Source organism: Vulpes lagopus, chromosome 11 (genome assembly GCF_018345385.1).
Source record: "Vulpes lagopus strain Blue_001 chromosome 11, ASM1834538v1, whole genome shotgun sequence".
NCBI classification, from domain to species: Eukaryota; Metazoa; Chordata; class Mammalia; order Carnivora; family Canidae; genus Vulpes; species Vulpes lagopus.
Window position 1 is genome coordinate 19815656 of NC_054834.1, and position 144179 is coordinate 19959834.

General features: G+C 38.9%; 1 protein-coding gene across 1 annotated transcript; it reads left to right on the plus strand.

Moving 5' to 3' along the window:
* Positions 1-16863: 16863 nt before the first annotated feature.
* On the plus strand, positions 16864-99355 carry GNAI1 (G protein subunit alpha i1). The gene is made up of 8 exons (XM_041721730.1): positions 16864-17109; positions 69484-69526; positions 69648-69789; positions 80037-80194; positions 84323-84451; positions 89680-89809; positions 90960-91113; positions 97291-99355. Exons 1-8 carry the CDS (start codon positions 16992-16994, stop codon positions 97479-97481), a joined length of 1065 nt encoding a protein of 354 aa, XP_041577664.1. The 5' UTR covers positions 16864-16991; the 3' UTR covers positions 97482-99355.
* Positions 99356-144179: the final 44824 nt, after the last annotated feature.

Here is a 144179-nt window from a genome sequence, read left to right on the forward strand (position 1 = left end):
CAGGCTACCCGGAGGGAGCCTGATGTGGGGGGGGACTCGATCCCAGGACCCCAGAATCGCAACCTGAGCCAAAGGTAGACACTCAACCACTGAGCCACCCAGGTGTCCCCAGATGTTCTCTATTTAGTTGCTTTATCCTTTCCAACTGACCCAACAGTTTTGGGCTTTTCCTCCTGCCTTCCTATGGCCTCAGAGTCAGCCTCTGATTTGGTCCTTTCTTCTACTTCTGATCCAAGACTGAGTTGCCCCCTCTTCTTTATCATCCACATCTTCCCTAGGCTTTCTTTCTCCTAGCTCTCCATAACATTTCTGTGCTTCCCCAGCCCAAACGCACGTGTCCAGGTCAGACCTCTCCCCCATGTCTGAATTCTAGGTCATGCATTCTAGACTCATATGTTCCCCTGCCTGGCATCTTCCCTTAGATGCCCTTGAATTTGTCTAAAGGATGTCAGTTCTAATTCTGAGCCGCACTTACCCTGTTCTAAGTTATCTTCCTGTGTTTCCTAAAGTAATGCAAAAACTTTCTAATTATTCTCTCTACTCTGATTAACAATTCTTACATTCTCCAAATTGTGGCAAGAATGTTCTTTCAAGATGAATAAGATCACATCACCTCCCTGTTTATTCTCTTCTAATTGTTCCCTAGTTTGTCTTTCCATGATCCAGCTCCTGCTCACTTCTGCAAACAGGTCTTCTGTTCCCCCGGGGCTCACATTCCATGCTTTAGCTGCCCAGCCTGCATCCTGCTCTTCCAATGTCCAGTGTTCCTATCTCTGCTTGACATAATCTTCCTCCCACCTCGACCCTTCACTGGGCTCATTCTCATCCATCGTATTTCACCTTAAGTTCTCATTTTTGAAGAATCCTTCCCTCCCCCATACCACTTAAAGTGTCCCCTGTCTACTACTCTTTATCTTCTCTGTTTATTTTGCCCTACACTTATCACCACCTAAAAACATTCTGTTTGGTTTCTTGTTCATTGCCTATCCATTTGAATGTCCATTTCAATGGAAGTTCCCAGAGAACGGGGACATTATTTCATTATTTCTCTGGGTCAGTATTATATTTCCTTAGGCCCAGGCCAGTGTCTGCCCTGTATACCACTGGTAGGTAATTACTGAATAAATGTATGACTAAATAAATAGATTATTTATAAAGCGTTTTGTTACATGAAAAAAGTCAAGGAATGTGAGACTGGATAGTATGACAGCCTAACCCAAAGTAAGTGCCCCAATACCCTCAATTGTCTAAAAAAAAATCAGAAAATAAAAATAATCCAAGAAGACATGGAATCACAGCATACTTGAGAGAACAAAAATAAAACAAACACATGTATTAAGTTTAGAGGGATCCTTCTCCTCCCTTTTTGAAAAGTTCCAAAGAAATGTATATATAATTGCAGAAATCTTATATATAAGAAAAATAATTAAGATTACCTGCTAATCCATCAGCTGATTAAAGCCTCAATTCATATTTTATTAGACATTTTCCAGACTTTTCCCCTGGAGATGTACATATAGTTATTGAGCACTTGAAACTTGGCTCTTGCAAATGAGGAACTGAATTTTTAGTTACTAAGTCATATATTTATTTTTAATAATATCAAAATTGAAACTAAAGCAGTATAAAATGTTTTTTCCAAAAACCACTTTATTATTTGGTTTATGAGTACATTTTGCTTTAATGAAAATATAAGATCTGACTTGAGATGTGCTGTGACTGTAAAATATACACTAGATCTTAAAGACAATATAATAAAATAGTGCCAAGAATCTTACTAATAACTTTTTTTTGTGGATAACACAAAGAAAATTTAAATTATACATGTAACTTACATTATATGTATACTTAATGCAAGTACATATACAAATACTTTTATATATATTCATGTGTGTTTTTTATAAAATATATTATTTTATGGATTATTTCCTTGGTTTAGTGTTATTGTATATACATTTTCTGAAGTCAATAAATATAGGTCTATGTTTAGCCTGTTTTGGATGATTGTTTAGCATTTCACTGTGTGGAATACTAGATACATACATTTTTACTGAACATGTAAATGGTTTCCAAATTTTCACTTTTATATACAAGCTAGGGGAAACACATTAAGGGATATTTTTTATTTGTGAGGGATGGTTACAGAAGACAAGTGCCTTTTAGGATAAATTTTAAAAGAATTGTAGAAGGCCAGGGGAAATTTTGAGAAAATTATTAAAGCAATGAGAATAATGGAAAGCAAAAGCAATAGTGGATTACTGTGTATAAAGAGGAAAGAATGGGATGCAGAATTGGTCATAATGGGTTTCAGGAGGAGCATAAGTGGTTGCAAGAAGAGTTTTCAAAGGCAGAGGGAGCAGTAACAAAGAGGGGGCAGAGGGGCGACAGGAAGTGGTCTGAAGACATTAGGTTCAAGTGACCTTACCCAACTCCTACACGTATTATTGTAATAGAAGGAAGTTCCTAAGGATAACAAATGAGATCTGACATGCTTCATACCTTCTGCTTATTAAGATGTAATGTAGTCTCTAAAGGCAAGGGAAACAAAAGCAAAAATGAACTATTGGGACTTCATCATGATAAAAAGCTTCTGCACAGCAAAGAAAACAGCCAACGGAACTAAAAGCTTATTGAATGGCAGAAGATATTTACAAATGACATATCAGATACAGGGCTAGTATCCAAGGTCTATCAATAACTTATTAAACTCAACAGCCAAAAACCAAACAATCCAGTCAAGAAATGGGCAGAAGGCATGAACAGACATTTCTCCAAAGAAGACTTACAAATGGCCAACAGACACATGAAAAAATGCTCCATATCACTTGTCATTAGGGAAATACAAATCAAAACCATAATAAGATACCACCATTGGCTAAAATTAACAGGACAGGAAATGACAAGTGTTGGTGAGGATGTGGAGAAGGGGAACCCTCTTACCCTGTTGGTGGGAATGCAAGCTGGTACAGCCACTCTGGGAAACAGGGTGGAGGTTCCTCAAGAAGTTAAAAATAGAGCTACCCTACTACCCAGCAATTGTGCTACTGGGTATTTACCCCAAGGATACAGATGTAAAACAAAGGGGCACCTGCATCCCAATGTTCATAGCAGCAATGTCCACAATAGCCAAACTGTGGAAGGAGCCGATATGTCCCTCAACAGATGAATGGATAAAAAAGCTGTGGTCTATATATACAATGGAATATTACTCAGCCATCAGAAAGATGAATACCTATCATTTACATCGATGTGGATGTAACTGGAGGCTATTATGCTAAGCGAAATAAGTCAATTGGAGAAAGACAATTATCATATGGTTTCACTCATACATGGAATATAAGAAATAGTGCAAGGGACCATAGGGAAAGGAGGGGAACTGAAGGTGGAAAAATCAGAGAGGAAGACAAAATATGAGACTCTTAAATCTGGGAACCAAAAGGGTTGCTGGATGGGAGGTGGGCAGGGAGATGGGGTAACTGGGTGACAGGCATTAAGGAGGGCACTTGATGTGATGAGCACGGGGTGTTATACTATATGTTGACAAATTGAATTTAAATTAAAAAATGTAAAAAGACAATGTAAATAGCACATATTATAAAGATTTCTATCAATGACTACATTTATAAAAAAATCTATGAAAGATAGCTCTAATTAGGAAAATGTGTTATACGATGAGTTCACCACTCTGAGAATACTTTAAAATAATTTTAGATAAATACTGCTATCTAAAAAACAAAATACAGGTTCATGGATATAAGAGACTGAAAGCTCTGGCCTATACCTATCATTTTGCCTGTCTCTCCTGAGTACAATCTCAGAAGACAAAGCCTACCTGGACTGGTACCCCGGTCCTGCGCTCCTGAGAAGTGTATGTTATCTCTATTCTGATGCTTACCCATTTATCTAGGCCAGCCCCAGGGGTTGGTGGAGGGATGTGGAATGGAATTGTTCTCAGACCAGCTCAGGAGGCTTCTACTCTCTGTTTCATCCTAGAGATCTACTTCAGTTATCCAGGATCTGGAACAGTGTTACCTCCAGAGAACTTACGATGCACTCCACGTTAGGAGACATAAACAGGTAGGACTTTCTTGATTTTCCAAGTATATTTAGTATACCCTGTGATTAGTGTTTCTGTATTGTGTGAATCACATATTCTCCATTTTTCAGGGCCATTGTTTGGTCCCTAGACAGCAAAGAATTCAAGTTTAATACAGGGAAAATCAGGGACGTCTGGGTGGCTCAGTGGTTGAGCATCTACCTTTGACTCAGGGCATGATCCTGGAGTTGGAGATGGAGTCCTACATCGGGCTCCCTGAGAGGAGCCTGCTTCTCCCTCTGCCTATGTCTCTGACCTCTCTCTGTGTCTCTCATGAATAAATAGATAAAATCCTTAAGAAAAAAATACAGAGAAAATCATAGATGCAGAAGAAGAAATAATTTATGGTATTACCTAGAAATAAAACATAAATACTATATTTGATATTGCTAGAAAAGCCTTTTAAAATTTGAACCAGTTATGCTACTTACCCTATAAATAAAATCATGTGATTTTCTTGAATAAGAGCAGTATACTAGAGTCTTTTTCATTCATTTGTCTAATTGGTAAAGGTTTTGCCTCCTATGTCCTACACTGAAATTTTACTACAACGTTCTGCAATTTAATACTTATTAGTAGGATTTAAGAATTGTTAAATTTCTAACAGTTAAACCTTTTATACTAGTATACTGGAAATTCAGTTGAAAACCACTCCTCTCTACATTATCTCTGGTGTGTCACAGTGCCAGAAGCTCTGTCCTCTCCTTCTGGCTCTGCTAGTTACTGACTATTTTACCAAGTGTACGTCAGTTGATCTCTCTGAAAGTCAATTTCCTCATTTTGAAAATGGGACAATAAATCTTATGCTGCCTATATCACAGGTTGTCACGAGAATCAAATGAGGTAAAACATATAAATACATTTACAAACCAAAAGAGGTATTATTCCAGGGAGCTTAGAAAAAATGTTAGTAGTAATAGCAAGTTCTCATTTTGTAAATACTTCTATTAGGAATCTTATGATTGCAAGCAATAGACTTCAACTCAAACTCGCTGAAGAGGGAAGCAAAAGGGAAACAGAGCATTGGATTATAAGGCTATGAAAGCATCTCTTGGTACCTGAAACCAGGAGCGCATCAAGCTCTTGGGAAAGAACTAGAACCAGTTACCTTCTCTCATCTGTTCATTCTGTTTCTCTGAAGCATTTTTTTTTAAATACCTAAAGATATATTGTTTCTTCTTCTTGAATGAAAATGTGGCTACCCATGAAGCCAGAACATATATTACAGATCCAGCCACCTAAAAATGTTGATCTCTCATTTCTAACTACAAATTCACAGGGAATCTCATTACATTTGGGTTACACGCCTGTCCACAGCCCTACATTGTGATGAACAACCAGGACAGGTTACAATGGCCGGTGAGAACTGCTCTCTGTTCTATTCTCCACTAGACTGGAAAGGGAGACACGTCTTCCCTCCCAAGAAAAGGGACTGTCAAACATAAAATCCCTAAAGTATCCATTGCTACCCCAAACGTCTCAAAGCACTTTTTCATGTGAATGAAATGAAAAAAAAAAAAAGTATTATCTGAACAGATAGAAACAGAATTTCTCCGAGGGATAGAACTATTTTTGTAAAGGGGGAAAAATACCTTGGCAAGCTCTTTGAAAGAGAAGTGAGATCCTGAGGGTGTGGGTGCCAGCTGAGTCCCAAGAACAAAAGAGAGCTGAAGGGACCTCTGCTTCACAAAACGAAAGCCATTAGATTTTTCTCCTAGGAGAATTGGAGAGGACAAAAGAGGAGGTGGGGAGCAAAGAAACCAAGAAAGGCTGGGCCACAAAGCTGTAGGGGACAAAGAACTTGGAAAAAGCTCCCTATTCCTAGGATACCCCCAGCCCTCTCACCTGCCACCCACTGTGCCAAACACCCTTTAAGAGAAATAACCCATATGAATTTTTAGTTGTTTCTGTAGACATCACATGAATGAGGGTGTGTGTGTGTGTAAGTAAATTAAGTATGTCTGGACCAAATCAGTAAGAAACAGAGGAAACATGCAGAAAAGCAGAAGCAGAGGCACTCAGGGGCAGAGAGGGAGCAGCTGACTCAGGGTTATAAATGCATTATTTCCTATGATCCGCCCAACGACTTGTCAACTAATTAAAACAGATCTCATTACTGTGTGACAGATGAGGGAACTGGAGATACTTATTTGCCCAATGGCTTACAGCAAAGTAGTTTCAGGGTAGAACTGAAGCCTATGTGTCTCTCACTCCCGGGCTCACGTTACTGCATTGGATTTACTTTGCTTCCTTTAAATGGTGTGACAACAACAGGACAGTCAGTGGTGGCACACGTTACCGGCAGGATGCGAAGACATTGCTTTTAATGAAATGCTTTCAATGCTTTTTAATGCTTTTAATGAAACCACTAAGATTACCTCTTGTCCATTCATCCACTCATCTAATAGGTGTTGGTTGAATTCCTACTCTGTGACCAGCACCATGATGTGGGATAATTCTTTATTATAAATAAAAATAGTTTGACCAAAGTGAATCATAAAACTGAAAAAGAAAATGACCAAATGACTAACAGAAGACCATGCAATTCACAATTTTCTTTTTTTCTTTTCTTTTCTTTTTCTTTTCTTTTCTTTTTTCTTTCTTTCTTTTCTTTCTCTTTCTTTTCTCTCTTCCTTCCTTTCTTTCAGTACTCTTTGAAATTGCAGTGTCACAAGAAGTCTGATCTGGTTTCAGCAGCAGAACTAAAGTTACGATCCCAAACTAACCACATCAACCCTGCTGGGACTATGATGGTGCAGCCTCTTTGGCATACAGCTTGGCAGTTTCTCAAAAAGTTTATACTATAGAATTACCATAAGGTCCAGCAATCCTACCTCTAGGTATAAGCCCCAGGGAAAGAAAAACCGGGTATGTGAACCAATACCTGCACACGAATGTACTTATCAGAACATTTTGCAATAGCCCCAAAGTGGAAATAACCCACATATCTACCAACTGATGGAATGTAAAACAAAATGCGGCGAATCTATACAAGGGAATAATATTGAACAATAAAAGGACGTGAAGTACTGGTACAGCATGGATGAGAGTTGGAAACATTATGCTAAGTGAATGAGGCCCCATACAAAATGCACATCATATGATTCCATTTACATGAAATGTCTAGAGTGGGCAAATCCACAGAGACAGAGTGCAGAGTAGCGGTTGCCGAGTAGTGAGTAGGGAATTGGGAATGGCTGCTAAAGGGGGGAGGGTTTCTTTTTTGGAGTGATGAAAATGTCCTGGAATTAGCGGTAATGATCATACAATCCTGTGAGTGTATTAAAAAACGTTGCATTTTATACTTGAAAATGGTGAATGCTATACACAAATGATCTCTCAATTTCAAAACTAATCACATCGCAGTTCTACATGTGTACAAATTCAGGCCAAATGAAATTACTTTCAAAATGAACCACACTGTAATGGCAGCACTTCTGTGACATTTGTCTTCTCACTGTTTTCCTGTGCTATCCAAAATGCCCTTCAGTGAGTCGCTTTCTGTTAAAAGTCTCAATAACGTGGGATGCCTGGGTGGCTCAGCGGTTGAGCATCTGCCTTCAGCCCAGGGCGTCATCCCAGGGTCCCGGGGTCAAATCCCACGTCGGGCTCCCTGCATGGAGCCTGATTCTCCCTCTACCTGTGTCACTGCCTCTCTCTCTGGGTCTCTCATGAATAAATAAATAAAATCTTAAAAAAAAAAGTGTCAATAATGTTATGGAAGCCACACTTCTAAAAAGGAGCCGATGCCCCTACTTTACCTTTTTCAGCATTCTGGCTCTATCTCTGAATAAACTTTTTGTTAGTGAAAAAGCAATTGTTAATGGTTCAACATAGTATAGGTCACTAGTCCATCTCTGCTTTGAGAGTGCTAGAGATTAGGGTAAAGCTTTGAAATTATTTGAAGTTTTACTCTCTAGGACCAAGAAAATGCTTGAAAGTCCCCTGGCAATATAAACACTCTTCTTCTTCTAGGAGTTCCCAAAGAGCTGTTTTGAGAGGGAGTAGGAGCACTTATAAATCAGAGCCCCTCACTGTCAGAAGCTGTGCAGCTCTGGATGTTGCAAGCAGAGCTTTGTAGAAGGATGTGCTTGAACCCGGGATGAAGGTTGAGGGCCAGCAGCACCTCCCAGTCATCATATATTAAAAATGTATGTGGGTTTCTTTTTGGGAGGGCGGGGGTTGCTCAGTGAGTTAAGCATCCGACTCTTTATTTCAGCTCAGTTCTTGAAACTAGGGTTGTGAGTTCAAGCCTCAAATTAAAGCCAGGTAGCTCTTTCCTTCATATGCTAGCCTTTGCTTCAAGCTTGGCCCAAGTTTCGGTTTATCTACACTGGCTGTGGAGTCCGCTTATATGGAAAAAGGGGGAAAAAAACTATAGGCCAGTATGCTCAGACTTACTTGTGAAAAACAGTGTACCCTAGGCAGGCCTTAAAACAACAGGTATATTTTACCCCCATCTTTTCACAGGACACTTAGGATTTGATCTTCAGCATCTGACTAATTAACTCTCTCCATTTTGCCTGCTGCTCTAATTGGGTACATGGAAAATGTGGAGAGTTTCATGTCTTAAACTCCCTCGTGTGATTTTTTTCCTTATTCACTGACCTTGAAGTCTTACGAAGAGCTCAATTCTTAATAACTTAATATAAAACTTATTTTGTCCCATTTAGTCCCTAATCTGTACATAACCTAATAAGGTACTGATATGGGACAAATGCTTGCACAACTCCTTACTGCCATTATTTGGAATAATATTGCCAATAACTGTAATTAGGACAAAAAGGCACTCCGTGATTCCCTGGATCCCTTTGGCCTGGCTCCTACTCCCAGTCCTGATCAGTCCTTCTGTTGCATTTCCTGCTGAGCTGAACAAGAGACACACATGTCAGTTCCACAGCTTCAACAGAGAGCTAGAAAAACAACTGAGCCAGCAGGAAACATAAACTGAGGGGGAGGTGTCATTAGAGCTCTGTTTTAATCCAATGTAGTAAATAAACACACAGACTTTAATAAAGCCAGGTAGCTCTTTCCTGGATATGCTCGCCTTTGCTTCAAGCCTGGCCCAAGTTTCAGTTTATTATCAGAACAGCATTGTAGGAATTTTGGCAAAGCCACACAAATAGGGGAGAAAGAAAAAGATGGGTCCTCATTCATAGGCTTATTCTCAAAAAGAAAAGTAGAAAACTTGACACTGACGGAAAAACAAGGCAGATAAGAATCACAAAAATACATTAAAAAATTTAGCATTGTCCATCAAGATACAAATGGATACTGTATCACAAATTTGACGGTAACCTAATCTCTCCTCTTTGGATTTTATGCAAATCCCTTGTCTTGGCCCTCAAAGCCCGAAGTTGTCTTCTCTACCTTAATCTCTTCTCTTTCCAAGTCGGCTAAAGAGTGAAATACTTAAACTCTTGGATCTGACAAAGCAAAAAGGAAGTACTGTAACTCCAAGCACACGATGTGCCAGGAATTAGGTTATACATTATGGTATTTAATCATCGCAGCACTTCTGCTTACATACGTGAGGCTTCCAAATTCTAATTTAGAGTAAAGTTGTAATAAATTCTGCCCATATTTGAATGGTCTATACGACCCTGTAGGACCTGGCCCCTGCCTACCTTGCAGCCCTCATCCTTCTCATCTCCTACCCCCTCATTTTCACTTTTATACTTCAAACTGCCCTTTGAACTCCTTGAGTGGGCCGACCTTAGTTCTACCCCAGGGACTTTGCATTTGGACTTTACCAGTGAGGGAGATTAGAATCCTCTTCCTTAAATCTCTTGCACAACTAATTCCATCTTGGCCTCTTCTTCTCAAAAGACTTAAACTGGTGTGCTCCCTTATAAAACACTCTGTTTTGTTATCTTCACAATACTCATAACTACTTTTGAATGTATCCCGTTTAATTGGTCAGCTTACCTATTTATTTAACATCTCTTTCGAACCACTGCCCCCATTCATACCTCGATGTAATACATCCTATTTACTTATTCCCAGTGCTAAGAACATTGCCTGGCTCACGATGGCCCTAGATTAATTTTGTCGAATGAATTAACAAATGGTTTAGGAGACTAGATGTATGCTCTAAATCCAGCTTCTTCCCTTTATCCATTTACAGTGGCTGTTTACTGTTCTAGCTATTGCAGATAAAACAGAAACAAAAAGACAAAGACTGCTTTTTTGAATTTATATTCAAGTGAGGGAAGGCAGGCAATACACAATAAAAAAATATGTGTTCATGTGCTAAGAGTTACAAAGAAGGGGTAGTGCACAGGAAGGGAATGAAGAGTGACAGGTGGGTAGTTAGGGAGTCTATTTCCCCAGTAAGGTGACATTTGAACAGAGATTTGAAAGCAATAAGGGAGCGAGCCATGCAGATATTTGGCAGGAGACTCTTCCAGTCAGGGAGAGCAGAAGTGCAAAGGCCCAATGATGGACTGTGTTTGGCACGTTCAAGGAACAGCCTGGAGGTAGTGAGGCTGAAACACAGAGCGCAAGAAGGAGCGTGGCAGAAAATAGTATCAGGGGTGAAAGAGGTAAACTTGACAAATCAGGTGACTCCTTGTATGTTATCCTAAGAACTTTCGATGGGATTTTTCTCTGAGTAAGATGAGAAGTGAATGGATGGTTCTGAGTAGAGGAATGAAGACATCTGATTGGTTTTTTTTTTTTTAAGATTTTATTTATTTATTCATGAGACACACACACACACACAGAGGAAGAGGCAGAGAGAGAAGTGGGCTCTTCTCAGGGAGCCCGATGCAGGACTCAATCCCAGACTCTGGGATCACGCCCTGAGCTGAAGGCAGACGCTCAACCACTGAGCCACCCAGATGTCCCTCTGATTGACATTTTTAAGGGATGGTGCTGGTTGCTAGCTAGACAACAGTAAGAGGCAGTGGTAGAAGCAGAGGCAGTAGGAGCAGGCTATTGCAATATCCCATAGATAGTGTGAACTACGGTGGATCAGTGGACGTTGATATTTGGCCATTTTCCGGGTTCATTTGAAGGCAGTTAACAGGATTTCCTGACACATTGGATATATAGGGGTTGGGGGAATGGGAGGAATCAAAGCTGACTTTGCGTAACGGGAGAAATTAGCACGTGGCAGGGGAAAGGTAGGTGCTCAATGGATGGAAGGCCTAGATGGCATCCAAGAACTGGTGGCGAGAAGGTATCACTGGGAGTGAGATGGAAAAATCAGAGGCTGAGGTCCAAAAGTGGTGCAGCTGTATTGCTTCCTTTGTACCATAAGCTCTTCCATTCCTTCCCCTGCGTAACACTTGAGAAGATTCATGGCTAAAACGAAAATGTAAACCTCCAAACAACTTCTCCATCCATCATCCCATGTGTCCACCACCCTTCATGATTAAAATTCTTAAAAGTTTCCTCATTAAGCTCTGCGTCCACAGCACTTACCTAACCCGGAACTTTGCATAGCATGGATTCCATTTGCAACAGTACATCAAAGTGCTTTTGTATCTCTGCCAACCACCTCCTGATGAAATGATAGACTCGTAGGAACTCAGACTTATTGGGACCTTGCAGGTGATCTCATTCAACGAACTCATTTTTACAGGTAGGAATACTGCAGTTTAGAGAGGTGAAGGGACTTTCAAAGACAAATATGCAGTTGAAAACAGAGCTTTGAACTGCTCTAAGGTTATGAACTGCCTAGAGCTGCCTCTGCCACTACCACTATTGCCAATTCTTTTCCTTTATACTTGTCCCTCGGGATATTTTTTTGATGTATTTGAAATCATAGATTACCCTCTTTTCCCCCTAAACCTCTCCCTCCTTCACTGTGTCCTATTATAATCAATTTCCCCTGGCTCATCAACAATGACTTCAGGCCTTACCTGCCTTAGTAGGAACTTAAGCCTCCTGAAAGCGCTCCCTGAATATGTCTGAGAGTCCCCCAACGTGGCCTCATATTCACATGGGCTCACGGGCCAGTCTGTTGGTTGGTCATTTTTTAACATCCTGCATGTTTTTCTCTTCTTGTCCAGGTCACTTTTGTCACAGCCACAGTCCACGAAGCTACTTGAGGGAAACTGAGTATCCCCAATGATGCAGTGTCCAGCAGGAGAAGGTGCATCTCCATACCCAAAGCACTGTGTCTAGAGGTTTCAGTCCATCAGTGCCGGGTGTCGGAGAGGTGGTATGTGTCCATGCAGAGATGATAGAGTCCACATTATCTCTGCCCCACATATGTAACTTGCCCACCCAGAGTGCTGCTTGTCCTGTAAAGTCTCAGTAATAACTCAATGGGCTTTTCTTTTTCAATCTTGGCGTGGAATTCCACTTCTTTAATATCCCTTGTTTTTCTTTTTCTTTTTCTTTTTTTTTTAAGCTTCTCCCAAACCAAACTCTTTCCTTCTCACATAGAAAGCAAAAACTCAATCTAGGCAATGGAAAAGTGTCCACGTGCCACGGCTGTTCTACTCTGCCAACCAAAGATACACACTGCCCTTTCTCTCTCCCTTTGTGTGTTTGTACATGTCAGGTTGTCCTGACTCTGCCTTCTATTCTGATTCCTCCTTATCGCTATACACTAATCCATCAACACACCAAGCCAACACATCTTAGATAGCTCCCTTTTCCCATTTTGCTTGTTTTTCATACGGTAGGATAAGTAGGGAAAAGGTTGGAGGCCAGGAGTTGCAGAATTTTAATTTTAATTCTGACACTAATCCCATCTGACTTCTGAATAATATAGAATCTCAAGGTTGGAAGGGATCTTAAACGTTTATTTCTAGATCTCTCCCAAAATGCATTCGTCCAGTCTAGGTGTATATATCTTAGTCAAGAATGAGTAAGTTTCTAAGGTTGCCTATTTCCTTTGGGGGAATTGTACACCATTTTTCTCTACGTCAAAGTAAAATCTGTTTGCTACAGCTTTCTTCCAATACTTCTAAATATACCACCTTGAGGTCAGGCAGTCTTGAGTTATGACACAGTTTTGAGATACTTTATGACCTAGATGCTCTCAGCTGAAAGTGTCCCTACTGGTCTTTAACTTTTTAAGAAATTTAATTCTAGTATAATCAACATACAGTGTTATATTAGTCTCAAGTGTACAAAGAACTCTCTTAGCATATGATGCTTATTAGTGCTCAGCAGTAAAAAGAAATGAAGTCCTGATCCATGCTACAACATGGATGAACCTTAAAAAACTTATGCCAAGTGGAAAGAAGCCAGTCCCAAGAGACCAGATGTTATATGATTTCTTTTCTAGAAAATCTCTAGACTGGGTAAATCTATAGAGACGGAAAATATATTAGTAGTTGCCTAGGACCAGGGGGTCAGCGATAGAAAAATTGGGGATAATGGCTATGGGTTATGGGGTTTCTTTTTGGGGTGATGAAAATAATCTCATTGATTGCCATAATGATCGTAAAACTGTATATGCTAAAAGCAATCAAACTGTATACTTTAGATGGGTAAGTTATATGGTGTGTGAATTATATCTCAATATAGTTGTTCAAAAATACGATGTCCAGAAGGAAAAACAGTCCTCTGAAGAAGATTGCTTTAACCTCTGTAGTTCAGTTTCACTCTATCAAATAGATGAGTTAATAATATCTGCTCCACCTCATTGACAAGGTTGTTGACTCACACTTTGCAACATAATTACGTAAGTTATTAGTTTGAGTGACTCTCACCACCTCATATCTACATTACTAACACAATCCACTTACTGGTAACTCATTTGGTTTGTGGGGTAAGAGATGATTTTTTTTCTTTTAATGCCTGTTACGCAACTTGGGAGAATGTAAGGAACAATTAGCACTCGTTGCACAAAGTCTAACACTTCACCTTAATATTTAAAGCTTTCTTCTAACATTGTTCCACACCTTCTATCATTTTTTCACAGCCAAACGACATCCCAATTATAAAACAATGGCTTTCTCCAACACATAGTAAGCCTTTTAGCCGGTTGTGCCTCTCAAACAAAGTATACTATGTCGCAGATTGAGTATCTTCCCATGCCCCTCTCCCTCAAATTCCCATGTTGAAGCCCTAACTCCAATATGATGGTATGTGGAGGTGAGCCTTTGGGACGTAATTAGGCTTAATTGTGGTTATGAGCCTGGGATTCTATGGTGAGATTAGTCCTTATAAGGAGGGAAGGAGAGACTAGAGCTCTGAGCAGTAACGTATATAATTTTGTTGTACCCTCTTTTCTCCAAAATATGAATTTTATAGGCACTTCCACCAGTATCAAGTCATGGCGGCTTGGTCTTTTGCTGTAGTTGGCCCTGCACTCAGTATGGCCTGAAGCCTGTAGGGCCAGGCCTCATAGCCAATAACCCAAAGTGGCTAATTCACAGACACTACGTTGAAAGTTCACTGCGTCAAGTTTAACTCGAGGGTTTCTGGCCAACATCTCAAGTACCAAGAAATACAAAGAGGGTAGAAGGTGATTACAGGTTAAAGGTTGCTCCTTTTTGCTGTTAGGTCACAAAAGGTCACAGGAAAAGTTGAGGCAGTTCTTGAAGTTACAGGTCTGGAGCTCAGAGGATGGGCCAGCGCGGGGCATGGGGCACCGCAGGCCTGGCGCCCAGCGCTCAGCAGCTGCTCTGCCCTTGGCGGCGGCTCGGCCTTCCCTTCATGGAAGACTCAAGCCCGTCGGTCTTTTTTACAAAAACTTTTAACAAAGTAAGACTTCCAGGTGGAAACCAAGGAGCAATTGCCTGATTTTTAATACACCAGAGCGGCTGTTTTGCTCTGTGCCACCGGCGCCCCCCTGTAACCAATGATCCTTTCCCGCAAGGCCTGGAGAGGAAAGTGTGGTGTCGGGCCTCAAGGGTCCAGCCCCCAAACCTGCGCGCCTTTGGGGGTGACGGGCTCAGGCCCCCGCAGCTCCCGCAGCTCCCGGGCCGCCAGCCCTAGAAGCCCGAGGCCCGCTCGGGGGCCAGGAGCCTGAGAAGGCTTGAGAAGGGGTCCTGCCGCGGCTCCAGCTCACCCAGGTGCCAGAGGGTCACCAGGTGCCAGAAATCGGGGCCAGAATCTGTGCAGGGGGTGGGTTCCGGCGGGGGCCGCCCGGCGGGGGAGGCGCTGGGGGTTCGAGGCTGCGGCCTTTCAAACTGCAGGCAGAACAGCCAAGTTACCAGAAAATCCACGCAGATGGCAGTGCTTGGGGAAGGAACTGTGGGAATGGACAGGAGTGGGGGGGGGAGGGCGGGAGGGGACGGGGCGGTACCTATGGCATGTCCCTGGCCCCCCTCCTCCCCCGCTCCCTCCCCTGCTCCCCACTCCCCCCTCCTGCTCCCCGCTCCCGCTCCCCCTCCTCTGCTTCCTGGTCCCCCCCCTGCCCGCCCTCCCCTGCTCCCTGCTCTCTGCTCTCTCCTCTCTCCCTCCTTGCTTCCCACTCCCCCTTCCCCTGCTCTCCCCTCCCCTGCTCCCACTCCCTCCTCCCCCACCCTCCCCTGCTCCCCACTCCCCCCGCTCCCCCCTCCCCTGCTTCCCATTCTCCCCCTGCTCCCTGCTCTCCTGTCCCCTACTCCCCGCTCCCTCCTCCCCTGCTTCTCTGCTTCCTCCCTCCTCCCTGCTCTCCCCTCCCCTGCTCCCTGCTTCCTCCTACTGCCTCCTCTTCCGCTGGTCCCGTTCCCCCCCACTTCGCCCTCCCCCGTGCTCCCCCTGCCCCTCCCTCTCCCTGCCACCCCCCTCCCTTGCTCCCCCCCCCCGCTGCCCTCACCCCCCTGCTCCCCCCTCCCCACTCCTCCCTGCTTCCCCCACTCCTCCCTGCTCCCCCCGCTCCTCCCTGCTCCCCCTCCCCTGCTCCCCCCTTCCCCCTCCTCTCTGCTCCCCGCTCCTCCTCCCCTGCTCCCCGCTCCTCCTCCCCTGCTCCCCCTCCCCACTCCTCCCTGCTCCCCTCCCCTGCTCCCCTCCCCTGCTCCCCCCCCCCCCCCGCTTCCCCCTCCTCTCTGCTCCCCGCTCCTCCTCCCCTGCTCCCCCCTCCCCACTCCTCCCTGTTCCTCCTCCCCTGCTCCCCCCTCCCCACTCCTCCCTGTTCCTCCTCCCCTGCTCCCCGCTCCTCCTCCCCTGCTCCCCCCTCCCCACTCCTCCCTGTTCCTCCTCCCCTGCTCCCTCCTCCCCACTCCTCCCTGTTCCTCCTCCCCTGCTCCCCGCTCCTCCTCCCCTGCTCCCTCCTCCCCACTCCTCCCTGCTCCCCCGCTACGGCCCCCGCCCCCCCTCCTCCCTCCTCTCCCTCCCCTGCCCCCCTCCTCCCTGCTCTCCCTCCCCTGCCCCCCCCTCCCTGCTCTCCCTCCCCTGCCCCCCCCCCCCGCTCCTCCCTGCTCTCCCTCCCCTGCCCCCCCCCGCTCCTCCCTGCTCTCCCTCCCCCGCCCCCCCCTCCAGCTGCCCCCGTCGCCCACACCCCCCAGGCCGGCAGCCCCTTACCCCGGGCCCCGCGCGGCGGCGGCGCAGGCTCCCACGCCCTGGCGGCCTTTCCCCGGCTCCCAACTTTGGCGCCGCCCGCGGCCGCCCGGGGGCAGGTCGGCTCCGGCCCGGGGGTGGAGGGGGTGGAGGGGGTGGGGGGGTGGGGGGCGCGCGCCCGTGCGAGGGGCGCTGTCCGGGGCACGTGCGCGGGAGCGCGCCCGGGAGTGGTCGCGGGGGGCGGGGCGGGGCGGGGGCGCGGGGGGCGGGGCCGCGGCGGCGCGGACGCGGGGCTGGGGCTGGGCTGGGCTGGGCTGGGCTCGGGCTGGGCTGGGGCTGGGCTGGGCTCGGGCGCTGGCGGCGGCGGCGGCGGGGCTCGCGCGGGGCAGCGGGAGTTGGCGCGGCGCTGCGGGAGCGGGAGCGGGAGCGGGCGGCGGGGCGGGGGCAGCTCGCTGGGGCGCCGGCCGGGAGCCGGAGGAGCGGCGGCGGCGGCGGCGGCGGCACCATGGGCTGCACGCTGAGCGCCGAGGACAAGGCGGCGGTGGAGCGCAGCAAGATGATCGACCGCAACCTGCGGGAGGACGGCGAGAAGGCGGCGCGCGAGGTCAAGCTGCTGCTGCTCGGTGAGCGCGGCGGGCGGGACCCGCCCCGGGGCCCGGGACCTCGGGACCCCGCGACCCCGCACCCCGCCGGGACCCCGACCCCGGCCCCGGCCCCGACCCCGACCCCGACCTGCGCCGCGCGGGCCCGGGCGCGTCCTGCGGGGCCCGAGCGCCCTCCCCGGGCCGGGCTGCTGCGGGTGCCCGGGGCTGGCGTCCCGGAGACGCGCGCTGCGGAGCTCTGCTCCGGCTTTCGGAAAGAGCCAAAAAACAAAAAAGAGTAAGCCGGGGTTTTGCCGGGAGGATGCATTAGGAAAATGCCCACAGCGTAGGATTTGTGGATCTGACTTGGGGTTTCTTTTGTTCCCTGCCCCCCCCCCCCCAGCTCACATGCACCCTACGGCTACTTAGGCAGGTGCAAGGGTTCTCAGAACCTTCATTTGCCCCAGCAGCGACTGCTTCTGCTTTACACCAGCCATAATAAAAGAAATATTGCACAAACCTGTTTTCAGTAAGCTCCTGTCTCATTGGTTTAATGACTGCAGGAAAAAATGGTGGTTTTTTTTTTTTTCTTCTCCATTACTAGTAGGCTTAGAAGCAGCAAACTTGGCATGACTAAAAGTAATAATGATCTGAGTCATTCTGCCAGCAAGCTGTGAAATAACTTTGCATCTTAAAGACCTGCTTGGTTTTCTTCACCCTTGTCCCCAGTATAGATCTTTCTCAGTTAGCGCTGTTTACCTAAGTTTTTATGTTAACAAGAAATACCATATTTGGCGGAGGTCAGTGTATTTTCAGTGTATGGAGCATAGGAGACACACACCTTGACAGGGAAACAGGTAGGTGGTCCCCTTGTGCTGGGAATGTGCTTGAGGCATAAAGGAAACAAAAGGAAGACCCCAAAGTTCCTTCCCTGCAGTTTCTGTACTCCTGCTCTGATACGTTCTTTCCGTGGATTTCCCTGTGAGTCCAGTTTTGAGCCAGCCAACCACCATGTTCAGAGCCATTGGAAAAGGAGTCCCCTGCTGTCCTTTGATGCTTTCATTAGATGCCTGTTGGAAAGAGATGGGCTGGGATGAAAGTCAGAGGAGTTGGTGTTTGCTTCTGTTTGGAAGAGGCCCGTGTTTCTCAGCGTTAGCTCTATGGGCGTCTTAGGCTGGGTGGTTCTTTGTTGGGCAGGCTGTCTTGTAGGCTGTGGGATGTGTAGCATCCATGGTGTTCTCTGGCATCTGCCCACGGGATTCCAGGAGCAGCGCCCGCCCTCAACCTTTGATCCTTGAAGATGTCTCCAGATAGTCGGGAGAGTCCCCTGGGGGTAAAAAGTAACCTCTGATGAGCGCCTACATTGACAAGAATAGCTCAATGGGTGCGGTGGAAGTTAAAAGTTGCACCTCTACAACCAGCTATAGTGAGAGTGAGGAGGAGGGTGTAGAAGAGTCATGATGTTCAGAAGACATTATGAGATTTTTGTTTTTCTATACCAGCAATGTTAGATTTCAGAATGACTTTTAAAATTTTTTTTTAGGTAACTGGATTCCATCAGCTATGTTTTCTCTAGTGTTTTGCTTTTCCCCTTGCATCTCCTCTCTCTGTAGAAATCCTTTGCACCCCTGTCTTGTTGGCCCAGCTCTCCTCCTTACTCCTTATTTTACTCCTACTCTACCCTTTTGCCCAGGGTCCCAGCACTCTAGTTCCTATAAACAAAATGCTGGGTTATTTCGTAAATGTTACTCTTGGAATGTTTCAAAACATTTTTTTTTTTTCCTAATTTGTCTTTAGCAGTGAAGTTTTGACCTTCGGTTCTTTTTTGGATGTTTAAAGTCAAATGTGTAAGTAGCTCGATGAAATTGTCCCATATAAAACACAACTGAATCAAATAGAAATAGAAAATGGTTTTCTAGGTGATCTATAACCATTGTCACTTCCATTTATATCAGGTCATCTTCCTCTTAATTATTTTAGTTTTTTTCATTACATGAATTCCATTTAAGGCAAAAAGCATCCAAAGTATATTTAAGATAGTACAGTAAATAGTTCATTATATTGCATTTTTAAAAAAGATTTCATTTATTTATTCATGAGAGACACAGAGAGGCAGAGACAGAGGCAGAGGGAGAAGCAGGCTCCTCCCTGCAGGGAGCCCGATGTGGAACTCATCCCAGGACCCCGGGATCACGTCCTGAGCCCAGGACCCAGGGATCACGCTGTAACCGCTGATCCTCTCAGGCGTCCCTGCATTTTTTTTTTCTTGAGGCATATATGTATCGTCTTTTAGACATCTGGGTTGAGAGATTCAGGTATGAGATGCACATTATTAGTAAAAAAAAAAAAGGTACTGGCTGTCTATTATAATTCATTTTTTAAAAAATCATATATTTTACTATCCATGTTAGGAGCAGTGAATTAGGCCTTCAAAAAGAGGGACTTAGTCTAATCATTGACCTAAAGGAAATTAGGTCAGGGTTTGAGTGGTTCAAGTCTTTAGGTTTAGTTTTCAGGCATTGGTATGGGAATGATAATCCTAAATAGAAAAACTTATTTTTATAATGACCGTTTCTTTCCATTAGAGATGGCCAATTGCCTGAGGGGAACACATTTCTTATTGTCATACCTTTGAGGATGTTATGGTCTCTCATTGTTTTAAGGGCTACATCATTAGGTTTTGGCTGTGTTTTCAGTGGGACTATATTGCACATAGGGGAATTTCTTAAATATTGGTATGATTTTCAAAGATGTAAAGGGTTAGATTATACAGAAATAAAACATTCATTCATTCTTCATAAATCATTCTACTCTAAAATTGTTTTAAATCTCCTTTAGTCCACCTCACTGTCCTCTGTACTCCGCTATCCTCACAAAGCCCACACCTTATCTCTTTCTGTGGTTTGTTTTAAATATTGTAGGTTGAGTGAAAATTAGGTGAGGGATAAGATCTCTTCTGCTTGGTAATTATTTTTCCATTGGAGCCAGCAACCAGCTCTTCGAGAAGCTACATCATTAATCTTTTTTGTTTCCTTTAAACTTGCCCTGTGACTTCCTTAGTTGGGAAATTCTGGCATTGCAGGAGTTTGGATTTCACATTGCTTTAGCTATTTCCTTAGCCTTGGCTCAGGGTCTTAGATGTCAGTCTATTTCCTTGAATAAATGGACCTGGTATTTGAACGTGGGTTCTATGCTTCTCTCTCACTCCCCTACCTTAATATTAACAATTACAATGTGGGCACTACAGGTGGTGTTATAGTGTCTTTTGAAAAGGCTGATTTTTCTGTATCTTCTGTTTCGCATTCTTAAAATTTGCAGTTTCAAGTTCTCCGATGTCTCAAGCAGGCTAATTCCAGAAGACTTCCCTGCTTCTGTCTTTTGCATCTAGCCTACCCTTCCTATCATCCTCATTCCTTGCTCAGAAACCTTTGTTGACTTCTCCATTGCCTGCACAATAAAAACTTTCTTCCAGGCCTCGTTTCCCTGCATCCTTATGCTCTTTTCCTTAGGGTACCCTCCTCCTCCAGATAGGAGCGGTTGGCATATGGCAAAGCATATTGCACTCTGGTTTCTAGTGTTGTTTAGCCCTGTGCCCTGCCTGTTTCTCTGACTGGTGTGAGCACTTCAGGGGCAGGATCATTCTAAGTTGGATTTGTATCCATCCCTAACAGCCATCTACTTTGTCGTGTGCTTAATTAATTCCTAATTATGTTAATACCTTGTATAGAATTAGGACTTCCCCTAGAATATAAACCATATACTTTGACATTTTCAGTATTGATGGGAATAATTACCCAGCCAAACAAAGTAAACCAAAAAGGAATGTTAACAGTATGTGATGACCAAAAGAAGCACGTGGTATCTAAAAGCATATTGGTTTAAGAATTGTTTCCGATTTTTGTGAGAACTTTTTACGAGTTGTATTATTTGTTAGAGAAGATGACAGTGGATATTCAGTGGGGGAAAGTCTGCTAAGTTGCAGTTGTAGTGTCATTCCTTAAAATTTTTCTTTTGTACAGCTCTCATTTTGTGACCTTTATTTTTGGCCTCTTTTAGCCATAAGTAAAGAGCATGAGTCTTGTTAAATGTATCCATGATAGGAAGTATAATGCCTGTGTTAGAGAATTTAGTTGAAGATATTTGGAAATACGATGCCTACCTTACAGGATTTAGTGGGAGATGCTATTTAAACCTGAGAAAGATTGCTGTAATTTTTTAAACAAAAGGTGAACATCCAACCACGATCTTAATGTTTTTGTTATGTGTGCCTCAGCCTTGGAAAGTTTAAGCGACCACAAATTCCCATGGGAGGACCTGGATGTATTTGTTGCACTTCTAGGTCACATATTTCTTGGTCACATGTTCTGGCATCCAGTTACCCAATGTGTGACTTCCCACAGCGTGACATTGGTGAAGCTGAGATCCCAGATGGCATTTGAGCCGAATGAACTAAGGTCAACAGTGCCTAATCTTGTAGTGCATAGACTGGCTCCTGTTATAACGTGTTAAATGCTAATTAAAAATCTTAGCAGAGATAGGGCAAAAGTAGTTTTAAAGTGAATGTTCATTCCATAAATTTAGTGGCTTAAAACAAAGTATAACGTATTAAGTGTACATTCCTGGAGGTCAGAAGGCCAGGTTTCATCAGGCTAGGATCAGGATGTCCGCAGGACTCATTTGCTCGGAGAGCTCACAGGAGAATCTTTTTCTTTGCCTTTCCCATCCTCTGGCTAGACGCTGTCTGCTTTCATTGGCTCATGGGGACCTTTCTCCATCTGCAGAACCAGCCATGGCTGGTAGAGGCTTTCTCCCAATGCATTGCTCCTGTGTTGCCTCCTTTTACTTACGAGGACCCTGTGATTACATTGGGTCCCCCTGGATGATTCCGGCCACCTACCTACCTCACCTCGGGAGACTTGCCTTAATCACATCTCCGCAGTTCCTTTTGCCACGTAGGGTGACGTGTTCGCAGGTTCTAGGGATTGGGACATGGGCATCGTTGGGAGCTATTATCCTGCCTCCCACAGTCTGCCCTCTGGCTGCCAAAGATTTATGTAAAATGCATTTACCGAATCCCAGCATCTCCCACAGTCTCCACCCAGTACAGCATCAGCGGTGCCCAGGATCTCCTGCACCTCAGTTTGCATGGGCTTCTGGGGCTGGGCCAGCCTGGGCCAAAACGCATCTCTACCTGTGAACCAGTGAAACTTGAGAACCTGTCCTCTGCTCCTCTAATAAGATAGATACGCCTGTTCAAAAAGAAAGTAGAACAAAAAAAAAAAAAAAAAAGGGAGTTGTCCGGTCCTCTGCACTTTGCAAACTTAGGTTTCAAGGCCTGGGGGTAAGCCTGTGACCCGGCTCTGCCGTCTGGGTGCTCCGCTCCGCCCTTCCTTCGTCAGGGAAGGTAGCACGTTTGCAGCTGAGTAATTCTATCAGCTGGTTTCTTGCCTCTAGAATTATTGTGACCTAACAGCATTCTGTCATTTTGGAGTCTCTTAATTTCTCTTTGCTTCCTGTCCCGTTTTACTGTAACCCACAAGGAAGGAAACAGCCTGGACCTTCCAAGGGTTTGCTTGGGAGTCTTCTCCTCTGATATCCCAGTCCTGAGCTCACGCTCTGTTCTCCCACCTGCGGGACGAAATTCACTTGGGCTCTCTGCCACTAGGCAGCAAGGATCCCTTTCTGCTAGTTGAGCACATCCCGTTCTCCTTTGCAGCCACGTCCTCGCCAGCAGCACAGTTAGAGTCCATGTGTCCCGCGGCAGCCTGTTTCCTGGGATCTTGATGTAGGTTTCCTGGCATCTCCATGTAGGTTTCCTGGGATCTCCATGTAGGTTTCCTGGCATCTCCATGTAGGTTTCCTGGCATCTCCATGTAGGTTTTCTCTAATACATATTCACATGGGTGTTGGCATCTATAGTTCCACTAGCACATTGGGGCAGTACAGGCTCTTGCTACCACGCTCCTCAAGACTTCAGCCTCTGCCTGGTACCTGATTCCAAATCCATTTCTGCATTTTTAGTGTTTTTTTTTTTTTGCTGCAGCACCCCACTTCCTGATATCCTCCTTGATATGTCATGTATAACTTTAGAGCATGCAGAATGATTATAATTTCATTTTCTTCAGTCCTTTGCCTGTGACTCTCGTGGTAAAAGCAAAATCACCAGTTTCTAGTGCTTCATGTTGAACCCATGGTATTTCATTCCAGACATAAGTGTTAAAAAATAAGACTTTTATTTTTGTTTGCCTCCGCCTCAGTGAAGTTTTTCCTGACCTTCCAGTCTAAATTTGTCTTCCTTCCTCTCCCTTCCTAATTATACCATTTTGAAATCATCTTGTGCATTTACTTTTTTATTGTCTGTTGTGCCTCTCTGTGGGGCTGGCTTCCTCAGAGCAGGAATCCAGTTCGACTTGTTTATCATCTAAAGGCACAGAGTAGTCCTTCCATAAATGTTGTTTAAATGACTGACTAGGTAAATTATTGAACATTAATTTTAACTAATAGTCTTTTAAAGTGAAAAAGTTGGTACATTTTTTCTTGTGCCTTGAGTAATTTTAATGAGTTTTGGCCCAGTGTATTCTCATTTATTTCTTTTATATCTTGCTGGTTAGCGTAAGTAATACCTACTATATTATTACTATCTTCTATAAACTGAAATTAATTTAGGGTACTTAATTATTGTTGCATGGTCAGAAAGATATGACTGTGGGTATGTTAGGTGTAGAGTGAAACGTGATTTCTATATTTGTGTATTCCAGACACTTTGTTTTCAACAGGATTGTTGTACTGCTATTTCCCATGTTATTTGAGTGCTTTCTTAAACTGCATATAGTCATATAAGGTGGCATCGCATGTATGCTCACCATCATATCTATCACAGCAGGACAGTAAGGTTGTAACTTTGGCTTTCTGGAGCCAGTAGGGTGCTCAGAAACTGACCACAGTGTATTCTTTATGTCTTGCCTATCCTTAAGTGGCAAGAATGATCATTGATGGCATTTGCAAAGGGCGTTGTATATTTTTTGGTTTTGAGTTACACCTTAGGTTTACCAGATCCTTAGGAGACTTTATGATTTACATAGGGAAATAAAATATGTACCTAAAAATAATTCCTCATAATGGCGACATAGGGAAGACATGGTATAGTAATAGCTGTGAGGGGAGGTAGGGAGGTAAGCTTTAACCTTGGGGTCTTCATTGTTGATCAGAGACGAGGGTGGACGTCACATACCTTTCAGAAATTACTGTGGTTATAAATCTGTCTATTTCCGTGCATTTCTGGGCTTATTTTTTGATCCTGGCTGGCTGTACACTCTGTATTATATAGAAACCTGTAATCTAGAAGAGACTTTGCTCTCTATAGCTTCGTTTTCTTACATTTTCCACATATAAGGAATTTTAGCCCTCCAGGGTTTGTTTAGCTCTGTCCAGAGACTTGCTGCACAGGAAAAGACGGTTGACCTAGAACTCTGGCAGGAAAATGTTTTCCTTGAGAACTTAGGCAAGTTATCCTAATTCTTTAAGCTTTAATTTTCTTTTCCATAAATTCCAGATAATAAATGTACCTACCTTGTAGGACTGGGGGACAAAGTAAGCCAATACCTCCAGAGTGCTGAGAATAATACATGGCACAGAAGTTCTTAATAAATATAAGCTGTTACGATAAATACTTCAGAGACTCTTTGGAGTCAGCCTTCTCTGTCTCCTTCCAGTTTGATCCATTTATGGTCATTGAATCCTTTTGTTGGCTCTTCTTAGCAAAGGGTATGTATGTACATAGCAAAGATATCAAAAAGTATAAAATCAGTCTTAATTACTAGTTTCTGATTCACCCATGGCATCCTTGTAGGACTTGGCTTTCTGTTAACAGTATCCCCATTGGGAAAAGACCAGGTAAATAACTGTGCTGCGTTAGGAATTCTAGAGAGAGTGGATTTTAAGTAATTGGAAAACTTTACAAAAGAGTTAAAGGTAATTTTTTCTCTCTTTTATTACCCATTTTTTAGAATAAATGTAATAATTTCCTGCAAACTTTCCTTTTATCTTCCTTGAAAATAAAACAAGGCTGTTAGTGTTAAGTCATGAAACATCATTTGAGTTGACTGAAATGAATGTGCCATCTCTCTGGGGAATTTATGATTACTTCCCACAAATTTAAAAACCTTTTTGAAACTTTCTGTACTGATGACTCAAACAGATTCCTAATAAGACTCCAAAATTACCATGAATTTACTTTTGAGAGAGAAGGAGCACCTCTTGAAAAGTGGTCTTAGCTTTGATATAGAAACAACGAAGCATTGACTCTGATAGTTTTTGTCTCTTTTACTTCACTGTTGCAGTGAAGTCTTTTAACACTTAGGCTTAAATTACCTGGAAGTTCCTTTTGTTTACTGTGATTTCCTAAGGCACAGTCTAAATTTTTTTCTACTAATTTACTTATCTATATCGTATGCTTTTTTTGTTTGGGCACATAGCTTTTATTTGACAGCTGAACATGGGATCTGTAATGAAATCGCACCTAAGATCAATATAATATAATGGGGATTAGAAGAAAATGCATTTTTATTGGTAGTTCTGAAGTTAATCTAATTTCAAGAGTAACATTTACATTTATTTCAGTGCAATTTAAAATCGATCTATTGAGTTTTCACAACCTGAGCAGTCCATGTAATCAGCAACAGGATCAAGAATTATACGCAAGGGATGTGCTGTGACTGTAACCAGTTGTCACTCTGGTCAATTAAGTTGCTGGAACTGATGAGCTGGTGCTCATCGGGGCCAGTGCTGGGTACCGCCTCCCCCTCACTCATCCTCTCTTGCCTCCCAGAACCTTTCATGTACCCTGGTTCTCTCTGTCATCTTCACATTTCTCTAAAAACTGCGGCGCCCTGGTCCATAAACATTCTCAAGTCAGTCCAGCATTAAAAAATAATAAAATACAAGCAAAACTGTTCATACTCTCCTTAAATCATTTTTAACCTCTCATTTTTCATCTAAATTTTTTAAAATATGAGGCTGCATTTCCATTTTTACTTTGTCACTTTTTTAAAAGATTTTATTTATTTATTCACGAGAGACCCAGAGAGGCAGAGACACAGGCAGAGGGAGAAGCAGCCTCCCCGTGGAGAGCCCAACGTGGGACTCGATCCCAGGATCCTGGGATCAAGACCTGAGCAAAAGGCAGACGCTCAAGCACTGAGTCACCCCGTGCCCACTTTTTCTATTCACTCTTTAAATTCCTTTTTCTTTAAAATATTTATTTTTTCAATTATATAGGAGTATTGAGAAATAAAACAGGCACTCCTATAACCCACAGGAATATATTTTTTTAGAGATTATTTTATGGTTGGTCTCTGTCTTCTGGATTTTCTTTTATAGTTAGGTCAGGCTTCTCATTCTAACTTCCTGTCTCTTTTCTCATTTTTGTTAAGGTTTTATTTATATATTTGAGAGAGTGAGTGAGCATGTGTGCAGGAGTGGGGGAGGGGCAGGGGGAGGAGCCAGGGGCCCAAGGACCCACTTAGGGTGTGGGAGGCTCCATCCCAGGACTCTGGGATCATGACCCGAGCCAAAGGCAGATGCTTAAACCAACTGAGCCACCCAAGTGCCTCTGCAATTTTTTCAAATCTCCTTATCTTTTTGTGTTACGTGTATGTCCTTTAGTTCACCTTCTCTATCTAGCGGTAAACTGATCTGCCTTTTAATAAATCGAGTTTTTAATTTTATTAGAGATACTTGTTTTTCTAGCTTTTTAAAAAAAGTCACTTTCATCCTACCGTACTTAATTCATAGTCTCTTTATGAAATCTTTATAAAATTCTTAGGGTTCAGATAGTTGTAGGGTCTTGACTGTATTTCACGGTTGGTAGATTGTGTCCTCTAGTAATTTTTTTTTACTGCTAGCACATATTAACCAGCACATCGTCTCTGTGAATCACGTGCACCCCACATTGGCTATAATTTTCTTCTTCGTCTCTCAGGGTTAGAGTAGAGGGCAGATGTCCTTCACTTACCTTATTAACACAGTGTTCCAAAGCAGAAGGCATCCTCTCTCACCCACTTACTCAGCCGCTTCCTCCTTCTCCCGGTTGCCTCTGTTTTATTGGTCGCCCCACTGATCCTTGATTTCTTATTTGCTTTCACACTCAGTCAAAAGCTCCATCAACTTTGTTTTCTGAATATTTTGCTTATTTTCCTGTTTCACTTTTTTTTCTCATCCAGCAACGTTGAATGTAAGGTTTCCCTTCATTGCTGTGCAGGCTTTTTGCCTCCTGCCACCCTTTGCTCATGTGGTCTGTGCTTCTGAGGCGTATGTGAGTGTGTGTGTGCGTGCTCACGTGGGTGCGAATGTATGTGAGGGGGCGGGGGTTGGCTCTCCCAGTACTGCCCTGGTGCCCCTGGTCCTGCCAGCCAGTTTTTTGCTTGCCTGCCAGCATGCACTGCTGATTGGTCTCTTACATCTCATTCTGTTCACAGCCAGGACCGTCCCTCTTACTGTCTTGGCCCTCCTTTGTGTCTCCTGGATGCTGTGGACCTCTTGATTCCTGTGTTTCCTGGGCAGCCCTCGGCTGCAGAGCCAGTATTAGTAGCCAGGCTCTTGGCTGCCTTGAGCACCTGTCTTCTTGGTCCCATCAAGCATATGGTAAATTCCGTATCCTGTCCATCTTGCAGTGGTGCCAGTGTGCCACCAAGAGATGACTTCAGGTGTTCTGCTTAGCCAGCCTTTTCCGCCAGGCTGCTTGGGGGTGTTCATGCTGAGGTGACTCTTCTCCCAGGACCTCACATGGGCCCCTCTACCTTGAGCAATCTCTTCATCTTTTCTGACATACTGTTCACCTCTGAATCTGTGGCTCAAAGATAGGAGAGCAAGGTAGAGGGGACTCCCAGCCTCTCTCATCCCTAGCTGCCTTCTGCAGTTGCCACTAGGCCACCAGCTGCCCTGTGGCTGCCAGGGTCTCTGCCCTGCGATGCCTGGAAAGTAAGCCACCTGTGCTCCTCATTTTCATCTGATGGCACTAATAAATCCTGTCGACCTCTTCTCCCATTATGCATGTAAGAGCAGAGTCGAAGAGAGAAAAACACATCCGTAATTTTAAAAAATTCCTCATGTTATATTCTCTATTGTTCTTTGCATCCCTGCTCTGAGGTTAGATTTTTTTTCACACTGTCCTTATCATGCTTTTGCTGGTCCAGGTGTGCTCACCTTATTTTCCCAGAGCAGCTCTTCTTAAATTCAAACTTCAGTAAGCGTGGAAATAAGCTGGAGTATTTTAAAATGTAGATTTTCATTCTGGGTCTGGGATGGAGCCTGAGATCCCGCATTTCTCACAGGCCCTCGGGCTGCCTTTGCAGCTGATCACCGGGCTGGTCCATATTTTGGGCCACAGAGTCCTAAAGTAGGTGATCCTCCTGGATCTTTTCCATTTATCCGTTGGATAAACGTTTTTCAAGACTTATCCTCTCTTTGCCACATTCACGAAATCTCCTGTAACCTCATCTATAAGGTATTAAAAACAGTGCTTTGCACAAAGTAAGAGCTCACTGTAATTTATACACACGCCTGTGTGCACATGCATATGCAAAGCCTATCAGACTTATATAGTTAAGCTCTTAAAGTTAACCTGAAATGGTTTTTTAGTAGCACATTTTGAGAAAAACTTCTTGATATTATCTTACATGGAAACATGTACTTCCTGGAGAGTGATCAAAAACTATAATTAGTCATAATGAATCTTCTGTGTACTTAGCAAGAATTTTTAAAGTGGACTTCTTCTTTTGATATGATTATTCAAGGTCAGGTTGAGTGTGACCTTATAAATATGTTTTTATGAACATTTTCAGCTGGTAATGTTCACGATGACATTCTTTTCTCGGAAGTAAATAAAGGACGGTTGCAAACTCTGAGAAAGTTTACAGTCATTGGTCTTGAAATAATTGATCGGACTGTTGTTATGTAACCTCATCTCTCCTAATCTGACCTTACATACGAGGTGATTTCCATTGCCTTTAAAAGGCATTTCTGATCCTAGAAAATGATCCTTTACACTCATATTTACTGACAAGTACTACAAAATATGAAACATTTTGTGATTAAATATCTCGTAAATGATCTATCACTTCTGCTTACGTTTGCTGGTTAGGCCTAACTTCAAGTTAGTTATGACACCTGGTTCTTACGAAATGTGTAAATTCATTCAACAAATATTTATAGAGGCCAACTGTATGGCCTGCATTATCTGGTATCTGGAAATGGAACAGTCTTTGGGAAGCTGTTATTAATTAAAATAGAGGAAACATTCTTTAAGTGTTCTGTAGGATTAAAGCAATATGGTTATTTTGGCTTGTTTACTAATAAGTTTAAGAAAATGACCTCTGGGTTTCTTCTCTCTTTTTGTCTTACTGTAGCTTTGTAGTAAATCATTTTAACTTTGTGTTGGATGATTGCATTTTATACATCAGGCTGAATTTTATTGCTTTTTGCCAAAAGCTATTCAGAAGCTTTCAGAGCAAGGAATAAGTAAGGAATTCCAAAGTAACTTATACTGTGTGCATGGAGATACTTAGAATGTTAGGACTAATTTCTTGAAAAGTTATCAACCAACACTCCAGCCCAAGGGATTTTTAGCAGTCACATTTTTTTTTTCAAAGAATTTATTAATGAGAGATACAGAGAGAGGCAGAGACATAGAGACAGAGAGAGAAGCAGGCTCCATGCAGGAAGCCCGATGCGGTCTCCAGGATCACACCCTGGGCTGAAGGCAGATGCCTAACCACTGAGCCACACGGGGGTCCCTAGCAGTCACATTTGAGATGACTTAAACTCTACTATAAAATGGCCAGTATAAAAAGAGTAGTTCTGAGGAATAGAAAACTCTAACAGAATCCGAGTAGTGGCTATATTTGGAGAGCCAGTCAGCAGAACTTAAGCTCTATAATCCATAGACTTGTGTAAATTATACTGGGGTGTATGTGGATGTTTCGTCTTCATCAGTGAACATATGTTGTTTTAAAAAAAACAAAACCAAAAATGTTAGAATATTCAAGCATCAGAATAAGTCTTTTAGATAACTCACTTTTTGTTTTTCCTGAATAAAAGTAGAAAATGCTATAACATTTTTAAAAATGGATCCATACCCCTGGGGGACTAGGTTAAGAAATCAACTTTAACGCTTTCAGAGTTGTGTGGTATCTAGAAATTGTTTGGCATAATGGTTTGTCTGGATTTCTGAAAGTTAAGATTATTTAGATTTATTATCATTTTAAGCATTAAATATCATACGGATACGTTTGCAATGAAGATATCCAGCGCATCTGATACGACGTTTTGAGTGAGAATATAGAGATGGCACTTACTTGTCATTTATTTCCCTCTTACGTAGTCTGTGATTTAAGAAAGGTGGTCTTTTAATAACATTTATGTCATTTATCTTTGCAGCATTTTCAGGGATTAGTTTGATATTCTAAAACTTGATATGTGTGTGCCTTAAATGGAAGCATTCAGCTGGAGTATTTCTGTTCTTATATTGTGATTCTGTTATTCCGAATATGTCTCTTGTATAATGGATTATATGGTGCAGATCCAAGATTGTTTCATACTTTAATACAGCTGTGGTGTGATAACTTCAGTTTAGAGACTTCATAAAACATTCTGCAACTTTCTTGCACAGAAAATATTCACAAAGTTTTTCGTCCTCTTCTATTTTTCTATTTAACATTTACATATTATTCTCTGATAACAATGGCATATGTGCTGGTAGGTATGGTAAACATTTGGCATGGAAAGTGTGTGAGGGGTGTCTCTGTTTATAGATAAGGCTTTTTCTGTCTTAGGAAGAGACACCCCTCGAGCTAGCTCCAACAGACAGTGTTTTGTGACACAGCTCAAGGGAAACCCAAAGAAGACAAACATTAAAGCTGATGGGTTGGGAACCAGACGATGCCTTTGGCTCTGGAGCTGATGGCCTTGCTGTGGCGGTTTCCTTCCTGGCTTCTGATTTCCACACTCTGTAAGTCTTATTCCCAGGTTATATCACTCACTGCCTCAAACTCTTACCTGGTTTTCCAAAATCAGACAACTCTGATCTGCCCATCTCACCTTTTTTTCCCTGCATGTACAGTCCTCAACCTTTGGCAGGTGGAGATCGAGCTACCTTTTGGTCAAATCCTCGCTCCCCTGTGGTCTGGGCAGCTCTAGTGGGAGAGAAATGCGGGGCCGTGGCACCTGCTCCTCAGGAAGCCAAGGGAGGAAAGGGCTACCAGACTCTGTTAAACAGAAACGTTTGGTGCTGCCTCCAAGCCTGTGTTACACCTAGTATCAAAAAATAGTTAGTTACACCTAAACAACAAAGAAGTGGCTTTTTCTATCAGACTGTTCCATCGGCGGTGGCGCTTATGTTCATTGTCCTACATGTTTTGTGTCGTGTAGTCTTGAGCCTTACCTGAGATGTTACTGATATCTCAAAGTAACTTGAATATTTGTGATTATATATAGCATTATTTTATTGTGGGAAGAGTATCTAGGCGTTGCTCTGGTTTGTTCCAATATCTAATTATTTTCAAAGGCTGATTGTCTAGTTACTGAGTATTGCATGTGTTCTTTGAACATTTGGGAAAATAAACTTTTGAGTAAGTTTCTTTCCTCTGTGCATCTTGAATAGTTGACATGGTGCTGTATATCGATATAACCGTGTACTTCTGTGGCTTATATATTTACCCATCATTAAATATTTTCAACATATCTCAAGTTTAATGCCTACATAGTGATCATCTTACAGATCTTCCATAATTTATTGAATCGCACTGTTGATGTTGAAAATTGAGGTCTTTTAGTTTTATAATTGGATATTATACCATGATGACTGTATTTTATGCATATATCATCACCTATATTCCTGATTATTTCCTTAAGTTATTGAGTTAAAAGTTAGGACTTAACGATGTGTACAGCTAGATTGCTTTTCCCGCACATTCTGGTTTCTACCTCTGCAGGTGGCATGTGAGGCTGCTGTTTTCACCTCACCTTCATTAGCATTGAGGGTTCTTGTAATTATCTGTACTAAACTGATGAGTAAAAATGACTTCACATTGTTACTTTAATCTGCAATGTAATTTGCAGAGGGGTGGTGGAAGGACTGTCTCTTCTAAAGAAGTGAGTCTGGTCCATTTTGAGATTCATCAGAACCTGCCCTGTAAAACTTTGCATATTTGTTCCATATAACGTCCCCTCTTGTGTGTGCTTCTTGGTTTTGTTACGTTGGACAGAAATTGCTTGCTTTTCTTCAAGTTCAGTAGGAAGATTTAGAATTGCTTAAATATGCCTTGAATGATTTTGACAAATGATATTATTGTATTAATTTAATTATATATGCATTTAGAATATATGACCTGAGAACCTTTTCATTGGCAAAAGAGAAGACTTTCCTCAACAAGGAAAAAAATGTAAACTTTTGTAGACAAAATTGATTATTTCATTCATGTTAACATTGATGACGTATGCACCATAAACAAAGTGGGGCAAAAAGCATACTATGTACCACCTGTTATGATGGAAATGCAAAATAAAATGAGATACCATTTCACGCCTATCAGAATCAGACAACACCAAACGCTGACCTGGACATCTTTAATATCCTTTTCAGTGGGAACATCAATTGCTACAGGCTTTTGGGTAAAGATACACATCCCTTCAATGTAGTAATGCCCTCCCCCCTTCCCATGTATAGACTCCAGGGAAAGTATTGTAGTTGTACAAAAAAAAAAAAAAGTTCCCTGCAATATTGCTAGTAGTAGCAGAATTTAAAATAGCCTAATTATTCACCATCATGTATGAATAAATGTGAGAGAATGAATAGGGTATATGTTAAAAATGACATACTCGGGGCACCTGGGTGGCTCAGCGGTTGGGCACCTGCCTTGGGCTCAGGTCGTGATCCCTGGATCCAGGATTGAGTCCCACATCCAGCTCCCTGAGAGGAGCCTGCTTCACCCTCTGCCTATGTCTCTGCCTCTCTCTCAGTTTGTGCGTCTCAGGAATAAATACATAAGTCTTTAAAACAACAAAAAATGAACTGCTCTATACAATTATGCAAATGAAATATACAGAGAAATTGTGTGATAAATCTCAGTGCCAATGTTAAATATGCAGTTTGCAAGATGATATACTCTGACACTTCCATATAAAGTTAAAAAATATCCAAAACTGTATCATATGTTTATAGGTAGAACATACTAGCAGAAGTATGAGGAAGTGCATGGGGAGGCTAAACATCAGAATCAGAGTGCTGGCCATTTTGGGGGGTAAAAAGGGAAGTAGATGAGGGAGGGCTGTCCAGGGCACTATAATGCTTTAATCTTAAACAGGATCCTGAATGGACAGATGTTCTATTATTTTCTGGATACTTTTGTATGACTGAAATATTTCATAAGTAAACGAGTTTTGTTATTATAGGCTAATTTGTAGCAATTTTGGCATCTTCGTTTTCTGTGCTCCCACATCTGGTTATTTCCCAAGCCATGTTTACTCTCATTTCCATTGCCTTGTCCATCCTCCTCTTCCTTCCATTTTCACATAAATTAATCTGCTGTAATACCCTCCTACCTGGTCTTCCCACCTACACACTTTCCGCCCTTCATTCTAAATTAATCCTCCTAAATGACAGCTTTGATCTTATCAGTAATTTCTCAGAAGTCTTTAGTAGCTCCGATTATTTACAGAATATCACCTGTTTATTAGTATGGTATTCAAGAGTTTTGTGGTTTGGCTTCCACCTAGCCTTTCCATATTTCCCATGACCATCCCTTGGCAAACTCTGGGTACGTTCCATGCTTTCTTATCTGTGATACTCTTGCTCATGCTGTTCTTCTTTCTAGGAATACCTTTTCATCCTTAGCAATTTCCAGTCCTGCCCACATGTATTTATGAGCTGAGTTTGGCCCAGTGTTTGTCAAAGTTGAGTAATATCTATGTCTTTAATAAGGAGGAAACAATTCTTACAGATTCCTCATATTGACTTACATATATTATGATATCGCTTAACTGTATTACAATTACTCAGCACGTAAATAAGTGTAAAAATCATACATTTCAAAATTCTAAGCAGTCATAAAGACAAATTAGAAATCTACAAAACTATACAGTTGTTTTGAACATTACTTGTTCTGTGTTGATTGTGATATGAATCCAGTAGAGACTGTTTTTGCATTTGGCCTGCCTGTACTACCAAATGCCACAAGATGTCTCAATTCTGTCCTCCACTTTCTGTAAGTGAGCTGTTGTAAACTCATTCCTGTGGTGCTCCCACCTTCTTTGGAATAAGTGCCTCATTGAGGAATCATCTGTGAGTATCATGAATCATAAGGCTCAGTGATGTTCCTACCATGTAGCCTGATTTTATACATGAGGAAATCTCTCTGGACCTTAATGCGGTATCATTCAATAAATGTTAAATCAGCTACTGTCTCCTGTGCACTATGTCAAGCGTGTGGACCCAGACATGTGTCAAACATGGGTCCTGCCCTCAAGGAGTGTAGTGGCAAAATAAAGCAAAAGGAAACATTAGTTATGGGGGCAGTAAATGCTGGGGGTGGGCTTTGAACTTAACAAGGAGCGGCAGGCACTTGAATTTCAAGTTCAGAGATGTTAACTATTCAGTCCTTTCACTACTAAAGGGCACAAACAATATTAGATTGAAATGTTTATATTGAGTTGATTTCTCTACTTTTATATTTATGTTCTTCATTCTTTTATTGCCTCTCCTCATTTCTCTTTCATAAACCCTGTTTCTTCAATTGTTAGAACTGGGGTAGGTAATATTAATCTCTTGTTGCAAAGTAGGAAATCGAAATTGAGGCTTAGATAGATAAGTAATTTGCCCAAGGTTATACTACTAGTAAATGACCAGGCTCTGTCCTATCTCCTCATCAAATCCAGGTTCTTAACCCTCTTCATATTATTGCTTGTCAAGTACTTATTACGGTTAGATCTAAAGTAAGCTTCTATCCTTGCAGTAAGTGGGCTTTTGCATTTGTTAAATTAAAGGTATTTTTCCTCCATTAGGGGAACAGAGTCTGGTAAAGAGTAGACATTCAGTAAATGTCGGTTGAATAAATTAGTTATATCTTATAACTTAAAATACCAGTACTAACTGATATACATAATCAAGTGTTTTAACTGAATTTTTCTTAACTCCTACTGTACATTAAAATAGTGTCAGTGTTTTGTTTTTTAAAAATGAGAGAAACAAACTACATGATATAATCTGGGATTAGTATAGAGTCAGTCTCATCTCTTATATCTTTAGGGCTGAAATATTTCAAATGAAAAATGGAATATATATTTTAAAAATAGAGGTGCAGCTAAATATCCCAAATCTTTGAAGAAAGAGTTCAAACTATATTTACCAAAGAATAAATCTAGATTATTATATTTTAGATTTTTTCTGTGTCAATGACTTCCCCATTAACTAAAGTAACTAAAGTATTTTTTCAAGGTGTGCCGCAATGTAAAACTATCTCTATCATTCACAAACTGGCCCCAGCATGATGATGACAGACTCTAAGAGGGCCGATTAAATTAATCAAGCTTGTCATGTCAGATGTACTCTTCAAAAAGAACCAAGTATTCATTTTAACTTAGTATCCTTTTTTTCTTTGACAAAGGCATAATACACAGCTTTACATTCCCAGTTTAAGGTTTTGATTATAATGTGTGTATCTTCAAAATTGGGAAGCCGTAGTTATGCTTGTACAGTATCTGTCTAATAATTTGGGAAGTCTGTTTAAACACTGATAGGTCTGATTATCAAATTGAAGATAAGACCATTTCCCTTTCTGCCAGTTAGCCAGGAATATGTTGGTGGTACTCTTGCTTTGTTACAATTGAAGAAAAAGAGTGAGATGATTAATAAACAACTCCTGGGTGTCTTGCATAGACTGCTTATTCCATCCAAAATGCTAAAATATCTTAAATATACAAAGGAGTGCTTCTGGTCAGTTTATTCTGAGAGGTCTTAATAGTTAATGGCCTTCCCATCCTGAAACAGGGCCCTGGGTACATCAGAAACTACAAAAGAAATCTGTCTTTTGCGCCATGGGCAAGAAGGAGAGGAAAAACTTTTTCTTGAACTGAAGATGCTTTTTTTCCTTGCGTTTAGAAAATTGTCTAGTTTTCTTAACCTTCTTTTGTGCCATCTCTTCTGTTTCCTACACTGTAATTCTTAGAAACATTTCATGAAGCCAGCTTATATAAGCTTTATGGAAATTAGGTTTGTATACTCACTAAACTGATTTTTTTAAAGAAAGCAATAAAAAGGCACACCTTTATTTTGTTTTTATGCTTCTCATGTCTTGTGTTTGAGTTCTGGACTGTAAATGTTTTGTTAAGGGTGTGTTTTTAAGTCCCTGTGAAATTTGCAAATTTTGTGTTTGGTACAGTTACGGTAAACTAGGATTGAACTCATTGAACCAGTGACTTTAGAAATAAAGCTTTAATCTTTTCTAAAGTCTTGAGAGTTTGCTCTGGAAGGAGTGGGGGGGGGGCGGGGGATAGGATGATAGAACTTGATTCTGTGAACTCTAGTGTGTATGTTAATTTCCAGACTGAAATTATCTGGCGCTTTCATTCTTTATTTGGGTACTTCTTAGATAAATAAGCTTCTATCATAATTTATATTCTTTACTAGAGTAACTCTGTTTAGGTTTATGGTTGACAAGTAATAGTCCAATTGTTACATAATTGTTTAGGGTTGTTGTCTTTATAGTAAAGCAAATGATGGGTACATTTTACATTTGAGAGAAAACTATAAAATATCCTTTGAAAGTGGTATTTTCTCTCAGTTGCAAGAACTTAGAAAGATTTCAATTATTGTAACTAGAGCTTTGACCTCAGCAATAGCTTTCTGGGCTGTGTTCCAGAATTATTTGTGGGATCTAGTTGTGAAAGATGGGGATGTACAGTTTATTAAGTTACAAATACAGTATTTTTTAAAGTAAGTAATTTTTATAAAATATAGTTGAATCTTTAGTGAGACATATTAGTGCAGCAAAAATACCTATTACATATTATAAAAATGAAATAGGTCAGTTTTTTATTCCATTTTAGTATGCTTTTGAAAATTCATTTATATATGGGTTGTCTCAGAATGTTGTATTTCTAACCAAAGTACAGAGATTCTTCAAAATCATTGACTCAATAAGTAGGATTATGAAACATGAATTATTGAGCTCTCCTTGGTGAAAAGGAAATTTAATGCTTTGAGTCTCCTTACATGATTAAGAACAAACCATTAGAGTTGCTATTAATCAAACATAAATTATTTTGCTTTTTGGACATTTTAATCGTAACTGAATTTTTTTTTTCTTGCATAGAAAATGAAACAAATTTTTTTATAGTATTGCCAATTTAAATAATTTCTAATTCTTTATTTCTATGACAATATAGAAAGTGTAAAAATGAATTTTGGGTGTGTGTGCTTGTGTGCATGTGTGCACGCCAGGTCTACAATAAATGTTTTAGTGATTTCAGAATTGGATTGTTAGGAGTGTTGTTTTTATTTTGAGATCACATGATTTCGTCAAGGTTAAACAAAAACTCCTATGTGCTTACATTCTTTAAATATATTTTATGTAGTCTAGTTTTTAAGACTTTGCACTCTTAGTCATTAAGGTGTCAAAGTCAGTGAGTAGGCTGGTGTCTTTATTATTAAAGATCAGTGATTATAATTGAGGTTTTGAAATTTTAAGTAGCAGTGGCATTCCAGAAAGAATGATAACAGAGTTATGTAGTTAGATGTTTAAGAAAAAAAAAAATTCACTGTCACTGAGTAGACTATTAGAAAGCTAATGTACGTACGAGCAGGCAAGTCTGTTGGAGCTTATCCTTAGTGTCTTAACGAAGGACTGTTGGAGCAGGACATGGTTGTTGAGAATGCCATGTTCATTGGCATAATTTTCCTAGACACTTTTCTCCTGTCTTAAATACATAAGTTGTAGTCTGTAAGCACATATTGTGTGCTTATCCTGTGTCATGTATCCTATTGTAAAAAGTGGAAGAAAACAAGAAAAGAGAAGGTGGTTGTACTTTGGGTCTAGTAGTGAATGAGGGATTTAAGGTATCCTTTGTAGGGTGAAATAAATCCCCAAGTCTTATAAGTTCACTTCTTCCTCGTCAACATAATAAAGGCCTCTATGGAGCTAGCCTCATACTATGGTGAAAAGCTGAAAGGTTTTTTCTAAGATCAGAAGTAAGACAAGGATGCCCACTCTTCTCCTTTTCTACAACATGGTATTGGAGGTCCTAGCCAGAGCAAGTAGGCAAGAAAAAGAAATAAAAAGGATCAAATTGGAAAGGAAGAAGTAAAACTATTTACAGATTACAGATTACAGATTACATGATATTATATATAGAAAACTCTAGTGAGTCCATTATGTAACTGTTATAACTAATTAAGTGAACTCTTAAAATCTATTGGTTTTCTGTACACTAATAACTATCAGAAAGGTAAATTAATAAAACAGTCTCATTTGCAGTTGCATCAAAAAGAATAAAATAACTAGGAATAACTTTAAACGAAGAAGTGAAAGACCTGTGTATTGAAGACTATCAGACATTAATGAAACAAATTGAAGAAGACACAGATAGATATTCTGTCCTTACGGATTGTCAGAATTAATATTGTTAAAATGTCCGTGCTACCCAAAGCAGTCTACAGATTCAGTGCCATCCCTATCAAAACTCCAATGGCATTTTTCACAAAACTAGAAGAAATATGTATATGGAAGCACAAGAGACTCCAAATAGCCACAGCACTGTGGAAAAAGAAAAACAGAGATATCATGTTCTCTGATTTCTAACTATGTTACAAAGCAATAGTCCTCAAAACAATATAGTATTGTTATAAAAAAGAAAAAAGACACCTAAATCAGTGGAACGGGAGAGAGAACCCAGAAATAAACCCACACGTATATGATTAATTTATGATAAAGGAGTTGAAAATATACAATGGAAAATGGCCAGTGTCTTCAGTAAATTGTTTTGGGAATATTGGACAGCGACATGCAAAAGAGTGAAACTTGGCTACTCTCTTAAACTATACCTAAAAATTAATTCAAAATGGGACGCCTGGATGGACCTGACTGTTCAGTGTCTGTCTCTTGGTTTAAGCTCAGGTCATGATGTCAGGGTCAGGAAGTCAAGCCACGCATCGGGCTCCATGCTCTGCCTGGAATCTGCCTTGGATTCTCACTCTTCCTTCCTTCTGCTCCATCTCCCTGCTTGCTTTCTCTAAAAACCAAATACATCCTTTAAAAAATTAATTCAAAATGGATTAAAGACAGGGCACCTGGGTGGCTCAGTTAAGCATCACCTCTTGATTTCAGCTCAGGTCATGATCTCATGAGATGGAGCCCTATGTGGGCTGCATGCTTAAGATTCTCTCTCCCCCTTTGCACACCCACCTCCCACTCTACAGGAGTGCATGTGTGTGTGCGCTTACTCTCTCTCTCTCTCTCTCTAGAAAAAGAAAATATTAAAGGCTTGAATTTAAGACTGGAAGCTGTAAAACACCTAGAAGAAAACTTGTTATAATTGGTTGAATCTGATACCACAAGCCAAAATAAGCAAATGAGACTACATCAAACTAAAAAGCTTCTGCATAGCAAAGGAAAACATCAATAAAATGAAAGGCACTTTACCAAATGGGAGAAAATATATGCAAACCAAATATCTAATAAAGTGCTAATATCCAAAATAGATAAGGAACGGTTACGATTCAACAGCAGAAAACAGTATGATTTAAAAATGGGCAAAGGATTTAAATAGACATTTTCCCAAAGAAGACATGTGGGTGGTCATTCGGTACTTGAAAAGACACCATGCTTACCAACCACTAGGGAAATATAAATCGCAACCAAAAGGTAACACCTCACACTAATCAGAATGGCTAGTCTCAAAAAGAGTAGAGATAACAAAACGTTGGCAAGGGTGAGGAGAAAAGGGAACCTTGTGCATTGTTGGTAGGAATGTAAATTGGTGCAGCTACCTCAGAAAATAGTATGGAGGTTCTTCAGGATATTAAAAATAGAACTGTATGATCTTGCAATCCCATGTTAATTGCAGCATTAGTTATAGTAGCTAATAGTTATATAGCATTATAGTAGCCAAGATATGGAAACAATTTAAGTGTCCATCAATGGATGCATGGATAAACTATGATACACACAAATGCACACTAGAATATTATTAAGCCATAAAAAAGAGTGAAATCTTGCCATTTGGACAACATTGTTGGACTTTGAGGGTATTATGCTAAGTGAGATAAGTCCAAGAAAGACAAATGCCTAATGATCTGTTATATGTAGAATCTAAAAATCGGTCAACCAACCAGCCCACCCAATAGACTCCTAGATAAAGACAGCAGATTGGTGGCTATTATCCACAGAGGGAGGAAGAGAAATGAGTGAACCGTTTTTGTTTTTTGTTCTAAGTTTAAACTGAATTTTAAAAAAAGACAGTGGGGGATCCCTGGGTGGCGCAGCGGTTTGGCGCCTGCCTTTGGCCCAGGGCGCGATCCTGGAGATCCGGGATCGAATCCCACGTCAGGCTCCTGGTGCATGGAGCCTGCTTCTCCCTCTGCCTGTGTCTCTGCCTCTCTCTCTCACTGTGTTCCTATCATAAATAAATAAAAATTAAAAAAAAAATAAAAAATAAAAAAAAATAAAAAAAAATAAAAAAAGACAGTGGGTAAAACTGAAAAAGGATAAAAAAGGGATTGACTATAAACAAGATCTTTAAGTTAAATATATATTATGTGATACAGCATTAGATTCTCTGGAAGAAAAATGAAGCAGCAATTGCAAAAAGTATTGGGGCTGGGAGTTGAAATTGTAAATAGTTGTTCATGGATTGCTTCGGTGAGAAGGTTAACATTTCAGCAAATACTTCAAAAGAGATGATGGAGTCAATTACACTAATAACTGGAATAAAAGTTCCAAGGATTAGAAACAGCGAGTGCAACGGTCCTAATGTGGAAAAATGCCAGATTTAGGAATAGTGAGGAGACCACTGTGGTTTGAATGGACCCAACCGGGGGAAATAGGAAATTGGACTTCAGAGAAAGTCCACATTAGAAGAAAAAGTTTATATTGAAATAAAGACTGAAAACTGTTCATCTGAATTACCTTTGAGGTCCTGAGAAGCATTAAAATTCTAAGATTCCTTCTTAGAGTACATAGTCAGCCTTCAGTCAGTGCTGTTAACTACCTCCCCCCCCCCCCCCCAACTAATATCACTCCTTAGGGATTATATGTTTATCCAAGAAGTGCTTCTTAATACTTTTGTGGAAACTCAACTGTCTTATTTTAGGGGCCAATAAAATGGATAACCTGAGCAATAGTATCTAATTAGGCTTTCTGGAAGTCTACTAATCCGTGGCAGTTTGTTTTAGAAACTCAAATATACATTGTTTTTGTATTTCCGCAGCTGTGTGTGTCCATCTCAGGTCCCCGAATGAAGTCATCATAGGTTATAAGGGCCAGTGGGTAAATGCCAAAGCAAGTACAGCTAACTCTGGAGAACTTCTTGAGCATTAATCAAATTGAAATGTCTTAGAAGGTATTGGAACATCTGAATGACCGTGTGCTGTGGCACTTTCCCCTTCCTCAAAACTAAAGAGCTGTTTCATTTGAAAGTTGAAAGCATATAGAATTCCCTGAAGAGAAACTCTCAAGTTGTAGGGTGAGAAACTACACTGTCATACTTTGTGAGTAAATGCCATGTACCTACTGAAATCATTAAAACAAAACAAAACAAAACAAAAAACAGAGAACACTTATTCTAAAGAACTTTTGAGTACTGAAACCCAAAACCATTCTTTCTAATTCCAGAACTCTTAATGAGGGGTTATATGCTTAATTGTCTGCTAATGTTTAACAGCGTTTCTAGTTTTTTGTTTTTTGTTTTTTTTCCAGACAGTGACCTTTAAATAAAAAGTCCCATTGCCAGTGGGGAGGCTGATCTCAGCGTGCACCACCAGCTTGCCTTCCCAGCCTCAGCCTCCATCCAGTCCACATTCCTGCCAGCCCCTCCTGGGATTGGTCAGGGGGACTTTGGCTCCCCCACAGACCTGTCCCATCCTCCCACCCTGGTGGGCCTCAACTCTTGGGGGGCCTCAGCTCCTGGTGGGCCTCAGCTCCTGGGGGGCCTCGACTCCTGGGGAGCCTCCTTGTGGGGAGGTCGTCCCCAGCTGGGGACATGGGTAGGCCCAGCAACAGTACATTGCAGGACTGGCCTTGTGCTCAGTCCCGCAGACGTCTATGCAGCAGCCCCTGAGGCCTCCCTTGCCTGCTGATGGCGCTGCCCTTGCCCTGGTGCCCCTGCACCAGCCCAGGGGGTCTCTGGGCCCAGTGACATTGTGCCGAGAACCATGGCTTGGAGTCTGGGCTCCTTTGCTTTTGAGCCGGACTGTGTGACTTGATTCCTCCCCACTCTTCTGTCTCTTTAGAAATAGTGTCTGTGAAATGTCTAGAAAAGCCTAAAATCCTCGATGACCACAGCTCAGGTTCACATAATACACTCACTGGGAGGCTCCTCACAGACACTTGACTCATTTCTGTTTATTGTTTTCCTTTTCAGCAAACTGTTGGGATTTGGGGATGTCCTGGTTTCCTGTGCAGGAGGCCAGGGGTCTCTACTCGAGGCTGAATGCAGGTAGACCCCCTCCGGCCCAGTTTCCTGTAGGAAACTATCCCGGTCTCCGGCAGGGGGAATCCTGTCTGAATCTGCACCTCAGCACCTCAGCCGGCGGGGCGGTGACCGGGGCACATTCCTCAATTCCTGGGGAACTCCATCTCCTCATCTGTGACATTGGCAGAAAACCTCAGTCAGGGATTGTAAGGAGGGTGGACGTGTGTCGGGGCCGGGCACTCGCCAGGTCCTCATTACCTGCTGGTTAATACAGACCTTCCCGGCTGGTTGGATCACTCATTAACCACCGGTAAACACCGCCCCCCCCCATCTCTGCTAGGAGACAGCTTTTTATGTATTGGCTCCTGGCAGCCCTCTCTGGAAGAGGAGTTTCTCTTTTAAATGATTCTGCCCGTACTTCACAAGTAACTTTTTTTTTTTTAAGATTTTATTTATTTATTCATGAGAGACACAGGCAGAGGAAGAAGCAGGACTCGATCCCAGGACCCCAGGATCACACCCTGGGCCGAAGGCAGGCACTAAACCACTGAGCCACCCAGGGATCCCCCACAAGTAACTTTTACACAGTATAGGTAGCCTTTCTTTTAGGTGAGCTCACTGCAGACAGTTTTCCTTGAAAATGGGGGAGTTAATTTTAGAACTGTTTGCCCAAGATGTGAGCATGTGACTGTCGCAGAGTATAGAGTAAAACACAGGCGCTCACGAAGCCCAGTTTCTCTGTAGTTCTCTGGACCTCAATGTAGTGATTAAGAAAAATGGCAGCAATGAACCAGGTGATCTTTTAAGAACTTGTATTTGTTTAAAAAAAAAAAAATCTGTTGGGCAACCCATGTGGCTCAGCGGTTGAGCGCCTGCCTTCAACCCTGGGATTGAGCCCCACATTGGGCTCCCTGCATGGAGCCTGCTTCTCCCTCTGCCTTTGTCTCTGCCTCTCTCTCATGAATAAATCTTTAAAAAAATCTGTTATTCTAAAAGTTCTGCTATGCTCAACTTTGTGTTTTAGGAAGGTGGTTTAGGGAGGAGACATTCTGGTATTCCCATCCTGGAGTAATTAAGTGTCCAGGAGAAACTCAGTAGAACTAGTCAGAGTTTGGAAATTGGTTAGACAGCTTCCAGCCCCTTGTGGTTGTGGCCTTCAAAGATTTTTATTTTAAGATGAATACTGTGACGTTCATTTGAAGATCAAAGGTTTCATTTCAAGTTATTCGCCAATGTGTTATCTGGAGTGATTGTACCAGTTAAAACTTTAAAGAAGAATAATATTCCCTTGAAGTGTTACAGTACATTATATTCTCGAAAGCAATGTGAAAATCCATTAAAGATGTTTTGGTAGAACCATTTGAGTATTTCCTGAGAAAGGCAGGGAGCACATTTTTAATATGCTTTCCATTTAGTAATATTATTTTCCAAAAAATGTTTTGATAGCTAGCATAACAGTTGATGCTGTATGATATCTTCCAAACACTTTTCTCCAGAACACTGAATTTCCATAAATCAAGTAAACTTGCTCCCCACATCTAAGAAGTACTAAGTTAAAGGTAACAGACTTTATACTGTAGGTCATTTTGAATCTTTAATATGCTAATGTGCATTGTGAATTCTCAGAAAGTACACACTTTATTGTACTCTGTAGCCTCATATTCACAGAACACTTCTTGGCGTGCTTCCTAATGTTAGTGTTCCAAGGATACAGTTCATGAGAAGCTCATTCATATATAGTACTTTGCAGTTTATAAAGTGCTGTTGCATTATCCCCTCATTTGATTCTCTCAACCCTGTTGGGTGGTGTTTTACTGGTGCAGGTACATGAGCATTGGGGAAACTGGCTACATTGTAAAGGCACATATTAATGTAGTTGGAGATGATTTTATACTGAGAAGGAAATTAGATCCTAAATCAGCATCAGCATGTTGTTTTGAGAAGCATTTGAGAAGTTAATTGAGTATGGCTTTGGTGATTAAAGAGAAATCTGTTAGAAGACATTGATTTAGAGAATGAGAGCTTAAGAATGTCAACTATTTATCACTGGCGTACTAGTGAAATTCTCCACTCCTTAATTATGTTTGTGTCAACAAGAAAGAATATTTTTACATGACATATGTTTTTAGAAATGCACCGCGTGGCTCTGCATTATAACCTCTCTGGGTTCTTACAAAATTTAATGTAAAAATATAAGTTAATCTGTAATGTTTCTGTTTGTTAAGGCGGGCTATGTTTATTTATCAAGTGAGAGCTGCATGCTGAATCATAGAATGATAGGGAGTCCAGAGAGATTTTTTTGTCCCTTGCTTAGTCCATCCTCTTTTCTAGAAAGCTGAAATTATCCCTGCGACATTTCTAGTAGACCGTGGAATTGTATGGCATGATTGAAAGTCACTGGAAAGGTGCTCAATTGTTGTATTTGTTAACAGGTACTTCTACGGTGCTCACCATTGGCCAGGTGGTCTCCTAAGGGATCTGTGAAAATACCAGTGTATTTCATTAGTACTCGTTGAGTGCCTGCTAATGTGCCAGGTGGTTTGCCTGGATCTTTACGTTATTTTATTAAATCCTACAGCAACTTGCTGAGGAAGTGTGTGTACTCATAGATCAAGAAACTGATACTCTTCTCCGGGTGAGATAGATCAGGAAACATAATCTTCTCAAATGGGGGGTAGACCCCTGCATGCCATAAACTGCAGGAAGAGAACTATGCTACATCTTCTAGAGTTGGCTTTGTTGATGCACGAGCAAAATCATTAGAATTCTCTTTTTCTCAGTTTCATATTTTCAAAGAGGTTTTGCTCTTGGAAGTGTCGTTTCAGTGATCCCTTAGTTCAGGGAAATGTGTCTGCCTAGAAAGAAACTCTTCTTGGGTTGAATGAATGCTTCGAAGAGCTCCTTAAGGTTGGTGGAGAGAAATAAGTGGTCATTGTTCAAGCACGTACTTGGGTTTGGTGTGGCTGAGTGTGGTGGATGGTTGTTGAGACAACATCTGAGATGAGAATGGAAGAGAGTTGGAGTGGCTTTCGGTGAAGAGAAGCAGGGAAAGAAGAATGGATGTGTGGAGGGAATATTGTTAGGTTTCTAGTGTGCACAGTGTGATAGAAATCTTATTCCTGGTCTCCCCATAAAATTTTTGTTAGACTTAAAAATAGTTTGTGAAGCTGGACTTACTTTAAGGAATGTGGCCATGTACTGACTACAGCCTCGAGGGAGTCAGAGCTGGCTTGAGACTACCTAAGGGAGGCTGACACATCTAGGTCTCCTTGTGTCTGTAGTCCTTGTATTCATTTCCCTGTGGCAATGTTTGTGTCACTTCCCTTTTTTTATAGCATCTGGACGGGTTTTAGATGTTTGAAGTACAAAAGTGTCCCTACCCTAGAACCCCTCAATTTTTTATTTAAGATAAATAATTTTAGGAGATCCCTGGGTGGCGCAGCGGTTTGGCACCTGCCTTTGGCCCAGGGCGCGATCCTGGAGACCCGGGATCAAATCCCACATCGGGCTCCCGGTGCATGGAGCCTGCTTCTCCCTCTGCCCGTGTCTCTGCCTCTCTCTCTCTCTCTCTCTCTGTGACTATCATAAATAAAAATTAAAAAAAAAATTAAGATAAATAATTTTAGCTCTGTAATTATCTTTATCACATGTACTTATCACCCCCAGATACCTTAGCATCCTAGTGGCCCTTCTGTGGGGGGGGGGAGCATACTATTTGTAAAACCAGGTATATTTGAACAACAGCAGGTACTTAGCCCTTGTGTGATCTCCAGATGTACTCATAATGTGGTCTGTTTGGGGTAGATACATCATTCTATTTTGTGTTTAGTAAACTTCACCATTGGCAGATTAATTCTATTCTTCTGAAATTCATGTTGTAACTACTTAGCTCAAAACCATTAACACAGCTGAGAAATGGGTCATTTTGCGTCTAACTTCTGTATCTTAAATCCATTTTAGCATATGTGAAAATATTTCTGAATTTTAAGATATTTAGAGATAGAAGTTTTCCTTTTATCTTTTACCCACCTCATGATTAAGGTATGGATTTTTGTAGCACATGATTAATACACTGAAAATAATTAATCAATATTCTTTAAATAGTTGCTAGATACAAACCCACCTAAATGAACTAAGGTCTAGCCCTGGATTCTTGCACTGAAGCACGAGTATATTATGGAACATTGTTAAAGCTTCGCTGAAATGAAGTTACCCTAGGACGCAGGTATACTCATGCCTTTTTCTCTAATAATCTTAACAAGACAGGACTGGCTTTTTTTAGTGAACCTGGGCCACTTCCTTATGCCAGGGGCTTTCCTGAGTGCTCACAGTTTACCTTTTAACAAGTGGTTTCACAATTGTCAGAAATTGATTCCAGACTTACCTCATTTTCTCATCCCTCCCTGCCCACCTCTTCTCAAATTGCCCATGATTTCCTAGCTTTCATTTGATGACTTTACAAAGGTACTGGCGATTGGAGGAGCAAAAGTGATGGCTGAATAATAGCTGATTGATGTTTCAGAGCATTAGAGTACCACCTGCTTCTTCCTTCCCCCTTTTAAGAGTAATGGGGGGGTCCCTGGGCGGCTCAGCGGTTTAGCTCCTGCCATTGGCCCATGGCGTGATCCTGGAGACCCGGGATCGAGTCCCACGTCGGGCTCCCTGCATGGGGCCTGCTTCTCCCTCTGCCTATGTCTCTGCCTCTCTCTCTCTGGGTCTCTCATGAATAAATAAATAAAATATTTAAGAAAAAGAGTAATGGAGGGGCATCAGAGAAAAGGATTTAGAACAAGTTAGGACATACAGCCTATGAGAAAAAGCTGAGGTTGGCATATTTGTCCCCCCAAAAGAGGAAGCTGAAGACTTTGTGAGGCTGTGTTGTAACTGTTTTGCACATTCCACAAAGACCAAACAGAAGGAAATGGATTTAAGCTGTTCAGGGATTTATGTGGAGTATTCTTAGGAATTTTATGATTCTAAATATTGTTGATCTCTGGAGTGACTTTTTAGAGGAAGTTGGTTTTTTTTTTCCCTCAGTCTCCAGAAATGAGAGTTTTCATTTCTCAGTAATGCTGTAGTCTTATTGTGCTCCCAGAGGCTAGCAGAGATGCTGCATGACCTCTACAAGTCCTTTCTTGCTCAGTGATTTTGTCTTTTCACAATCTCCCCTCACATCTAGAGATCTGTTGCATTAGTCACTTTTATTCTTTTTTTCTGTCATTTAAAGTGCTGTTAACATTCCATCATGTATCTGCTAATGGAAAAGTGACTGTGCAGTTAGTGTGCTTTTCTTAGGATAAAAATAAAACTATATGTTTATATAAAGTAGAAAGACCTCATGTAATATTCCACTAATTTAAGTGGCACAAAATACTTGTTAGTGACAATCTTTATTTTTCAATCTATCTTCAGAAATTTGGCACAGTATTTTTTTGTGTCTGTTGCAAAATTAAATATACCATTCATTTATTTTTATTTTCTCCAAATATGTCATTACTAGTGTGTTCTTTTAGCTAAATTATTCTATAACAGGAGGTATTTCTTACTGTAGTACTTTTTGAAAACTAGATTATTCCTAAGTATGTCATATTATCTATCCCCAAAGAACAGATGCTATTTGGGAATATCATCTTTAATTTTTTTATTTAGAAATTAAATAGGCATAGATATAATCAAAATATTAAATACACAAAATAATCCTGTTACTGCTACTGCATCATTAGGACAGTGTCACCTCATTGACCTTCATTATATTTTATTTCATTGGTTATTAAAGACAGAGAAGGTAAATTTTTTTAAAGATTTTATTTATTCAGTAGACACAGGAGAGGCAGAGACACAGGCAGAGGGAGAAGCAAGCTCCCTGCAAGGAGCCCGACGTGGCACTCGATCCCAGGACCCCAGGATCATGGCCTGAGCCGAAGGCAGATGCTCAACCACTGAGCCACTCAGGTGCCCCAGAGAAGATAAATTAATATGAAATCTTTGATTCCTGATCTCTGTTTACAAGTGGTGTAATCTTGGGTAATTTAACTTTTATTAAGCCTCAGTTTTACTATTTATGATAGAACATAGCAATGTCACAGTGCTTGTTAAGATTGGTGGTAAAATGAATGCACAATGCTCAGCATACTGCTTGTCACACAGTAAGAACTGTAAAGGGAGCCATTTCATACATTAACAAAAACAGATACGATTTGCTCACCGCCATCTACTAGGCATTGTACTAGGCATTGAGCACATAAGCAAGAGAAAAATCAGCCCTTTTTCTGGGGGAGCTCTCCTACTTCCATGGGAAACATAGGTAGAAAGTAGTAATTGTGATACGAGACTGATCACAGAATGCAGTCTTTCAGAAAATGAAGTTGGATAATATCCAGCTTAACCTGCTCTTTGGGAACAACAAAAACTCCAAATTATTTTTTTTTAAAAGGTGCTATTTAGATTGCTTTTCTTTGTGCAGAGTAGATTGATAAATTATTCTGGTAAACATCAATAATCGTAGGATTAGTAGTAGAAATGCATTTTGTATTTGCTTGGCTATAATGACTGTGGAGCACTATTGGAAGTGAAGAGTCTCACAGATAATACCATTGTGAATATTTGCATATTGCATAATTTTAGTATTCTAGATTGACTTTATGATTCCTCATATTGAGTTCATTCTAATTTTAAGTCTACATATTATAATTTTATTGCTTTCAAACTATGGGAGTTCTGAGAATAATACATATTTATAAAAATAATACGTTTATATTCAGCTTCATTTCCCTGCATTATTCCTGACGTCATTGGTTGGTGATGGATATGGATCCTCTCTTACACATTATGCTCCATAAAAGTATATACCTATGATTCTTTTTTTTTTTTTAATACCTATGATTCTTAAGTGATTTGCTCCAGTTCCCCAAGCAGGCTTCAGATCCTCTTTTAAGTCTTCAGGTTTGTAAGTTGATATACTCTTTAGAGGTTTTATGACAAGTTTATCTGTCACCACTCGTGTATATCACCTGGGGCGTCATGTTGGTTGTGAGAATTGATGAGGTGGATGGAATCATTCTAAACGATAACCAGTGGGAATGAATAGATTAATGGATTGTTGCTTTCTGGCAGTGTTTCACAACCCAGAATCACCTGAGAACCATCGGTAGTTTTATAGAACTCTTGGAGTTGGAACAAAACTTGCAATTGATCTTTGTCCAGCCTTAGAGTGAATGTAAGAATGACCTTTATCATTCTACGTCTCATCCTGACCCTGAGCACTGCATATGGCTAGATGGAAGAGAAAAAATTTTTTTTTTCCTTGCGTTGCTTCACATTCTGTGGAAAACAGATATGTACAGTATCTGGAATAATCTCAATGCCACCTGTAATACCCTGAGATAAAATGTATGGATAATTGTAACCTATCTATGTATACTTACTTAAAAAAAAGTATAACACATAACTAATGTATTGAAGAAATAAAAGAAAGTAATTTATAATACATTTTTTAATATGTGGATGATCAGCTGCAACTACAAGTCATTAGAAAACTCAAGGACTGGGATCCCTGGGTGGCGCAGCGGTTTAGCGCCTGCCTTTGGCCCAGGGCGCGATCCTGGAGACCCGGGATCGAATCCCACGTCGGGCTCCCGGTGCATGGAGCCTGCTTCTCCCTCTGCCTATGTCTCTGCCTCTCTATCTCTCTCTCTATGACTATCATAAGTAAATAAATAAAAAATTTAAAAAAAAAAAAAAAAAGAAAACTCAAGGACTTTTTTCATATGTAGAATTATTTGTAGTTTGCTGCATATGCAAACTGCAATAGGTGTACCTCTGAGAATGTCATTGTCAAAAACCGTGCTCAAGTGTTGTAAAATTTCTTTATTTGACAGAGAGAGAGAGAGAGGGAGCATGAGCTGGGGGAGGGGCAGAAAGTGAGGGAGAAGCAGGCTCCTCGCTGAGCAAGAAGCTGGACCAGGGGCTCCATCCCAGCACTCTGGGATCACGATCCTCGAGGAAGGCAGATTCTTAACCGACTGAGCCACTCAAGTGCCCCTGTTGTGATATTTCTAAGTGATAAGGATATATAGCCTTTTCTCCATTTGTGAAATAGTTGCATTCTTGGAAAAATTTGGTATAGATTTAAGGCAAGCAAAAAAGTTCTTTTGTCTGTATGCACAGTGGGGTCCTAGACTCAGATTATGACCCTGCTTTTATTTTTATTTTTACTAACAGGGATGTCCCAGAGGGTCGTTTGAAAATTTTGCAGCACAGAGGGCAATGTTTCACTGGGAGGATTATTCTGTGTATTGCACATAGCCACTCTTAACACCACAAACGCTCTCCTAAATTTCCATTATACTGCCCATGGGGCACCACTTTTCTTTTTGAGGATCATTGTCCTGTGTTGACTCCAGTAGGACATCATGTAGCAACCTGAAGCCCTAGGGGCTACCTACCTTAGGTCAAAAAACTTAACATGAATCTATGTGTATGAAAGGTGCTCTAGAAATCTCTAGGTATCTATTTGACCCCTTTTTACTAATTTACTAGATATTAATTACTGTGAAATTTATTAGAATCAATCCCCCATGCACACAAAGTCCATACCTACAGCACTCGATACACTTAACATTTTTTTCTATTATGATAAAATGTACATAACATAAAATTCACCATTCTAACCATTTTTAAGTGTAGAGTTCGGTGGCATTAGGAATAGTCACCCTGTTCCTGGGTGGCTCAGTTGGTTTAGCATCTCAACTTTTGATTTTGGTGATTTGACTCCGGTCATGATCCTCGGGGTTGTGAGATCCATCTAGTCCTTGTCAGACTGTGCTAGGCATGGGGCCTGCCCTACGTCTCCCCTCTCTCTTTCTCTTAAAAAATAAGGAATAATTACACTGTTGTTCAGGCACCACCACTGTCCATCTTTGGAACTTTTACATCATCCCAAACTGAAAGTCTCTACCTATTAAACATCCCTACCCCACCTCCACCCCCCAGCCCTTGACAACTACCGCCCTCCTTTCTGTCTGTTAGTATAACCGCTCTGTATACCTCATAGAAGTGGAATCATACAGTAATTGTCCTTTTGTGTCTGGTTTATTTCACTTAGCATAATGTCTTCAGAGTTCACCCATGTTGCATGTGTCAGAATTTCCTTCCTTTTTAAGGCTGATATTCCATTGTACACATTTACCATATTTTGTTTATCCGTTTGTGCATTGATAGACATTGGCTATGGTGACTAATGTTGCTGTGAATGTGGGTGGTACAGATAAGGGTATCTCTTCTGTTTTCGATTCTTGCGGGTTATGTACCCAGAAGTGAAATTGTTAGATCTCACAGAGTAATTTTATTTTTATTTTTATTTTTTAGAATAATACTTTCTATTTTTCTTATTTTAAGTGGCCAGATTGTTTTCCATAGCGACTATATTGTTTCACATTACCCCCAACAGAGCACAGGAGTTCTGCTTTCTCCACATCCTTCTCAACATTTGTTTTTTTTTTTTTTTTGATAGTAGCCATCCTTATGGGTGTGAGATCTATCTGAGTATGGTTTTGATTTGCCTTCCCTATTAATAATGAGTGATGCTAAGGATCTTCTCATGTGTTTCTTGGCTATTTGTATATCATCTTTAGAGAAATGTCTGATCAAGTTCTTTGTCCATTTTTTAGTTGGTTACTTCTTTTTTTTTTTTTTAAAGATTTTATTTATTTATTCATGATAGACATAGAGGGAGAAAGAGGCAGAGACACAGGCAGAGGGAGAAGCAGGCTCCATGCAGGAAGCCCGATGTGGGACTTGATCCCGGGACTCCAGGATCGCGCCCTGGGCCAAAGGCAGGCGCCAAACCACTGAGCCACCCAGGGATCCCCGGTTATTTGTCTTCTTGTTTTAAGTTGTGGATTTTATGTGTGTGTGTGTGTGTACATAGATATTCTGCATATTAATCCCATGTCAGGTATATAATTTGAAAACATTGTCTCCATTTGTGGGCTGTCTTTTCATTTTCCTTTTAGTATTTTTTGATGCACAAGTTTGTAATTTTTATGAAATCCTACTTAACTATTTTTTTTGTTGCTTCTCATTTCCGTGTCATATCAAAGAAACCATTGCAAAATGCAAAGTCTTGAAGCTTTTCTTGTGTTTTCTTCTGTCTTATAGTTTTTTTCCCCTTACACGTAGGCCTTTGATCCATTTTTTTTTAAGATTTTATTTATTCATGAGAGATAACAGACAGAGAGGCAGAGACACAGAGGGAGAAGCAGGCTCCATGCAGGGAGCCGATGTGGGACTTGATCCGGGGACTCCAGGATTGGCCCTAGGCTGAAAGCAGATGCCCAATCACTGAGCCACCCAGGCATCCCTTTGATCCATTTTTGAGATAATCTTAGTATAGGTATAAGGTAATGATCCAATTTTTTTGTCATGTGATATCTAACTAGATTTTTCACTTTTTCAGAATTATTTATAGTTTTAATGATGTTACCATTTTAATGTCTTAATATCTTTATCACATGTTACGTTTTTCTATTTAATTTTTAAAATATTCTTATTTTTCTAATTTGTTATGAGGTCATTTTTATTCTTAAAGATGTGCACATTTTTTTTGTGTTTATGAAACTAACTTTGTCTCTTTTTCAACTTTCTCTTTGACCGTCATATTTTTATCTACCTTTTGTTATTGCCCTCTAGATACTTTTATAGACTTTGTTTCAGTGTTTTCCATTGTAAGCTTATTGTTTTTATTATAAGATATGTGATTATTATAAAAATAATTTACAAAAAGAGATATGTAAATCAGAAAGTGAAAACCACTTAAAATCTTAGCCTCAAAAGATTAACAATTTAGTGCATATCCTTTCAGATAGTGATTGGTTATATATGTATGTATGTATTTATATTCTAGTTACACACTTTGGTAGCCTGCTTTTTTTTTTTTTCACGTAATGCATCCTGTACATTTTCGATGTTGATTCATGTAGAATCATCACCTTTTTAATGCTTATATAAAAACATATTCATATGGTTCTATCATAACTTGTTTAATAAACTCCCTCTTCCTGGACATTTAGGCTAACCGTATTCTTGTTGTGTTGTTAAAACGCATAAAAGTGTTAAGGACAAATATCCAGGAAGGATCATCGTGTTTGGATTTAGGCTGTTTTTAATGCTTTTAAAAGATATATTGTCTGTTGCCCTCTGAAAGGTTGTTAACAGTTCTATTCTCAGTAATAGTATGTGAGCATATGCAGACTCCCACACCATTTCTTAAAAGTCACCATACTGATTTGGCTGAAAATATTTTATTCTCCTCTTTGGATGATCATTGAAGTAGACTCTTTTATGTTTACAGAGCTTGTATATTTCCTCTTGTCAGTTCTTGTGTTTTGCCTTTTATTTCTTTATTGGTACTTATTCTGTCCTTATTCAGTGTTTATTGGTTTCATCTTACCTGTTTTAAATAATATTTTTTTTCATTGCCCTCTTTCTGTGCTGCATTCCCTAATTATTTTCATTATTTGTCAAAAATTTTAAAGTATTTTTTTCTTGGATTTAAAATAACAAGAAAAAATAGGGAGCAAGAATTGTGAATTGAGAGATGACAATTTTAGGAAGATCCTCTGCCATACATTTGGCACTTGGAGTGACTTTCCACCCACTTGGTTCTGTAGGAACCCTCCGGGCTCTCTTTAATAAAGTTTTGAAATGACTGTGTTTGAAATACTATCTTAAAAGCTTTTAACTTTTGCAAGTCTACAGACATACAGGCTAAAATTTCCTCCTGAAGGAACATTTTGCTAGTATTGGAATCATACTAAAGTGGTGGAAATACATTGTTTTCTCATATCAAACACCACCTATATGCTTAGGTATAAAATCTTTGGACTTCTGCTTTAGATAAAATCACTAGTCTTTCAGCAAACTGTGTTGTCAGACATGCTACACAGTGGAAGGGGGGTGAGTGGAATAGATGTTCCACTTAGAAAAGGTTTAGTCTTCCTGAACAAGGTACAGAATGTTATTGAATGTTTGGGAATGATTTCATGGAAATGAGGTAAATGGAATATCTATAAGCAGGTTTTTAAAATATTCTTAAATGACCTGTTGATTATTTTCACCAAACTTTTTATTAACTTATAAAAACATCTTCATTGAGACACCAACCATATAAGTTGCCCATTTGAAGTGTTATATGAGTCAATGATTTTTAGTATATTCACAATGTAATAGAGCCATTGCTACTGTCTATTTTAGAACATTTCTGTTACCCTAAAAGAAACCCCATAGCCTTTGTCTGTAACCTTCCATTTCCCCTAAACCCTACCCCAACCCTAAGCAACCATGAATCTACTTTTTGTCTCTAGATTTTGACATTTCTAAACACTTTATATAAATGGAATCATATAACATGTGGTCTCTGTGTTTGACCACTTTCCTCAGAATAATGTTTATAAGGTTCATTCATGCCATAGCATCTCTCAGTACTTCATTTCTTTTTATGGCAGAGTAATATCTATTGTTTGCATATATGGATATGCCACATCCTGTTTATCTATTCATCAGTTGATATTTAGGTTATTTCTGTCTTTGGACTATTAAGAATAATGCTGCTATGAACATTCAAGTTCAGATTTTTACCTGGGCTTATGTTTCATTTCTCTTTGGTATGTATTTAGGATTAGAAATGTTGGGTCAAATGATATCTCTTTGTTTAACATTTTGAAGAACTGTCAGAGTGTTTTTCAAAATGACTGCTCCACCGTTAGTGTATGAGTGTTCTAGTTTTCTCCATACTTGTTACTATCTCACTCTTTGACTCTAGACATTCTACTGGATGACAAGTGGCATCTTGTGGTTTTGATTTGCATTTCCTAGATGACTATTGATGTTGAGTATGTTTTTATGTTTATTAACTCTTCAAACTTAAGTCTGATAAATCCCCAGTAGAGGCCTGAACCTGGTATTTAGATCCATTAGTGAGGATGAAACAAGGGGACACATTATATCTCATTAATTCAGAGATACACATTTTTTGCTTTTAACGTCTCTGATATCAGTGAATCTTTTTGCTTTTATAAACCTTCTGATTAGTTGCCAGTGCTTGTGGACTTACTATGTCATGTCCTAGCCAGTGATTTGGTACATTACTTATCCTCATTTTTGAGTAAAAAAAAAATGATTCCCTATTTCCTTGTAAAACATTTTATTTTTTTGGATATTACTCAAAGGCTTTTGCCTATTTTCTTCTTCTTAAACTTTAGATCTCTGTGTGTCCATGTGCAGGAGGAAGTGCAGGGATTTGGTTAAAGCTGCCCCATCATTTATCATTCTTAGACTCACTCTCATTCTGTGGAGACAGCTGCTGAGAAAAAGCAGAGAAGCCTTGTCTTTTATTGATCTCTGTGGAACTTTAACCCTGAACAGAAACCTGGGTATGACCAGAACATATTAACTCAACCGAGTCTTTTAATATTGTTATTTATGTGAAATCTACATTTTAACACAACTGCATGAGTCAGAATGGTACAAATAATTTCGATGATTTCCAGCAATGTAATCCAGAGCTCTCTTGTGTCCCATTTCCTCCCTCCTTGCGCCTCATCTTATTATTGTGATAGGAATTCCTAACAAGGGATTGATACTCTTAACAAAATATTAAGTGTACAATACAGTACTGTTAACTATGGGAAATGTGGAGTTGCCCCATTTCATTTTAATTCATATCTTATGTAAAATGACATCTAGCAAAAAAAAAGTATATATATATATATGCCTTCTACAGTAGAGAACTGGGAAGAATAGCAATCCCATTGACAGATGATATTGTTTAATAGATCTGGCAACAGATTATTAATAGATTATTACTTTTACTGAGCCAAATTTTCTTCTCTGTAATTTCTGTTATTGATCTTAATTCAGTCTTCTTGAGTGTCACACAGAATAAATAACTTCTCTTTCTGCATGAGGGCACTTTAGCCATTTATCAGACAGCCTATTTTCCCTGATGTTTTTCTTCTGTTAACATCTTCAGCCCTTCTCGGAACCAAGCAGTTCATAGACCTGTATGCCACCTCCGGGACATAATCCCATTTATCAATGTCCTTTCTAGAAGAGTAAAGTATTTCAGATGTGAGTGGAGCAATGGAAAAGTCTAACAGGGTATAGTTCTTATATTTTGGAATTACATGTTTGTATTTACTGTAACTTTTCACTGTCATTTTCTTATTAATTTAGTTCTTCTAGTGAATTACTAGATGCATTAATTTGTTCAGATGCATTGTAGCAGGTGTTGATATTTTAAGTCAACTGTCTGCATGTGTTAATCACTTGCTCTGAGTGCCTTTCCTTACTGCACAATCTATAGCGTTTCTTGACACTGATTTCTCCCCCTCATGAGACCAGGGACCACAGCTCTTATTTCCACTCACTCTGTCTTCAGTGTCTGGTATTGAGCCTGCCATATAGAGGGTACCTCCTATATGAAAGAAAAACACTGTGATTGTTCATTCCCTTGACTTAGATTCTGGATACACCTTCCTAGAATCAGAACCTTTGTCTTATTTAACTTTGACTTGATTGCCTAACATAGTTGTTGACACCGAGATGCTGGAATTCTGGTTGGGTGGATTAGATGGATTCTTCTGAAGATTTCCGTAGCTGGAGAATGGTTGCAGGCATGTGAAAGAGGGGAGACTAAAAGGCATTTGTGTTCAAATCCTAGGATCCTTGGAATTTGCATTGAAGAGTTGAACAAAATAGTTTGAGAAAAGTAGTTTTGGGAGGCGTATAAAAATTGGGAGATTGAAGTAATTAAGTTTTGAATATGTTAATATGCAGGGAGGTTTCCTCTGTACCTTTGGGATTAGAATTTGTCAAAAGCTACCCATCTTGGGGCACCTGGGTGGCTCTGCTGGTTAAGTATCTGCCTTCAGCTCAGAACTCAAGTCAGGATTCTGGGGTCCTGGGATTTAGCCTCCACCCCTTCCAGCTTAGCAGGGAGTCTGCTTCTCCCTCTTCCTCTGCCCCCACCATGGATGCACTCTCTCTCAAGTAAATAAATAAAATCTTTAAAAAACCAAAAAACAAACAAACAAATAACCTTCTTAGGGAAAGTCCTAAAAAATGCAAACATACCTTGAATATTTTCTTTTAGTTAAAAATATGTAAGTATACTTTTATTCAGCAGTCTTTTGATGTAGGATTGTATGAAAAAGCCACAGCTAACATCATGCTCAGTGGTGAAAAACTGAGGGATTATGGCCTTTTTTGAATATGCTTCACTCATTACAGTTCAGAGTTGTCTTTTTTGCATATCCAAAATAGAGATCTTATTTCCAGTTTCTGTTTCTTTCAAGTGAGAATTTAAAGTACCTGCAAAGAAATTGGAATGAAGAATCCTAGTAGATTTTAAAAATGTTTTCCCCTCTAGTTAACAGTATCTCTCTCAGCTGATTCAATAGCCTTGATTAGACCTTGCTTTATTGGGTCTTTCCAAGGCATCCAATTGAGTTTTCAAAAGGAAAACCAAAACAAATTTAAAAAAAAAAAAAACACCAATTGTTTTATTTTGCATATGTCAACTGGCATAATGTTTAATTTTTGTTTCTTAAAAGATAAGCAGCAAAGGAAGGAAAAGAATAGACTTGAATACATCAGAGACTTCTGGTTATCCCCAATATCCACTGTCTCTCAGTATTTATTTGCTAGACACATAGCCGCACAGCTAGGAGCCAAGTGGGGCCAGGAGGCTAGGTTGTGCTCATGGAGATGTGAGTGGAAATGATGGTTACACTTTTTGGATTACACACTTTAAATGAAAGAGCATTTCCTCCACCTGCCTTACTTGTTCTCCCTCTCACTGCCTGCAAGGCTCATGTACAGGTGAGATCACAATCAGATATCTACACCTAAGTGGGGAGCCACGTTGTGAAGATGGATCCCTGACGTTGTCACGCTGACCGTGAGCTCTGAACAAGCTTACACTTGGACCACTGAGTGAAAGAGAGGTGCCATTCTTTCTCTTGTTTGTAAACCACTTCTTTGCTTGAATCAAAATTTTATTGAACACTTTAAGCTACATGTTTATATGCCAAAACCATGGGGTCACATAGAAATGATTTTTTTGCTTTATTTTTTTCATCATGATAAGTGTACTCTTTAATCCACATCTCCTATATCCCCTAGCTCCCCATTCACCTCCCTCTGGTAACCATCAGTTTGTTCTCTGTGGTTAAAAGTCTGTATCTTGGTTTATATGTGTTGTTTCTTATTTCTTAAATTCCTCATATGAGTGAAGTCATACGGTATTTGTCTTTCTCTCACTGACTTAATTTTCCTTAGCACTATGCTCTCTGGATCTATCTATTATGCTGCAAATAACAAGATTGCGTTCTTTTCAATGACCAAATACTCCATGGAATAGTATTTTATTGCATTCTGGTATACTACCTCTTTATCCATTAATCTGTTGATGGACTTTTGGGCTGTGTCTATAGTTCGGTTGTTGTAAATAATGTTACAGTAAACATAGGGTTGCATGTATCTCTTGTCTTGATGTTTTTTTGGCTAAAAACTTAGTAGTGTAATTCATGGATCATAGAGTAGTTTTAATTTTGGGGGAAGATCTCCGCACTCTATTCCATAAGAGCTGCATCAGTTGTGTTCCCACCATGAGTGCATGAAGGTTCCTTGTTCTCCACATCCTCATCAACACTTGCTTGTTTATTGTGTTTTCAAGTTCAGCCATTCTGAGAGGTGTGAGGTGATAGCTCATTGTAGTGTTGATTTGCATTTACCTGATGATGAGTGATGTTGAACGTCTTTTCATGTGTCTGTTGGCCCTCTGGATGTCTTCTTTGAAGAAATGTCTGTCCATGTCTTCTTCCCTTTTTTAATTGAATTACTTGTTTTTGGATATTGAGTTGGATCAGTTCTTTGTATATTTTGGATACTAATTCTTTATTGTATATGTCATTTGCAAATATCTTCTCCCATTCAGTAGGTTGCCTTTCAGTTTCATTTATTGTTTTATTCACTCTGCAGAACTTTTTATTTTGATGTAGTCCCAATAGTTTATTTTTGCTTTTATTTCCTTTGCCTCAGGAGACTTCTCTAGAAAAATGTTGCTACGGTCTATATCAGAGAATACTGCTGGTGTTCTCTTCAGGGATTTGTTTTCAGATCTCATTTAGAGATATATTTATTTATATATATATGTATGGTGAAAGAAAGTAGTCTAGTTTCATTCTTTTACATGTGGTTGCCCATTTTTCCCAACACCATTTGATGAAGGGACTAATTTTTCATTGTATGGTCATTTCTCATTGTATGGTCATTTTCCTTTGTCAAAGGTTAATTGACCATATAATTGTGGGTTTATGTCTGTTTTTTTTCTGTTCTGTTCCATTCCACCAAAAGCATGGTGTCACACAGAAATGATTTAATCTGGGTTGGTGAAAATAGAAAAATAGAATGGTAGTATATGTATCGGATTACTTGAGGGAAAAGTTTAAAGTGGTTAGAGAACGATGTTAGTTCATATCAGGTGTGTAACACATGGTCATCCACATCCCTTTTGATAATTCTTCAGAGCAGGTTGTGTATAGTAGGTAAAATTTGGGGTGTTTCACAGGGGAAAGTATAATATCCATGTCTCCTCCTAAATAGCTTAGAAACCATTACTTATGTATTAATAATGAGGGTTACAGGAGTTAACGCATACCATTTTTGTTTTAATTTACTCTAAAATCAGCCTACCTTCTGCTGAACGCCTACCTGCTGATTAGTAGAGAAAATTACAAAATGTTCAGTGTTGCTTAAGCCTTAGTCCAGTCTGATTCTTTAAACAGCCCATTTATTTTTTAATTGAATTATGATTAACATGCAGTGTTCTATTAGTTTCAGATCTACAACATTGATCCAAGAAATCTGTACATTACTGAATCCTCACCACAATAAGTATGGTCATCATACAATGTTTTTGCAGTATTATTGACTATATTTCTTATGCTGTACTTTTCATTTCCATGACTTACTCATTTTATAACTAGAAGTTTGTACCTCTTAATCCCCTTCACATACTTCATCCTTGCCTGTCCCCCCACCTCGCCTCTGGCAACCACCGGTTTGTTCTCTGTATTCAAGAGTCTATTTGTTGTTGTTGTTACTGCTGTTGTTGTTTGGTTGTTTTTTTATTTTTATTTTTTTTATTTTTTTTAGATTTCACATATAAGTGAAATCATATGGGATTAGCCTTTCTCTCTCTTATTTCACTTAGCATAATACACTCTAGGGTCCATCCATGTTGCAAATGGCAAAATCTTGATCTTTTTTTTTGCTTTATGGCTGAGTAAACAGTCCATTTATGTAAGTGTTCAGATGAGGAGGTTTTATCATTTAGCATATTCCCCTCCTGGTTATTATCCCTAATTGGTGTGGGGGGTTAGTATGTGAGTGGGAAGAAAGGGCAGAGTGACTTACTCCCAACTCATTATAGCAGGGACAAAGTTTAGTCCTTTAGGATTCCTATGCTTTGCCTCTTCTTATCTTGAACATGATGGCTCTTGCCTAGGTGGTCCTGGCATCACATTAGAAGTGTCTCATGTGATAAATCATGGCTTGCATAGAGCCTGCCTGCTTGCACTGCCTCTGAGTGCAGCTTCACAGTCTGTTACCTGAGTCTCTGTAAGGCTATGGTCACCCTGGCTGCCATAATGGACCATGTAGTAGACCCAGGGTCTGTCATCTTAGTTTCCACACTCCCTAAAAATTAGAAATGCTTTGGTTGGGAAGGCTCAACCCCAGATACTCCTCTCCCTTAACATGGTGTGGTCATTTTTAGTGTCCATGTTGATAAGGAAGGTGCTCCACTTAGGATAGAGTAAGGGGAGGTAGGAATGATCATGAAAGTTTTGGCAGTAAAAGTAATTTGCTGTGATTAGAATGAGAGATTTATATGCATGAGTGATGATATGGAAATGTTGAGTTTGAAGCAAATGAGATTTTAGAAGATAATTTTATTCAAATTTGATCACAGGAGAGATATGACCAAGTTTTTCTAAATGAATTGCATAATTTTGAGTCCGTGCTATGTACAACATAAAAATTTGAAAATTATAGAAATATTTGAAGAATAAAATTACCTAACTCAGATATAAACACTTATTGATATATTTCTTTTAATGTATTTTTTTTAATGTATTTTTAATGTATATATAGATATAGCCTTAAAATGTTTGTTTTTTCTCTTTAAATTGTTATCTTTTTGGTCAATTAATGTTAATTCATTATGCATTAAATCTGTGTTTTGATACTCATTAATTACTGATATTTCCCCTATTCTGTACTTTGCCTTTCCACTTCATTTAGGGTGATTTTTAAAAATGTTTCTAGGTTTGGGGACTTATTAGTTTGGCTTATATATCTATATGTTTATATATTTGCTTATATTTAAACCTAGACAGCCTTTAATAAATTTGTCAGCCTAAAGTCCAAGCTCTGTACCAGAGACACCTAATTTGACCTTGGCCTAATGAAGATGGATGCTTATTTCTTCCCTGTAACAGATCTTAGGTTAAATAGTGTTGAGATGCTCTCCTCACATGGGCATTCAGTGACCATTCAGCCTTCTCATTGCCCCAGCATCCCCTGGGCATTGTCTGAATCCACATTTGGAGCAAGACCAGAGGCACATCTAATTTCTGGTTCATACAAAGGACCAGGAGAAAGAATCCAGGGCTGCATTTTCCTTTTATACATCATAGGCTTTCATGGGAAATGTGATATTACACCTAGCAGCAAGTGAGGATGGAAAATATGGGCTTTAGCTGCCATGTTCCCAGCCACTACTCCTATTACGGTAGAAGACAATCTGTTTTAATGGGCAATCACGAGTTCCCACATTTCCTTTATTTTTTTCTGGTCTTCTAACAGAATTCTCCCTTTCTACAGTTCGTGGAAATATTGCTGCATTTTCTCATACTTTCTTCATGGTGTATTTCCTGCCTGCCTGCCAGCAAATATGTTTACTGCATTTCTACCATGTGCTAAATATAGGAGAAAACTTTGGCGATATCATGGTGAAAAAACCAAGGCTCTGGGGGCGCCTGGGTTGCTCAGTTGGTTAAGCATCTGACTTGGCTCAGGTCATGATCTCAGGCTCCTGGAATTGAGCCTGCTTTGGGAGGGCTGCCTCCCCAGCAGGGAGTCTGCTTGCTTCCCCCTTTCCCCACCACTCCCCCTGCTCATGTTTGTGTGCTTGCTGTCTCTCCCTCTCCCTTCCTCTCTCTCTCCCTCTCTCTCTTAATAAATCTTGAAAATAAAACAGGCTCTCCTCCATCATAGCTTATAGTCCAGTGCTTGAGAAAGACATTAAATCAACAATTCTAGGAGTGATCCATGGACTCTGAGATCTCTAAGACCATTTTCATAATAATACTAGGTTGTTGTTTGTTTGCCTTTGTTATCGTGTTGTCATTTGTTATGAGAGTACCAAAAAAATAATTGGTCAAACTACTGAGTCAGGTCAATGGCACTGAATTGTGCCAGTAATCATTATAGTCTTCACTGCTATGCATTTGTGATTTAAAAAAATGCTGAAGTTGTAAAAATCATTATTTTTATTAAATCTTGACCATTAGGTACATACCTCTTTACTGTGTAACCAAAAATGAAGTATATCCAAAGGACTCTGCGTATTCCAAAGCATGTTGATTATCTGGATGAAAAGCAGTTGTGTGATTGAGTAGTGAATTGAACTAGTTGCTCTTTTCTTGAAATACCATTTATACTTGAAAGAAATTATGGTTAGTCCTACTTGGGAATTTGGCAGAGTTAGTCTGTCACTTCAAGGAAAACAACTGTTTCCAATAATAAAATTAGAGATTTTAAGCAAAAAAACAAAACAAAACAAAAAAACAGCTTTTTTTGAAATTTAAAAAAATGTATGCCTAGCACTGAGAGTCTGATACCTTCCCAAGACCTAGTCTTTTCTGAAGAAATTACAGGTAATATTAAAAGGGTGAAAATACATATAATATGTATAATATGTTCATATCATTATGCTATTATCATTTTGTATTGAAAATATATCAATATTGAATTCTGCACAGCTCAGTGAAATAATTTCCAGATCTGATGTGGATAAAATACTCCTCCAAGTACAAGATAGACCAATGAACTTTAAAGTATCAAAGTGTGAAAAGTTCATAGAAATGTATTATAACCAATCTTTAAGCTGCTCTTTTCAAATTTGGATATAGAATCAAAGAAGACAATCCACAGTTATCTATAAATGCTATTAAATTGCTTTTCCCTTTTCTAACTACAAATAATTATGTGAAAATAGATTTTCTTTATATACTTCAATCGAAGTAACTGTACCATATTAAATGCAGAAGTAGATATGAGAATTGAGAAGCCAGCTGCCTTTTAATAAGCTATTTGCAGAAATGTAAAACAATATTACTTTTATCATTCTTAGGGGGAGGAGGGAAATACAGTTACTTCATATTTTTTATAGGTAGTCAACAATTAAATGATGTCAGTTATTCTGATCACTAATCAAGGGAAAAAAGGTGACCTTCATTTCTTCTGCCTCACTTGCTCATAATGTTTAGCTTCCATCAGAATCACTTGGAGGGTTTGATAAAACACAGATTGCTGGGCCTACTCCCAAAGTTCCTGATTCAGTAAGTTCTGGGTGGGGCCTGGGAAGGAACATTTCTTAAGTGTTACGGTTACTATACACCTTGCTTATACTGTTGGTCCTGATTTTGAGGATGGTAGTTTGGACTTGAGTCTGATGTCCATAGTTTGGGAACCACTGATCTGTTCCTTTGGATTTATTGGGCAAACCTGTTTGAGCTGCCATTTGTGGGAAGAAAAAGCAAAAATTTAGAATTTTTAAAAGTAAAGCAGTACAGATGTAGAAATAATTGCTGGAACTGCCTTTAGTTGCCAGAATTTGGGAGTTACCTGAAAATGAAACAGAACAGCATGTCAAGAACTCTTCAGTATCTGAGGCTTTACCCTACTTACAAGCTAACAGTTTAGCTTACTCTGGTTTTATGCTAACTCCTGTCTCCAGAAGATGGGAAATTCCTGGTTCAGAGACAGAAAGCACTATGATAAAAGTGACTTTATATGCACTTGTAATTTGGTCTTACTCTAATTTAAACTAAATTATACTATAGTTTTATTCAGTGTGAAAATGTGAAATTATTAAATTCTATTTAAAAATTAGGATTCCTTAAAAGTAGAGTGGTAGTGTCAGGAATTCAGAAGAAGATAACGAAATCACCATGTTAATAGCTAAATGGCCTCTGACATCAGGCAGCTGAACTCCTGAAGCCAGGAAATAAATGTTCCAACTGTGACCCTAAGCAGAGAATTGGACAAAGAATCTTCTTAGAGGAAAAAAGTTTTCTTAGAGGAAAAAATTTGTTTTCCGAGTTCAGAGGGTCCTTGTTTTTAAACTGCTTACAGTTAAAACTTCAGATTTCCTGTACTGCTCCTCCACAAAATCAGGGGCAGACATTTGATTATTATTTTTTAAATGGCAAATTATATGATTCTAGGCAAAGAATTAGAATCTAGCCAGGGGTTACTTTACTAAGGTCATAATTTGTGGTTCCTTCCTCCTGGTTACTCCTTGTTTGCTGCATTTCCCTTTCCCAAATCTCCTTGTCAGTAGGTGGCTGTGCACATGTGACCCCGAACTGCCAATGAGTTTCCTCAGTGTTACTGTGACCATGCTCTTTGTCCTTGCACCATCTGTATGGTGAGTTACCATCGTATGCTGAGCTCCCTTTCCCCACTGCCCGGATGGTGCAGTTAGCTGGGCATCCTACTCTTTGTTTTGGCTCAGGTCACGATCTCATGGTCATAGGATTGAGCCCTGTGTTGGGCTCCATGTTCAGCAGAGTCTGCTTGAGATTCTCTCTGCCTATCTCTGTCCCTCTTGCTTATGCTTGCTCGTGCTCTATCTCTGAAATAAATCTTAAAAAAGAGAGAGACTGAAGGACCCCCTTAATGATCCCTCCTTTGGCTTTATAGCCATTGGCTTACCATGGTTGCCATAGGCTACCATGACCATATTGCACACATTCTTGGTCTTCTGGGAGTTAAAATCTCCCTTCCTAGTACTCTGAAGTCTCTCTCATTTGACAGTGACCAGCTTGTTGACAGTTACTTTGTTGATCACTTAGTCACCTTGACCAACCTGACCTTGTGACCACAATGGTCATACACTTTGAACTTTTCGTACATATTCATATTCCTTGGTTCTCCTTGAAAGCAAGATGATTCCAACCCTTTTAAATGCTGCCCCTGGACTTAAGGAAAAAATAGCTGTTTAGTTGAGTACTGCTAGTAAAATTTATCTTTTCTCCCTTCCCCTGCCTCTCCACTAGCTCTGGGATTTTTTTTTTCAATATTGTTTCCTGTCAGTCTCTCAAACATAATTGTGCTGAGATTTGTAGAGAACAACATTTAACTCTTTCCTGTATGCTGTGTGGAAAGCATAAATACCAGTATTTAGTATGTTGGAACCCTAACCAGGTAGCATTTCTGATTTTCCTATTAGGAGTCTGTCTACATGGAAGTGAGAATTGAAAACTAATTACATAAATTGCTAAGCTTTGAAAGACTATTTTCAGCATTTCTGTGTCTAGAATATCTATTCCTCAAAGAACACCTTGTGACTTGCAAAGAAATTGGGTAGAAATACAATTAATAACACTCCCATCCTCAATCTTTAATGTTAAACAAATCTCAGGATATTTTGAACCACAATCCATTAATTTAAGATGCTCACTGCAAAGTAAGCTAAGTGTCCCATGCTATCAATTATTTGAAGAGATGTGAAATGAATTAGAACTTAAAGATAATGTCAGGAAAATTTTTTTCTTATTAAGATTATAAAACTCTCATATATATGTGTGTATATATATATAGTTTAACTGGTAATCTTAATTTTTTTTCTTTTCTTCCTTTTTTGTTTTTTTTTTTAACTATCTCTGATTTTACCCCACTTGTCTCTCAGACCTTACTGGCTTATATCATGTGAGCCTTTCTGGTCCTTCTAGTTGTTGAGTTATTTCAGTAAGAGAATGGTCCTTAGGTGGCTGTTCATCAGAGGTCACTGTGCCAATGGAATCACCACTTCTGTGTATGATTAAAGGGATCTAGAAGGTCTCGTCATCACAGCATGGCTGCTGCTGACTCAGTTTGCAGTGGTGTAGAAACCCAGAGGGCTTCCTTGAAGAGAGCCCTGCTGGAAACTACCTAGGGTACGTTAGTTGGGTGGATCTCTCTTCAATGAGAGAAATAAATGTGTGAGCCATTACAGCTACAGTGGAGCTTTTCACAGAGCCAAATACACTGTTGTTGATTAATAAATAATGGGTTATCTTGGAATTGTTTTTATTGGCAGATGCCTGAAACATTCAAAGGCTGTCTGTAAATGAAAAATGCCCTCATTGTTTATTCAGCTCCGGCTTTTCTACTTAATGTGCTGGTATCTTGGGAAAATTTCTTGAGTATCAAATCACAAGTAAAATTTAAGCAGTCTTTCCCCCCCCCCCCCCCCAGATTTTCAAATAGGCTATTTTAACTATGATCTGTTCTCAGAAGCTTCTGATGATTTGGGAGTGTGCATGCGTGAGTGTGCATGTGTGTATGTCTATGTGTGTGTGTAGCGGGAGAGGGATGGGGCAAAGGGAATGAAGCCCAGAAGTTTGCCATCTAATGTGTAATAGACACAAGTAACTTAAATAAATATAGGTACATTTCTGGTTGATTGTGTGTCTAGCACAAGTTAGCTGCTGAGAATTCAAGAAATATTCATAGAAACGTGCAAAGTGTGGGGCAGCAAGAATCCTTGGGTGAGTGGGTCAGGAGAGATTGATGAGGAACTAAGTTTATGGTTGATGGAGAATAACCAGATTGGTAAGAAGCAGCAGAGTAAATTAGATTTTGTCGGGGGAAACAGTATGTTTGAAGATTTGTGGTGTGGTCGCAGTAGGTGTTCTTGTAACGGTAAGTTCTTCAGTAATGTGGATCACATAGTACTGTAGGAAGGGCCCTGGGAAAATGGGAATACGGCGCCTGGGTAATAAAAAATCCTAGCTGAGCCTCTCAAACCATGCTAAACCCCTCTATGCTCTGTAGCCCCGGAGAAAGATAACATGAAGGCAAATGATAGACTTGTCATATTTTCTTTATTTTGTGTCCTACCCGCAGATGTTCTCTGCATCTAACAGTCAGAAGGAGCGTGACAAGTAGTTGACATTACTGTGATGTAAAGATATCAGCTACTGTTAAATGTGAAGAATAGGAGGGCTCTACCTTTATAAAGGGCCATAGGATTAGTAATATTTTGTTATGCTGTGGTGGAATAATGCTAGGGACCCAGATTGTGAAGAGACCTTGCATATGGAAAGAGTGAAGGAGGGTTTTAAAAATGGGTTTATGACTCGAGTGACAGGGAAGCTAAAAGAACATGGGGGAGGCATTTCCTTCCTGCACACCATCGCATCCCCAGTGCTAACAAATTATGCTGGCTGTGTGTCATGTTTAATAATGGTGATTGAGCATACATCGCAGGAGACCCAGCTGTTGTAACGCATACTATTTTTTAATTGCTAGATGGCTGCTTGGCACCACTGCTCTCTACTTCATTCAGCTGAAGAAGCAAAGATTAAAATTAGAATAACTGACCAAACAGAATATCTTCCAAGGCGGAGCAAAATTTTGACTAAAACTTCTTTATAGTGCTTTAAGTTACAGAAGGTTGAATTTTTTTAATGCTTTAGAGAAAATACACAACCATAAAAGCATTTTTTTTAGTAAAGTTTATTGAATTTATTGTGAATAAACAGATGGGCCTTATTTTTGACAATTTTCTATATGTTTGGAAACCATTAAAGATTGTTTTGATAAAGGGACACCTGGATGCTTTAGTTGGTTGGGCATCTGGCTCTTGGTTTTTGTGCAGATCATGATCTCCTGGGTTTTAGGATTAAGCCCTCCTGTCAGGCTCCACACTCAGCGGGGAGTCTGCTTGAGAATTCTCTCCCGCCCCTCCCCCCTACTCACACACACTCCATCTTTCTCTCTCTAAGATGAATAAATAAATCCTTTTTAAAACAGATTGTTGGGATCCCTGGGTGGCGCAGCGGTTTGGCGCCTGCCTTTGGCCCAGGGTGCGATCCTGGAGACCCGGGATCGAATCCCATATCAGGATCCCGGTGCATGGAGCCTGCTTCTCCCTCCGCCTGTGTCTCTGCCTCTCTCTCTCTCTGTGACTATCATAAATAAATAAATATTTAAAAAAAAATAAAAAATAAAACAGATTGTTTTGATTAAAACAAAACTTAGGGAATCCCTGGGTGGCTCGGTGGTTTAGCGCCTGCCTTTGGCCCAGGGCTGATCCTGGAGTCCTGGGATCGAGTCCCACGTCGGGATCCTGGCATGGAAACTGCTTCTCCCTCCTCTTGTGTCTCTGCCTCTCTCTCTCTCATTCTCTCTCTCTCTCTCTATGTCTATCATAAATAAATAACTCTTAAATAAATAAATAGATAAATAAAAATTTAGCTATAAGACAAGACAGAGAAAGTGTGTGTGTTTGTGTGTGTGTGTGTATGTGCACACTCAATGAGTGTACCTATTTTGGGGAGTTGGATATACCTAAGTGATGAAGTTAGAAATCCTTTATTTTACTTTTTTGTTGTTGTTTTTTAGGTGCTGGTGAATCTGGGAAAAGTACAATTGTGAAGCAAATGAAGTAAGTAGATTGAAAACATTAAGTTTATTTTTTATGTTTAAGTGGACCTTTCCATCAAAGGAAGTAAGTGGTGATGTTTTTTTGGCTACTTTTTTTTCTTTTTTTCCTTTTGTCTCATTAGAATTATCCACGAAGCCGGTTATTCGGAGGAGGAATGTAAACAGTACAAAGCAGTGGTCTACAGTAACACCATCCAGTCCATCATCGCCATCATTAGGGCCATGGGGAGATTGAAGATAGATTTCGGTGACTCAGCTCGGGCGGTGAGTTGTTACGTGCGTTAGAATAGGCCTGACGAGTAGTAGAATAACTGGTGCGGGAGTGCCGGACTACAGAACAGAGATTTCTCTGCGGTCTTAAGACCATTTTGTAGGGATCCCTGGGTGGCGCAGTGGTTTAGCGCCTGCCTTTGGCCCAGGGCGCGATCCTGGAGACCCGGGATCGAATCCCACGTCGGGCTCCTGGTGCATGGAGCCTGCTTCTCCCTCTGCCTATGTCTCTGTCTATCTCTCTCTCTCTGTGTGTGTGACTATCATAAATAAATAAAAAAAAATAAAAAAAAAGACCATTTTGTAAAAGGAGTCAAAAGGATGGTAGTGAGTGAGGTGAGTCAGAAGCTTCAGAAGTGATGACCTAAGCATACGGAGGACTGGGTCATCCTGTCTTCATACCTACGGCTGTTTCCTTATCCATCTGCTGATTTGGATGCCTCAGTAACTATTGCAATATTTTCTATGTCAGCATGTGATACTGGGTACTCCTGCATCTCATAACGATTTCTAGTACTTACTACTGAGTTTAATGCCGACTCTTCAGAATATCATACGTTTTTATAATTTGGAATGCTGCACTGATCTAATTACTTGTATTGCTGCCCAGCCTAAAAAGCAGTTTAATCTCCTGGAATGAAAATGATATAAAATCTTGCCTGTCTTTTGAATTGGAAAATATGTGTTGTTAGAAAACACGTATCCAAATGTTGGAGCTACAGGGATGTGGACCTTAGGAGACAAGTTAATTGCACCTCTTTATGTTGTCAGTAGAGAAACTGGAACCCAAGACATGACATGACAAAGAGATGGCCATGTGGTTAGTGGGAACTGGGCACTGGGCTGGCACTTCCTAATTTGGCCTAGTAACTCATTTTGCATTCGATGGCAGCTTCCCTGCTCTAGTCCCCATTAACACTTTTTTTTCTTTATTTTGCCCTGCCCCTGTTTGCTTGCTTAATCTGTTTATTTAAAGTTTTATTATTTATATGTGGTTTTTTCCTTCACTGAATTATCTCTAATGACTGGTATAAGGTTTAACCCTCCCACAAACGTTTAACTAAATCTCTAGCTTAAATTTTGATTTTTTTGTGTAGAGTAGGTGTGTTATTATTATTACTACTACTGCTAGTTTTTTTGGTTTTTTGTTTGTTTGTTTTTGTTTTTTTTTAGATTTACTTATTTATTTACGATAGACACACACAGAGAGGGAGAGAGGCAGAGACACAGGCAGAGGGAGAAGCAGGCTCCATGCCGGGAGCCCAATGCGGGACTCGATCCCCGGACTCCAGGATCATGCCCTGGGCCAACGGCAGGCGCCAAACCACTGAGCCACCCAGGGATCCCCCTACTACTAGTTTTTTAATAGTGGTCTATTAGTATTTTATATATTTAGTGTGTGTGCATATGCCTGCGGGTGTGTGCTCTATGCTAATACTATGAGGATTTTCTGTATTGCGACTGTACCTTTTTGTTTTTGTCTTCTTGGTGTATAGTAGAATGCTTTTTTAACTTTGAGATTTAATAGGAGAAAAATGGATGAATGAAGGCATTATTAGAAAATATATATTGGGGAAATAATAGATTATTTTCAATAATTCATTACATCCTTCTGAACCGTCTTTTCTGGAACAAGATTTGATCGTATTCAGACATTTCTGCCTTATCTGCTATGCCCTTAATCTTTTTCATCTTTAATTGATTCATGTATCGTTGATTCATTCAACAAATGCTTTTTAAGCTCTTAATTGTACACAGTGGACTACCACCCTTAGAGGAGAGGCAGTTGATACGGATTGCACTTTTGGCCATTCCCCACTATGGTGGTTTAGATCGTTCACCCTCTCACGCATGGATGCCATCCTGCATTTAGATGTTTTATGTGATTATTAGAAAGGTTCTGTACATGGCCTCCTATTTTTGGTGGCAGCTAAAGGTCAGTGCAGGCAGTATTTTATGGATCTTTCTATTTTCTCTTTTCCTCTCAAGGACTGAAGGACAGGACTGAGTGGCAGTAACTGCTCTGTTGCCACAAACTTTTGTAAACATTTTTATTTGCTTTCTACTGGCGTTCTGAGGCTTTGAAGTCTACACATGGGACCTCCTTTGTCCTCTGGGTTTCACTCAGTGCTTGTTTGAGTCACTCTTCGTAGACTGTCTAGCTGTAGCCTCGTAACTGTTGGCCTCCCGCCTTCGACCCTTCCTTCCGTGTGCCTTGGCCATCGTTGCTAACTCCTTCACACAGGTGTCCCGTGCACTCCCCCTGGCTTTCGTTAGTCTGCCCCATGTCTTGGGTTGAGTTGCCTCCACTTAAGCTTTAAAATACTTGCAGGCTTTTGGAATTGTCCTGAGAAATACAAAGGTGAACTAAACATGACATGGACCTGACGAAGGGACATTGGAACTTGATACTGAAATGTGTGGAAGAGTTTTCTAGACAAAAAAAAAAAAAAAAAAAAAAGAAAGAAAGAAAGAAAAAACATTCCACGAATAAGAGAGTATATTCAAAGGCTGAAAATATTTCTATTCCTAAAGTACCAGTTCTTGGAAATATTATCCCTGAGTTGAAGGATAACCAAGTATTTAATTTCTATAGGAACCACAGATGTGCTTTCAGAAAGAGGCACGAATAATCATTTCTAACAACTGCATCGGTGTTTACCAGAGTCTCGCCAACTTAGATATTATTATCAACACTTTAATTTTTAATATCTCATGCCTGAGAGATACTGTTGTCTTTTCTTTTTTTAGTTTTTATTTTCCTGATTATTACCGAGGTGGGAAATCTGTGTCTTTCTGTTTTGCCCCTGTGAATTGCTCCTAGTATTCTTGACTCAGTTCTGTTCATTTACTTGTTCTTTTCACATTGATTCTCTTTTAATAGAAGGCATATTAACCCTTCTTTAAATTTTAATGTTTTTACTCAGTATATTTCTTTTATTTTTTACTTTTTTGAAATAGCTGTGTTGTTTTAGAATTCTTAAACATTTTTGCAATCAATTCTGACTTCAGTTTGTATCCTATTAGATTTTCCTCAGCTTATAATTATTTTTAAATCTACTTTTAATTTTCTAGAATGTTTATAGGGTTATTGTTAAGATTTATCACTTCACCCCCCTGGAAATGTTATTTGTGTCTCCTGGTAGATGGGATCTAAGTATATTTTATGAACTGATCATCCCCTGCCTTACGGACATTTATTAAATACTCCATTCCTCAGTGACATGGAAACACTGCCTTTAGCATCAAATCGAATGTATTTCTGAGCTCCATTTTTCCCTCATTGATATGTTTTTTTCCCAGATCACTTATTGAATTACTTAACCTTTATAAGTTTCTTTCATTATAATAATATGGAAATAATATTTCCCCAGGAGGGTTATGAGGAATAAGGACATAATGAACACTGAACACTTTTCACATGTTTTGGTCATAATAGATGCCCATTAAAGTTCGTTGCTAGGATTGTTGCCATTTATAATTATTATGCGACTATTCTTGTCAGAATCATTTTAGTTCCTATTGCCTCATAGGGTTAATTGGCATTTGGTAGGGAAAGAACACTCATCCCATTGTTCTTTTACCAAAGTGTGAAGGTGATTATGCATTTTCTCTTCCAGGTAAATTTGAGAATCAACTTAATGCCCCACATCCCTGTAGAAACAAAACAAAAAAAGTCTGTTGTTATCTTGACTGGAATTATACCTGAGTATGTAGGTTAATTGAATGAGAATTGACTAAAAAGCTGTAAAATTTTTAGAGATGGTGACTAATTGGCTATGGAATGCTTCATATTTGACAGTTACCAGATTTGCAAAGCAGATTACCCATTAGTTATTTAAAATCAGGAAACAAAATTGTTTTCAAGGATGGCATAAAGCAACCAAATTTTGTGCTGAATATCCTTTCAATACCCTCTCAGAATGAGTGTACTCAATCTGTGGATGATAAATTATTGTTTCTCATAATGTAAAGTTAGAGAAACATTATGTAGAGGCCCATTAGCATGTCTTAGGCACTGCATCGTTTAAAATGGTGCTGCTCTAAGTGTGGTTCATGGATCCATGTCTTTCCACAAGCATGCACCTAAGATGAAATTAAGGGTAAACATTTAGATTTATAACAATTGGCAGAGTAATTTATATGTTAGCCTTAAGAGTTTAGGAAAATGGGTTGATATTTAATGTGACATAAATTTTTAATTTTTCTAATACTAATAGTTTTGAAATTGATTGTAAATAAAATAAAAAACAGGACTGACCCTTTGTAACGTATACTTTAGGAAGCACTTACTTGGAATAATTTAAGATAGAAGGTGCAGAAAACCTTGTCTTGAATTGAAACGAGTTCCCTTTCTCCTCATGCCTCAGCATGAGCCTGCATAAAGGCCACTTTTCTGTTTCTCTAATTTTGTAGTTTATTTCGTTAGTTTCTGTCTGTCTGCCTGAGCTGCCAGATTGCCTTTGAGAAAAGTTGCATCAATTTATCTTCCTGTCCTGTTTACTTCAGTGCCGTTTCTTAGCACTCTGAGTAGCCAACTTTAGAAGTCTGATGAACATTAAAAAATACTGGATAATTTATTAGTAAATCTTATCTCAATTTAATTTGCATTTTCAATTTTAGTATAATTGCACCTTTTCCATATCTTTAATAACTGTATTTTTCTTACTCTATGTCTGTGGCCAATTTTATGCCTGATTCATTTACCTCTTGGAGTCCTGGTGTTTTGATGATCTATTTGCTTGTTTGTACATAATACATTAACCCTTTGTCCACTAATAGAAATGTTCTTTCATATTTTGCATACTGCCTTTATTTTTTTAAAGATTTATTTATTTATTTATTCATGATAGACATAGAAAGAGAGAGAGAGGGGGCAGAGACACAGGTGGAAGGAGAGGCAGGCTCCATGCCGGGAGCCCAATGTGGGACTCGATCCTGGGGCTCCAGGATCATGCCCCGGACCAAAGGCAGGCGCTAAACCGCTGAGCCACCCAGGGATCCCCTACTGCCTTTATTCTTACAGTTTTTGTTTTTTAAATCTTCCTCTGTTCTTTCTTCTATTATGTTTAAATTTAGAAAATCTCTCAAAGATTTACTAAATATTCATTTTAAATGTTTTTTAGGGGAGTGAATTTTAATATTATTCTTGTATTTGTTCTTTAATCACTCCAAAACTGTGTTCTGCATGGAGTAGAGATCTACATTATTTTTTTCCTCTTCAGATGGCTATCTAATTATTTAGTAGGGTTATTTTTTTTAAATATTCATATCTTTTCCTACTAATTTACCTTGCCACCTTTATCATACAAGTTCAGATTTGGAATTTTTCCCCTGTTGATCTGAATTAATGCCAGAGGGTTCTACATATTTAGGTTTTTAATACCAGAGAATTTTAGCTCTCCTTCCCCAGTATCCTTGGTCAAAATCTTCCTGGTTTATTTCTACTTGTTATTTTTCCAGATGAATGTTTGAATTAGTTTTGTATTCTGGCTTATGTTTGAGAACCAAGAGATTGTTATAGGATTATGTTATTTTTGATTCTGAGAAATACTGATTGACGTATGTGGCAAAGTGGTAGGTACTAGCCTTCATTTGAAATGTAATTAACCTCTCCAGCATAGTATTTTTTTTAAATTTTCCTTAATTCATATATCAGGTAGCACATATTTTTATATCTCTTTTGACCATAGGTTCTATTATCTATCCAAAAAACGCTGAAACATTTATTCTATTAGCTTAAAAATAAAAAACACATATTTATGAGTCATAAATATATGTATAAAACTTATATTTGTCTAATGTATTTATTGTAATCTCCTTTCTTGATACAGAGAGGCTCATGCTCACTGCAATTTAGTCAGAAATTTTGCTGTCTGCAATTTAGTTAAAATTAACTTAGATTATTTTATTTTTAGGTTCCCCCCAACCCTGTTAAGCACTGCTATGGGGAAAAAAAAAATGACTTCCTCTTTTCTTGCCTCAGTCATTTTAACTTTGATTACATTTGTGTTTTGAGGGGGAAAAATGTTTTACATTTATGTATTTCTGAAAGCAGTGTCTTATTTTTTTTTTTAAAGATCTTTATTTTTTGAGAGTGTGAGCAAGAGCAGAGAGGGGTAGGTGGGGAGGGGTAGAGGGAAAGGAAGATAGAGAATCTCAAGTAGACTCCCTGCTGAACAGAGACCCCTGTGGGGCTTGATCTCACAACTCTGAGATCCTGACCTGAGAGCCACTCCGGCGCACCCCCCCAAAGCAGTTCTTGAAATATCTGGGATTGGCACCATGAGCCATGGAGTAGTGACTCCACTATTCTTAGGATTTCCTTAAAGATATACTAACTTTTTCTTTTTTTTAAGATTTACTTATTTATTCAGGAGAGACCCAGAGAGAGGCAGAGACAGAGAGGCAGAGGAAGAAGCAGGCTCCTCGTAGGGAGCCCAATGCGGGACTCGATCCCGGATCCTGGGATCACGCCCTGGGCCGAAGGCAGATGATTAACTGCTGAGCCACCCTGCATCCCAAAGATATACTAACTTTGATAAAAACAATATAGTTATCTTAAATTTATAGGGGTGATTGTATCCTATAGAAATGTGGTACATTAAGTATATGAGTACTTCTCATATGTGGTATTCAGTATTGTTGACTAATGTTATTGCTGGAAAAATTGAGCTAAGTGACTGGAACAAAAGATTTCCATACACGTATCAATCATGACATCAGTGCATTATCCTTGCGGCCAAAAATTTAGAGTTGTCCCTATTTTTAAGACTCCTATATCATATTGTTTAGTTTCTATTATAGAGGACTTTCTGATATTTTCTGTTTAAATCTCTAATCTCATTCATGAATTCTGTTTGCTGTATTACCATAAATAATCATCTGGCCTTTGCTTAAACACTTCAATCTTTGATTCCTCCCCCCTGCCTTTTTTGATGGCTTTAATTGTTAAAAAGTGTTGTTCATATGGAATTGAAATCTGGTATTTTTTGCCCTAAATTTTCGTAAAAGCCTTACATCTAAATACCTATCTTACCTTTAATGATCCTTACTTAATATGTCAGAAGAGAGCTGTTACAGTTCCTCTGTCTTCCCTTCCCCAGCCCAGAAGGACTCTTCCTAATTCTCATAGAGTGGGTGACAACTTTGAATAAAATGCGCAATCACTAAATAAAGCATGCCAAGTGTTCCCTCACCATCAGTGGGAAAAGGGGCCCTATTACATGTCTCTTGACACCGAAGCATTTCATAATTCCTTTCTGAGTTCCCAGCGCACATAGTTATGTGAACTGGAGCTTACATTTTCTCCATCATCTGATTTTTTTTTTTGTAGTAGTTTGAAAACATACTAACTTGGCCACTCCTGGATTTTTCCTTGCTACTCACAAATTGCCTGGCAAATGCTTCTTTCAGCAACATAAATGACTACCTGTTCTGCTTTACTAAGCTGTGTCCCTTCTGATTAAACTTCAGTATTGTCTTTGGTGATGCCAATCTTTTTTCTACCCCTTGTCACACTGTTTTGATGCACTTATGTTTAGCTTTCTAAATGTTTTAAGAAACATTATTTTACATAAATTTTGAAAAGATCTTGTTCCATGGCCAGGTAGGATCATTGTTATCATTCTGTAGTTTTAACATTTGTCTTGTCTTGGGCAATGGCTGTTTACTGACTCCTTGCTGATTTGTGTGATTGGGTGAGCAATTAGCTGTGAAACTTTAAATGAGTTGCCTCATCTCTCTGTGCCCCAGGGTCTTTTTATACAAAACAATAATATAGGTAGAATAGTTTCTAAAGTACACTCCTGCTTAAATTTATTACCTTAAAGTTCATCTATAGACATCTGAATGTCCTCCTAATGACATGGAAGTGAATATTTTAATTAGCCTCTTAAGAAAAAGAGACAAAAAAAAAAGAAAGAGAGAAAAAGAGACTACATTTTGTGAAGAAGAGACATTTTTAATGCAACAGAATATAGTTTATAAATATACTTTCCAAAGTCTCTCATGTTTTTTCTTCAGGCTTCTTTGTAGAAAGTTTGAAGAGAATGTGATCTTATGACCCATACCACAGGGCATTAGTGTTTTCTACCAAGAAATTTTATTGAAATTGAATAAATTTGAGGAAAGTTCATTAAACCTCCTAAGTAAGGGATACCTGGGTAGCACAGTCAGATAGCAATAGACTATCGGTTTGAGCTGATGGTCATGATCTCAGGGTCCTGGGATCAAGCCACACGTGAGGCTCTGTGCTCAGCATGGAGTCTGCTTGAGATTCTCTCTCTCTCCTCTCCTGCCTATCCCACTCATGCTGTATCTTTCTCTTTCTCAAATAAATCTTAGAAAAGTATTTTTCACTTAGTAGACTTTTTTTTTCTTTTTTTAAGATTTTATTTATTTATTCATGACAGAGAGAGAGGCAGAGACATAGAGGGAGAAGCAGGCTCCATGCAGGGAGCCTGATTCAGGACTCGATTCCAGGACCCCCCCCCCCCCCCCCCCGCCCAGGACCGTGACCTGAGCTGAAGGCAAATGCTCAACCACTGAGCCACCCAGGTGTTCTGAAAAATATTTATCTGAAATGGATGGAGAAAATTATGTTTGATGTTCAATTAATAAAAATGGCCAAATTTAGAAATTTCTCATATATAGGTAGTTATTTGGAAAAGTGAATAGTTGTTTACTGCAATTAGGTAAATGGTGCTAAGAATGACTTAAAACTCTATTATGTTAGCTTTTATTAAGGCTTGTTGTACATGCGTTGCTTGCTTGCGTACATTGCATTTATCTTGTAATTTACTAAAAAGGGAAACATATGCTTGAATAAAATGTTCCCATGCTGAGTTACTTAATTATTTTTCACTGTGGGTTCTATGGGAGGAAAAAAAAATCACAAATTGGCAGCAAAATGAATTTATACTGTCAGCAAGTACTCTGCTATCCTGTGTCACCAAGTGCTTCTCTACTGTGTACCTTATCCTTGTGTTTGCCATCACTTTATAAAAATGTACTCTAATACTTTGGGGAAATGCCCTTGAGAGAAATTAGGGATTGTTCGCCCAGTTAACATAAAGCTACAAGTCTCTGGCTATAGAGAATCTCTGTGAAGTTAGCAACTTCACATCTCCCCTATTTTTGGATTAACTGTGTTTTTACCTGAAAACTGGAATTGTGTTATGCAGCACTATAACTACTCCGCACATACAGTTATTGAGTATTGGAAATGTTCTAATCTGAATTGAGGTGTTGTCTATATAAAATAAATGCCAGATTTTGAAAACTGAATATGAATAGAAATATGAAATGTTTCAATAATTTTATCTTGATTACATATTAAAAGGCTATCTTACATACAGGTTAAATAAAGTCTTTTTATATTAATTTCATCTTTTTAAAAAAATATGGCTAGTAGAAAATTTAGAATTGCGTCCTTGTCACAACTCCTTTGGAAGCGCTCACCTACTGTGGTTGGTTACCTATGGATCAGAATAAGTATTTGTAGTCTCAAAACTTAAGGAAAATTTAATAACTTTATAGGCATCATTCCTTCATTTAAAATATTTTGCATTCTGTCTTCAGTATGCATCATATTTCTACTTCATAGCTGTGTTTGTTTCCTATGCCTGCATTAACAAACACCTGCTCCCACCCCCTGCCCCTTGGCTTTAATGTATACACATCTTAAGGTCTCCTGAAAATTTCAGATCATTCTGTAAAGCTATTATCATTTATTACACATTGATTTCTCCCTCTCTGAATTTCTTTTGCTTCCATAGAGAATATCAGAAAGCCAACATTTAATGAGATTCTCCCCTAAAATAATCTCTAGCAGTGTTAGTGTGTTTCTTAGAAACATTTTGGGTGGGAGGGTTAAGGCATACATTAGTTCTCTGTTTGTAACACTGATGAGTGTGCAATAAACCGTCAGTGATAGCAAATAGCTGGTTAATGTGTCCCCTCATGACCTGTAGGTGTAAGTCATTCTTCTTGTTTCCTGGAGCCTTGACCGCTTATTACTAATATTCCAAAACATAGACCTGCGATTTAAGGTTATGCTCTTTTGGTTAAGCCATTTTTTTAATGTGGTGCTTCAGAGAACTAAAAGCCATGACCCCAATGAAAAACAAAGGAAATGCACGATTGCACTTTTCGTAATCTAGAATGCCTCCCTCTGTACTTTTAATCTGTAACGTCTCCCTTTTTTACTTAAAAAAAAAAAATGGTCTTTGAATGTTCAGGATGATGCCCGCCAACTCTTTGTGCTTGCTGGAGCTGCTGAAGAAGGTTTTATGACTGCGGAACTTGCTGGAGTTATAAAGAGATTGTGGAAAGATAGTGGCGTGCAAGCCTGTTTCAACAGATCCCGAGAGTACCAGCTTAATGACTCTGCGGCATAGTAAGTAATCATGACTTCAGAACTAAACTATCATGAATAATTTCTTGCAAGTCAAATATACCTCCAAGTCAGTGCTATTGCAGAACTGGCTGACACATTTCTTGTAAAACTCAGGATATTCAGGATGACAGTATTTGCAAACTTTTCTGGATTTTTTGGTGTGTTTGTAGATAGCATTGCTGTTATTTCCTTTGTGTTCAGAGGTGTCTCAAGAGACTCACCCTTATGTAACTCTAATTGAAACATTCAGAATAGACTGTTGGCAGCATATTTCCAAGAAAGTAAACTGGAACTTTGCAAAGTTCACCCTGAATTTGAGCGTATCTCAAGTTTGCATGGGGCCAGCTCAAGGGGAGGGGAACTGATTTGGTTCTTTTCACTAAACTTAAAAGTGCCTGAGAAGAGTTATTTGTCCAGTGACAGGCACCCTGCATGAGATGTACCTCTTTTAGAGGGGTGTTTGGTGATCCCAAGATGTTTCCTCATTGAGTAAAATAGCTCTGCGCTTGAAAATTGTCAATTGTATGTGCCCTGTTGCATTAGATATTGTTTACAGATAGCTAAGTACAGTATTTTGTAAAAAGAACCTGCCCTGATTTTCTAAGTGGTGGCCACTGAGAGTTCATAAAGCAAAGCCTGGTCAGGGAGCTTTCTGCTTGGTGATCTAGCTACAGTAAAAAAAATAAAAATTAAAAAATCAAGTGTTTGTTTCCATAATCTAGCAGACGCAGTCAAAAATGTCAGATATGAGTAGCATTAACTGGTCTTAATACATGTGCTCTGTGCTCCTTTTACTTTATTCCATTTTCTTGACAGCTACTGGTGTTCAGGGACACAAATGAGGGTGAGAGAGAAGATGATGGTTACTAGAGAGGACTAGGTAAATACACCCATTTCACCACAGTGACAAATAGGTTACGGCTCTCCCCAGTTATCACGCAGCAGGTCATTGGCTACACATAAGAATACTCAGTTTCTGTTCTGTGATTTAGTGTGAGGGAGTGAATACACCTTACTGTGTAACCCATACCAATTTTTTTTTTTTTTTTTAAAGAATTTTATTTTATTTTATTTATGATAGTCACAGAGAGAGAGAGAGGCAGAGACACAGGCAGAGGGAGGAGAAGCAGGCTCCATGCACCGGGAGCCTGACGTGGGATTCGATCCCGGGTCTCCAGGATCGCGCCCTGGGCCAAAGGCAGGCGCCAAACCGCTGCGCCACCCAGGGATCCCCCCATACCAATTTTTATTAGTATTTCCTATTCTGTATTTTTTTTTAAGATTTCATTTATTTATTCTTTGGAGAGACAGAGACAGAGGTAGAGGTGTGAAGCAGGCTCCCTGCAGGGAGCCCGATGTGGAACTTGATCCTGGGACCCTGGGATCACGCCCTGAGCTGAAGGCAGACGCTCAACCACTGAGCCACCCAGGGGACCCCTAATCTGTATTTCTAATGCTTTATGACTATGTAAGCTATATAATATATACGTATTATTTTGTATGTATTTTCTATATGTATATGTAACATGTTACTGAATACGTAGCTCCCCTCTCCAACTGGTGTCATCTTTTCTTAGGATATATGCCTTGACTCACAGATTAGGTCTTTGCCTCCCTGTCTTACATACTTCAAATGCAAAATATTTCTTTCAGAGCACTCACAGATTTACATTTGAGGTAATTTTTATTTGTGTTGAAATGATTTTCTGTCTCTGCCACTACACTGTAAATTCAGTGCGGTATGTTTTCACCCTGTATGCTTTCTCCATGACACACAGTTGTCATTTGCTATGCTCTTGTTTAATAATGAGTGAATGAATAAACCATACTTTACAGAAGCTCGAAGAGAAATTAGAAGAAAATGATTTACAGGAAGAACACGACTCTTAGACCATATTATTTGCTTTGGCACCACCAGCTCCTGCAGAAAGAGCTAAATGGGGATCACTCATGTTGAGAAGAGTGCTCTGAGTAGAGCCCAGCTAGGGGAGCTTTTGCAGTAATTAAGGGGTGCTTCTCAGGGACGATCGGTTGAAGTCACTTTCCCTGTATAATGGGACTTCCTGGACCACTGCAGTCTAATGACCAAGACTTGTCCCGTGTGCTCAAGTATTGGGGTATGCACTGGAAAAATAAGTCATTTTGGTTCCCCAGTATTTCATTACTAATAGTTCTGACTTCACGATAGCAACAAGGGAGCCACTTTTCAAGAATGAAGGAAGTCCTAGAAATCTTTTTCTCCATAGTGGTCACAGAGCCTTTTGATTTCTGAGTTTTGGGCTGGAGATGGGAGAAGTTGCCAAGTTGCCCACTGGGACTATCTAACTACCAGTTTACTTGAAATTCATGATCATTTAAAATAATTGGAGTTTTTCACAATTTGTGTTATTGAAATATGAATGTGCATTATTTTTAGAGACTATTGAGTAGCATTTTAAGCAAATAAATGCATGGGAGTAATCAAAGTGCATTTTAAATAAGATTAACACACTATTTCAGAGGGACAATTAGTAAAATATTGCCATGTGTTTGTTTATTAGTCAGATTTTTTTTTACAATACTGTATACCATTATATATGTGGAATTAAAAACACAAATTAAAGTACTAGGGGATCATCAGCAATGTGATAATAAGATTATTTTAAGTTCAGTAAATACAATGCAGATAACTCCAGGTATGCTCTATGAATTCTGGTATCAATATCACATACATATACTTTACTGTCTAAAACACTGTTGATTACTAATTCAGTGTTTCGATAGCTTTTCAACTCCATCTCTACAAATCAAATATTTATTGAGCTCCTTTTGTTTGTAAGATCTGTTCTAAATGGCTAAGGAACAGTTTCAGAAGATAACGTCCATTAAAGTTGTAGTAGTTGTTGCCTCTGTAATAAACACAGATGTGAATTTTCTAAATTATCTTTGACCACTCCACTCTAGTATCAGAAAACACTGTTGGGATGCTTCCCACTTAGGATCAATTCCAGACTTCTCATTTGAGTTTATGCACAACCTCCTAGGGGCCTTACTTTGTGAGAAGCAAGATCTGACAATTCCTGCCTCCCCATACTGTCTGACTACTCTCCTGACGTGGATTGCATTCTTTTTTTCTGTTCACATCCCTCATCATTCAGATTTCTGTTTACAACCCTCCCCACCCATGAAGGCTTCTTTCACCACTCAGATTCACATTACTCTCTTCATACCTGGACTTTCTATAACATTATTTACTATATAAAATGACACAGAATAATTTCCACAAAATAATCGCATGGTATGACACCACTGCATTTTAGTAGCACAACATATTTGACATTGTTGGCAAAGAATATTGAATGGGTGGGTGGCTAAAACCAGTGAGAAGTAAAATATGAATATTTATTTTTTAAAATATTTATTTATTTATTTATGATAGAGAGAGAGAGGCAGACACCCCGGAGGAGGGAGAAGCAGGCTCCATGCCAGGAGCCTGACGTGGGACTCGATCCCAGGACTCCAGGATCGCGCCCTAGGCCAAAGGCAGGCACTAAACCACTGAGCCACCCAGGGATCCCCAAATATGAATATTTATTTAGAGAACCAGTAAAATGCAGAGTAAAAGAGCATGCGTAGTGTTTTCCTATTTGTAACTTAAAGCTGGCTGAAAAAGAATAGTATTGAATTCAGCCTTTGGCTGGAGATCTACTCATTACTTTCTCAAAGACTTCAGACTTTGTAACTCCTCAACAAGAGTGATGTCCAGAAAAGAAACACATGCTCCTTAAAAAAAGTGTAATAAAGACTTTTAAGAAGCTGACTCCTAGTGTACAATTGGTTGTGTGTGGTTTTTAAGAAATTATTCTGTTTTGTTTCTAACAAGGAGAATTACTAATTCTTGTCTTTAGGAAACAAAGTACACAGTACTTAGAAAATGTTAAAAGGGCTTTGTAGCTGGAGAAGTATACATTTTCATTTCAGTGGGAATTGTATAACGTATAAACTTAAATTGGTTGTATTTTTACATCATTACACAGAAATATAAAAATTCCCATTGATTTATGATATTGCATGCATCAAAGTGTTTTACTTCTTGATGTAGATGATCTTTAGGGGCTATATTAACTATTGTTTTATTTATTTCTTCAGCTATTTGAATGACTTGGACAGAATAGCACAACCAAATTATATCCCAACTCAGCAGGATGTTCTCAGAACTAGAGTGAAAACGACAGGAATTGTTGAAACCCATTTTACTTTCAAAGATCTCCATTTTAAGTAAGTAGCTTTAAAGCATATAATTTACAAATTTAGGTATAAAACACGTTGTTCAGTAAAGAAAGGTGATTGGACAGACAATATTTTGGATGAAGAAGGACAGGAAACATTCTTAGGAATATTTAATTTTTATTTAAGAAAAAATGGACATGCAAATCTCTTTTGTTTATATTTTTCAAAGTGATTTAAATAATTTTTAGCTTTTATTTCTAAATAGAAAATATTGCTCTGATGTTGCATATTTGGAGAAAGTGTTAACATGTATTCTTAGAATTTTACTGATTGTACATATGCTTATTTATGGAAATGGTAAAAATGAAGGGTACCTTTTAAAAATGTTTATTCATTCAAATGTTTGCACTTTTTCATGATGAAAAATGTCATTTAGAGTATGCTAAATACTAACTTAATGAAGTTTGAGCAGAGAAGTACTGAATTGTGGCCTGTAGAAATGCAAGGGATCTCAGAGCTTGTTTTGTCCAATACACTCATTTCATAATGAATGAGAATCAGGGAAGTTTAGTGAAACATTAATTTTCAGACCTTATGTTCCTCTTTTTTAAAGTATGAAAAAGTTATTGGACTGTGCTTCAGATAACCCTAATGCTCTGAAACAGTTTTAATGAAGCAGAATTTCTGAAAGCACCTAAAGATTCCTAGTCAAAGATGAAAAATATTCTTGAAGGTCACTGTTACAAGTCGTGGGAAGTACAGTTACATATATACAACTGTACTGATGCAAATGTACTTCTGATTCCTTCTATAAGTATCTTATTTTTGGGGAGAGAGAGAGAGAGAGCAAGAGCATGCGTGCACCTGAGGGCGTGGGAGAGGAGGAGGGAGAGGGGGAGAGAGAGTCTAAGTAGGCTCAATGCCCAGGATGGAGCCTGGCATCGATCTTGATCTCCCAACCCTGAGATCACGACCCAAGCTGAAATCAAGTCAGAGGCTGACCTGACTGAGCCCCCCCCCGCCAGATGCCCCTCTTCTATAAGTATTTTAAATATGTTTATTATCATTAGTCACTAATTTATCCCACTAATTTATCAGTGATTCCTGTAATTGATTTTCCAGAAAACCAAAATTGAATTTTAATTTTCCATGGCAGCTTCCCTCCAAACCCCCCCCAAAAACATTGCCTGCTTTTTTTTAAAAAACAGAATTACAATTCATAGTTTATCTGACCATGTAACTTTGTACTTAAATACATGATCAACTTTTTCATCTCCTTTTAATTCCGTTCTTTTTTCGCCAGTTTGTAAGCTGGCAGTGGACATTTTTTGGCTGCTGGCAGTAGCTCTTACCAAAATCATTTACTTTCTTTTAATCTGTTCAGTTCTTCTAGGATATTAAATGACCAAAGTCAGGAATAGTAAAACATTAATATTTAAATAGTCTGATAGGTCTGATCTGGGAACTATTATTATTACATTTATCTTAAAGTTATAATATTAAGGAAACTCACTGTCAGAATGAGGCTTCAAAGTTTTTGGGGTTTTTTTGTTTGTTTTTACTTAGATTCTGATCTTTTTTTTTTTTTTTGCTTTTTGTTTACTCTTTTTTTAAACACCCTATTTAAAAAGCAAGCTTAAATCATTATGTTCAGCTAATGGCTTTAACAAATACAGTCTGAGGAGAAAATGCACGGAGCTGGGGAGAACGAGGACAGAAGGAGACTTAGAATGATTCTGCAGGAGCTCCTGTGTTTCTCGTTTCCGTGTGTTTTGTATTGTAATTCCGTGTGTTTTGTATTGTAATTCGTTCTTTCATTTTAACAGCTGATGTAAAATTTCGCTTTCACTTAGTTTTTTGTATGATCAGAATTTAAATTCAAGAGGAGGCAATAAGGCATTGTAATTTAAGAATACATATTCTCACCTCTCTGACTAGGCGTTTGTGGAAAGTGTCTGCGTGGATCATTTTGCTTTAAGGAATCAACCACTTTACTTTTTGCCAAATAGAGAATTACAGCATCCCTTCTCTTATAAAATTGTAGGATAGATTTCTCTTCCTTTTCTATAGTCGTATAAATGTGAAATGGGTTTTGGAGTACGTTATATGTATAGGGTTGATATGCCTGTAGGGTCATCTGGCTTCGTACCAGTCGGTCTTGGTCTCATAGGACAGTCTGAGAATATCAGAACATCTCAGAATCTTCAATATCCTTGTGTACCTTTTCCGTCCCCTCCCCGAAAAAAAAAAAAAAAAAAAGAAACCTAAGAAAACTCAAATTCATTCCCTCTTTGATGCTAGAAAAAAAACTCTCATCTGTTCATCTGAAGGAGAACATATTATTTTGTTCTGTTTTTGGTTAATTTAAAAAAAATAGTTCAGAATTTTAAGATAATTCTAATGTGTGAAAAAGGAATAATGCCTTATGCACAGTTATTTGTAACATCATATTTTAGTCATTTTTGCTCCTTGGCTTAATGAGTTAAGACCAGTGATTCCCAAAGTATGGTCCCCAGATCAGCAGCATCAATTTTGCCCACCTGGTGATTCTGATCTACACTAATGTTTGAGAAGTGCTTGTTTAGATGGAAGGTTCTTTGTTTATGACAAATCTATGAATGACCCTCGTTCATTGCTAAAATAAGCTGAGATTTCTTCTGTAGTTAAACTACTGGATTATCAAGGTAAAGCTCTCTTACACGTAACATCCCACAGCATAACTGGAAGACCTAGATCTTGAACAAGGAAATAAGGTTTGTCTATTATCATTTGAAGGCGTTTTAAAATATTCTGTAGACGTAGTTCATTCACTCAGCAAATATTTATGAAGTATGACAAAGTCTTGTCTTTACATTGTTGGGACAGGAGAAGGCAAGATGAAGTAAATATTATAATTATCAGGAGGTAATAAATTGCTAGAGTGAGAAATAAAAGCAAGAGGGATATATTCATTCCTAGGGTAGCTGTAGCAAGTTTCCACAAGTGAGGTGGTATAAAGCAACAGAAATTTATTCTTTCATAGTTCTGGAGCCTCCAAGTTTGAAATCCACGTGTCAGCAGGACTGTGTTCCTTCTAGAAGCTTTACAGAAGAATCTTCTCTTGCTTCTGGTACTGGTTGGAAATGCTCTGCATTCCTTGGCCTTGGTCGCATGGCCTTCTTCCCTGGTTTTCCTCCGCTTCTCTCTCTTTCCTCATATTTTTTACGATAGCAACAAGGAGAAACAAAACCATACTCTGCACACTTTGCTAGGAAATTTCCTCAACTACTATTCAAGTTCATCTCCTAACATCCAGTACTAGAGCCTTCTAGCAGAGGTTTTGTGACTCTACACCAAGGATTACCTTTTCTCCAGTGTCCAAGAATGTGTTTCTCATTTCCTTCTGAGAACTCATCAAAAACATCATTAACATTCACGTATCCTCTAAGGTAGGAGAAGACCCCACCATCCTTTGCGCACTCCCTAGATCTCCAAAATTGCTACCTTCTATGTTGTATTTCTAACCAACCATCTTTTCAGAGTAGTCTGGACTTCTCTGTTGAGTGATTCAGGATCCTTCCAGCCTCTGCTTCTTACCCAGTTCATTCTACAGCCACTTGTCACAGCAGCTCCCCACTGTGGGTCCTAAAATTTATGTCAGTCAGGCTGGTCCATTTCAAGGAATTGACTCACGTGACCAGAGGGCTGGCCAGCACAAGCTCCTAGGGCACAGACAGGAACCGATGTTGCCATCCTAGGGTAGAATTTCTTTTCCCTCTAGGAAGATCTGTTTTTGTTCTTAAGGCTTCCAGCTGACTGGAGGAAGTCTCCCCACATTATCAGGGATGATCTTCTTTACTGAAAGACGACTGATTATAGTTGTCAACCACAGCAGTGATATCCCTTCACAGCGGCACCTACGTCAGTGTTGGACTAAATAACTGCTTAGCCAAATTGACACCTAAAACCCACCGTCACAGGAGGAAATTGTGGGAGGGGGTGAGATGGGTTTGGTTGTTACTTTATATTGAGTGGTCAGGATATACGTGCCATTGGATCAAAGAAGTTACCCAAAATAGTCTTTTGGATAAGGTTATCTTCAAACTGTTTTCCTTGGCAGTTTAACAGATGGTAACCATTTAATTTCTTTTCTATTTTCCTTATTTGATCTTTACCGTCAGCTCTCTTTTTTTTGGGGGGGGGGGTCTTACCCATTTTAATTTATTGTGTGGTAGAATCATTTTGTCATATAGCACACTTAATAAACAGTTCTCTAACCCAAAAGAATGAAGGGCACTTGAATGATGATAAAAGTAACAATATCAGTTGAGGTACTCAGATTTGGTTTATAGGCCAATACTACTCTGCAGGGAAATTCTTTTTGCCTGAGAATTAAATAGGGACTGTTTTAATTAGTGCGACATCTAGATAAATGGAGCCTCTTAAAATGTACCAGTTTGCATAGTGTTTCCATTATATAATTGGCTATTTCTAGGTTGCATAACATCCATGTGAATTTCAACTTTTGCTTAACGTAATAAAAAAGTCTTAAAAGGAAAAGAGGAAAGATCATTGTTTTCACACGGTTTGTCTTCTTACCCTGCACTAAGCTACAGTGGTCTGCTGTCATCTATTGTAGAAAAATTGAGTATTTTCACTCTAAATTTTGAACCTGTTCAGTAGGGCAACACAGTTATGTCCTGTTTCATCTCTTTTGTTCCTTTAATATGGTTTTACTTTTTTAATTTAGGTAACCTGTTTGCCCCATGTAAATATCACTTGCTTGCTCAGCTTTTTCTTACCTGGAATAAGGTTTCTTCTCTACGTAAAAGTCCTACCTGCGGCCTCTGGGAGAAAGGGCGACATTTTAAAGTGGGCAGAGGGGACCATGTACTCTGACTGTAATGTTCTATGACTTTGGCAAATTGAATATACTCTATTATCTCTGCATTGCCTGGCTGCTTCCTGTGACTTCTCAGTGTTTACTCATAGTCTAGTCCACTCATTTGTATCTGCTTTAATGTTCTGATCTAAGTGTTCTCATATGTTAATGAATGTGTTGTTTTTTTGAGGGTATTTTGGGCTTTGTTTTCAATCAAAAATTTGAAAACCAGACTTTTTTCCCCTTTGCGAACACCAATTTGTGACATCATTTTCCTCCCATAATGTTCCCCTTTTCATCCGACATCCCCCTGCAATTTGGAGCTTTTTTTTTTCGGGGGTGGGGATGATATTATAGAACCCCTCAGAGCTTTTGAACATTTAATGTGATGTCAAACTCACTGTTTCTCTGACAGAATGTTTGATGTGGGAGGACAGAGATCAGAGCGGAAGAAATGGATTCATTGCTTCGAAGGGGTGACCGCCATCATCTTCTGTGTGGCCCTGAGTGACTATGACCTGGTTCTAGCTGAAGATGAAGAAATGGCAAGTAGAACCACTGTTAAAGAATAAGCATGAAATATAAAGGGCTGGAGATGTTGCCAAGAATTTTTCTGAGAAAAATTGAGTAATTCTTGCTAATGCATGAATTATTTGAAAGTTCAGCTGGCTTTTTTTTTTCTCTAGCTCTTCTGTTTATATAATAAGAGAAGTATACTCACTCAAGAAGCACAGATGAACCCCTAAAATAAGACAAGACAGAGTTAATCTCACTTCAACCCTATGTACTTACCTGTGCACTTCCTATATCTAGTATCTACATAGTAACTGAAAGTAAAGTTAGTCCTCATAATAATCTAAGGCTCATTTTTTTCTTTTTTTAAAGATTTTATTTATTGATTGATGAGAGAGAGAGACAGACATAGAGGGAGAAGCAGGCTCCCTGCAGGAAGCCCGATATGGAACTCGATCCCAGGACCCCAGGATCATGACCTGAGCCAAAGGCAGACGCTCAACCACTGAGCCACCCACATGCCCCAGAACTCTGTCATTTTAAGTTAACTTTAGTTCAGATGGGGGGGGAAAGTTCGAAATGTCACTTTTTGTATTTTGAAAGTCGAGTACATACAGTTACAGTGCAGCAGGTACTCTATACCATCATTCGTTCATTTTTCTCATTTCGATGCTATAAAATTCATCGGTGTCCTTTTAGAAACCACAGATACTAGAAGGGCAGGAAACAGCGTTGGAGGTTTCCTTCCCTGATACATCATTATATTTAGAACGTTGGGCTAATCGTGTTTCAGCTTGTTCAGTTTAATACATTAATCTTTAAAAACCCTCCTTGTCTTTTAATGGAAACTTTGATTCACTCTGTAACAGTGAGGTCTCTCTTCAGATGTTTGCACTTGGCATCTGTAGGTTGCAGGGTCCTGCAGCAGGGTGTTCCTGGGCACAGTGACACACAGTGGGCGCTCCACAAGTACTGGTTGAATGCAAAAAGTGATGAGTGGTGTATACATTCACCTCACCTGTAATCAAGTGTACTTGTTCCTAAATGGCAGGAATGTGTTTCTCTGGTATTTTACTTATCAGCGGACTAAGCTCTATTCTATTCTAACACTATTTTTTAAAAGTAATAGTCCTCAAAATCCTTGCCATTGAGACAAACAGATTATGTTATTTTCTGTTACAGAATCGAATGCATGAAAGCATGAAGTTGTTTGACAGCATTTGTAACAACAAATGGTTTACAGATACATCTATTATACTTTTTCTAAACAAGAAGGATCTCTTCGAGGAAAAAATCAAAAAGAGCCCTCTCACTATTTGCTATCCTGAATATGCAGGTATTTTACTCTCTGTGGATAACTGGTCAGGTTATGTATTTATAGTGAAAGTCCCCCTAACACAAGATTTCAGTAACAGATTTTTGAATCTTTTGCCTTAATGACTCTTACTTTTATGGGAAATTATTAAACACACTGAAGGACAAATATTTCCTTGAGATATAGCTAAGATTATTGAAAATAAACATAGGCCTATGGAAAAGGTGTTAGATAATTTTCTGTGACAAATCTTAGGTCTTCGTAAATTTAAAACACTGATTTGTTCATCCAGTGACCAGATCTCATGTCAGGTAGGTGTGATGCACAGTAAGACATGTCTGTGCTCACAGTCTAATCTCAAAAAGACAAATGTACTCATAAAGTAGTGCAACATGTTACTACAAAGGAGTGTGAATGGTGATTATAGAGGGATAAATGAAGAAGGAATCCATGAGTCATTTTCAGGGGAGTCAGGCAAAGGTTCACAAGAAATCCCAGCACTGGTAATGAGACTGTTAATGGTACTGTAATTTCCCAGCTCTGGGAAATGGTTCACACTTCAAAAGGAGACCTGAAGTACAGTCCTGGCCTTTCCATGATTAGCTCTTTGATCTTCAACAAGGCAGTTAATTTACCTGGGTTTCAGTACCCCATTTGTAAAACCCGAAGCTAAAACTTGGTCCTTGTTGAGTTCCTTGGAACCTCCTGGGCTGCTGTTGAAAAGTGGGTTTCGGGAAGGGAGACACCTCTCTCCTCCACCAGACATGCACACAGACAGCATCTCTCTTATTAAGCAGAGTGACTTCGTTTTCAATCTGTTTTGCATATTGGGTTTCTGATTAAGATTTTATTTTAATGAGTAGAACTCTGTGCCTCAAAGAATTTAACTACCACTGGTTTATAGGATCTCTAAACCTAAATATTCTGAACAGTTTGGTTCATTTAGCTAACGATACAAGTTACCCTCACTCGATCCTTTAAAAAAAATTTCTCAAGGACTCATTTCATTATGAACAAAATTTGAGTCTTGTATTATGTATTTACCGCCTTTTTCCAAAGGCACTGATAACCCCCCCCCCTGTGAGGCCAGTCCTCTTTCATCCTGCTCAGGCAGGTGGGAGTGCTCGGGCTTTAGTGACAGTCCAGGTCCAGACCCACATCTGGGGCACTTCTGCACCTGGACCATTAATAACCAGACCACCAGAATTAAATTCTCATTAGAACCAAAGGGGAAAGTTCTTTGATGAATTAATCACACTGTTCAGTCTTCCAGGTCTTTTTGTGGCCTCCAGGATTATACTTCATTTCAAAATAATTTGACATAGTTGCTTGTTAATTTTGTTTTCTCTCTGAAAGTCATAGTTTCCTGTCACCTTGTCCAGGAACATTTTAGTGCTTTTTAGGCATAAAATTATTTGTAGTCCTGTGTCCAAGTTTGAAGCTAGCCAGAATCAAGGTGCCTCAGTTTTGCCTTTACTTTCATCTTTCAGTTTATTTTTGTCATTTTCTATTATGAAGTAACCAATTTGTGCTAATATTATCAGAGTTCCCAAATGAATCCATAAATATCATATGCCTATAGGGATTTCAGAGCAGCAAAGAGTATTTCTTATGTTGTCAAGTTAATAAAAATCCGTGATCTCACAGTCTTTGAACACAGAGAGTATTACATAATTTTTTCACATGCCCAGTGTTAGGATTATAATGTCAAGTCCTCATTGCGCGTCCTACGTTTTGATTCCCTTGCTTCTTGCTGCAACCTTCCCTTTTAATTCCGGACTGTTGACTCTGTATAGAAGCAGCCTCTATAGCCTCTAAACTAGTCACTTGGTTTCTCTCTACCACTGCCTGCTCCTATTTCCTCCTCTTTCACTTAAATATCCATATGTTGGCATTTCAGCACATTCCATCTGCAACCTGTGATCTTTTCGCGCACTCTCCTTTCATAGTCCTGTTTATTCTCACCATGTTAAATTCCATGGTCGACTCATTTCTCTATAGAGCTTTAGGCTCGCATTTCCAACTGCTTGTTGAACATGTCTGTTTTTTTAGCACCTGAAACTCAAACTGAACTCGTGTTGTTTGTTTTCTCAACTCTCCTCTATCTTCCTTTCAATTATATCACCACCCCCGCTTTCAGGTCTCCATTCGTGAACTAGGTCATCACCTATACCTGCCTTGATAACTTGACAGTTCTAGTATATGTAGAAAAAAATCTATCACCCTCCCACCACATCTTTGCCATTCTTAAGAATTAAAATCAGATTAAGAAATGTGCTCATGAATCTATTCGTGTATCTTGTAGCTCTTGGCACTTAGCAGTCTAGCTACGCATAATATATACAGCAGGTTGAGCTATGCACTAAGTGCAAGCTGTTTCCCCAAAACATATTTTTAATTGACAAGTTGCATTAATTTCTGTAAATAGGACACAGTTTATTGCTTAAGAATTTCAGAGCACCACTCTTTTATGATTTGATAATACTAAATTTTGATTTGTTAAGTATGTGGTGATCTGCTAGCAAACTAGGTTATTTAGACAACCTAGAAAAAGTAGAAAAATTCTTAGGGTGTATGTTTCTAACAAGACTGGAACATGAAGAAATAGAAAATCTGAGCAAACCAATTACTTTGTAATCAAAACCTCCCAATAAATACGTCCATGACCAGATGGCTCTACTGATGAATTCTACCAACGTCTACAGAAGAATTAATACCAGTCCTTCTAAAACTCTTGTAAAAATTATATGTATATAGGAGGGAACACTTCCAAACTCATTTTATGAGGACAGCATTACCCTGATACCAAAATCAGACAAAGATGACTTAAGAAAATTGTAGGCAGTACTCCCTGATAAATGTAAATGCAGAAATCCTCAACAAAATCTTAGCAAACCGAATCCAGCAGTCTGTTAGAAGGATTGTACACCATGGTGTAGTGGGGTTTGTTGCAGGGACGTAAGAGTAGCTTAACATTTGCAAATCAACATGCTCTATGACCTTAACAAAGCTAAAGATAAAAATCTTGATTTTCTCAAACACAGAAAAATCCATGACATAATTCAACCTTAAGTAATGATTGATAAAAACTTAGCGAAGTGGGTACAGAGGGAATATGCCTCAACATACAAAGACCATACATTATAAGCTCATACTTTTACATCATACTTCAACAGTGAAAAGCTTCAAGCTTCCAAAAAAAAAAAAAAAAGAAAGAAAGAAAAGCTTCAAGCTTTTCCACTAAGATCAGAAACAAAACAAGGAATCCCTGTCTTGCCACTTTTATTCAACATAGTATTACAAATCCTAACCAGAGCACTTAAGCAATTAAAGAAATAAAATGCATCCAGATTGAAAAGAAGCAATACTGTCTCTCTTCGCAGATGACACATATATGTGTACATGTATGTGTGCATATACACACACTCTTCCAAACTACTATTAATCAGCTCAGTCACGTAACAGGATACACAGTATATAAGCAGAAATACTGTGCATTTCCATACACTAGTAATGAAGTATCAGAAAGAAATTAAGAAAATACCATTTACAATTGCATTAGAAAGAAAAAAAATAGCTAGGAATAAATTTAAAGGGAGAAAGATCTTTACACTGAAAACTACAAGACATTGGTGAAACAAATAGAAGAAGATATAAATACATGGTAAGATGTTCCATGTTCATGGATTAGAAAAATAATGTTAAAATGCCCATACTACCTAGAGCACAATCTACAGATACAGTGCAATCCCTATCGAAATTCCAATGGCATTTTTTCACAGAAATAGTATAAATAACCCTAAAATTTGTGTGAAACCACAAAAGAACCCAGGTAACCAAAGCAGTCCTGAGAAAGAACAGAGCTGAAGACAGTATGTACCCTGATTTTCAACTGTATTACAAAGCTATAGTAATCAACACAGTATGGAATTGGCATAAAAATAGATGCATATATCTGGGAAACAGCCCAGAAAAAAAAACCCAGACATATATGATAAAATTTACAACATATGAGCCAAGAACATACAATGCAGAAAAGACAGTCTCTTCAATAAATCATGTTGGGTAAACTGGACCACTATATTTTACCATACACAAAATGAACTTAAGACTCCACTGCTTCTCCTCCTCCTCCCCTCTGCTCATGCTTTCTCTTTCTCTCTAATAAATAAATTAAAAAAAAAAAATCAAGACTCCAAACCATAAAACTCCTAGAAGAAAAGAAGCAGTAGCCCCTTGACATTGGTCTTGGTGATGATTTTTTGGATCTGACATCAAAATTAAAGACAACAAAAGCAAAAATACACAAGTAGGACCATATCAAGCTGTAAAGTTTTTGCACAGCAAAGGAAACCAACAAAATGAAAAGGAAACATATGGAATGGGAAAAGATATTTGGAAATTATGTATCTGATAAGGGATTAATATTGAAAATTATATGAAGAACACCAACTCAATAGCAAAAAAACACAGTCCACTAAAAAAATGGGCAGAAGATCTGAATTGATACTTTCCCAAAGAAGACATAGAAGTGGCCACCAGGACCACGAAGAGGTACTCAAAACCACTAATCATCAGGGAAATGCAAATCAAAACCACAGTGAGCTAGCACCCTTATCTGTTAGAATAGGTATTATCAAAACAAGTGTGGTGAGGTTGTAGAGAAAAGGAAACCTTCTTGCACTGCTGGTGAGAATGCAAATTAGTGCATCCACTTATGGAAAACAGTATAGAGAGTCCAACCAAAAAATAAAAGTAGAAATATCCAGCAATTCTACTTTGGGGAATTTTTCGAAAAAAAAATGAAAACACTTAAAAAGATATGTACACCCACATATTTTTTTGCGTTATTTACTATAGCTGAGATACGGAAACAACTGGTGAAGTGCACTGCAGTATCACAGGTGGGAGTTGGTGCATAAGGTCCTGTCTGACATGGGGTGAGCCACCAGTGGGAATAAAGAATAGCTTTACCAATCAGACTGGGTAACAGAGGACCTTGAAAGCCAAGCAAATAATTTTTTAGTGTCCCCGCAAAAGATTTAACGATATTTTTCCAAATGGAACAGTTTTTGAGGTGTTATGTATATACATATATAAAATATATATGTGTGCACTTAGCCCAAATTGAATTTTAAGAAGTGAAAATACAGATATATTTGCCACTCAGATCAAGGCACTGAGTATTTCCAGGTCCCCTGAAACCCCACCCTACCTCTCCCAGTCTTAAGCAATCACCACCACCACCATCCCCCTACACACAGAGTAATGACTTTTGTCTTCATAGATTTTGTTTTCCACCTTCTCTTCCCGAACTTCAGTTGAATCATACAGTTCTGTGCTCTTTTTGTGTCTGGCTTCATTGGTTCCTCAGTATGTTTCTGGAACTCATTCATGTGGTTGTACATCCAACAGTACTTCGTTCTCATTTCTCAGTATTGTATGGCGGCTCATCGTACGGACACACGAAACTTTATTTGCCAGTCTGCAATTAATGAACTTTGGGGTGGTTTCCTAACATGGAGGTTACCTCTGCTATGAACAGTCTTTGTATGTCTTTTGGTGCATACGTGTGTATAGTTCTGTCAAGGGCAAGCTGAGGCACTGTATTGCTGCCCCACAGAGCGTGCATTGTGATTATCTTTAGATACAGACCACTTCTGGAGTGTCTGTATTCAGAAGTCTTCAACCTCATGGCCATAAGCCTGTGTACAGTTTCTGAATAAAGAAAAATGAAAAAAAAAAAGAGAAATGCTAATTAATGTGTATAGAGAAAAGGGAATAAAAAGTACAGATGGGCATTCAGTCAGCCAGCATTTCTTGGTCAGCCACTAGGCTAGAAATGAAATGGCGTGCCACCATCAGAGAAGGGAGTTGGCTCAGTGTTGGGATGGAGAATATAAAGGAGAAGAAAATGAGGAGATCTGACATTTAGATCGGGCAGGGAAAAATACCCTGGGGAGCATGTGTGTTTGTTTTTTTAAGGCTTAGAGTCATGAAAAGGTCATTAACGTCGGGTGTTTTTCATTTAGAAGAAATCATTTTTCTCATTCCAGAACAGAAAATAACAACAACAAAAAAAAACCCCACATATTTTATATGTATGAAATGGACTTCAGTATTTCCAGGTCCATTTTGCTTATTAGCCATGTACTCATTTTAACTTTTCGCCTTCTGTCTTGCCTTTTCCCATCCCAGGCTCAAACACATATGAAGAGGCAGCTGCATATATTCAGTGTCAGTTCGAAGACCTCAATAAGAGAAAGGACACAAAGGAAATATACACCCACTTCACATGTGCTACAGATACTAAGAATGTGCAGTTTGTTTTTGATGCTGTAACAGATGTCATCATAAAAAATAATCTAAAAGATTGTGGTCTCTTCTAAGTTTTGCAGTTAATGGGAAAATGTATTTTCAAACCAAATGAGTGCTTATATGTGGATCTCTCTAAACTAGAGTCTTGCAGCAACACAGAATGTAGTATACGGCAAATGCATCTGGGACCTGACGAAAGTTGTGTTTTTTTAATGGAAAGCAAGAGAAGGACCTTTCTTAAACGTGAAAGGTGGTCCTACGGTGTGAACCTAAGGGCAGTGTTAACGCTCGGCTCTAGTGTATTGATGATTTCTGCGTAAGTGTAAATATGCAAATGTATGTATACATGTATTTATGACTTTAGTTTTCCACATTACTTTTAGGCTTTACGAGTGGCAACTTAAGATTCTAAGCGTGATGGCTTTGGTAATAACAGAAATATTAAGTACTTTGTACTGAATGACAGACTATTACTGTGTTTGCCAGTTTTAAATAGCTTTATTTATGTTCATGTCCTGTAAATTTTTAAGTACAGTAATTAATATTAGGAAACATTGCAGTCTTTATCTTGATTCTATGTATACTTATCCTAAAAATATTTGTACAAACCTTGCACAGACTATTTTAATAACATGATTTGTTCTTTAAATTTAACGTGTTTTATTGAAATGTTCTTAAGAGGATGACTATACCTGCCTTTGGATCAGTTATGTAAACACTGTATGCATTTTAATTTTTCTTGAAAGAGTGCATGCTGATTTGATTCTACATTGAATTGGGTTTGAAAAACTAAAATTTCAGATTTTTGAGGATATACTCTTCGACTTAATATAAACACTTAATTTTTATTCAGTTGGTTTGTTTTCACTTTGAATTTTAATATTTGAATGGTATTCATGCATTTCCTTAAAGGCGATGCCAGATTAATTTTTATACACTTTAAATAACTACATTTTTATTTATAACTAAGCTTAGGTGGATTATTGAGAGCATTTTGTGGGTAAAAAATATGTCAGCATAATGAATTTTGAGACATTCATTTGTGTATTTCCTTTGGGAAATCCCTTGTACCTAGCATACATGATAGTTCCTTATTTGGAAGATAACAAGAAAGATCTTTGAATATTCTGCTGCTGATATAATGCAAGCTTTAAATTCATATATGTAACTAGTCTCAAATTTAATTATCACACTATAGTAAAATTCTTTTTCCCTTAGACTATTCAAATTTCCTCCACTTGCTTGAGTTAGTATCTTTTTAAATTGTGCTGTTATTTCTGAGAATGAAATGGGCAATTACACTTAGAAACTGAGTAGTAGTGTTAAGTAAAGTCAGTGATTGTATGTGTCCCGAAATAAGTCTTACGTGTTAGCTCGATATTGAATTTTGATAGTCATTTCTTTTCATTATTCACAATGTGTCTCTGTGACCTCGTTTCAACCACATGAACAGCATTCCCTACCCTCCTGTTTTTTCTCCTCATCTCGAGAAGTCCTTCAGTAAGCTTGGTGGATAAGTAATTTCTAAGTTGAGTTAATGTGCTGTCATTTTGTTGCAGTATACTTCTTGAAGTAATGTGTATGTGTGTGTGGGTAACCACAGACTACATTTTCACCTGTTCTATTTTGGGGATTCGTTTTTCTTCTTTGTAAAGAAACTCCCAGTTATCACAGTTTCTTAAATGTGTTAGTTTAGATTCTTTATGTGCCTTCCATGAAAGATATGTTTTCATTAATTTCACCGATGGGAGACCTGTAACATCCATATTGTGAAGCTATGTATGAAATTCACCTATACTATGAATAAATTTGAATCATGAGAAATACTGTTCAAAAAGCCACAAAGAAGCACATCTTGGTGACCATCATTGGTGAATTCCTGAACTTTATTCTGTGTAATTGTGTTACTAAAAAATCCTAATAAATTTAAATTTTTAAAATTTTACAAACCTGTTGAGTAAATACATGTTTTGCATTAGGATTTAATTATCTATCTAGAATGTCCATTTGTTCTCTGTCTTTGCTATCTTTTTGCAATTTCATCTACTCCAGAAGCTTGAGTAGATTTTTCTGCTCAAGTTTTCCTCATGAGCTGTGGTGCCACATTTAGGACTGCCTGCTTGATGTCCCCTCTTGAGAATGTACGCCCTGCTCCAAGTCCATATGCCCCAAACCATATTCATCATTGTTCTCCCATTAAACTAGTTCTCCCCTCCTTGTATAGCTAGTCAGTACCATCATTTATTCAGTCTCTCAGTGGGAAGTTTTTGAACCACTTAGAACTCTTTTTAGCTCTCGTCTCCATTTCTGATAAGCCACCATTTCACTCCCAATTCTACTTTTTTGGTGCCTTAATGCTTTTTTTTTTTTTTCTTCCCATTCCTACTACCACCTACTGAATGCAGGTTTTTGCTTAACTTCTACAGGAAATGGCGCATTAATTAAATTCACCTCCCATTTCCCCTTTCTCTAATCCAGGCCAGTTATCCTAACATAGAACTGCAGTTGTGTTATCTTCTGTGCATTGACCTGCAGTGACTCCGATGGGTCAATAAAATCAAATTTAACTTAGCCTCCTATTCAGGGCTCTTCCATCATCTGAGCCCATGTCATTACATTTCCACTCCACTCCCAAACTACATCTTTTTTTTTTTTTTTTTTTTTATTTATGATAGTCACAGAGAGAGAGAGAGAGAGGCAGAGACATAGGCAGAGGGAGAAGCAGGCTCCATGCACCGGGAGCCTGATGTGGGATTCGATCCTGGGTCTCCAGGATCGCGCCCTGGGCCAAAGGCAGGCGCCAAACCGCTGCGCCACCCAGGGATCCCCCAAACTACATCTTAATAGTAATTGTACTTTGTGCATAGCCGGGGTTTTCCTTCAGTGTTTATCTACGCACTATGTGAAATATGCTCAAAACAATGCCTGGAACATAGGAAGTGTTCATTGATATCTGCTAGTTATTTTTACTAATTAGGATTTTGTGATACCATTTTTAGGTTTAACTGGTATCTTCTTTAGTCTGCCCTTTTGGGAACTGCATGGTTCTGGTAAAGCTGCCAGTCCTCCCTGGCATAGGCTCAAGCCTGACCAGACCTAGTCTCCCATCACTAGGCAAGTGACCCAGAATGAACCAGTTGTAGTCCCACTTATCACCAAGTTTCTAAAAGCTGTTCTAGTTTCTAGCATTCCCTTCACTTCAGTACTCTTCTAAAAGACTCCTTAGATGCTTGATCTAATTCATTCAAATTCAGTCACTGAAAAAGTCCTGAATAACATGCATATGTTCTTACTGAATGTTAAAGTAACTGTAAGATCAGAAAAGGCTCAGAGAGGTTAATTAACTCGAGCAAGATCAAATCAACATTTCAAACCTAGGACTTCTGACTTCATGTCTGTTATAGAACTCTTAATGCTACCTTATTTCTAGAAAACCTGTAAGTAGCTTATCCTTAACCTGATTTTATCTGAACCACAACACGTTTTTTAGATTAAAAATACATAAGATAGAGCAAAGCTGGAGGCATACTGCCCGATTCCAAAATATATTACAAAGCATAATCAAAATAATATAGTATTGCCATAAAAATAGACACACGGATCTGAGGAACAGCCTACAGAGCTCAGAAACTCATGCATTTATGGTCAATTAGTTTACAGAACCAATAATATACAGTGAGGAAAGGATATTCCTCAAATGGTGTTGGGAAAATTGGACAGCCATATGCAAAAGAATGAAATGACCACTATTTTAAAACACATGCAAAAAATAAACGGATTGAAGACTTGAATATAAGATATGAAACCCTAAAACTCCTAGAAGAAATGTAGCTACCTCCTTAACATCTAGTCTAGGCAATTAATTTTTTAATCTGATGCCAAAATTAAGGCAACAAAAACAAAAAATACAGAAGTAGGACTACAAACTGAAAAGCTACTTACTGCACTGCAAAGGAAATAATGAAAAGGCAGCCTATGGAATGGGAAAATACACTCACAAATCCTATCTGATAAGGGGTTAATATTGAAAAGCTATGAAGAACTTTTACAACTCAGTGTGAAAATCACACAATCTGATTTTTAAAAGATGATCTAGACATTTTTCCAAAGAAGACATACAATTGGCCGACAAGTCCATGAATGTTTTCAGCATCACTAATCATCAGAAAAAAATGCAAATAAAAATCACAAAAATGCTCATACCTGTTAGAATGGCCATTATCCAAAAGACATGAAATAAGTTGGTGAGAGCGTGGAGAAAGGGAATGCTTGTGCACTCCTGGCGAGAATGTAAATTGGTGCAGCCACTACTGAAAACAGTATGGAAGTTCCTTGAAAAATTAAGCAGTAGAGCTGTAATATCCAGCAATTTCACTTCTGAAGAAAATAAAAATTTATTCAAAAAGACAGATACATCCTCATGTTCACTGCAGCATTTATAGTAGCCAAGATATGGAAACAATCTAAGCACCAAGTAATAGATGAATGGGTCCAGAAAATGTGGTACATAAATATAGAATATTTTTCAGCCATAAAAATAAAACGTTGTCATTCGCAACAACATGGATAGATCTTCAGGGCACTATGTGAGTAAAATGAGAGAAAAATACTTTATGATCTCACATGTGAATAAAGAAAAAAAAAAGTAGTTCATAGATACAAAAAACAGATTGCTGATTGCCAGAAGCAGGGTGGTCAGCAAAATAGTGAAAGAAGTTAATAGGTACTAACAGCTATAAAATACATCACGGAGATAGAACGTAAAGCATGGCAAGGATCGTTGATACTGTATTGCATATTTGAAAGTCTGAGAGAGAATCTTGAAAGTTTTCACCACAAAAAATTTTGTGACTATGTGAGGTGATAACTGTGTGGCAATTATTTCACAATATATACAAATGTCTAATTATCATGTTGCATACCTGAAACTAATGTCCTATATCAAATATATCTCTATAAAAATAACAAGAAAACGTAAATATGCCTATTAAGTCTTATACACAAGCTATATTCTCTTAACATCCATTAGATTTGAAGCTAATATAATTTGTATGAACAAATTAGATGTTTTATATGAAGCTTTAGATGTTTTACATTGTGTATTGTCTGAACCAACCATCCTGCCTCTTATAAATGAATTTAATGCCGTCATCAGCGTTAAATTGCTCCTCTTGTCACTGCTCAGTGTGCTATTTTAGAGGCAGGTAGAGAGTGGTGGTGGTGGCCTAGACCCTAGCATCCGGTCCGGGTTCAAATCCTGACTCTATGTCTTTTTAATTGGGCAACCTTGGGAAATTTATTTAATCTTTCCTCTGCTTCATCCTCTGAAAAAATGGGGATTAACTAATCAGAACACTAATCTTAAAGGTTATCAGTATTTACTAAGTTTATAATGCATATTAAGCACTGAGAAGTGAGCCTGGTGTGTGGCAAACAATAAATGTCACTGTTACTTGATCATAAAGACTGTTTAATTTGGGGGCGACTTTAAAATCGTCATCAGTGTTTGACCAGGGGTTGTTGCTATGAGCCTTGGATGAAATGCCTCAGAAACAAAATAACCACTGTGATTCACCTTTATAGTTAAAAATTCTGAGTGTCTCACTCTGATATTGATAAATGGAAAATGTGGAGGACCAAAATGCACCTTTTTTTTTTTTTATTCAACTTCAGGATATGTCTCTTGGTTTCACAAAACCAAAAATATGAGAGATTTATGTCATTTTAAATTTGATTGGGAAGTTTTGTTCCTGTTATTTGTTTCTCAAAACCCTACCTTAATACTTAAAATGCCCTTCTACCACGAGTTTTAGATTTCACAACTCCATTGGCCTGTTTCCCAGGCATTTTTCCCTTAACCAATAGCTTGCTTTGGTGTCTATTGTGCTATTATTTACTTGGATTTTTAGTTACATTAAAAGTTGTGAAACAGGGACACCAGGGTGGCTCAGCAGTTGAGCGTCTGCCTTCAGCTCAGGGCGTGATCCAGGGATCCAGAATCTGGGATCGAGTCCCACATCGGGCTCGCTGCATGGAGCCTGCTTGTCCCTCTGCCTGTGTCTCTGTCTCTCTGCGTCTTTCATGAATAAATAAATGAATCTTTAAAGAAAAAGAAAGTTGTGAAACACATTTCAAGTGCAGAAACACTCAAATGTGCCATCATGCAGACCAGGGCTGAAGAAGCCTGCCCTAGGACAGTCACCACCATGTGATAAATCTTAAGCGCCATATAGAAGGTCAGGTATTTCCAGCCTCCTTGATTTACTGGCCATTTTCCTGAGCTCCATACCAACGGAGTGAGTGGAAACACTGCCATTGCCAAGAGACAGTTCTTCAAATTAAGAATGCATTGTTTTATGGATTAAAATGGAGACAATAGTATTGAAGCCAAGTGTGTATAAAAGATCAGTGCCGATGTTAACAACTATTTTAGCAGGTGAACGAGTGCCACTTTTAATAAAAGGAGGTACTGTTTCCTCCTGAGACTAGGGCATAGAGTAGGACTGCTGATAACCTGAGAAGGCCAAGGAAATTACTTTTCCAACTGCAGTGTCTATGAAGGAATTCTTAATCTTTTCCCTGCACACACGATGTATGTTTTCTCTATCTTACCAGGATTTTCTTTCTTTTTTTTTTTTTTTTGTTAATTAACTTAGATCTGTGATTTGGGAGTTCATTTTTACTAAATTGAGAGATGTTTGCATAATTTCATCGTAAAGCTAGTCTTAAAAGTAAGCCATTTAGAAGATTAGCTATTACCTGGAATTTTATGTTTGGCATTCTTGATTTTTAATTATTTTCTGTGCAACTTCACAGTACAGCTTCAATCCTTTCCTTATGTTTTAAATCAAAAAGGAGGGAAGTCAAAGCCATTTCCAGACAACTCTGTCCTTAATTTTTATTACATTAAATAGTCCTGGGTTCCAGTTCAAGATGGCAGCATAAGAAGACCTTGAGCTCATCTCCTTTCACAGACCCACTGAATTTACACCTACATATGGAAAAATTCCTTCCAAAAAATCCCACAAAAACAGAACAACCAAAACCTCAAAAACTAGCTGAGAAACTCCTAAACATTGCATGAATGAGGGAGGGGAGAAAAGCCCGTATTAAAGTGGGCAGGAGAGATGAAGTCACAATCTCACCATAGGACTCATTTGTAGCATGGGAAAAAAAAAATCTCAAGACATCAAGTTTTTTTTTGTTTTGTTTTAAGATTTTTATTTATTTATTCATGAGAGACACAGAGAGAGGCAGAGACATAGGCAGAAGGATAAGCAGGATCCCTGTGGGGAGCCCAATGCAGGACTTGATTCCAGGACCCCGGGATCACAACCTGAGCCAAAGGCAGAGGCTCAACCACTGAGCCACCCAGGCACCCCAAGACCCCACACTTCTTTATGAAAAGCAAAGGGTTTAAACCTGGCATTGAACACCACAGCTTCTAACACCTGCACCTGAGAGATGAGCCCCCAAAGCCTCCAGCTCTGAAAGCCACAGGGGCTTGCGTCCATGAAACCTACAAGACTACAGTGAACTGAGAAAACACTTATCAAAGGGCTCAAGTGCAGACTCATCCACCCCTACATCCAGTGCAGAGGCAGCTGACTGTAAAGTGCCCAGACTTTTATGAAAGAGGCTTATTTTCTTATCTTAAAGCATTAGACTCAGGACAGGCATCTAATTGAACACACATCTAGAGTCCTGCCGTAATACTCTCTGGGAATGGAGGCCAGCAGGCCCCATCTTTGTGCTCTCCCTCTGCCTCACACCAGCTTGCTGTTGACTCCTGCAAAGGAGTTTGTGCCCTCATCTGGTACCCTGACTTGTATGGCTGCTTCCAGGGAAGACCTCCAGGATACTTGGCTCTGGTGGCCCACAGGGCTTCTGCTCAGGGTTCACACAGGACTATAACAGAAAGAGTGTTCTTAACTGGCTACTGGCCATAGCGCAGCAGGAGGCAACAGACTGAGGCACCCAGTATTTCTGTGGAAGAAGCCTACTAGTTCTTCATTCCTGTAGCCTGAGGGTCAGGCTAATTACACACACATCTAAGGGCCAACTGTAAACCTCTCCAGAGACCTTGGAGGGCTGGCTCAGTCTTTGTGCTCTCCGTCTGCTGTGCTCTTGAGTGACAGTCTTCCAGAAGGGCGCATGTATGTGTGTCTACTGTCCCAGTTTCTGTGACTGTCACCCAGGGATGCCTCTTGATTGCTTGTCTCTGGTAGGCCAGGAGAGCTTGCTTTCATGGGTTTCATGGGACTGTAACAAATGGAGAAATAGTTCTTGGCTATTGCACCTGCAGGGCACAGCACCAACAACAGATTGCAACATACATCAAGTCTTTCTTTGAAACTGGCCTATTTGCTTTTCCTGGAACTTCAACCTAAGGGGCAGGATTCTAATGTGACACAGATCTAGGAGTCTACTAAAGTGTTCTCTGTGGGATCCCTGGGTGGCGCAGCGGTTTGGCGCCTGCCTTTGGCCCAGGGCGCGATCCTGGAGACCCGGGATCGAATCCCACATCAGGCTCCCAGTGCATGGAGCCTGCTTCTCCCTCTGCCTGTGTCTCTGCCTCTCTCTCTCTCTCTGTGACTATCATAAATAAATAAAAAAAATTAAAAAAAAAAATAAAGTGTTCTCTAGGGGGGAGAGGCCAGTGGGCCATCTTCACGTTCTCCTTCTGCATCACTCCAGGTCATCATTGCCTGGAAAGGAGCTTATACACCCACATCTGACATCCTAACTTTTGCTGCTGCCACACAGAGGACACCTCTAGGACACTTGGCTGTGGTAGCCAGTGAGACTTTAGACTTGCAGTCCCACAGAACTGTACATATTTTCATACTTTAAAAGCTGCCGCCTGTGAGAACTAATAAACTTAGTAAAGCTGCAGGATGTAAAATCAAAAAGGATAAAATACCTAGGAATAAATTTAATCAAAGAGGACACTGTCACCATGACACTGATGAAAAGAATTGAAGCAGACACAAATAAATAGAAATACTACCCAAAGTAATCTACAGATTCAACGCAATCCCTATCAAAATACCAGTAGCATTTTTCACAGAAATATAATGAACCATCCTAAAATTTGCAGGGAACCAAAAAAGAGTCTAAATAGCCAAAGAAATCTTAATAAAGAAGAATAAAGCTGAAGGCATCACAGTCCCTAATTTCCAACTATATGACAAAGCTACAGTATGGTATTAACATGAAAATAGACATATAGGTCTGAGGAACAGAATAGGGAGGCCAGAAAGAAACCCACACAAATAAGGTTGATTAACATACAATAAAGGAGGCAAGAATGTACAATGGAGAAAAGACAGACTCTTTAATAGATAATGTTGAGAAAACTGGATAGCTGCCTGCAAAAAGAATAAAACATCTCACACTGTACACAAAAATTAACGGAAAATGAATTAAAGATCTGAATTTAAGACTGAAACTGTGAGACTCCTAGAAGAAAACATAGGCAGCAAACAACTTGACTTTGGCCTTAATGACTTTTTAGACTTGACACCAAAAGCAAAAACAACAAAAGTAGAAGTGGACAAGTGGGTCTACATCAAACTAAAAAGCACTGCGAAGCAAAGGAAACCATCAACGAAGTGAAAAGGCAATCTACAGAATTGGAGAAAAAAATCTGCAAACCATTTATCTGATACGAATTAATATGCAAAATATGTAAAGAGCTTCTCCAGCTCAATAGCAAAAAATGCCACACAATCCAAACAAAGCTCACAGGATCTGAATAGACATTTTTCCAATGAAAAGGTGCTCATCAGGGAGATGAAATCAAAACAACAATGGCTATTATAAAAAAAAAAAAAGAAATAACAAGTGTTGATAGGATGGAAGCAACCAAGGATGAATGGATAAAGAAAATGTGAATGGTCAATTCTGTAGCCTGTGGAATGTGAACCATCCTGGCAGCAAATTCATTCACCTAATTTCTACTGGACTCATTTTCAGCACTCTACTAGAGGATAACATATATTTCCTTTCCTTTTTTTTTTAAACAAAATTAAGTATCTTTCAATATAAAGTGACCATTTCTCAAGCAATTACTTCACAAGAGAGTTAACATCTAGTGAATAGAACATTTGTGCAGGCTTAGGCATACATTTTATTCTATTCTTAAATTCTCTATTATAGTGGAATAATGTAATTTTAACTGTGACTCTTTTCTTCAAAAGGAAGCTAATCTAAAGTCTAAATATAGTGACTGAAGGTGGTGAGGAAACATTGGAGCCAGTATAAAGTGCCCTTTTTTCTCTCCAAGACACCACCTTTAATCTCCTGCACCTAAGTAAGGCTTCTACAGTACAGATTTATAACAACATAGCTCCAAACTGAGTCCCTTGAAAAATTTTACTATTGTAGTAACTCATTCAAGACCATAATCCTGTATATAGTTTCAAATATATTACAAATAATCTGTCTCCTCTAACATCATAAATACATATTTAAAAAATGCATGCATAAGATATCTACTCAGCACCTATAGTACCAGAGACTTACAGTGCTTTAGTAATACTCTCATTTAGTCATTAAAATAGTCCTGCAAAGTCACTGATAAAAGTTTTATTTCTCAGATAAGTTGATAAATTAAGAAAGTTCAAGCATCTGGTATAATGTTGACTACCTAGTAAGGTTGCAGAGGCAGGATAAAATCCAGGGCTACAGGTCATTTGTTAACCATGTTTTCAAAATCCAGTGGCATAAGTCCATTTTTCCTGAGGGCCACAAGAATAGAGCAGCATATCCCAAATGTTGTTGTCCAAGCAGGTGTTAGTTACTAAGTGTGCATGGTGCACACTAGCATGCCAATGGCTATGGAAAATCCTGCAGAAAAGAAGTCTGTGTTAATCTGCTGTGTTACAAACACTGGAGCTGTACTAACACGGCAGCTATGACCCAGATGTGACTTAGAGTAACATGCACATGGGCTTTCAAAGACTTATACAAAAAAGAGTGCACATGTTAAACTAATATTTTGGATATATTGGGTTAAATTAAATGTATCTTTAAAATTCCACCTCTTCTTACATTGTTAATGTGGTTACTGGAATATCTAAAATATACAAGCATCTAGAATTATATTCCTACTTGAAAAGTAAAACATTTTTTTTCTTCCACAACTTGACTTGCATTCCATGGAAAAGTTCCCAAGTTTTTAGAGAAGCATATACCATAGATAAAAAGCTTAGATGTGAAGACTATTCCAGTTCTGAAATGCTACTGTTTGATGTAATATGGCCTTTTGCTGTGGGCGGAGAGGGGACTGGCTCATTCTCACTTCAAATATGTCAGCTGTAATAAAAGAGAGCAATACACATTTTAAAATCCATACTCTAAAACTGAATTTTTAGATTAGCTGTGTCATTATTTTTAGTCCCGATACATGGAGTAGGAGTAGACCCATCAGAGTACTGGAAAATTACTAAGCCCTGGTTTACAAACCCATCTCTCTAGTGTTCTTTAGCCAAATCACAAGATTAGTTGTTTTTTTTTTTTAATGTTGTTATTGTGTTGTGTTGTGTTTTTTAATATGTTTCAATTCCCTTAGCCAAATTCCTTTCTTCCTCCACACCTCCCACAGGACTGGGCTGAGCATAGTCATGCATTAAAAAAGCTTCTGAACTTTTTTCGGAAAGAGTAGCTCCCTGGAGCTGTGGAGGAGGACAGGAATTTCATATTCTGCAGGACTTAAATCATGATAGTATAACAAATATTCCAGTGCCTTCGATGAATATTTTGTTTTTTGATAAAGACAGAAGATAGCAATAAAATCACATATGTTCTCAAAGTTTCAATAAAATCACATCTGTTTATCTATATAATTGAAGCTTTCTAGATTCTCAAACTTCCCTCAGGACTTGAGCTCATTAGTTCAATAGTATCTATCTGAGAAAGGTTATTATACATATGTGCATACTTTAGCTATACTCCTTTTTAGAATATACATGTGTAAGTCACTTCTTGAGAAATGTCACAATTTTCTACTTGGCACAATGTGCACCAAATAAAAGTCAACTATATTGGAATATGTGAATAATTTTATTTGTAATTAATTGAAATCATCAAAGCACTAGGCATTTTAGAACTATGTCTCAGTGTATTTTTTAAGTTTGGAAGATTCCAAATGATTAAAGCTTATTTAAGTTGCTCTAATAGTTATGAAGGAAAAAAAAAAAAACTGGCTTCATATCAACTTAATTATAATAGATTAAATAATTATATATCCAATAGTCATTAAGATTCAAGCAAATTTATATTTCTATTTTTTATATCAAACAATATAATGTTTGAAAGAATTTTTTAATCAAATCATCGTGTATATGTTAATGCAGGTTTTATCTGCATTCTAGTAATTCCATGTGTTTCCATCCCTCATATCACTAAATCAGTAGAATGAACTAATCTTTACTTAAATACATTATGGTTCACATTGGAAGCAGTACTTTTCCATAGAGAAACAGCAGTATCAAATCCTGAGACCTAGTTTTTCAGAGTCCAGCTTCATATTTTAGGCCTCTTTTTTGTTGTTGTTACTGTTTATTTGGGGGTTTTTGTTTGTTTTTGCCTAAATGTGTGAAAAAGCAAAAGCATGATACTCTGTTTACTAAGTAGCAGAAGACTTCACATACCTGTCTGGCAATCCCAAACCCAGAGTTGTATCTCAACATGATTTTTCTCAAATTTGGCCAAAGAGTTTATCTAGTAAGCCATATATGTTCTTGACTTTGCTCCTTCTCACAAGAACAACTAATATCTATTCATGTGCAAGACAACTGAGAGAATCCTAGAACACAGGGCTGAGACTAAAGCACCCTACTCTATAACAGAGACCACATTAGAAGTGTAAGAGGAATGGCTACACACTGATCAATTTTCCCTCTCCCATGCTGGTTAAAAAGCATGCAGAGAGTCTCCACAGTGCCTACGTCCTTCCAGTGGGAAAAGAGAGCCCAGCTAGACATCTAGATCACCAGCCTTGGGGGTCAGTTTTTGGGAGTTCCCACTCCTGTCTCATCCCATAGAAACTGCGGTGGAATCTTCAGGGCTTGACCACTGGAAATCTGATTGGGGTGGAGAAGGGAGGGAGAGGCTTGCAATAACCAGCATTTGGATCTTGAGAGACTAAGTTCATACATGCAGGGCCTGAATTGTAGTCCCAACCAGCAGCTTTGCTAATTTGCAGTGCCAAGACAGTGGTGCAATCTCACAGAGAGCCTGACAGGATGTAGGTCTGCCTGATTTAGGTCTTCAAATAAAGACCTTGTGGCTCTAGAGCTGAGTCATAGTCCCAGCCCACTGCTAAGTGTAGCTCCTGGAACTGTTTTACCAGAAAGCCTGGCCAAAAACATCTAGAAGGTTATTTAGCTCAGCAACACTTAAGCAAAATCCAGCAGGTAGACCTGATTATCAACAGAGCAAATCCAGGGACCCTGTTCAGCTAGAGAACTTGGGGCATGGGTCAACTTGAATTAAGACCAAAGAAACTTTCTGGCCTTGGAACCATATTTCCCACTCTGATCAGGCAAGAAAAGTAAAGTAATTCATGGCCCTACTCACATCCAAATACATAGCCTTCAGTCCACTCAACCATTGAATGTCCATATTGCACACAGAAGCTGCATAGTCCCCCCAGCATCCATGTGTACTCTGATAACCTAAACAGAAAGCACAGACCAGGACTTTCTCTGATATGCAGAGCAAAACCAGTGGCCCCAAGTATCAGGGAATTTGGTACATAGTCTTGCCTAATTCAGATTCTCAAACAATGAGCTGTGCAGGTCCTCGGTGGGGCTGTTCTGCCCCACTAGGTCATGGAAGCTAACTTATATCCCCATCTATTATTCAGTATAGTTCCTAATCCTGAACAGCTAGTAAGCCTGACTAGAGAACCCAGGCAATTGTGGAGAGCATCCTACAGCCTTGCTTGGGCAGGAAACAAAGCCAGGAGTTTTATCCAACTGTTCTCAGCCAGCAGTTGCCTCCCCTCCCCCACCTTAGAGCTTGGGAAGGGGCCTCACTCATAAATAAACCCTGACAGCAAGCTCCAGCATCCCAAGGACATTTTAAGTGGACATATGCAGATGCCTAAACTGAACTGACTGGTGAAGAACTGTCTCTGCCATAGTGAATCTGTAAAGTCTGAATGAAGATATGGCTTACTCAAGTGTACTGATACCAACACAAGGAATCAAGGATCATGAAAAATCACATAAACATGAAAATACCAAGAACTTAATAAATCTTTAGTAACTAACCCTTAAAAAATGGAAATCTATGAACTATCTGACAAGGAATTCAAAATAATCTTCAAAAAAATTTTCATGAACTATAAGAACACAGACAACTAAATGAAATTAGGGAAACAATGGATGAACAAAACAAGTAGTTCAACAAAATAGGAGCTATCAAAGAAGAAAAAAGCCAAACATAAATCCTAGAACTAAAAAGTACAATGACTTAACTGAGGAAATGATTAGAGAATTTCAAAAAGAGACTTGACCATGAAGAAGAAAGAACTGGTGACCTCAAAGACAGAATATTTGAAATTCTCCAGTTAGAAGGTCAATAAGAAAACAATGAAACAGAGCAAAAAAAGCCTACAGGATTTATAGGACAAAATCCAAAGAAACTATATCTGCATTATGGGAATTCTGGAAGGAAAAAGCGTGAGAAAGAGACAGAAAGTATGCTTAAAGCAATAATGGCTGAAAACCTCTTGTACCTGGGAAAAGAAATGGACATCCAGATTCATGAGGCCCAAAGAACTACCAATAGGTTGAACCTTAATAGGGCTACACCAAGACACAATATAACTGAATTGTCAAAGACAAAGAATTTTGAAAGCTGTGAGAAAGAGACAAGTTACATATAAGGGAACCCCCATAAGACTACTGATGGATTTCTCAACAGAAACTATTAGATCAGGAGAGAATGAGATTATATATTTAAAATTTTGAAGGAAAAAAAAGCCTATCAACCAAGCATTCTATACTAGCAAAGATGTTCTTTAGAAATGAAGGAGAGAGAAAGACTCTATTGAATAAGTAAAAGCTAAGGGAGTTCATCACCACTAAATCTGCCTTACAAGAAATGCTAAAGGGAATTATTTGAGGCAAAGTACTAATTAACCTCATAAAAATATAAGAAGGTAGTATAAACTCACTGGTATTAGTTAAGTATATAGTCAGAATTAAATTCTGCATTATGGTAATGGTAGTACATAATTCACTTATAATTAAACTCTAAACTTACACTTAACCTCTAAAAGTTGAAAAAGAAATGTAAAAATAGTCACAGCTAAAGTAATCTGATATTGGACTCACAATATAAAAATATGAATACAGTAATGTCAGTAACTTCAAATGTAAGGGGGAAGAAAAGTAAATATGTAAAGTTTATAAATGCTATCAAAATTAAATTACCAGTTCAAAACAGAGTATTCTAATTGAAATATATGTCATATAACCAATCATGATAACCACAAGGCAGAAACCTATAGCAATTACACAAAAGAACATGACACAGTAGTTAAAGCATACTGATACCCAAGGGACACGAAAGCACAGAAAAAGAGAGCAGGACAAGAAATAAGAAACAACATATCTACAACAAATCTAGAAAAGCCAGAAAACTATTAGCAAAACGGCAATAAGAAGTCCCTAACCATCAACGTTTATTTTAGACATGAATGGATAAAATTCTCTAATCAAGACACAGAATGTTTAAATGAATAAAAAAGCAAGATCCAATTATATGCTGCCTGCAGGAGACCACTTAAGCCTGAAAGGCCACAAACTTAGAGTGAGGGATCCTGATACTAAAGCCATAAAATGACATCATTAGGAAGACAAAACAAACTATGGTCTACTATCCCTGATGAATATAGATGTAAAATTATCAATAAAATACTAGCAAACCTAATTCAGTAGCACAATTAAAGGATTATTCATAATGATCAGATGGGATTTATCCCTGGGATGCAAAGATTTTCTACTTTTGAAAAGAAAATGCCACTGTTTCCTTGAAAGGGACTGCATAAATCAACATGATACATCCCATTAACAGAGTAAAAGAATCAAAGGATCATTTCAGATGCAGAAAAGGCATTTGATAAAATTCAACATCCATTTCTGACAAAAACTTTTTACAAATTAGGTATAAAATAAATGTGTCTCAACATAATAAAAGCCATATATGACAAGCCCACAGCTAACATCATACTTAATGGTGAAAGGCCAAAAGCTTTTCTCTAAGATTAGGAACAAGAGAATACCCCTTTTCCACTCCCATCCAACATAGTACTAGAAATCCTAGCCAAACCAAGTAGGCAAGAAACAGAAATAAGAGGCACTGGAATTGGAAAAGAGGAAGTAAGACTGTCTCTATTTGCAGGTGACATGATTTTATATATAGAAAATTCTGGAAAAATTGCACCAAAAAAAGTTAGATTTAGTCAACAAATTTCATAAAGTTGCAGGGTACAAAATTAACATGCAAAAAGTAGTAGCATTTTTATATACTAACAAATTATTTGAAAAGAAAGTAAAGAAAATAGTCCTATTTATACTACCATCAAAAGCAATAAAATACTTAGAAATTTAACCAGAGAAAAAAGATTGCTACACTGAAAACTATATGACGTTGATGAAAAAAAATCAAAGATGACACAAATAAATGTAAAGGAATCCTATGTTCATAGATCAGAATAAATAATATTGTTAAATGTTCATAGTGCCCAAAGATATTTATAGATTTAATGCAGTCCCTTTCAAGGAAACAGTGGCATTTTCTTTTCAAAAGTAGAAAAAAAACAACCCTAAAATTTTTCTAGAATCTGAAAGACCCTGAAGAGCCACAGCAATCCTGATAACGAACAAAGCAGGAGGCATCACACTTCCTGATTTCAAGTATATTATAAGGCTATAGTAATCAAAATGATATGTACTGGCATAAAAACAGACACAAAGATCTGAGGAACAGAATCAGGAGCCCAGAAATAAGCCATGTATATAAAGACAACTAATATTTGACAAGGGAGCTAAGAATACTCCATTAAAAACATAGTCGTCAAAAAAAATTAGATATTCCTACGTAAAAGAGTGAAACTAGACTGCCCTATACTAGTCACAAAAATTAACTCAAAATGGATTGAAGACCTAACTATAATATCTGAAACCATAAAACTTTTAGAAGAAAACATAGGCAATAAGCTCCTTGACATCAATATTAGCAATGATTTTTTTAAATATGACATCTGATACACAAGCAACAACCACAAAAAATTAACAAGTGAGACTTGTTAACAAGCCAAAAAGTTTCTGCAAAGCAAAAATATCCATCAACAAAATGAAAATACAACCTTCATAATGGGAAAACATATTTGGCAAACCATATAACTAATAAAGGGGTAATAACCAAAATATATCAAGAACTCATAAACTCATTAACAACGCCCCTCAAATAATCCAATAAATGGGCAAAGGACCTGAATCAACATTTTTTCAAAAATACGTAAATGATCAACAAGTACATGAAAAGGTGCTCAACATTACTAATCATAAGAGAAAGACAAATTAAAGCCACAATGAGATATCTTCTTACACCAGTCAGAATGGCTATTCTCGTGAAGAAGACATAAATTTTGACAAGGATGTGGCAAAAAGGTAATCTTCGTGCATTGTTGGTGGGACTGTAAATTTTAAAAACACTGTAAAAATAATATGGAGTTTTCTCAATAATTAAATATTGAACTACCATATATGATCTAGCAATTCCACTGCTGAAAATATATTTGAAGGAAATGAAAACACTATCTAAAAGAAATACCTGGATCCCCATTTTCATAGTAGTATTATTTATAATACCCAAGACATGGAAGCAACCTACGTGTTCATTGATGGATGAATAGATGAAGTGGTGGGCAAGCAAGCATGCATGCACATGCACATGCGCACAAACACACAATGGCATGTTTTTCAGCCCTAAAAAAGAAAGAAATCCTGCCATTTGTGACATAACCTTGAGGTTATGATTACTGAAATAAGTCAGAGGCAAAAAAAAAAAAGAAGTTAGAGAAAGACAAATACTATGTGATCTTGCTTAGGTATAAAACCTTAAAAAATGAAAAAAAAAAAAAAAAAAAAAAACAACCAAACTCTTTGAAAAAGACATCAGACTTATGGCTACTAGAGATGAGTGGGGAGGGAAAGGGGGGTTGGATGTAGGTGGTCAAAATGTATAAACGTACAGTTATAAATAAATACTGGGGATATAACGTGCAACCTAATAACTATAGTCAATATTGCTATATGGTGTATTTGATAGTTGCTAAGAGTAGATCCTAAGATTTCTTATTGCAAAGAAAAAAAATTTAATTAAAAAATATGAAATGATGGATATTCACTAAACTTCCTGTTCATCATTTCACGGTACATGTAAGTTGAATCATGCTGTCCACTTTCACAGGGCTGTATGCCATTTATATATCTTAATAAACTGGAAAATAAAATAAAAATGCATATCTTCCTTCTAGTAACTCTTATTTCCTCAATTAATTCTAATAATTGCAATTCACTTCTTAAAACATCAGGGACAACATTTTGTGTGGATAGTTTTAATTTGCCATAGATGTCTAGATAGAACACAATGATTATACTAAAATTACGTTTCCTAAACCCTTTTTTCCATTAACATTTAGAATTAGGGGTGTAAATGTGCAAAATTCTGTGTCCTTTACTTTTCAAATGACTACATACACGGTGTCAGTGTTAGAGTCCTACTTGGGTTGGCGACAGTAATAACGAAGCCAGCCTCAAACTGAATCCCGGTTTTGCCACCTTCCACTGTGTGACCTTGAGCATGGTCCCTACCTCAGCCTGTCCCTACCTCGATAATCATCTATAAACTGAGGAGAACATTAGGGCCATCCTGCAGAGTTGTTGCAAGGACTGAGTTATTACATGTGATGTGTACACTCTGCCTAACACATAGTGGAAACGATGGGAGTTTTAATATTATAATGATGATGAGACTGATGGCAGTGATGAAGATAAACATGTCATGGAGAACAGAGAAAGAGGAAAACTTTCCTGATCTCTGTCAGAAGGAGAAAGGAGATGAGATGGGGTGGGGTGGGGGTGGGGGTGGGGGTGTGGGCAGACAGACAAGTAAGTGTCTAATTGTAATCCCAAAGCAAACTGCAATGAGCACTGCAGTGGAGGTATAAGTAGGATGGCCACCCATCCCAGGACAGTTCCAGTTTTTCCCTGTGTTCCCAGCGTAGTTTATTAATTTTATCTACTGCACCTTCAGAACTGACCCACGGTCACTGTAGATAAAAGCCTCCTGGTATGAGAGGCCAGGGGATGGACTTAAGGCCTCGTGAAGGGAAGACATTTGAGCTGATTCAATAAAAGGAACAGTTAGAAAACAGCAACCATTTCTCTGTTCCTTGCCAAGCTCCTCCTAAAAGGGACCTGGATGGAAGAAATTTAAGTTTTCCTTGTATTTTCAGCAGAGCAGAAAATGGAAAAAAAGAAAATTGAAACAAGACTGTATTGGTTTCCTCTTGCTACAGCAAATTGCCACCAAATTAGTGGCCCAAAGCAATACCAACTAGTCTCCTACAATTTTGGGGTCAGAAGATGGGACCCTAGGACTGCATGTCACCTGGAGGCTCTAGGGGAGAATCTATTTCCTTGCTTTTCAAGTTTCTGGAGGTTGCCTACGTTTCTTGTCTCACAGGCCTTTGCTCTCTGCAGCCTAACCTCTTCTCTATGACATCAACTTTCATCTTAACAGTTTCTATATATATTTCGGCCCTCCTGATTCCCTCAGGACCTTTGTGATTACACTGGCAGCTAGGCTGCTGTCCTGCATGCTAAGATCCTTAACACAATCACATCTGCAAGGTTTTCTATTCTGTGCAATGTGTCCACTGGTTCAAGGGATTGGATCATAGACATCTTTGGGGAGCCGTTACTCTGCTTACCACAGAGACTTACTGTTTTCATTGCTTTGGTGTCAAGAGTACAGTACTTGGACCAGCCTATTAAAAATGAAAGGTTCAGTATTTTAGCAACCTCAGGCACATGGCTCAGTCAGCTAACTACAATGTCCAAAACGAGAATTAGGAACTGGTTTACTGAGGAAAAAAAGGGCTCTGGACTTCAGTGTGACTTTTAGATTTATCTCTAAACTAGGAGAATACCAGTGTAGGAAATGGTCATTATCTGAGACACAGAGAGAGGCAGAGACACAGGCAGAGGAAGAAGCAGGCTCCATGCAGGGAGGACTCGATCCTGGGACCCTGGGATCACGCCCTGGACTGAAGGTGGTGCTAAACCGCTGAACCACCCAGGCTGCCCCTGGAAAAGGCTTTTAAAATGAGTCCTTTTAAAATAGGGAGAAAAATGCATAACATAATGATAAAGTTAACTAGATGTGTTCGTGATAGATGAAATTTAAGATTCTGAAAAACAATACACAGCTTATCTTTAACAAAATTTAGATTACATTTCAATTGTGCTTTAATTTGATGAACAAAGAGTAAAGGGATATATGCTTTGGGTAGAGCATTTTTCCAAATAAACAAGTAAATGTGATAGAGTCTGATTGCCATCATATTAGGCTTTTACAGAATGATCTTAAAGAGGTATTTTGAAAATATATTAGCTTACCAAATTTCCCAAGCATCTCTCTCAATAACTCATCCCTGAATAATTCATTTTGTTATTATTCTTATAATTATTTTTCTTTATTTGTTAACAGTTCTTATTCAACCAGAACACATCATTTCTGTATCAGGTTTGAGTATAGTATTTTTCCTTCATTATTTTCATCAATTGTGTTAATTCTCATTCTCAATAACATTGGTAATTTGACTTCACAGTTAATTTGAGTACATTTGTGTAGAACTTCAGATAATAAAAGGCAAAGACAATAATTAAAAGCCTGGATGGATGAAGGTATTGCTGTCCTGTGATGCAATGTGCTCCTATTAACAGAAGAGGGATGTTTGAGCAGGGACTAAATAAAAAGTTCTAAGTAAATTTTCTGTGTCAGGATGACTTTTTCTTCCCTATGCAATACTTTCGATATTTTTCAAATAATAAAACCAAGGTAAAAAATCCAGGCTTTTTACTTTAATAGAGTTGTAATAATTTGAAAAACATATTGGGATCTCAAAATCACATTAAATTTGACTTAAAAATGTATTCCTTATTTTATTGTTAAGTGCATATAGAAGAGAAGGGATTCGTTTCTAATAATTTACTTTTCTTACATACAAGCTCCTTAAGGACAGTAATTAGGTCTATATTTTTCATGATTTGTCCCCAGCACTAAGATGGTACCTAATAAAGAGCACTCATTCAGTACTGGGGTGGGGGGGAAGCACCATGTGAGTTTTTTTAAAGGGTGATTCCTTTGAGAAAACATTAACTAAACTGCAATATTTACCACAGAGATTTTGCTATCCAGATATCAACAAAAATCCCTTGAGGAAGTAGAATTAAAATATTTTATTACTAGTATTTCTTTCTTTCTTTTTTATTTATTTATTTATGATAGTCACACACACAGAGAGATAGAGAGAGAGACAGAGACATAGGCAGAGGGAGAAGCAGGCTCCATGCACCAGGAGCCCGACGTGGGATTCGATCCCTGGTCTCCAGGATCGCGCCCTGGGCGAAAGGCAGGCGCTAAACTGCTGAGCCACCCAGGGATCCCTATTACTAGTATTTCAATAGAAAAAGTATAATATCTAACTTCTTTTCCTTTTACTATGAAAACAGTACTGGCCATAATTCAAATTCAGTATTTCCCATAATTTCTCCATAGAAGAAAGTAATATTCATGAAAGAAAGGTAGAAAAGAAGGAATTTGGGGGGGGTCAAATTTGGAAATGAATGGCTCCTCCCCTTAGAATTTTAAAGATACCTATGAGTCCTGATGCAAAACAAAGCTTTTTTTTTTTTTTTTTTTTTAACATTTGCTATACTCACTGAGTAAGAGAGGCTCTGTCCCTCTCAAACACCTACTGAGTCACAATAAGTACATTAAGAACATTATTTTGGGAAGTATTTATTTTTCTTTTTGTCTTTTTCTCACCTCATTTCTCTTTTACTATGTGTTTTAAGAATTTGGTTAAGTAGAGAAGGTAAAAAAAAAAAAAAAAAAACAGGAAAAGAGGTGAAGAAAGAGGAGAAAAACAGGAAGAGGACAAATGTTGAACAAATATAGAGTAGATAGGTAGACCGGACGCTACACTCTTGAGCCATGGTTGCTCAGTCAGGAGAGACCTGGAGGTAATAACTTCTGGAAGAAGATGTGAGTGGTCATCGTTTACGGGGAGACTTTTATGGAAGGAGACTCTCCCAATGTCTCGTGATCTGGTCACAAGTATCTGTGGTTGTTTGCAGAGAACAGCTGGTTGGTATTTTGGCCTTTCCACTCTCAGAAAGCCCCCGAGATTCTTAGCAAATGACTCTTCACGCCCACAGAGTTTTGCAAACCAGGGAGTCAACAGGAGGCCAAGATTTCCTGATTAAACTTGCACTTATTGAACTACAGAGCCCACTTAAATGATCCTTCAAGAGTTTTTATTATGAGATTCTATATGTGTCTGCATGTAAATAGGTGCGTGCAAAATATATAGTGTGTATATTATATATGTGTATGGTTTAAAGAAGACTAAAACAGATACTTGTGTTGTCTGTATTATCTAAAGTTAGTATCTTTGGAGAATCCATATACCTAATCCTGATCACAGCTCATCCTCTCCAGAGCTATCCTGGATCCTAAAGTTTATAGTTGTCAATGTTGTGTTACTTTATTGACTTACCGCACATGTACATAGTCTTTATACATTGCTCAGTTTTTCATATTTTTGAAATAATATATGATATAGGGCCTCAAATTGCATGTGTTCCTTTAGGGCTTCCTTTTTGTTGTTGTTGCTCAATGTTGTTTGTGAGGTTCATGCATGTTGACATGTGTATACACCCCTTGTTCATTTTCATAGAATTTTAATTCTATGACCATATAATAATTTATGTAGTCATTCTTCATTGCTAAACAGTTTGATCATTTCCTCTTCTCTCATCAATACTGCCATGAAAATGCTCATCTTGAGCTTATACTTAGGAGGTAGAATTATAGAGTACAAGCAGAGTCACAGCTTGAAGAATTATCTAGTATAAGCATAGCCACATCTTGAACTCAGCTAAATGTGAAATTGTTTTTCAAGGTGGGTGTAGCAATTTGTCCTCCTACCAGCATTTATAAAACTTGCAGTTTATTCACATCCCCAAGAACACTTGGTATTGTTCAACTTGCAGCCAATTTGCAGCAGGGTAGTAAATGTACTCGCAGATCAGCTGCTGGGAGGCAGAGCTTGTGGAATTTTGAGTTTACCCTCAAAGAACACCCCTGTGCTCTAGCTTCCTTGGGAGGCAGCAGGAGTTCAGACCCAGCCACTGTGGTGTATGGTGGCCTGTTTTTGGAAACAATGTCTGTGAAAATAACTATTAACCTAGGATCTATATCCTTGAAGCTGAAACTGGTCATCAATCCATCCTGGGCAGGTATCAGGACCAGCAAGAGTACTTGTGAAGGAGGAGACGAGCGTCACCTGATAGTGTAAGATGCCCATGACCAAACCAGTGGTCGCTGTGGGTCAGTCTTCCTTACAGACCTCTCTCCCTGTGTGGTACATGGAGGCAGAACTACTTCCTTTGTATTGAGTAAGCCCTTTGGTTCTTCAACAATTCAGTGTGGGGTTGGGGTCGGAGTGTAGGAAGACATCTTAAAAAGGGAAATAGAGGAACAAATGTATAGAAGGAGCCTTGAAAACTCAAACAACTAACTAGAACATAAGGAGTGGGATGGTATTTATGTTGCAAGCAAGTGAAACAGGTGAGGCTAAATTTATACCATTTGGGGATATAAAAAAACCCTTGCCTTCTCCCCTATCTTATACTAAGTCTGATTTAAACTTCTCTGACAAGCTGCACCATAACCCATCCTTCTTACCGTTAGCCAGCCTTATTTCTCTCAACCCCCTCCAAAACTTGTCTTGTCAGACTGACATTCTCAGAGTAGTGGGGATACGTCAAGACTTCATTGTTTTTTCTTCTCTTTAGAATGACCTCTCCTCGTTCTGTTCTCTGTATAAGTCATCTGAGATTATGCTTCAAATTGTACCTTAAAACCACCATTGGTACGAGCCTCCACCATTCTTGCTTACAGAAATTAAAATATCTGTAGAGACTTCTATTTTTCTAGAGATTTCTAACATTTGCTTGTGGTAGGTTCTGAAATATGTGTCATTGGACTTACCCTTCAGACTCCAAGGGAGCAAAACCTCAAGTAAGGCTCCCAGAGGTCAAACTCCATTTCCAAATCCCTTCCTGCCATTAGCTGAGCATGGCCCTGTGACACTGACACAGTGACCGATGGCTGTTCTTTCTGGACGAACTTGTTCTTTCTGGTGCAACTGGACATAGAACAGCACTGCTAGCTTTGCTAGAAGCCTGAGTGATGACTTCAGTCTTATGGAAGCTTTTCTCCATGATGGGAAAGAGGACTGCTGTCACCCTCAGCTCTTTATCTCCATAGTTTATGAACTAAAAGAAAGAGAGCCTCTCTCTTTCCTGATTTCTAGCTAATCTCATGAAGGACTCAGATGCACATGTCTACCCATTAGACTACCATACTCATTGACTAGGCCAAACCTGCACTAGGAGAGGGTGGGGTATATGATTGACAGGCCCCCTCAGAGCCACTATGAAAGGAAGAGGAACATTTCCTCAGTGGACATAGTGATAAAGTGTGAACATGTGTGTGCATGTACGCATGTATACACACATATGCACACATGGCCCAGTAGGCCCCTCTAAAATAAGCCCAATTAGGGATCCTACGCTAGAGACTTCCATGTATAACAGAAACCTGAAATGGTTCTTCTGGCGTGAACTCAACAAATTGGGACTTTAATTTTCCCTCAGTACCAGAATGGCTGCTTAGAAAAGTTACAGAATTAAGAATACAATGTGCCTGGAAAGACACTTTTCCCTGATAACTTAAACCTTGGCACACTCAAATGTTGCTCCCTGGCCCAGCTTCCCTTACTGAGAGGAATTTCTTTCTGAGGAACTCAGGCCTGAGAAAAGCAAGATTCACTTGGTCCCACTCTGGTCAGTCAGTTAGGGTTTCATGCCTTCAAATCCCAGTCGTCAAAGTGTCATACTGATTTCTCCTAGGAGGCTCCTGTGGATAAATGTGCACACAGAGTAGAGGTGCCTACTAAAGCTACCCACTGACACCCAAAGCCTAACTTTGGAATTCAATGGTGCCTCACTCCACTGTGTTCGATATAAACTGAACCCCATGTTCCAAGACTCCAAAAAGGTCTCTTACTATTTTCCCTCAGGGCCAGCTAAGGTCTCTCCTAAATCTTTGTTTTGCTATATTTTGCTATATTCTTTTCTCTGAACTGCTATATATTTATAGTCTTAGGCAGGCAAAACATGTAATGGCTACTTGCTCTCTAGGTCAACCACGGGCTGCATCTACTGCACAGACTACCATGTGGTTCTTCCTGTTGCCCTCTTCTGTTGACCCTCCTTCCTTGCTTTCCCTCATGACCTCATTAGCTGAAGCTACAGAGAGCCAAAGACAGCATGGCTCAGTTGCCAGAGTAGCTTCTGTGAGTTGTTCCTAGTGGGGGAACTTTTATGTTTAACTTAAAAAGTAGTCATACATATATACGGACCTCCTCTTCTCCATCCTTTCACCTATCAGTGGACACTTCAGCTGCTTCCACAATTTGGCTATTGTAAATGATGCTGCAATAAACATAAAGGTGCATATATCCCTTCAAATTAATGTTTTTGTATTTTTGGGGTTATTTTTATATATAGATTTTTGTTTTGAGCTCACAATGTTCATATAGTTCAGAAAATAATTGAAAATTAGTTTCTTGAGGAATGGAGCGAATCTCTGCAACATCCCCCTCTCTTTTCTCTCTTGACTTTCTTAGCATAAGTTTATGGATTCTTTTAAGCCAATGTTTCTCAAATTATTTCAATATATTGACAATTCGTTCTGTAAGATGCCTCTCAAAAAATATTTTGAGATTTACAAAGTAGGCTAGCAAAATAAAGATTCTGAATGTGCCAGCACTAAAGAAAACTGTTTAACTTAATGCTTCCCAAACTTCTTTGGCCAGAGAACAGTTCTATATGAAAGAGTTACTAAAATCTTGTAAATCTAGTAGCTTGAGGAACAACGTATGGGAAATACTGACCAATAAAAAGATGTGGACTGGGGGATCCCTGGGTGGCTCAGTGGTTTGGCGCCTGCCTTTGGCCCAGGGTGTGATCCCGGAGTCCCAGGATAGAGTTCTGCATCCGGCATCCCACGTGGAGCCTGTTTCTCCCTTTGCCTGTTTCTCCCTTCACCTGTGTCTGCCTCTCTTTCTCTATGTCTATCATGAATAAATAAAATCTTAAAAAAAAAAAAAAAGATGTGGACTTCCTTTCGAGGGCAATGGCATCTTTGAAATGTTTGGCCAAAAGACACTATTTTCATGCAAGATGGAGAGAAAAGAATGGAAATATCAGGCTGGTGTAGGAACAAGGCCATTTACCCGGGAGCTCAGCCATCTGGACCCTAGATCTATCACAGCACAGTTAATGCACAACTTTCACTCTCGACTCTATATTGCCTTTTTGTTTTTCCTTTAGTGCATTTCTTGTTTATTTTTAATTCTATTTGGTTGCGTTGCCTGCTTTTAGGTTGTTTTAAATTCATTTTTTCATTTACTAAATGAAAGTTTATTGAAAACATTATGTATAGGCTCTGTGCTAGATGTAGGAATAAAAATTTAATCATAAATAAATGAACAATGCTTTTTAAAAAAATTTTCCAATCCACTGGGGATTTGAGATAAGTAAGCGAGCTATGTAACAAAATACCATAAAGCAGATTCTAAGGAACCTCAGTGTTATCACAAGCTTCAATGTTCAGTTAAGATTTCTTGGAAGACATCATATCAAAGACTTGGATGAACGGGTGATGGTGAGGTGACCACCCATCAGGGAGAAGCATTCCAAGTCGGGAGACTAGTGTGTGATCTGGTGGTAGGAGGAGAGAGAAAACGTGCTGGGTTCAAACTAGCAGACCAAACAGTATGGCTGTAGCATAGGAGGAATATGGGGAGGAGAGAAGCGAATAGAGGAAGCAGGAATTTAGGCATAGCCTAGCAAGCCATTTCTAAGAGCTGACATGATCTACTCATGGAAGAACAAATATTGTTAAAACGTACATACTACCCAAAGCTGTCCACACATTTAATGCAATCCCTATCAAAATACCAATAGCATTTTTCACAGAACTAGAACAAACGATCCTAAAATTAGCAGACAATCACAAAAGACCCAGAATAGCCAAAGCAATCTTGAAAAAGACAAAACTGGAGGTATCACAATTCTGACATCAAGTTATATTATAAAGCTGTAGTCATCAAAACAATATGGCACTGGCATAAATAAAGGTCAATAGAACAGAATAGAAAACCCAGAAATAATCCCACAATTATATGGTTATTTAATCTTTGGCAAAGCAGGAAAGAATATGTAATAGGAAAAAGATGGTCTCTTCAACAAATGTTGCTGGGAAAATTGGATAGCAACATGCAGATGAATAAAACTGGACCACTTTCTCATACCATACACAAAAATAAATTCAAAATGGATTAAATGACTAAACGTGAAACCTGAAACCACAAACATCCTTACAGAGAGCATGGGCAGAAATTTCTCTGATATCAGCCGTAGCAACATTTTTTCTCGATAGCTCTCCTGAGGCAAGAGAAATAAAAGCAAAAAATAAAGTTCTGGGACTACATCAAAATAAAAAGCTTCTGCACAGTGAAGTAAATAATCAACAAAACTAAAAGAAAACCTATAGGATGGGATAAAATATTTTCAGAGGACATATCTGATAAAGAGCTAGTATCCAAAATATATAAAGAATTTATATAACTCAACACCCAAAAAACAAATATTCCAATTAAAAATGGGCAGAAGACATGAACAGACATTTTTCCAAAGACGACATCCAGAGGGCCAACAGGCACGTGGAAACATATTTAACATCCCTCATCATCAGGGAAATGGAAATCAAAACTACAAGGAGATATCACTTCATACCTGTCAGAACAGCTAAAATAAAAAACACAAGACCAAGCATTGCTGACGGTGTGGAGGAAAAAGGAACCCTCTTGCACCATTGGTGGGATGAAAACTGGTACTATCACTTTGGAAAATGGAAAGGGTCTCCTCAGAAAGTTAAAAATAGAACTACTTGCTTCCCCCTCAAAAAAAGAACTACTCTAAAAATCCAGGAATTGCACTACTGGGTATTCACCCCCAAAATACAAAAACATTAATTTGAAGGGATATATGCACCTTTATGTTTATTGCAGCATCATTTACAATAGCCAAATTGTGGAAGCAACTGAAGTGTCCACTGATAGGTGAAAGGATGGAGAAGAGGTGGTCCGTATATATGTATGACTACTTTTTAGGCTAAACATAAAAGTTCCCCCACTAGGAACAACTCACAGAAGCTACTCTGGCAACTGAGCCATGCTCTCTTTGGCTCTCTGTAGCTTCAGCTAATGAGGTCATGAGGGAAAGCAAGGAAGGAGGGTCAACAGAAGAGGGCGACAGGAAGAACCACATGGTAGTCTGTGCAGTAGATGCAGCCCGTGGTTGACCTAGAGAGCAAGTAGCCATTACTCCTAACAGGGTCTCTCAATCCTGCTGCTCATTAGAACCACCAGAGAAATTTTTTTAAATGCTGAGGCTAAGCCAGAGATTCTGATTCAATTGATCTGGGTTGGCATCTTGAAAACATTTTTGACTGGGGTCAGGGGGCAGGACTGAGATTCATTGAGAACTGAGAATCGCAGATGCATCTATTGTAGTTTTGTTAACTTACGCTCCATAGTCTAAGATAGTTGTTCTCAAACTGTCCTAGGCATCAGAATTTCATGGGGGAGCTTGTTGAAACTCAGACAGATGGGCTCGACTCTGAGTTTCTGATTCAGTAGGTGTGGGTGTGACCTGAGAATCTGCATTTATAACAAGTATGAAGGGGATGCTGCTGTTGGTCCAGACACCAGACTTTGAGGACCACTGGTGTTAGGGCATTATTTTGGAAATGTGATTTTTTTTAATGATTTTTTTTCCCCTGGAGGAAAAGTTTTATTATTTTGTTCTATTATTAATTTATGTATGTGGAATCTTGTTTCAGAATAAAGTCTTACACATGGCAAGGAATTTTCACAGAGTAATTTATACAAAATACAAATTTTAAAATTAAATTTGGCATGTTTTATACAAACTATATATCTTATTGCATCAATATTTTTAGTGGTAACAAAATGAAATCTACTCAAAGGCCAAAACATAATCATCATTATAGACTTTTATTTCTAAAAATGTACTTATATTAAAAATCACAGGAACTATGCATATAAAAGTAAAGCCATCAAAATAAAGTGAAATAGGAAGCAATTTTGAAATTAAGGGACTGACTTCTCCTCAATTAGGAAAAAATCTGACTAAACAGATGGATCCTTAACTGAGCCCCGAAGGAGAATAGACTTAGCTTTGTTGGACCATGACCATTAGCCATGGCTTTGCCCTTTCCTTATCATTACAGCTTAACACGTTACCACTACTGCGACTGGAATATTCCAGAAATAAAATGACTATTAAGTTAGTTTTGGGGAACATCTTAACAACTGACAAGAAAAGCCAACAATGCAACACCTTTCCCCCACGCCCCCCTTCAAATTTTAATTTAAATTCTAGTTAGGTAACATACAGTGTAATATTGGTTTCAGGGGTAGAATTTAGGGATTCCTCACTTGCATACAACACACGGTGCTCATCACAAGTGCCCTCCTTATTACCCATTGTACATTCAGCACATCCCACTCCCCATGTCCCCACCAGCAACCCTCAGTTTGTTCTCTATAATTAATAGCTTTACATCATTTTCTTTTGTTTTTCTATTCCCTTATGTTTATTTCTAACCAACACTTTTATCATTTCAGAGTAAGTCACCAAACATGATAATTTTTTTTTTATTTTTTTTTATTTTTTATTTTTATTTATTTATGATAGGCACACAGTGAGAGAGAGAGAGAGGCAGAGACATAGGCAGAGGGAGAAGCAGGCTCCTTGCACCGGGAGCCTGATGTGGGATTCGATCCCGAGTCTCCAGGATTGCGCCCTGAGCCAAAGGCAGGCGCCAAACCGCTGCGCCACCCAGGGATCCCCAAACATGATAATTTTAAAAATATTTTATTATAATTATTATTTATTATTTTAATTAATTAATTTAGAGTGTGTGTGTGAGCAGGTGGAGAGGCCAAAAGAGAAGGAGAGCTAATCTCAAGCAGACTCCCTGCTGATCACAGATCCCAACTCAGGACTTCATCTCAGGATCTCGAGATCATGATCTGAGCTGAAATCAAGAGTTGGATGCTCAACTGACTGAGCAACCCAGTTGCCCTAGTATAGATTATATTTTTATAATAAAAAATTACTAAAATTATATAAGAAATAAAATGGAATGCTTTGGATATTAATATTTTGGTGTTTATATAATATTTTCATTTGGAAGTATAATCTAATTCATTTTTTAAGATTGTCCAAGAATGTGATTATTTTAAATATTTTGAGAAAAAAGAAAAATTTGTAAGAGATGGATCAAAGTATAAACAAATATTGAGACCATTCCTCTTTTTCCCCTTTGGTGCAAGTAAGGGCAATAGAACTAAAATATTTTCCTCTAGCTAATGCGATAAATGACGTGGTCAAGCAGGATGCCCATGGAAAACCATATCACGTTATTTATGGTTCTTTGAAGTGGCTGTGTGTATAGGTTGAGAATACACAGTCTGGTCCTATCACTTTATGAGAAATTCGAGGTGGTCTGTTTCCACACCCTCACCGACCCATGAAGAAACCGAAGCCCAGAGCCACTACTAGGTCTCTTTGTAGCTGTCCCTCTGTCACCTTTGCCCTTGTAGCACAGAGGGCACCTCTGGTGGTACGTTCTGGCATAGTGGATATATAAAGCATGGAAAACTGCCCGGTGGCTCTCAAGCTTTTGGTGGCTGCTGTGTTTGTTGTTAAACGTGCCCCAGGCCCAGGGATGCAGTTCACTATGGACCGGAGCCCAGGGGGCTGCAGTTTCACCAGGGATGGTGAGGAGATCACTGCTGGTTGCGAAGCCGTCCAGCCTTCCTCGGCACTGAGAAATGCAGAGGCATAGAATGGAAAGTTTCCACAAGGGGATTTATGCTGAATGAACACACTTTTCCAAGCAAGTGACAGCTTTTTCATCAAAACTTAATGGTTTTTCCCTTCCTTTGAAACAACAAGGAAAAAGGAAATGTTGTTTAAACAAGACACCGTGAAGACCACGGAGCAATACGTGATCAACTTCTCACACCTGACAATTGGACTCACCTGGAGATACCTGGAAACATACAGATTCATAGGCCCTTTTTCTGGAGAATCTCATTTATGGAGAGCTATGTGGTGGTACCCAGGAATCTATAGTTTTCATGATCACTCCTGATAATTCTGATAATCAATCTCTTTATTTTTTAATTCATTTTAATTTATTTTTACTTATTTTTATTTATTATTTTTATTTTTATTATTTTTATTTATTATTTTTATTTATTTATTTTTAAATTTTTCATTTATTTTTAATTTTTAATTATTTTTTATTTTTATTTATTTTTAATTTTTTGATTTTTTAATTTTTAATTTTTAATTTATTTATGAGAGAGACAGAGAGAGAGAGAGAGAGAGAAAGCATGTGAGAGAACATAAGCAAGGGGAGAGGGAGAGAGAGCAGACTTCCTGCTGAGCAGGGAACCCAAGATGGGCTTGACCCCAAGAGCCAGGGATCACAACCTGAGGGGAAAGCAGATGCCCAACCGACTGAGTCACCCAGGTGCCCCAGGAAGGATCTGTTGTATTAAAATAGACTTCAACACTTCTCAACTTTGGCATGTGGAAGGTGAAATAAATGGAGTTGTTCATGGTGAGCATTTTAAAAAATGAGCCAGAGGGCTATAAAGGAGGTAGGCCTTCTGCTTGTATCACTGGGTGAAACCATGAACTTTTGAACTGGGCCAAGCTGCCAATATTCCAAGGACTCTGCATGATGACCTGTAGCTTGCTCTAGTAGTGGTGCCCTTAATGGCCAGTTATGTTAAGGTGAGATCAATTTTCTGCCTCCAGCACCAATCAAAATGCTCTGTAAACCATTCACATTAGCATTCCTTTTTTGTCTTTAAAAACCATTGACTTTTACGGGCACTTGGGTGGCTCAGTTGGTTAAATGTTTGCTTTCGGCTCAGGTCATGATCCCAGCCCCAAGTTGGGCTCCCTGTGCAGTGGGGGAGTCTGCTTCTCCCTCTCCCTCTGCGGCTCCCCATCCCCAATCATGTATGTTTTCTCTCTTAAATAAATAAAACCATTTCAAAAAAAAAAAACAAAAAACGACTTTTGCTCCCCTGGTGGGACATAATTTGCATTGATGCCCAATCTGTACTCTCTGAATTATAGTTCTAAGATGCCAAATACATGCTTTTGTTTTTTTTCAGTCCCACCTCTTTTATCAGTCAACAGGTAAATGAAGTCAAGTAGACGGCTTTCTAAAACACCTCCACAGCTTCTGAGTGTGTGGGACTGGAGGGTGGTTCAAGAATTTCCATTGCTGCAAGTTCCCAAATGATGCTGATGATGCTGTGAAAACCACCAGACTGGATCAAAACTGTGCAAGGTGAGACAGGAACACGCCCAGAGGCTGCTGTCTCTGCTGAAACCCGGACATCTGCCCACTAAGGGGCAAATAATACGGCCTCTGCTGCTTTTCTTGCCTCCAAACCTCAAGCAGGTGTTTCTGATTTGTGGAACATAAAGTGGAAGTTCCTGGTAGGCTTCCTAGGTAGGTAGATAATTAAGTTCCCAGGCTTCTAGCTGTTACAGCCGCGGGCCAGTGCAGCCATGGGGGGGATGGGGAGGACGGGGGCAAGATGAGGGGACCCTAGACAGGGACACTGAAGCTGTCATCGATTAGCGGAGCCCAAGATCATCAGGTAATTAGTACATTAGTACAGAGCCGAAGTTTCAAACACTACGTTCCCTTCAGTTTTCTCTTGAATCCTTATTTTTATATTTATTACGTTATATTTTGCAAAGATGAAAAAGTAATATTCTTTGCTCACAGGAAGTGAAATGCCCCACATTACTGCAATATCTAAACACATCTTAGGTTCCATGTACACAAGGGAAGAAATCACAACACAGATTAAGTTAAACATAATTTAACTTATATTAAAACTTAAGACTTCTATATGGGTAAAAATGTACATTGGAAGGAAAGAGTGTCTATGATAGATTATTGAATGAACAAAGGAAAATGTAGCACTATATGTGTTCCTATAGCTGCATCTAATAAAATTAAAAAATAAATACATTAAACAGATAAGTGGGCATATCTGATAGACATTAAACTAGTATATGAAGTGAGACAGGACAAGCAGAAAGGAGTTGCAGTTTAGATTACAGACTTTAGTTGCATTCAAGTAATATGAGCCTTCTGCTTTATAAACATAAAAGATTTATCATTTAAATATAAAAATACTGGATTTAGCAAAGTTGATTACTTGCGCATTTCACGACTTCCCTGCTTTAGGTGGCTCCTCAGCATTTTAAATGAGAAACCAATGGAGTGAGATTTGCTGAGTTCTAAGGAAAATAATTTGTTTCACAAAAATGTGATATGAATTTAAGGCATCAGAAAGATGCTCTCCAATAAGCAAGTACCGGAGAAATATATAATTCCTGTACTCCTCAGTACTTACATAAATTCATTAATCAGAAGTCACTGTGTAAAAGTTCAGTTATGAATATATAATCTATTGGAACACAATATTAATACTAAAATAATGCAGACTATGATTACACAAAAGAATGCAAAAGTTGCAATTCTTGAAGTAAAAGCTGCATGATAATAATTTTTTTCTAAAATACCAAAGCAAAAATTCTGCTGTGTTCTCCTGAAATGGAGACTAAAAATGGGAGATCACATACAGGCAAAATGACCTCGTCGTTCACAGTAAGGAGTGCAGGGAATGCTATGAGGGGCTCCCCAGGGCCCCCTCGACTTTACTGTGATTGTATAACAACCACCCTCCTGATGCGCCCAAACTGTTTTCTTCTTTCGTTTCCCACAGGTGTTCATCCACGAGCACCCCCCTCCAAATCTTCCCACACTCAAATTTCCACCTCGGAGAGATTAGTAGGTTCTAGCTAATAAGGTCAAAAAGAATAAATGAAACCTAAATTACTGAAAAGAGAAGCATTGCTTTCAGAAGAACCCTAAAGAAAATTTAAAAATGCAGAAACTCATAAAAATTCCATGAAGGGATCAATACAAAATCAGTAGAATAGAATCTACAGTCCTCCCCATCCCAACAAACAAATATATAATAAAAAATTTCACAATAGCAACAAAAAAAGATCAAACATCTTGGAAATCAACCCAAAAAGTAAAGGAAAGCCCATGGTGTTTATGAAGTAAATGTTGAAATTAAAAAAAAAATAAAGAGCAGTAAAGAGGGAGGGTTTTTTCCTACCAGTCATCAAAATGATTCATAAAACTAGAGTGATTTTATTAATTTAATATTGGATGGCAGATCAAGAGGTCATGCAATAGAAGAGTATAAAGACAGGCTCATGAATACATGGAAATTTAGTTTGAGATAAAGGTAGCAATTTATATAAATGGGAAAAGAAGAGCGTTGGAATGAGCACCGCCCATTTACAGAGTGCGGGGGCCAGGTGCAGGGCCCAGATGTGGGCCCCCGCTCCCCAGAGCGAGGCCCTCGCCTTCTTCCTCACCCTCCTCTGCATGCTCAGCCCTTCCTGGTCCTTCCACCAACAGCTGAGGATGAGGATGCGCAAGTCCTGCGCCCTGCACACCCCGCCCTTCTCGAAGGCCACCGAACACCTTGAGCTTGTGTGGGCCCGGGACCAGCTGGGGCAAGTGAGGAACTTCGGGTCCAGCATCTAAGGGAGCTGCTCAAGGTCAGGGCTGGGACACTTGCCTTGGCCTCGTCTCTTTCCTACAACAGGAGGGACCCGATCTACCAATGGGAGGTCTGCCCATCGGGAGGATTTCTTCTCACTGATTTCTTGTTGGGCCAACTGTGTTACTTGCAGTAGAGAAATAAACATTTTTAGCTTGCACCTACCAGGCCAGCTGAACCATCCATTAATCCTTCTCTCTTTTTCTGCTCTGTGGAGGCCACGAAAGACTTTCCCTGAGGGAGCTGGAGTGATCTGAGCAAGAAGCACCAGAAAATGTTGACCAATGACTAGGGATCTGAGCCTCATGTTCCTCCTGTTTACTAGTGCTTCCTGGCTCTGTTTGTGCTCAATTCCCCATGTCCTACTTCTATCTTACCATGGGTTTCTTCTGGGCCTTCCCCTACTTATGCCTTGATTACAGTCCATGAAGGAAACTGGCCACATAGTCACTTAATGCTCCAGGATCAGACTCTCTCTCCTACTGCACTTGTAAGATCCACACAGCGTCCATATTCACTACAGATGACACGAGCTAGAGTGTCCCAGATTGTATGGCCCAAGGGACAGTGCTGCTTGCACCATATCTTGGCCTTGTTCTTTCTTGCAAAGCTCTTTTCTTGTTCTTGTCTCCACTCAAAGATGGTAATATTCCATGTCACCTGATATGGATTTAAGCAATATTTGCTATTATAGAGTTCTAGAGGATCTATCAAATGCTGTGATTTTTTTTAATATGTTGTGGGAGATGTAAGATGCAGTAACTTTATTTTGGAGAAGATGGGCCTTTTTGCCAGGACATATTGTTCCCATCCTGCAGCTCCATCAGCGCCTAGTTCTTCTCTTCCCTTAGGTGGCCAAGTGTATATCATTGAGCTGTGCTTGAATTTGGCCCTTTGCATGGTGGCCTACAGGGAAGTCAGAGTAGCAGCTGAAGAGGGAGAATACTGCATCGTGAGCACCTGCCTCGTTTGCATCCTCTGTGTGATCTTCAAGCAAAGGGGCAGCCACTATCTTCTAGTAACAGGAAATTAGCCAAGTCTTCAGGCTCAGTGGTTTCAGGGGACTGTGGGAGTTCAAGGCTCTCAGCAGCATTTACTCTTTTCCTCTTAGCCCACCATGGTATGAATGAACTTTCAGAGCTGAGAATTCAATCTATTAGAAATTTCCCTACTCTTACCAAGAAATTATGAGTCTGCTACTCTCTGGCTCTCCAAAATTCTAATAAAGTTTACCAGTCTTTTTATTATTTCACCACTCCTTACTTCTGTAAGCTCATTTCTCATCACTCATCAAGTTCCTTTTTTTTTTACGCACACCAGTATTTAACTAGACAATGATTTCTCAGCTCTGAAGTCTCCGTTAATACTCACTGTTGAAGAAATGCTAACAAACAAGAGTGATATAATGTAGGATGTTGGTTAATAGAATATGCCCTGAAATCAGCCTACCTTAGGTCAAAGGCTTCACTCTGGACTGGCTGTGAATCCTTGGACAAGTTACAAATCTCTTTGTGTTCAGTTTCGTCTCCTGTAGATGAGTGCAGGTGTTCTTCACGCGGTTATGGTAAGAATGAAACAAGATGGCATGTGTAAAATATTTATAATATGTGAGATACATAAGACTGAATAAATGTGAACGATTTAAAAATTGTCTCCAAGTTCTGTAAGTACTTCTGCTAAACTTCACATACAGTATTGCAATCTCCTATTTATTCCATTACATTCTTCCCAGGATCGTAAATTCCTGTGGAGCCTAATATATTCTCTTTTCCAATCACAGAATCTCATAATAATTATACGAAGTCTGTACAGAATGCAGCAGCAATGCTCTCAGGACATCCAAACTGTCCTGAGGAGTCAGGGAGTGTTCAGGGAAGGGAGGTGTGACAACTTGAGCTCAGTGCTGAAGAATAAACAGGAGAGGTCCAAGGGGGGAGGAGAGAAAAGAGCAAGCAATCTCTGAGTAGAAGACAGGACTTGTGAGGGCCTGGATGCAGTACAGATTAGAAGAGTAACTGATAAGACATGGGCAAGGGGCGATCAGGGAAGTGGTGGGAGATGAGGCCGGTGACCGGTAGTCAGCAGATGATTACACAAGTCAGAGCCCTGGTTACCAGGCACCCCAGGTCAGCACACTGTGGGCCTGGGTCGCAGAGGATTCTTTGGAAGCAGAGATTGGGTTCGTCAACATCCTGGCTGGATGGAGACTTAGAATTGTGTTTAATCGGGTTAAAAGAAAATAAGAAATGTTACTTATTTTCCCCCATGTGTTTGTCGCTAGATGTCTCACATCTGTTGCAGCTCTTCAGTGAAGCAAATTATTAGCTACTTCACCTTGGGGTTTAAATTAACTTGGAATGGAGGGAGGGATGATAATAGTGAATAATACTTCTTCAAGACGGTGGATGACAAAATATAGGAAAGAGGTAAGAGTTAGCTAAGCAGGAACATGGCACCAAGGGCAAGCTTTTTGATTAAGATGGGTGGGACTTGTCAGTGTTTGAATGTGGAACAAAGAGGAAACTGGCAATAGACGATGAATCATAGTTTCTGAGGAGCACAAAGCAACATGATCTAAAGAATAGGAGGAAGAATTAGTCTTGAATGAGGGAAGAAGGAGTGAAGAGACACTTATTCCACTATGACAAGAGGGAAACAGAAGAAAGGGTACACATTAGAGTTCTTACCTGGGGAATAAGGAAGTTTAAGTACCTGGAAGGATGAGATGGACGGTAGTGGAGTGACGGTATTCATGAAGAACGTAAAAATTTGGAAAGTCTCCTGAAGGGGAAAGAGGAGTGAGCCGACTGGGACACAAGACCATATCTGGGTAGAACTGACGGTAGATATAATACATCGGTATAGCGCGCATCTTAAAGAGATTTTGTTGGAGGGTAGATGATCTGAAAATAGGGAAGGCAAGAAAATGCATGGTGTCATCTCTTACTGACTTTAACCTTACCACACTAACATTATCTCCTTATCTACCTAATAGCCAGGCTGTACGATTTACAAAGACAATGACCACGTCCTTCTATATTTTTGTTTCCCCAGTCCTAGAACAGTGCCTTCTACATAGTAAGTGGTCAAAGGAACTGACCTTTTGGGAGATCTGCTTGCAAAGAGAACATTCTGTTTTTAAAAAAAGAAAGATTGAGGGTACATTTCCAGTGAAATAGGGGTTTCAGGAGACAAAATGGAAAAGATGTAATAAGAGAAGTAAGTTGTCAAGGCTTCGGAGTGGAGGAAGGAAGACAGAGCAAAGCTAAAGCAAAAATACAAGTAGGAGAGACAGGAGGATGGCTCTGCATTGGGGACTGTCCTTAAATAGGTGGAGGATGAGGATCAAAATGGAATGAAGTGACCTAAAGCTGGAATTCTGGCCTCAAATTTTCCCACACAGTAGCAGTTAAAGACTCTTTTGAGCTAATGCTAGATGGTGTGTTTTGGGGGGCTTAGCTATGTGCTGGCTTTTTTTAAGAATGCAAAAAGAATAATGGGTAAAAATTTTCATTAATCTCTCAGTAGATAAACTATTCTAGATTACAGTGAGTATATTTGATTCTGAGTACTTCAGTGTTGTTTCTGCGTTTCATTTTCTTTTTCATGACATTCTCATCTCTTCTCTCTCTCTCTCCCTCTCTCTCTCTCTCTCTCTCTGGTTGTACCACTTCCTCTTGTATTTTCTTTTCTTTTCCTTTTTAAAAATTTACCTTCAGTTATTTTCTCTCCAGTCATTTCTCATTTGTTAGGAAGGGGGGAACATTTGTGAGAGAGATGTATAACTGAAAAACCAAGATAAAGGGAAGAGGGGTTTTGAAGTATAATGAGCATGTCTTTCTCTTTTCTGGAATAAAATGTCCCCCTCCTCCCCAAGCTGTGCTTCATTAGAAATAAATTGCATCATTTGTCCAAGGTGAACTTTGGGCAGGAAGGGAGGAATTTCACAGTCAAGGGAAGCACTGAGCCTGAACTCAAACATACTTGGCCTCTCACTCTAGTTTTACCATTTGTTATCTGTGACTTATGGCAAGTTCTTTATTTTTTCCTCAATCTCAACTTTCTCACTTCACAAAAGGAAATGTTATTATCTAACTGCGGTAAGAAGAAATTTTGCTTTCATGATTTTTGCTCTCTATGAATGTCATTTTACATGGCAAAGGATAATTTGTAGGTGTAATTAAATTTACTAATATGTTGACTTTAAGATCAGGAGATTATCCCAAATTACCTAGGTTGGTCCAATGTACTTGTATGAAGCCTAAAAAGCAAAAGAAAAAGGCAGAAGAGCAAGTCTGAGGTAGAGAGTCAGAGCAAGAGAAAGGTTTGATGTGTTAGCTTGGAGGTGAATGGGGCCACATGGAAAGCGGGATCGGTTATCTTTGCAAAGGAGTCCCAGCAAATACTTTGATTTCAGCTCACCTTGGCACTGAGCAGAATCCAGCCACATAGTGCTATCACACCTGACCTACAGAAACTATGAAAAAATAAATTTGTGTTGTTAAACGTGCTGCATTTGTGGTAATCTGTTAGAGTAGCAATGAAAACTAACCCTAATAATATTATAAGATTTAAGGAATTGACATATGGATTGGGATTCTGAGGAGTCAATAAATCACATCCTTTTAATTTCTCAAATATAAACCAACCTCTGAGAAGTGTGACACAAAGGACAAATGGAAAGTTAATACAAATGTTGTTACCGATGATGGCTGAATTGGATGATAAGACCTCAATGTGTGGCCATCACAAGTTTTCCAAAATTTCACTCAGGAGATAAATTCACACGTTTAGTCATCAACTGAGTCAAATGACCTTAGCCCCTCTTAGTAGTGGTAGACCACTTATCTCATGGTTGAGAAGAGATAAGATAGCAGCTCTCTCCAAAACTAGGTACATCTAAAAGACAGACTCTATATATTTTAAGTATGATTATCTCCTCTTCACACACTCACTAATCATATGGGTCATTCTTGTCCAATGGGTAGAAAGAGATGAGGAGAACCATTCCAAATGAAATTCCTCCACACTGAAAAATTTCTTGGGAGAATGAGAGTCCTAAACAAAGAATCTAGCATACAATAATGCCTCATTTATAGTTATAAAACAGTGGCAATCATTTGGCTTTTCTAACATATTACATTCTAGTATGGCTTTTTTTCCCAGAATCCAATCCTACTCCTCACCTCGACCTCCCTACCCTGAATCAAGGTCAGAGGTCTTCATTTGGGTGCTCAGCTAAGGCTAACATCTCTTGCTTGTATCCTCATGAAACTGACCAGCTCCCTTCATCTTTTGTTCTGCTATCCTTTTCTACTGGCCTATTGAATCTAATGATCTTGGGGCCAGATTCTCCATGCTTTTGTGAGCAGAAACTTATCAAAATGCAAAGCAGTCACTGCAGACATAACAGGACTGTCTTCTCACCCCATTCCAGATATACTCAGAACTCAAAAGATCTCCCATTGAACCTGAGTATCCTTTGGAATTAATCCAATAATGGCAACCTTTTTCTAAGTTTAAGAAGCAAATAAAGCTGGTAAATCAAACTTTTTACATTAACTCTTAAAACTTTGGTAAGTATATGTAATAATCTAGTGAGCAATGGTCCCTAATTTGGCAACGAATCATTGGTGTTGTAATTTTTTTTTAAAGATTGATAATTGATTTTGGAGACAGAGTGAAAGTGGGAACAAGGGTACAAACTCACGTGAGAGAGGGAGAGAAAGAGGGAGAGAAAGAGAAGGGAGAGAAAGAGGGAGCAAGGGTACAAACGCACGTGAGTGGGGGTAGGGCAGAGGAAGAGAATCTTGAGCAGACTCCACGTTGAGCACACAGCCTGATGCGAGGCAAGGCTCAATCTCTTGACCCATGAGATCATGACCTGAGCCAAAAATCGTGAGTCAGACACTTAACCATCTGAACCACTCACGCACCCCTGGTCTTGTAATTTCATGGTTAAAATTGATCAGTAATTCATGGTGCAACACAATGACCTTAATGATTTCTATGTCTTTTACCAGAACAAATTTGATTTAAAAAATGACATAACATAGAAGTGATATTAGTGGTGGAAATTTTAGGTCAGGTTAAAAAAAAGAAGATATAAGACTATTGTTCTCTGGTGAAGGATTCTGAGGAAGCAGCACGCATTGCAGAAGAGCCTCATAATCACAAACTTAGTCACTAACTTTAAATCTAGGCTGGCTATGACTGTAATACTATTTTATGCTCTTCTTTCCCAGCCAATTAAAATTCCAGCAATTACATGGCATTCCAGTTGGCTATTTTTGCTATCTGCGTAAAGGCAAGCAATCATCTTAGAGTCATAGGATTTGGAAGGGAAGTGAGAATAACACAAACTCCTTTTAGTTAAATAAAATGCATTTATTTTGTTGAGTTCTGTAAGTCCAAAAATGTATATTTATGTCATGGTACTGTAAAGATATCAGGGTCAGTTCCCAAATATTTGTGGAGACTGGTGCCTTCATTGAAAAATTTTTTGTTCTTGCTGCATTTATGCAAAATATCTGTGAAATATCTATGGAATCCTTGACAGATTACCTAACTTCTCTGTGCTTCAGCCTTCTCATCCAAAAACATGGATAATAATATCAGCTTTATATGAACCTTTGCATATTAAATGAGTGTGTCTTTACACACTATACACACACACAAGCAATTGGTTAGAATAGTGACAAACATATAAAACTATATACACTATTATTGTTGTTAATATTTTTAACACTATTTAAATTGAATGACATATTCTGCGACATTATTTTTACAGTATTTACAAGTATTTTCTGTTTGTGGAGTGCTTTATAGTTTACAAAGCTTAATCCTGACTTGTAGTCATATAATGAGGCGTGTAGAATCATATTCATTCAATAGATGAAAAAATGGGAACTGTAAATTATAAGATTAAAGAAAAAAAGTTAGGCAGGGGATTAAAACTTTCTTTTCAACTTCCAACCAGGTTTGTTTTTATTATATAGCTATAATGAAAACTATATGAAACTTAGAAAAAAAAGTTTGGGTTTTTCATTGCCTATACAGAAATTCTATTCAGAAAGGTGCATGTACAATTATTTTCAAAAGAAAAAAAAATAATTTAATTTCAATTTGTTGTGAAACCATTTCATTTTCAGTAGTCAGTATTTTTGACAGAGTAAAAGAAAACACATATTTATGCATTCTATGAGATTTTTCAGCTTATTGTAAGCCCCTCAGCAGGTGGTTGCTAATGAGGAATGCATACCATTCTCCAAGCTGAGAGGAAGGATTCCCATGAGCAGCAGAATTAAAGTTGTCTTAGTAGAGCAGTGACTATACTGACCTTTGCAAAATGCTCTAAAGTTGACTTTAAGAAGCTAGACACCTCAGCAATATAAATAAATAAATAGATGAAAGAATGAATGAGTGAATGGATGAATGAATAAATAAATAAGCAAGCTTTAAATGATAATAACAAATTCACAAGAAAGCACAGGCAAATTAGAGCAAACTGCATTGAAGGCCAAAGAAATCACATATTGCTTAAGAAATCAGTGGGTGAGGTAAATATGAAAGAGCTATGAAATACATAATGCAACAGAGAACCACCCAAATGGGACTTTTTTCTTCAAAGCCAAATGAACACAGATATATTCATCAAGCAGAACTGTGATTCTTTGATTCTGTTTAGTAGGATCCTGTTTACTATATATATATATATATATAAAAAGGCAAATTCCTGGGCTTCTCTCATGTTTTACTTTGTAGTAAGTGTGATCTCTAAAACTACTTCTAACACATACCGTATCAGATTCTGAGGGTACTAAACTTAAGAAGAACTCCTCTAACTATGGCTTTAATCTCTTCCTAATAATTTTTGTATCATAAGGGTAGATTCTGAGTTGGGAAAAAAAAAAAAGAAGCATAAGGTATCGTAGTCCTTGGGGTTGTTGTTGGGGGAGCAGTGCATGATGGAGACATAGAGGAGACTTCCACCTAAGGGATAAACAGGTTTGGGTAGGATTGGCCTAGAGGGTATGGTGGTAGATGAAATATTACCTGGGTCAGTATTAATAACATTTCTTGCTTTGAGGCATTAGAACCAAGCCCGGGTTATCCTAAGCAAAAAAAAAGGAATTTTATTATAAGAACATTGGAGGCTCACAAAATTCATGACAACCTGAAGGATTTGATTTGAGAAATGGGCAAAACCCAAGGAACTCTAGAAGGCTAGTTAATGGAAGTATGACAAGGTTCATGAAGCAAGAAGAGGCTGGTTCAGACCTGAGAGAACATAAACTCTAACTAGTGAATGAGATCTTCAAAATTCACAGTCTCAGGAGACCCAAATTCAAATTGTCCAATCCCAAATTATGTGCCACCTCTGGCTATGCCAGTATGGAATGAGAAAAACCATTCCCTTGGTTATTATTTATGGGGTTAGGCACTACCTTCCATCAGGGCGACAGGAAAAGGAGGCTTGACAACAGGGAGATAAAGTGTTAATAGGAACTGGAAACTTCTATGGTAGGTAACAAAAATAAAAGTGTCAAATGTCTACTATGAGCTCTATCGGGGTGATTATTGGATCTACCTATATTCCATACAACTGAGCTTAAAAACCACTGACGGTAAATATAGTTATCCTAGCTCTTCCTAATTTACCTCCGGTTTCATTCACTTTAGGATATGTATGTTTCTGATATATTTTATTAATTAGAAATTTCTCTTTCCTTGTGTTCAATATCTTGTGAAATATAGCCATTCAGTATTTCTTTCTTATTACCTATTAGGATTATGTAATTTTCTAACCATATTTGAACAGATGGAGTACAACATTTATCACTTCTTTTATTGAATATTATCCATTTTGGAAGCAGTATATTGTAAGGACAGATACTGCACAAAAATAAATTGCAAAATTCTCAATTTTATTTTTTGGATTATTGCAATAGTGGTAGTTTTAACAGTAGTGCTTCAATACATAAGTAACTAACATAAAACTTATACAAAAATACTTTTATAGTTTGTTAAATGCAAGTCAAATTAGTTTAAGAATGGCTCATGAACTCATGTCAAATGGATCAATCAAATATTTACCAAATTTCACCTTGGTTGCCAAAAGATCTCTAGTTTTTATTCTAAATGAAATTCCAATTTATAGTGAGATAAGAATAAAATATTACACACACTTTAAGAATAATAGGGGAGGGGACCTCCAATCCAAGATGGGGAAACGACTCCGAACTCATCGACTCCAATGGGCACACCAAGTATACAGCTACATAAAAAACAATTCTATCTGAAAAAGACCTGAAAACTAATGGAATGGCTCCTTCACAAATGTTAAAGGGGCTACATTTAGATAGGTAGGAGAGGCAGAGACCTGGTCTCACCCAAAACTCCACCCTTGAAGTGGTGACCCACAGCAGGGAGGGATCTCAGGAATCTGGAGCTTCTCCCTGAGGAATGAGTGGCTCATCCGAAATCAGGCACCTCAACTCATAGACCTGCAACAGAGATGAGCTCAAATATCTGGCCTTGAAATCAAATGGGGCTCACATCCAGGACACCCACAGAGCTGTAGGGAACTGAGATACTTCTCCCAAAGGGCTTATGCACAGATACACTCACCCCAGGGACCAGCACAAAAGCAGCAGTTTGAAAATCCCCTAGGCTATATGTAAAGGACATTCATTTGCTAATCTTAAGGCAGTCCTATTGGTATGCTCTCTGGGGACAGAGGCACTGATGGGTGTCTTTTTTTTTTTTTTTTTTTGGCTCCTCCTCTACCTTGTTAGCACTGACTGGTGTGCCCTGGTGCTGCAGTCTCCTACTGCCTCACTAAAGCTGGTGGGGCCATGCAATCTGCACAAGGCCTGGAGCCTCAGCCTCAGGGACACACTTCAGGATTTCCTCACATCTGGAGGCTATGCACATGATACCAGGAGACCCCAACTTTGCCCTCTAACTCCGCCTTACCACAGCTCACTGATACCTCTCAGAAAGGAGCTAATATTCTCATCCCAAATCCTGATTTTCCAACTGTTGCCTAGGAGACCCTCCAGGTCTCCTGGCATAGAGGCCAACAAGTTCACTATTGCAGACCCACAGGACTGTGTACATATAGATACTTTAAAAGCTGCTGCCTAAGTTTCTGGCTTCTGATCAGCTAAAACTAGGTACTGACTGAGATTTCTCCTTTGGAACACCGACAAGTCTTGCAAACCCTCATTAACTGGGACCTATTGAGAATAATCTGGCTGCTTAGACAATCAAAGTATCAAGAGAAAAACAGGAGTTAGGACAAGGTTGAAAAATAAGGTTTATCTCCTATACAAGGCCACTCCTTCAAAACTGGAAGAGGTAGCTGGGAGAAGAATGAACACAGTGGGAACTTCAACAAGGAGACAGAAAATATAAGAAAGTGACAAACAGAAGGCACAGAGCACAAAAATACAATAACTGAACTGAAAAATACACAAAAATATACCAAAAGCTGACTGGATGAAGCAGAAAATGATCAGTTATCTAGAATACAGGACAGTGGAACTCACCTAGACAGAGCAGCAAAAGGGAAAAAAGAAAAAGAATTTTAAAAAGTAAAGATAGCTTAAGGGACTTTTGGCACAACATCCAGTGTACAAACATTTGCATTACAGCTGTAGAACCCCAGAAGTAGAAGAGAGCAGAAAACTTATTTGCAAAAATAATGGTTGAAAACTTCCCTAATCTTGGAAAGGAAACATATCCAGATCCAAGAATCTCAGAAAATTCCATCTAAGATGAACATAAATATATATCCACACCAAGACACATTTTGATTAAAATATCAAAGTTAAAGACAGAGTATCTTAAAAGCAGCAAGAGAAAAATGTGCTCTAAATAACGGAACTCCCATAAGACTATGAGCAGATTTTCAGCAGAAAATTTGCAGCCCAGAAAAGAGTAGCATGATATAATCAAAGTGCTGAAAGGGAAAAACTTCCAGCCAAGAATACTCTACCTGACAAAGTTATCTTTCATAATTGAAAGGGAGATAAAGAATTTCCCAGACAAGGAGAAGCTAAAGTTCATCACCACTAAACCAACCTTGCAAGAAATGTTAAAGGGACTTTTTTAAGCTAAGAAGAAAGGACATTAATGAAAACGTGTTAACATATAAATCACAGTGATAAGGGTAAATAGTGGATTAATCATGTATGAAGCCGATATGAAGGTTAAAAGATAAAAATAATAAAAATAACTATAATTATAATAAGAAATGGACAAAATAAAAAGATGCAAACAAAGGGTCACAGGAGGGGAGGAGGGTAGCAGATGGGGTGACTGGGTGACAGGCACTAAGGAGGGCACTTGCTGGGATGACCACTGGGTGTTATACTCTATGTTGGCAAATTGAATTTAAAAAATAAAAGATGTAAAATGAGACGTCAAAAACAAAACTTGAGGAGGGGAGTAAAAATGAAGTTTTAGAATGTGTTCAAACTTAAGTTGCTATCAACTTAAAATAGCCTCACGCTGTTTATGTGAGGCTTATGGTAACAGCAAA

Coding starts and splice junctions, on each gene's coding strand:
- GNAI1 (XM_041721730.1), top strand. CDS start 16,992: ATGGGCTGCACGCTGAGCGCCGAGGACAAGGCGGCGGTGGAGCGCAGC. Junction 80,195..84,322: donor CTTAATGACTCTGCGGCATA/GTAAGTAATCAT, acceptor TTATTTCTTCAG/CTATTTGAATGACTTGGACA. Junction 91,114..97,290: donor TTGCTATCCTGAATATGCAG/GTATTTTACTCT, acceptor TTCCCATCCCAG/GCTCAAACACATATGAAGAG.